Source organism: Chelonia mydas, chromosome 3, assembly GCF_015237465.2.
Source record: "Chelonia mydas isolate rCheMyd1 chromosome 3, rCheMyd1.pri.v2, whole genome shotgun sequence".
Lineage (NCBI taxonomy): Eukaryota > Metazoa > Chordata > Testudines > Cheloniidae > Chelonia > Chelonia mydas.
Genome location: NC_057851.1, coordinates 117121262 through 117247247, shown reverse-complemented (window position 1 = coordinate 117247247; position 125986 = coordinate 117121262). Strand labels below are relative to the sequence as shown.

Sequence of the window (125986 nt, the reverse complement as noted above, 5' to 3'; positions counted from 1 at the left end):
GGGGGAGAAATACTCCCATGATGTACTGTTTTACTTTTTCATCGCAACTTCTACCATTATTTTAACTCACTAGATCATATGACATTTTGAATGTGACATCTTTACCTGGGCTGCTTGCCTTGTGGAAAGACTGAATGTAAACCTGTGAATTCCATATCGAACCCTGTAGAGACAGAACACAAAAAAAAGATTCCAAAATGTGAATCTGCCTTTCTGTAGCCTTTTGTACTAACGACAAATGGACAAAGGAGTGATCTAAGCTCCCAACATGGTACTAAGAAAATTAAATCCCCCCCAACTTTTCCCTTTAACCGATTAGTTATTCAGCCAGTCAGCAGTTGGGTAGGGAATTACTCCTTCAAAACAAAAAGTGTGCTTCACAGTTTGGACACTCATTTGAGGTTTACTTATCCCTGAATGTAGCATTAAGACACATAGTTGCATTAGACAGCATAGCATGTTAGGGCCAAAAGGAAAAAAAGTACAGTATGTTTAATCAGCACAACACAAGCTCACCAAGACCAGCAATGCAAACACGAGCTGGGCTCATTCTCCATGTGGGGTTCACTACCTTTCTCAGCCAAAATTGAAGCTTTATTTCTGGGAGCAGTCTAAAATACCAGTATATACATATTGTACATTTTTCTGTCTTTTCAATATTAATAGAACAATCTTATCTCTGCATAAATTAGAAGTACACACTCCTAATATGAAACTACTTTCACATACTCGTGAGATATAGTTTAGTTAGATGATTTTCTATACTATTCATCACTAGTGACAATCACTGACAGGAAAGATTGCAATCACATTGTCTATCTGAGGCGGCACAGCAGAGGCAAAGACCAGGGACAGGAAATGGACAATTAATAGTAATGCATTCTAGTGTTCATAGTTACAATTGAGGTTAAAATGTTATATGGATGGATAAGGCGCTCTCCTAGGCTAAGCCTACACCAGGAGCGCTTTGTTGATATAGCTATAGAAGTACACTATACTGGCAACACACCCCTAATGTAACATAGCTTATACTGGCAGAATGATGAGCTTATACCAGCCCCCGCCAGCAACGTACATATCTAACACAAACGCAGTTTTGCTGGTATAACTGTGTCTACGCTAGAGGCTTCTGCTAGCTCAGATACGTCAGCCAGAAACCGGAACTCATCACCCCTCTGACCAACATACCTCTGCCTGCAAAATTTTGTAGTGTAGACCTGGCCCTCGGCTCTCCATTCACCCCAGGCATCAGCACAGAGTACAAGTTGTTTGGATGCCTCAGCTGTAGCTGTACCATACTTTCCAATAATCTGAAGTTTAAGATTAACTTTGAACTTTAAAAAAAAAGATAACTACAACATCCTTGTAAGGGTGTATATTTTTACTTTTAAGTTACATATGTATTCTCCTCCCAACCTTACCTCCTGTTTAACAGTTATTGAATGGAAAGTAACTTGTGCTTCATTTATAGATCAGGGAAAAGGGGAACATTTCAAGGACAAGGGTGGAGAGAGTGGGAGAAAACAAACGACATTTTTTCCTGCTGTTTCAATGAAGTCACACAAATGAGGGTCATTCTTGTCAGTTGCCAGCTTGTGGAGATCAAGGAGTGACTGGTTCACATTCTTTTCCAGGTGCACACTAACTGTGATACGATTATATACACACTAATGATTATTAAAATCTTAAATAGAAAACTGGAAAAAACACCTAGGGTGGCTAGTCTACACTATAAAGTATAGCTATACTGGCAAATCCCTGCAGCAGAGATGCAGTTTATGCAAGCAAAAGAACTCCTTGTGCTGTTAAAGGCATTAAATCACCTCGCCAAATGACACGTCATGCCACAATAGTTATTTCACCGTGTGTGATTTTTTTCACATTCCTGACATAGCTATGGCAGCAAAGCTTGAGACACTCTGCTCTACCAGTTCTCTGAACAAAATAAGCTATGCCAGCAAAAGAACTCAGATACATAGCTACACTGGTAAATCTTTTATACTGCAGCCAAGGCTTAAGACTGAACTCCTTTTCCAATCCTTTGTTGTAATCATTCATGATGAAGAGGCAAAGTGAGATAGCAGAGATCACTGGAATTGGGATGGAAGGGGAAAAGAATTCTTAAGTCTTATAAAAATGATTCTTATTTGTTACCATGGTGCAATCCTTTCCCTACATGATTATAACTGGCTCTACCTACCTTTCAATACAAAACATGCACACACAAAAAAGATTAGATGAATAAAGGGGCAGTAGAGGCAGTTTTGCTTTAGTACTTTTCAGCTTCCTCTTTGACAGCACTTCTGTACCTTTCTAGAGGTGTCTCAGAGATTTTTCTATAGGCTTTCAGAAGGGAACCACACATCTTCATCAGCACCCAATTTTTTTTCCTTGATACCTACTGCACAAAGAGACCCAACTTTGTGCCTACCTCTTTCTGCAGTATGCAATGGAAATGGAAAAAATCCAGTTTCCCTTGTCACATTCGGCAGTAGAAGCATAGGTGCTGGAACCAGGGGTGCTGCTGCATCCCCTGGCCTGAAGTGGTTTCCATCAATGGTTCAGTGGCTCTCAGCACCCACTATACAAATTGTTCCAACACACAACACCCCTGAATGGAAGAGGGCTCGGGAAAAAATCGGGTGGGGGGGGGCAGAGACAGTATTTATCAACTGCGGGCCAAGCACCAGGAAAGGCCAATCCATTAGTCAGGACCCGATCTGGCAGCGGAGCTCAGCGGGGGCGCATCCCGCACGGCTTGGCGCCATGGGCCAGAGGCAAGTCACCAGGGGAGGTGATGCCTCTGGCGCTCCAGTCACGGCCCTGGCTCTCGGCTCTGACCCGTCAGGCGCGCCCAGCGCGGGGCTCGGACCGGGCTGCCCGAGTCACGCCGCCAGGAGCGCTCGCTCCCGCGGCCCAGTGTGAACAGCCACTTGCGCTCCGGGCAGCGAGCCCGGCGGCAGCTAGCAGGTGTGAGAGGTCCCACGTCTCCCCGCCCGCAGGGGGAGCAGGCGGCTGCCGGCCCGCGGTAAACGGCCGGGAGGGAGGGAGGGTCCGGCCCGCCGCCCTGCTCCAGGCGGGGCCCCTCACCCAGGAAGTCGCAGCCCAAGACCAGCGCCCGCAGGTGGGGCAGGCTCTGCGCGAACTGCCCGGTCCCCAGCTCCATGCCCGCCGCTCCCGCGCGAGGACCGAGCAGAAAAACCGGCGCTCTGGGGGGGAGTTCCAGGGCCGGAACTAGCGCCTCACGGGCACGCCCGCTTGATTGACAAGAACAGCAGCGAATCAGCGCTCGGTTAGGAACGTCAGCACCATCCTCTCCCTTCTTTCCCTCCATAATGACAGGTTTCAGAGTAGCAGCCCTGTTATTCGCAAAAGGAACAGGAGGACTTGTGGCACCTTAGAGACTAACCAATTTATTTGACCATAAGCTTTCGTGAGCATCCGATGAAGTGAGCTGTAGCTCACGAAAGCTTATGCTCAAATAAATTGGTTAGTCTCTAAGGTGCCACAAGCACTCCTGTTCTTATAACAGGACAGGCACTGATTTGCTCCTAAAGCTAGAGGGACTGGGAGCTGTAATTTAACCAGGAGTCTAAGTAACCGTGTTATAAACTGCATGGTTGTGCAAGGCTCTCTTCTGTTCCAGCATTTAAACTGTTTGATGCTGTGGCTCATTTGGCATATAATAATCGATGAGCAGAGAGGAGTTCCCCAACAACAGCCAGGATTCGAAAAAGTCAGGATTACAACAGCAACGTCTCCCACTAGAGGGCACCAAATTATTTTACAGCTGCTGGTACATTATACTGCTGCTGCAGAGATTCTGTCTGCCCCCTTTTGAAGGATTTTCTTTAAGACAGAAACATACAAATTAACTTTCTGTGGAAAACAGGCCACCCGTTTTAACCAGTGCCATAGCAGCTGCTGGAAGACAGTAGAACAGGACACACATAAAGCTTCTACCTTTGGGAGCTAACCCCATTGATACAAATTTGAAGAGAATAAATTATGCACTATGCAGGAAATTGAAGATAAATTTGTCCTAATGTTGTAAACGCAAACAACATCCACAGCTTTCTCTCTTCTACAACCAGTTTTAAAGAAGCCTTGCAATTGGTCACTTTCACTGCCCTCATTTAATTTTTCCAGAGGACTGGAAGAAAGTTAAGGTTATGCTAATATTTTAAAAAGGTAAATGGGACGACCCAGGTAACTATAGGCCAGTGAGTCTGCCATTGATCCCAGACAAAATCATGGAAAGACTAATATAGAAAATAATCAGTAAAGAATTAAAGGTTGATAGCATAGGTCACCATATACTATGAATGCTTCTACGATTGTTTTTTAAAGGTAACTGCTACATTTCCATTTCTGTAAGGGGTTTAATTTAATAGTGAACAATTTTAAAAAGTCAGTACTCCATGGATTTTAAAACTGCCACTTGATAAATTTCTAAAGGTGAGGAATGATCGCCCAAAGGGGGCTACATTGTAGTGGCATCTGACCATGACTTTTTCTTGGGCCAGTACTATTCTATTATCTATTAATGATTTGAAAAATATAAAATTAGTGCTGCTAAAGTTTGCAGCTCACCTGTTTTTTGCATCAAGTAGTAAATGGTCAGTTACACAGAGCAACTTGGGTCACTGGTAAACTGGGCTCATTTGAACATGTGTTTTAATGAAGCCAAATGCAAGATCATATCTAGGAAAAAGAAAAATGCAGGTCATACCTGCAGCATGGTAGACTGTGATCCAGTGACTGTAGAAAAGATTCAGGGATCATGACAGATAACCAAGTGAACATGAGCTCCCAGTAGGATGCTGTGGCTAACAGGACTAATGTGATTCTTGGATGCATAAGCAAGGTACTATAAAATAGGGAAATGGTATTACTTCTGTATATAGCACTGGGAAAATCATTACATGTTTTCTACTTCTAGTGTCCACACATCAAAAAGCATGTTGAATTGGAAAGGATTAAAAAGGGCTACAAGACTGATTTGGGGAAGTGCAATATATTTTGCTTATATGTCAAGTCAGTTCTTATAGGTACCTGCATGGGGAGAAGATTCCAAATAGTAGTGGTCTATGTCAGCTAGATTAAAGGCATCCAACAGCTGGAAATTACATAACTTCAGATTAGAAAGAAAGTGCAACTTTTTTTTTTTTTAATTTTATTTAAACAAAGTGACTGTAATTAACCACTGAAAAATATACCAACAGATGTGGTAAATTCTCCATTAGTTGAAGTTTATATCAAGACTGGATGTCTACAAATCTAGACTTGATCTAGCTCAACCGCAAGATATGGGCTTGAAGGAGTAGTTACTGGGTGAAATTGTGGCCTGATTAGATCATCATAATGATTTTTTTCTGGCCATAAAATCTTTGAACAAGTTAGAGTTGAAGTCAACAAAAAGAAAAAATCAGCATCACTTATTTAGTATAATAAATTGCTATGCTCCACACTGTCCCAGCTCTGGGCCTGAATTGCTTCTTTGCCCACTCCTGTATGAGAGCAGTTGTTTGACAGTCCGTTATAAGAAATTTCGCCCACAGTCTTCATCTTATTGATAGATTCTTCGAGGCTCACCCACGACAACACCACCATCTGTCACAGCTTTTTGGAATCGCTGGATCTGGTTTTAAAGGGAAACAGCTGTAAAATATGAAGGTTTAAAGTAGTTTTCATTCCCCCCCATCATCCCACCACCAATTAAATCTGCTATACTGGAATAACAGGGGTCCTATAAATTAGTTTTGAGATGCAAAGCCATGGAGGCCCCCTGAACTGCAATAGCAGAAGGTGTTGCTTGTCAGAGATAAGGTGCTCTGGTAGGATGTCCACATGGCTCTGAGCTGAAAGAAGAGGGGATTGTGTAGTCTTTCTTGGTTAAGGTACATTCTTTGAGCCACCCAAAGATCACTTTAGCGTTCAAGAGCAGTAAAATTTGTGTAAAGAAATCCAGTGCAAGGAGATGGACGCTTACCGAGTCACAGCGATATTCCCACGGGATAACAGCTTTAAAGGTCACAAAGTTGATTCCTGCTTCCAGACAGCGTTGTGCCACCACACGCCCAATGTTTTCACATGCTGCCACTCCCTTGGGACTGTACAGATGTCTCTTTATGGCCCACTCACGGGTGGAGGCTGACACAACGACATTCCCACTGCAATGCTCAACATAGGCCTCCACATAGTGCTGTGTCCGCTCAAGCCGTAGTCTGGATGAGGGAAAAATAAATATCATGGAACATGAAAGCTAAATAGTGAAATGATTCATTATTCTGTGATTGTTATTTTAGATTGTGTCACACTGAAAGAAAGACAGCTTCAGTATTATGCAGCAAGGGAGATGTATGTTAAATAGGAGAAAAAGCTTTTAAACTATAAGGATAGCTAAACTCTAGAATAGGCTTCCAAAGGAGGTTGTGGAATTCCCATCATTGGCAGTTTTTAAGAACAGTTTAGACAAAACACCTGTCAGGGATAATTTAGGTTTACTTGGTGCTGCCTCTGCACAGGGGACTGGACTTGATAACCTCGAGGCCAGCCCTACATTTCAGAGTTGTAAACAAATAATCGTAGAAAGCAAAACTTTTAGGAAAAAAGTAAAAGTTGATAAGTTACAATATATGTGACTATGGAATCATTTCTAAATTTTAAAAACAAGGAAAATAGTTAAGGACATCATAAATTTTATGTTGCTCACTTATAAAGTAGAAAGAAAAGCACTGCAATAACCTTAATGCTGACTCATGGATTTTTAAAAGTAATTGTTATCTAAATATTTTCTTTTAAGTGACACTATTAGAGGAGGTATCGGGTGCCAGGATTCTGAACCTTTTTCTTTTTTTTGATATACCAGAGTACAGAAGCAAAAGACACTCTGAAGAGGTAACTAGAACCCTGAGTAAAACTTCTGAAACATGTTTTAAGGCTGCAAAAGTTATTGCTTGTTCAAAAGTTTGCAAGTTCTCTTTTTGTTTTCACTGTTATTTTCATTAATAGTTAATTTGTAAGTATTTTTTGTCCACTGACTTTTATAAGTGGAACCTTAAAGCAATAATTCCCACACAACAATATGTTTACTTATATTCAACTGAAGATTTCAGGCTATTCAGAAAACAAGATATTTCCCTGGAATTAAAGGCTCATTTACAACTCTTATTTCATTTGGAATCAACAGCAGAAAATTTTAACTTGCTATTATTTCTGTTTATTGGTACACTAAAACACTGTGGCCTCTGGTCTCAAGAGTGATTAGTGATTTTGGTTGCTCAACTTGAACATCTTTAAGGGCCCCGATTTTCAGACGGCAGATGCTCAGCCCACTTTAAGGTGTATCTTGTTTTCTGAATGGAGTGAAATCTTCAGTTGAATCTAAATAAAAATATTGTAGTGAGGGAGTTACAACTTAAAGGTTACATTCTAGATGTATTTTGTTACGCCTGCACTATTGTTAACAGATTTCTGACTCACCTATGCCAATACTCTCTCTTGGGCCATGTTGTTTCCCAGCCCCGTTCCTTTCTTGCTAGTGCCAGCAACTCCAAGTTACGAGGATTTCGGTTGGTGAAATCTGGGGCAACAACTTCATTTTCCTTCGTGTCTACTTCACCCTCAGTGGTTCTGAAGCTGGCTACAGCAGATATGAAACGAAGCCCTTGGGGGAAATCAGGAAAAGAATGAACGAACTAGAATATACACAGAATACATGGATTGAGTCTACAAAGCCTGAAATGTAGAACTAGTGATCTGAAGATTTTGGGTAAAAATCTTAGTGGAATTGAACAGTTTTCCACCAAATGTGTGCGGAGTTGTAAGTTGAATGCAGAAGGCATACCACATTTCCACTTATGGTCTGCAAAAGTGAGTTGACAATTTTTCTGTGCCTATGCTTGTAACCCAAATGCATAAATGACAGAAAGATTCTCTCAGAATTAAAAAGTTATTCTTAATGAAAATAAGTAATTGCACAGACATCCTATACACCTCTGCCAACATAGCTGAAGCCTGATTTGCAATACTGACTTATAGCTGGACAGTTGTATGTGCAAACTGCAAATGCTCAATTCTGGATAATTTCATGATGCAGAAAAACTTATAATAGAAACTGATCACTGTTTATAATGAATAGTGCCTTCCATTTTGAAGGGTCCAGTAAGGTTTATGTCCACAGATCACTTCATTATCCATTCATATTCAAGCCGCTCTGGGGTGAAGTAGCTGTTTAACAGTGCACAGCTGTGTAACAATGTTGGGCAGGAACCAAAAGTTAGAATATTCAGATAAGGATACAAGAGACATTTAGGTAGGTCAATACTATCAGTGTTAACATTTCTTCTTCTAAAAATATGCCACTGGCATCTTCAGTAACCACATATGGGAAAGACCTTGGCATTCAGATACCACAGTAAGAATCTAGGAAAAGCTTCGCCATGTAGGCAAATTATACTATTATGACCAGTTACAGGGTGTCTTGCGCCTTCTTCTGAGGCACTGAGTTCTGGAGAGCATCAGAAACACAACCAATAACTAGATGAATAATTAGTTTGTACATGGTGATTCTTGCATTCCCCTAAATGCCTAGGTACCAAAGGCAACACCTACAGCAACCGAGTACCCCCAGTACCTTCCTGGAGCACTGGGTTCGCCCTGACCCAGAGGAAAACTTGCCACCAACAGCCCTTCCTAAAGCACCCCTGTTTCCGTGAAAGCCTCCCTGCCAACGTGCTGGATAGGCTCACTAACCATGGGGTACGAGCAGTGCAAGAGGCTCAGTCCCAAGAACAAAAGCCTCGCGCCCACTCTCCAGGGGGCGCCCCTGGAGGCCTCCCGCCCGCCTGGCGGCCCAGCGCGGGTTACCGGGACTAGCGCGTTGAGTGTGGGCGACACTTTATTTCGCTGCCTGCCCATGGCCAGCCCCGCGCGGGCAGGGTGAAGACACGGGTCAGAGGACCGCGGGGGAACCAGGGGCGGGTGAGGGCAATTGCGAGGAGCGGCGGAAAAATCACCTTTTCCGGCTCCCTGGAGTCTCCCGGCCGCGGCCCTCAGCACCAGGCCCCGGGTCCTCAGCGCCATCGCGACCAGGCAGGAGTTGTGGTGAAACGTCCCCCGCGCTCACAGCCGCCCAGAACGCGCCATCTTTGCTGAACCAACCGGCTCGGCTGCTCCGGAAGTAGACAACTAACTTCCGCCCTCACAGGCCAGGCGCCGCCACGGCTGCCTCCCTCGCGCAGCGGGGCGGAGCTAACAGAGGCGAGAGTCAGTTCCGGCGAGGCGCAGGCTGCTCCCGTGCACAGCAGGTCCGAGGCCTACGAGGCAGGCGCCTTTCTGTGCAGCCAATAACCCCCCTGCTCGGCACAGCGTTCCCGTCATGGGATCGGCTTTAGCCTTTGCATTCTCTCAGGTTCATGGAGGCAGATGGTAAAGGACAAAGCCCTGCCTAGTATTGCTCTGGATCACACCTTTATTACCTGGGCCAGGAATAAACTAAATCCCCATAGGTTTCAGAGTAGCAGCCGTGTTAGTCTGTATTTGCAAAAAGAACAGGAGGACTTGTGGCACCTTAGAGACTAACCAATTTATTTGAGCATAAGCTTTCGTGAGCTACAGAAAGCTTAAGATCAAATAAATTGGTTAGTCTCTAAGGTGCCACAAGTACTCCTGTTCTTTTTGTAAATCCCAATAGGATCAGTGGTCTCAGACCTTTTTACGCCCAAGATCACGTTTTGAATTTAAGGGCAACCCAGGATCTACCCTCAGACCTCCCCCCACTCTGTTACTTGTTCTCCCCCACCCTCACTTTCACCAGGTTGGGGCAGGGGTTCAGGAGGGGCTGCGGGCTCTGGGCTGAGAGGTTTGCAGTGTGGGAGTGGGCTCTGGGCTGAGCCTGGGGCAAGGGGTTAGGGTGTAGGAGGGGGTGAGGGGTGCAAGCTCTGAGAGGGAGTTTGGGTGCAGGAGGGGGCTCCAGGCTGGGGCAATGTGTTGGGCTGCAGGAGTGGGCATGAGGTGCTGGTTCCATGACAGGACTGGGGTGCAGGAAGGAGTATGGGGTGCTGGCTCTGGGAGGGGGCTCAGGGCTGGGAGTGCGGCCTCCTGCCAGGAAGCACTGACATCAAGCAGCTCCGTGTGTCTGTGGCACAGCGAGGCTGCTACTAAGGCAGGCTCCCCACCTACCCTGGCACCACATAGCTCCTGGAAGGGACCTGGCTCTGCATGCTGCCCCTCTTTGCAAGCACCACCCCAGCAGCTCCCATTGGCCACAGCTCCCTGTTCCTGGCCCATGGGAGCTGCGGGGACGGTGCTTGTAGGCAGGAGCAGTCCATGGAGGGAGACCCCTGTGGCCGCATTGGCGACTTCTGGGAGCAGCACGGGGCCAGGGCAGGCAGGAAGCCTGCCTTAGCCACAGCCTGCTTTTCCGCCAGAGATCAACCAGTTGTTGACCATTGCTCTAGGAAAAGGGGAGTAAGTGAAATTTCCTGAATCCCTGCCATTTCTCTAGTAAGGAACCATAGAATTATAGAATATCAGGGTTGGAAGGGACCTCAGGAGGTCATCTAGTCCAACCCCCGCTCAAAGCAGGACCAATCCCCAACTAAATCATCCCAACCAGGGCTTTGTCAAGCCTGACCTTAAAAATATCTAAGGAAGGAGATTCCACCATCTACCTAGGTAACACATTCCAGTGTTTCACCACCCTCCTAGTGAAAAAGTTTTTCCTAATATCCAACCTAACCCTCCCTCACTGCAACTTGAGACCATTACTCCTTGTTCTGTCATCAGCAACCACTGAGAATAGTCTAGATCCATCCTCTTTGGTACCCCCTTTCAGGTAGTTGAAAGCAGCTATCAAATCCCCCCTCATTCTTCTCTTCTGCACACTAAAGAATCCCATCTATGCACAGGATGGGATGTCATCATGAGCGTCTTTTATTTCCCCTTCCTTGCTAGTTAGGAGGAGGCTCATATTGAGTCAATTCGCTGAAAGGCTGGTTAGACAGAAATTAAAAGTAACTTTAAAACTGTATTTAAAAAAATTTAAGTCAGATTTGTATATACTTGTCACTAATTCTTTATTTCTCGTTTTTCATGAAATCTGTTTACAGCTATGCACTCTACAAGCATTAGCCTTACAGGCTAGCATTTAAGTCTTCTTATCCTATCTTTAAAAACGGAGATAGAAATTACCTTCGCAGATGGAATATCTAAAATATATACAAGAGATATTTGGGGAAGACTGCGTGATAGTGCCGATCAAGAAAATCTTACTGTAGATGAACAGAGTAGGGAGTGATGCTCCACCACAGAGAACATTATTCTTGATTGCCTAATTTTTAAATATAAAGTACTCAATGAGAAATTCTATGTGGCTTTTGATAGAATCAAAAGCTAGTTTGAAGTCTACAATCAGATAAAATTTCAGAACAGATTGATTCAAACTGGGATTTACCCAAGCACATTATGCCTTCTCAGCTCTGTGTGTGTGAGACCTCAACTAAGGCCAAAATTAGAAAAGGAAGACAAGATGACTCCACCAACATTTTCAGAAATGTCAAAGGGGATTAGATTAAGCAGAGATAACTGGCTTTTTGTTGTTGTTATTTTTTATAGTACTAACATAAAATAAAAATTAAAGGAGCTTGTATTTTCCCTCCAGGAGTTAACTACCCTATCACTTTTTTTTGGTCCACCAGTGGTTTTAACTTTTTTTTCCATTTACAGACCCCTCAAAATTTCAGATGGAGGTGCAAACCCTTTTAAAAATCTTAGACATAGTCTGCAGACCCCCAGGAATCCATGTACCACAGGTTGAAAACCACTGTTCTATACTGATTTAATTTTAGTTTCCCCAAACACAAACAATTCCTAAAATATTTCCATGGTCACTACTAAGATCTTGATTTCATAGACAACAAAAACAAGGTAATGGTGTTAAGCCCTTTGCTCACATTAGGTTTGTAGATGGTCACAAACTAGAAGAGATTTGGGACCAGACTTTGCACTAACATGGAAAATAGATCATATTTCCCTGATGAAATCCAAAGCTGTTACACCAGTGTTCTGAGGTTGACCGAAATGCTGGGTAGCACTGTACATTTGGTTAACTCTGCAATTAGTTATCAAGCTAAAACAGTCTCATGGGGCTGTAGACTATAAACACTGAAAATCTGCGAAAACTGTACTGGATTACTTCTGAAGAAGATACTGGCTCTGCTCTGCTCCAAGGTCACACCAAGCTCTAGGGAATTACCCCTACGCCCTACTGCCAAAATGCAAGACGACGACGTCGTCTAGGTTTACGGCCACTAAAGCAGCCCCGCAGCTTCCTGCAATTAAAACCCCCCAAGCCTGGGGAGAACATTTGTGATTTCCAGCGATCCCGGCGCTGGCCGGGCGGGGATTGAAGGAACGACTCCGGCCTGGGATGGGCTGGCTGTCGGCGCGGCCCGGGCGGAACTGGGGTTCCCGCGGTCCGGGACCCGCTGCAGGAGGCCGCGGAGCTAGTTTGCGGCCTGTTTCCTCGGCGTTAGGCGAAGCCCAATGGAACACGCGGGACTGGGAGCGTCGGAGCACCCAGCACTAACCCCCAGGGGCTGCGCCCTGCTGGGCCCGCCCCGTGTGTGTGTCGTAGGAGGGTGGAGGTGCGCTGGGCCCCGCCCAGAGACAGGCGCTGAAGCTCGCTCGCGCCGTGCTGGGGCAGGGGCCGTCTCGGCAGCGGCTTCGCCCCTCTGAGGCGACGCTCTCTGCGCTAGGAATTCCTAGGCCGGCCCTCCCCCACCTGTCCTAGAACCTCCTAGAAGGAGAAAAATAACTGTCTCTCCTAGCCCCGCCCCCTTACCCAACATGCAACGTGACTCAGGGGGAAACTCAGAGAGCAGAGGCGTTGCTAACCTCAGAATCCAATCACCACCTTCAATCTAGGCACCTTCTGGGCCGCATTGCAACGGGCTGCTGGATTGGACAGAAGTGTTTAACGTCATCATGAGTCAGCGCCGTTCCTTTCTCTGCCCTGCCCTCTCCCCATCATGCACCGCGGTTAGGGGCTAGTTTCCCAGCAAGCCTTGCGGCGTCGCCGGCGCATTCTTCTGCAGCAGGGCGCGTGTCACTGTCTCTCGGCGCGCGGGGAAGATGGAGATGGGGTCGCTGGCTGTGTTTGGGGAGCGGATTTCCGGGGAGGCGATCCGCGGCCAGAACGGTAATGGCAGCCCGAGCGCGGAGCGGGGCCCCGGCCGCCTGCCTCGGCGGCCGCCGCCATGTGCTGCCTTGGCAGGGGGGGCGGGGTGTCCTGTAGTAGAGGAACCCGGGCTCGGGGAGGGGCCAGGCCCCGGCTCTCAAGCCCGCTTGTGTCTGCGGGACGGGGCGCGGCCTCAGTCCCTGTGAAGCCATCGTTACGTGCCTGAGCCCGCCGGGAGGGAGCGCCCGCCCCGTGGCGCGCTCAGAGCTCGGCCTGGGGCGGTGGTTGCCGAGAAGCAGCTCGCGGCAATCCACGGGCCCGTTACGTAGAGCCGCTTTCCCCGCGGCGGCCCCTGGGTGGCGCTCGTGTCTTGCTGCTGTTCCTGGCCCGCTTCCCTTTGGGGCGCCAGGCAAACCCGAGCTCGTTGTTACGTGAATGGCCGCGGCCGCCATTTTTGACACGCCTTCAGCAGGCGAGACTTGGGGCGAAGCGGCGTGTGACTTACCCCGCGTGGGTCCTGTCCTGGGACAGGACTGCGGCTCGCTATGGGGAAATGGCCGAGAAATCGGTACTCGTGTGCCGTGAATGTTTACACTGTCACTGTGTTGTCTGAAGTGCCTGTGAACAATAGTGACCGTCTTATCAACCTCCCCCCCCCCCCCCCCCCCCCCCCCCCCCCCCCCCCCCCCCCCCCCCCGGCGGGCCTTTGCTTCCCGGTTGGGTGGAATTTATGAAAAGTGGCCCTTGTTACACTGGAGACTAAGGCTACACATGGGTGAAACTTGATATTGGTACTCTTAAGTTTTTGCCTACATGAGACCATTCTTGTGTGTGTTTCCTACAAAGTATTATTGGTGTTTTTGAATATAGATTATGAATGACTTTCAAACATTAAAGCTTGCTGCATATTCAGATTAAGAGCATGAAGACTGAGTTTCTCATCCTCTGTAGCATAGATCCTGTTTTAATCTGTCTGAGGATCAAAAATAGTTTTGAGACATTTTCTTAACTCCATCCGGTTATTGACAATTAAGAAGCAAATACCAGGATGTGGCCCTTAGTGCTAGTATAAAATCAAGATGCGTTAATTAAACAACGGGGTAGATAGACTAGTTTTGTGTGAAAATAATACAGCTTGGTATAAAGCTTTGGTCCCAGGCCCTCAAAGGTTTTTTGGAGGGGAGAGAGGTGTCTCACTACCATACCTTTGAGAATCTGGGCATTGGCTCGTTTGGGATAGAGTCAAGCATGGTAAATGACAAAGAGAGGCTTAGATGTAGCTCCCTAGTACTTCACTAGCTCATCAGCCTGCCTTTGCCACAGCCGTAATTATCTCTTTGCAATGTTGGTGAGTCTGGAATTTGCAGAGTTACCTTTTAGTCCTCAAAAGGGTTCTTTGTGCCATCTGTCTCAGTGCTTCAGACAGGTTATTACAGGAGCCCTGCACAATAAGCAGAAACCAGCTGTTTTTGAAGCGGGTGCTGTATGGGTAGAAACATCATGTGGAAAAGTGGTACATATCTTAGTAAAGTCTGTAGTTCCAGTAGTTTTTTCGCAGTGTCTTTAAATGGGATGAGGTACATGGCTGCCTGTTTAGTCTATGGCTAAAGAAGCCTCTGATATTAAGGGCAAATTTGGGAAATAGGTAAATGTTTTTTTTGTTTGTTTGTTTGTTTTACGAAGGATCTCTGATCTCTGGAAACAAAAAATGAGCAAGTTTGGTACATTTTAAAGCTTTAAAGGAAAGATCAGATTTAAACTGGACCCTTCCCATTTGACTACCACTCCTTCAATTTACAGATTGAGTGGCTATGCTTATGGGATAGAGAAAACCCTGCCAAAGTCTGAAGGAGAAGATTGACGATATCTTTTTCCTATATGAACTGGCAGAACACAGAATGAAAAGATTCTGAATGACAAACAAAATTGCATAATTTGTTTCTTTAACTTAGAAAGTTTTTTTATTATTTTAGTAGCCAAAACAACCTCCTTCAAGGCTGAATCCCCACTCTGTCACTCCGAGTGCAGAAAGTGGGGGCCCATAAGGATTCTAAAAATTAATACTTGCCAATGCAGGCTTGTATTAAACTCACAAAGTTACAGCTTCTCTCTGACCTTGGCTTGGTAAATGCTGCCATCACCCAAATGCAAAAAAAACCCCTTTTAATCCAGGAAAGAGCACTTGGGAATCCCTCCCTGTGGGGTACCCTCAAGCCCTTCCCCTCCCTGCTCCGTGGAAGAGCTGAGAAAGGAACAAAGGACATTAGCTGTGGCTACCAGCTAATCAAACAACATGCACAAACCTCTTAGGAGACCAGTAATCCAACGCTGTTCTTAAAATTTACCTTTTTTTTTTTTTTTTTTAAAACAAAAAGGACAAAATACATTTGGAACTTAGGCTTTTGCTAGATTTTAAGAGCAATTCTCAAAATTAAGCACCCAAAATAAAATAGCTTTCTTGGGGGTTCAGCTTAAATGTTACAAGCAAACAAAAGCATCTGGGGTTAGCAGAGAGGAGATCCTCAAGCCTGAAAAAATAAACAGAAATAAACCTGATCGCGTCTAACTAAACTTTCTGACCTACTTACACCTTTGGGTTGTTAAAAGTAGTTCTAGATTGGCCACCATACATAGATTCCAGTCATGACATCACTATTTCGTAGTATCCAAGATCCCGATCTTGCAATCAAGTATCGTCATGGACCCTTATGCAGCCACCCTTTTTCCCCACTTTCCTGGTCAGATTGGCAATTTTTTTGCAGGATTGGAGTCTAAATAAGAAGTCATTTTATTTTGGGTTGCTGAAATTGAGAATCTGCTGACACAAAAATATACTGCTCTTAAAATAGATATTTGCGAAGAAAGAATTATTTATTTTTATTTTGCTTGATTTATACAGTTATGGCTGCAGCTTCTATTGCTAACATTGTGAAGAGTTCTCTTGGTCCAGTTGGTTTGGATAAAATGTTGGTGGATGATATTGGTGTAAGTAAGCACGTCTTTCATTTGGCTTTTAAGAAAAGGGCTTGCATAGTAACAAACTTACACTGTAAATTAGAGCTGGGACCTGTTCTGTTTCATCTGAAGGCATGTCTGTTTTTGTAAAGTGTTTCCATGTAAAATGTGCTCCATGGCTCTAATATACATTTGGTAGTTTGACCTCTTTTTCCATTTTGTCATTAGGGATGTAAAATATTAAACGGTAAGCATTAGTCTTACTGTTAACCCACCCTTAACCGTTAACCCCCAGCCCCTCTCCCTTTAATCAGGTAACTTGTTAAGCAGTATAATTTTAATTGTTTAAACGGTTAACTTTTTAAATATTTACATCCCTATTTGTCTTTAGTTTATTTTTTTGAAGAAAGCCTTAATTGTAAACTATAGTTAACTGTTACTTCCTCCATGATGTGCTCCCTTATTTTATAACACAATTAACACTTGCTCATATGCAAGTGCGTTTGCATTTCAATAAACGTTTTTTTTCTCACATGGGTACTTGTACTAACATTGTTTTGATTTATTCATTCTGTGTTCTATTCTAAACTTATTTTTGTGGCTGTTGACATGCATGTTGTTGTCTTTAAATTGTTTTACACGTATTAGAATTAGGTGCTGTTGTACATAATTTGCATTGGCTAATGTTTCTAATAAGATAGAATCACATCCCATTTTCAAATATTTAGACCAGGTGAGAATCTGATTTGTCTTTCTGCTGTGCTATCCTGAAAGCCAAAGTGAGATAGCATTATGTCATTGAGTGGTAACTGTGTAATTAATAAAAGGTCATAATATTGCACGTTATCCTAAACTGAGATTTGTAAGTAACTGTATTTAAAATGCTTTATTAAAAATAGACAAAGATATTCAAGCTTCATTTAAGAAATCTTCCTTAGTTCTTATTTATACAACATGAAGAATTCTACCATCTAAAAGCTCATGCAAATTCTTGTGCACCAAGGTTCCCATCCTGCAACACATGGTTCCTTGGGATTAGTTGTGTGTAGTTGCATGTTTATAGATATAGTATTGAAGAGTTGACTTAAAAAGACAAAGTAAACTCTTAAGGTAAATGGTCAATGTACACAATGTTACACGAGGCATAATTCTTCCCCACTATTGTCATTAAAATGTCTTCTCATATATTAGTTTCATAAAGTTTAAAAATAAATTAGCATGAATATCAATCTTTTATTTGCTATTTTTTGAAAACTAGGATGTGACCATTACTAATGATGGTGCAACCATTCTGAAGCTGCTGGAGGTAGAACATCCTGCTGCAAAAGTTCTATGTGAGCTGGCAGAACTACAAGACAAAGAAGTTGGAGATGGGACCACCTCAGTGGTATGTAGAAAGTTTTACAGGCAGACATGTTGAAAGTCATTAACAAATGTAGCTTTTGGCTTATTATAAATGCTGGCACTGTAGGGATTAAATCTGGACCATTTCATCATGTGACGACAGATTTCAAATGCATCTGCCCCAGTGCAAACTATGAAAATTGCTTTGAAACGGTTCCTGGAACCGGAGTAATGAGGGAGACCACTGTATAAAAACTAGCATCTCTATGCATGCTTGCATTCTGGAAAAGGGTTATTCTTTACTTAGTGGCTGCAATTTGAGAATGATCATTCCTTCCCTTCCTGAAGTTATATTTGAGAGTAGCTTCTGGGTTGAAGAAGTTCTTAATTCTCAACCCCTGAGAAAAAATTAAAACGTAGGTGGACTAATGGATGGACTAGAATCAGCTGATTCCAGACAACTCGTATCAGTAGAGCCCCAAAATCAGTTCAGAGTTAACTAGTGAAATGGAAAGTTAAAATTGTTTTGCTCATTAATTAATCTAAATGATGGGGAAACTTTTCATATTTGTCACTTATTTGTTTGTTGGAGCAAGAGCTACTGCTTATATTAAGACTTGCCCATTTTCTCAGTGACTTTTTCCTCTTTTCAAACAGGTAATTATTGCTGCTGAACTTCTAAAAAATGCAGATGAATTGGTCAAGCAGAAAATTCATCCCACCTCTGTTATTGGTGGCTATCGTCTTGCTTGCAAGTAAGATACAAATATTTCAGCAGAAATAGATTATTTTGCAACTCTTGTGTTTCATTATATCCAGTGAACACTTATTTTACCTGAATCCTGTATTCATTATCACCGACAATACAGGATTTTTTTCTTGAGTTGATAAATTGTAAAGACTTGTGGCGGTTTGTCAGCTTGGTTCTAAAACTGCATTTAGTCTGCATGTCCCCACAGTAGGAAATGTTCCTTACAAGGAATAGAGAGAAATTGTTCTTGAAATGTTGGTTTTTATTCAACAGGGAGGCAGTTCGCTACATCAATGAAAATCTTATTATTAACACAGATGAACTTGGCCGGGAGTGTCTTATTAATTCAGCTAAAACATCAATGTCCTCCAAAATCATAGGAATGTATCCTTTGACTTGATAATAATAAATTGGAATCTTAATTTTGCAAAAATAAGGGATATTATTGTGGAGAGCTTGAGTATCCACTGTAAAGCCCATGGCAGCAGTTCTTAGTTCTTATCCTTTTTCATTCTAAACCCTTCTTTTAAGAGTTATAACTCCATTGTGAAAACTTGTTCTTGGTATCAACTTGGCATAAAAGGTGTATTCTGGTTTACTAAACCAAACCCTGCTTGTTTAAAGGACAATTGCAACAAGTTTTTAAATCTCACGCTTACCAAAAGAGGAAAATGGTTTGTATCACATTTTGTTTAAACCCTTAATCCTTAAACACAAACTACAATTGACCACCCTCTTAGATGCTGAAATTGTAGCTGTTTTCTCTGACAGAAGCTGCCATACCCAGAGGCTTGAAGGAGCTGTTCTAATCTAAACAGCTATTTTGATCCCCCTAATAGTTGTAGAAAACACAATGATGTGCTGTGCCCCTTGCCTATATTTTTTCTTGTTTTTACCAGTCTTTTATGTTTCTTTAAAAACAATACTCTGGTTAGTTTTCCTGTTCTTTTTTTTTAGTATAATGGCTAAAAAAATGCTCTTTCTGCCACTTACTACATGACCCATCACCCTTTTCTCCTTCCTGGGGCTGCCCAGGTGCTTTGCCCCTGTGGAACCCACTCTGACTCAGTTCACGTTCCACCCTAGCCAACATATAACTTATATTTTGCATTAGATGGAGGAAAAAAATTAAAAGCATCCAAGCAGACGATCACCCACACTAATCCCAAGAGTGTCTCCATTATTCCAGGCAACATTCCTTCTTGCAGTCTGTCTTCCTGCTGTAGTTCAGTGATGGTTACTTGCTTATGGCATCCATTTGTTTCCTTTGAAAAACTGTTCACTAATTCAGGATTCTGATGTGACTGGGATAAAGCGGGCAAAAATAGGCTGTGTGTGTGCGCACGTACTTGTGTAAACAGTAGCAAAATGTTGTGATTGTGAAAACATGAAATAATTTGATATTTGGACAAAACATTTAAACTCTCTGTCCTAGTTTCTTCTATCTGTAAAATGAGATTAATAACTATTTTACCTCATAGGTGCTTCAAGGATTATTTTAAAGGCATGTTAATGTAAAGCAGCCTATAAATGCTGTTTTTAGGACTAAAATGAATTTATATTATGCTAGTTGTCTATGTTTAGCTCATTTTAGCCTTAACAGTATTTTAGTGATGGTGACTTCTTTGCCAACATGGTGGTGGATGCTGTGCTTGCAGTTAAATTCACAGATCAAAAGGGTCAAGCCAAATATCCAATCAGTTCCATTAACGTTTTGAAGGCACATGGCCGTAGCCAGAAAGAGAGTATTCTTGTAAATGGCTATGCACTGAACTGTGTGGTGGGCTCACAAGGTAAGCTCAGATTTTGTTTTATAAGCCTTCAGTGAGCAGAATAACTGAAGTTTATTTATGAATATGCTCTTATGTGGATGTTTCTAGTGATGTGAAGAATTGGCTAATAAGCTGTTGTTCGTTCAGAAAAAATAAAAACAACCCTTGAAATAACAAAGTAAATGAAAACATTCTTAAATAAAACCAAACCCTACACTAAGCAGGGGGTTTTTTGCCCCAAAAGTGAGAAGTCACAGACTCCGTGAAGTCCACAGGCTTTGCTGCTGTTGATGTTCTGAAAGGAACTCGGGTATTGCAGTGAGGCACCACGGTATAAAACCCAAAAAGAAAAATTATGGTGGTTGCTTTACTATGCTACATTGTACTTCAGTTGTGACATCATGTGGATGATGATTCCCATTTTACATGGTCTTACAATTACACGTTGAATATTTGTGTCATTGAAACACTGTCCTGGTTCCCCAGGTGAAGGTTGTGTTTTTCTGAAACTTTGTAAAATTACTCTAGCAATTTAAATCCAATAAATAATGTAGTAGTTTCTAACTACCCATCTCTAGAAAAATAGCAGACGCATAGGTCCAAATTCTCCCTACAAACTCATGGGCAGCTATTAAGGACTTCAGTGAAACTTGCATTCATGTCTGAAGTCAATATTTGGCTTTGAAATCTTGTCTCAATAAGGATTTTTTAAATGAGATCTACGATCATATAGATTTTTAATTGTTTAGTCTGTTCACTGTCACTTTCTTGCACTTGAATGACGGAAATAAGCCAATCGCATATCTGGTGCTTAATCAATGCTTAATAGATCTCAGGTTATCAGGTACGTACAATACTTATATTTGGAATGTATACATCGCAGTAGACTGTTTAAAAACTTGCAATTTAAGAGAGACTCAGGGAACTATTTCTATTGCCCATAAGGTTTTAAAACCTTATTTTTGAAGTCTAAATTTGTGCAGTCTTTGACAGGAATGTCTCGTTTATTACATCAGTTACTGTGCAGCACTCTGCAGGTGTCAAGAAACCACACCGGCAGGTAAAGCTCATGAGGTTTCAGTTGTCAGTGTTAAAGGAACGTGCATTTAAATGACAAAATCTGGAATACAGCACAGACTGCTGTTCATTTGGTAGTGGAGGGGAGGTTCATTGTATTGCTCAGCTTATCTAGCAAATAAGTGAGCAACAATAAATGTCACCCAAAGGAGTTCCATCCAGCCCTCCTTGGCCTGAGGATTGTTGACTGCAGTGCAAGGCCTCAAAGGTGGACAGTGTAAAAGCAAGGAAATTGGCTGCTGTCACTAGAATTGGGTTACTGTATTTTGACATGTTCAGCTCTGTTAAAATCAACATGTTCTTATTATCCCTTACTGGGAATGTAGTAGGTCCCTGCTAAATATATCCGAGTTCTCTGTAGATTTACGTAGTGATTACACTGGATACCAAAAGGTCAGTTTCATTACCTGTGGTACTAATACATCTTGAACTTCTAGCTCACCAATGTCACAAACTGGCAAGCAAGGAGTCATGGAAAGGTGCTCCTCTGTGTCTTCGTATGAAGCAGTAAATTAAGAAAGCAGCTAAGATTATGTCTGCATATTGAAGAATGTCTTACTATCCTTTTCGTTGTTCTTGTCATAACATTTTCCCAAGTGTGTTTGTGAAAAGAATTGCAGGAAAAAAAGCAGCCTTAGATGAGTAATTGTGTGTGTATTAGAAATCTAAAAAGTAAAATACACCACAACTATTTTCACTTTATTAAGCATTTTTAATTAAAACTTACTTGTAACAACATTGAGTAAAATACCATTTTTATATAGGTATGACCAAGAGGATAGTTAATGCAAAGATTGCCTGTCTTGACTTCAGTCTGCAGAAAACAAAAATGAAGCTTGGTGTTCAGGTGGTGATCACAGATCCGGAGAAACTGGACCAGATTAGACAGAGGTAGCACATTTTCAAACTAATTTTGGTATTTTTATTTATGTACTGGGTTTCTGGGTATTCTGAAGAGTGTAATAGACAACAAAATTAACTACAGAGGTAAATAACACATCTTAATATAAAATACTGGTGGAAAACATTGATCATAACTATTGATTAAAATGTATTTGGATAATCTGTATTCAGTTGAACTGTATAATTGTATTGAATTTAGGGCTGTCAAGCAATTAAAAAAATTAATCGTGATTAATCGCGCTGTTAAGCAATAGAATACCATTTATTTTAAATATTTTGGATGTTTACTACATTTTCAAATATATTAATTTCAATTACAACACAGAATACAAAGTGTACAGTGCTCACTTTATATTTTTATTACAAATATTTGCACTGTAAAAAACACATTTTTCAGTTCACCTCATACAAGTACTGTAGTGCAATCTCTTTATCATGAAAGTTGAACTTACAAATGTAGAATTGTGTACCAAAAAAACTGCATTCAAAAACAAAACAATGTAAAACTTTAGAGCCTACAAGTCCACTCAGTCCTACTTCTTGGTCAGCCAATCACTCGGACAAACAAGGTTGGTTACAATTTGCAGGAGATAATGCTGCCTGCTTCTTGTTTACAATGTCACCTGAAAGTGAGAACAGGCATTAGCATGGCACTGTTGTAGCTGGCATTGCAAGATATTTACGTGCCAGATGCGCTAAAGATTCATATGTCCTTCAAGCTTCAATCACCATTCCAGCGGACATGCTTCCATGCTGATGATGGGTTCTGCTTGATAATGATCCAAAGCAGTGCAGACTGATGCACGTTCGTTTTCATCATCTGAGTCAGATGCCACTAGCAGAAGGTTAATTTTCTTTTTTGGTGGTTTGGGTTCTGTAGTTTCCACATCAGAGTGTTGCTCTTTTACGACTTCTGAAAGCATGCTCCACACCTTGTCCCTCTCAGATTTTGGAAGGCACTTCAGATTCTTAAACCCTGGGTTGAGTGCTGTAGCTATTTTTAGAAATCACACATCGGTACCTTCTTGGCGTTTTGTCAGATCTGTGGAAAAGTGTTCTTGAAACGAACATGTGCTGGGTCATCATCCGAGACTGCTGTAACATGAGATATATGCAGAATGTCGGTAAAACAGAGGAGGAGACATACAATTCTCCCCCAAGGAGTACAGCCACAGATTTAATTGATGCATTATTTTTTAAATGAGCATCATCAGCATGGAAGCATGTCCTGTGGAATGGTGGCCGAAGCATGGAAGGGGCATACGAATGTTTAGCATATCTGGCATGTAAATACCTTGCAACGCTGGCTACAAAAGTGCCACGTGAATGCCTGTTCTCACTTTCAGGTGACATTGTAAATAAGAAGCAGGCAGCAGTATCGCCCATCAATGTAAACAAACTTGTTTGTCTTAACAATTGGCAGAATAAGAAGTAGGACTGAGTGACTTGTAGGCTCTGAAATTTTACAGGTTTTTTGTTTTTGAGTGCAGTTACGTGACCAAAAAAATCTGCATTTGTAAGTTACTTTCACAATAAAGAGATGCACTTCAGTACTTGTATGAGGTGAATTGAAAAATACTGTCTTCTGTTTCTTTTTTACAGTGCATATATTTTTGTTTACACATATAAAGTGAGCACTGTGCACTCTGTATTTTGTGTTGTAATTGAAATCAATATTGAAAATGTAGAAAAACATCCAAAAATATTTAATAAATTTCAATTGGTATTCTATTGTTATAAGTGTGATTAATCCTGATTTATTTTTTGAGTTAATAGCGAGTTAACTGTGATTGACAGCCCTAATTGAATTATGAAGCAAAAAACAGTTACATTATTTAGAACCAAAGATTGGATTGATTTATATCAGCAAGCAGAAAACTTTGATTTAAATAATTGATTTACATTGTTTTATGTTTGTACTTTTTATTTTCCTAAAGAAAGATTTGATTCTTATTGGTTGGTGGCTATTAAAATATAGCCTGTACACTGTGTTTAGCAATTTTTGCTAACCAGGTGGGTACACTGAGTCTATACCTAAGCAATTATCTATCTTACACCTACATTAATTCAGATTCTTAATTTTTTAATTTTAATATATGAGAAAATGGTGCATGATGCATTTGTTAAGACTTCATTTTTACTTGTAATTTGTGTCGGTGCATTTGGATGGAAACTGAAATTCAATTAAAATGCACAAACAGAATTGTAAAGTCTTTTATTCATAAAAAAGATCAAAACATGTTTTGAATTTAAGACTGATTTATTAAACAAAGGAAGTTAATGAATTGAACTGATTATTTCTGCCCACCAAGTCCGTTGGTATTTTAGAATGAGTAGATCTTATCCTCTGAACACAGTTTTATTCCTAGATTGTGAGAGGAAACAAGACTTCATGCTTTTTCAACTTCCAATCATTTTCTTAACCTTTTAATGTACTAGTTATTGAAAAAACTGAAATGAATAAAATATTCTGAGTCTGTGGAAGGGATTATTGCTGTCAAAAACTCATTCAGCACTTCAAACTCTAGTGTGTAGCCAGTGTTTTCCACGAGTTCAGTGGTTAGACTTTCTTTGAAACTTAGGCAGCAAACATTCCTTAATACTTTTTATTTAATTTATAGTAAATGTAGGTCTTAACGTGGATTATTGTAATTTCAAATCTCATTTCAAATAGGCTTATTTTTAAAAATAGAAATATTTTTTGTATTTAAATTTTTTTTTTAATTAATTTTTATCCACCCTGACATATATTCATGTGATGGTTCCTTTTCTCCCTGGAGATCTTAGCTTTGCACTGCTGGTAATTATTCAGATGTTTGTGTATGGTTTAGCCATTCAGTTGATGATTTTTAATCCCACTTTTATAATTTTTGGTTATAAGTAAACACGTGCCCATTATCTTTTGCAGAGAGTCCGATATCACTAAAGAGAGGATTCAGAAGATTCTGGCCACAGGTGCCAACGTTGTTCTAACCACTGGTAGCATTGATGATATGTGTCTGAAATATTTTGTGGATGCTGGTGCTATGGCAGTACGCAGAGTTTTAAAAAAGGACCTTAAACGCATTGCTAAAGCAGCAGGAGGTATGTATATATTGTGATTTTGGTCATAGTATACCTTTTTAGTTCTATATAGTGTTTCCAAAGCTGTTATTAAGCAGCAGTTGGTCAGTTCCCTGAGTATTATTGGGCTGATCCACATATAGAGTGATAAGGAAGTATGCTTGGAATAGAAAACATTCAGGTGCTACAATGCCCTGACAAGGAGCACCTCACTAAGTAAAGAGGAGCCACTGAAAAATTGTGACTGCAGAAAATGTACAGTGAGGGGAGATGTTCACTGACACAGAGAAGGCTCTGTTATGCGAGGGCACACAACCAGACTACATTTTATCTAGAAATGGGAATTATGGAAGTCTGGTTAATCTAATTTCCAACTTCCTGTAGTAATTGAAATTTTTTCTTAAAATTCAGAGTCTATAATATAAAATTATTCAATCCCAAAATGCATTTTATAAAGATCATCTAAAAGATTTTGATAGTTCAAGTCTTCTTAGAACCGTGCAGAACAAACAGTGTGTAATTTGTTTTTAGCAGCAATGTGAAAACTTCAATTAATACAGAATAGGTGCTGTAAAGATCAAGTAAAAATGAACCCAGAGAGACTAAGGGGGACTATAAAATACAGAAATGGATTTTAAAAGTAAGGTAGGGCCTATAGGACTACTTAATCCAGCCAGCACTGCAGGGAAATAGAAATGTTCAATCTTGCATTTATGTTTAATGTTAAGGAATACTGATGAATACTACCATTCTGTTTGCCCTGTAAACCTAAAACCATTTGTTCTGTGAGGTTGATAAATAACAATGAGTTGGTGTTGTCCACAGTAATTTCACAATTTTGTTTTTGTTTTAAAGCAATCATTTGTTCCACTCTGGCTAATCTGGAAGGTGAAGAAAGCTTTGAGGCATCAATGCTGGGACAGGCAGAAGAGGTGGTACAAGAGAGAATTTGTGATGATGAACTGATTTTAATAAAAAAGTAAGGACTTTTCTAGGGTTCTAGAGTTCATCATGCCTTGGAAACATGTTTTTCTAAACCTTTAGATATAACTTCCCATTTATTTACTGCTATGCAATCTCAATGTTATGAGCAGTTATACGCGTGGGATAGAGTATAGTAAGGCCATTGTAAATTTGTGATGAAACAACCAATGTTTCACCATTATTGCTAGGGCCGGACATCCTCCTCAATCATACCAGTTACAAGCTATAAGCCTGTCCTGTTGTTGTGTAGTTGACGTAAAGAATGTTTTTGTTAAATAGCTTATCTATAACTATAGAAATTACTTTTCTAAACACTGATGTGTGAAAGTATAGAGAAAATCCAATCAGAACAGTGTAACTGTATGATGATCAGCTTCACGAGTGATTATAGTGATAGAGGTGTAGTTATACTGTGTCTTCTGTGACACTACCTAGATTTGAAAATGCTGCATACTAAAGTTTGATTAAAACTAGCTCTGTATAACCTTTTGGTGCTGATTTAAACCCATTTAATGGCAGGAATTCATATTAAATTGTCACGTGACTATCAAGAACAGCAGTTCTTAACTCAGTGCATTTTTCCTTTTCCCTTTTATGATTTTGGTATGCCATGGTGATGATATGAATGCAAACTTGTTTGTGCCTTGATCTGCCTCATCATAAAACATGTCGAAACACTTAATCGGTTTCCCATGTTTTCTGGTGTGATCCCCTGGTTTCAGTTTCATGAGACTAAAAGACATTCTCCAAGATGTTGAGTTGATACCTCTAACCATATCACTTTCTGCAGGTGCATGACTACCTATTGCTGTACTGATGGCAGTTACAGGCACTAAGTTTGTACGCTGAATAAAGAAATCCAGCAATGGTACTGAGAGGAATCTAGCAGAGGAATTGAGAGGCTGGAAAAAAAACAAACGTGCTATCTAAAATCTCTAGTGGCAATAAATGTGTGTTTTAAAATGGATACGTTTCCATTAATGATAATGATTTTTATCACACTCCCATTGTGTGGAAATGCCTTGCCTTTCTTGCTGAGGGGTAAAGAATTTTCTGATAGGGTGAGCAAATCAAAATGCATTAGCCAGCATAGAATGGCTGGGATTGTCTGAGAGGGGTTAGTGTGAACTGAAGGGTTACCCACAGGTGTTGCAAGAGCTAATATAACCCCTTTAGGAGTAAGATCCTACATTAAATGTTTGAGGAACCTAGCTGTAGCAATGAGATGGTAAAATATCAAAGCTCTTTCTCCAGAAGAGTTTTTTCCAATCGGCGTGAAGTTAACTGACTTTTCCTCATTTTTTGGACAGTACCAAGGCTCGTACTTCTGCATCAATTATTTTACGAGGAGCCAATGACTTCATGTGTGATGAAATGGAGAGATCCTTACACGATGCTCTTTGTGTAGTTAAAAGAGTATTGGAGTCCAAGTCTGTGGTACCAGGTGGTGGTGCTGTAGAGGCAGCACTTTCAATATATCTTGAAAATTATGCAACCAGCATGGTAAGTGCAGTTCACAAAATAAGTGTTTCATTGCATAACACTAAAATTTCTTGCTGTGGTGGTTATAATGCAGAACTTGGCTTTTAAGTGCTTTGAGCTTTGTTCTGCCAGATCTTGGGAGCAACTATTTTAATACACCAAAATATTAACTTCAGTTTTCAAAACAATTAAGAAATAACCTTGAGCTGGGAACAGAACAGTTCTTCCTCTCCCTACATCTATTTTCCCCCTGTATTGTTCATAATCAATATAGACTGTAAGTGTCTGCCTGCCTGTGGTGGTCTAAAATTATGGCTACATTTTTCCTCTTGTATTGCATGAATTGGCTTGATGGGTTTCAAAGTAAATAACTCTTCCCTCTCATTTAGGGATCACGTGAACAGCTTGCTATTGCAGAATTTGCACGGTCTCTCTTAGTTATTCCAAATACCTTAGCAGTAAATGCTGCCCAGGATGCCACAGATCTTGTTGCAAAGCTGAGAGCATTTCACAATGAAGCTCAAGTGAACCCAGAACGCAAAAATCTGAAATGGCAAGTATCCATTAATAGAAGTGAAAGGGGGTTACATTTAAATGGAGGGCTGTCTTAGGAGTTTTGTAAATATTGACTGCTTGTGGAGAAGTTGTTACAAAATATAGTGTAAATTTACTTTTCTCTGCATTTCCGTTATTCTCCTGTTGTGTACTTTAGCTGCTCCTCTTGACCATAATTTAGGAACTCTGAGCTTGCTCTGGGAAACTTTTTATTTTCCTTCAGATAAGCATACTAGTAATCCTCAGAAGTTTATGTTCTAACTTCAGCCAAATTATGTGTATTACCATAGTGCCTACCACCTATGTGCTACCCAACAAATTAGACTTGTCTAATCCATTTCTTGTTTGCAGGATTGGTCTTGATTTAATCAATGGGAAACCTCGTGATAACAAACAAGCTGGTGTGTTTGAGCCTACTGTAGTCAAAGTAAAGAGCTTGAAATTTGCAACAGAAGCTGCAATTACTATTCTACGTATTGATGATCTTATTAAGTTGCATCCTGAAAGCAAAGATGATAGAGGCGGGTGTTACGAAGATGCTGTTCGTTCTGGAGCACTTGAGAATTAGTCTGGCTTTTATTTATGTTACTGTTTCATTGTTCATCTTACACTTCTTCCCAGTATTGTACCTAGAGTGTATGTTAATAAAATGGGGATAGTTATAAGAGAACTTGCTGTCAAGTTTGTGTTCTTTATTCACCACAGTAAGTCCAGGGCTGAGAGGTAGAGTTTAGGGTGGTAAGTTCTGTTTCTCACATCCTCCTGGCTAACAGTCATTGAAGTAATTAACAATTTCAATCATTGTCTAAATTGTGAACTTATTAAAAACTAAGTGAATTAATACTATAGCTTTATTAGCAAGCTGAAACCACTCTACATTGTTATACATTAGCAGTGAGAAGAGACTGAACTATGTTAATCTTTCAATGCACATAGCTATTCCCATCCCCCCTCCTATACAAAGAGCAGCAACACCACGTTTTCCAGCTGTTCGTTCCAGTGCATACAGAAGAGTAACAAGAATACGACAACCAGAGGCACCCAGAGGATGACCAAGGGCAACAGCCCCACCTTCAATGTTAACCTGAAAAATAAAGTCAGCCTTATTTGTCTTATAATAATTAATAAAAAAGAGGCAGGGTAGGTGAGGTACTCATTTATTGGCTTAACTTGAATTGGTGAAAGGTAAACAAACTTTGGGCCAATAAAAGATTCCCTCAGCTACCTTGTCTCTCACATAACCTAGAGCCATGCAGGTCCCATCACTACTGCAAATAAGAAATAAACATCTTTCCAATAAATCGAGAGTGCTTAATGACTGCTTATAAATTTAAAAACACTTTTATATAATTAATGCAATTATGAATGCTAGAGGCAAAGCAGAGTTTGAGGGGGAGGCTGACAGCTCACAAACATCTCCCCCCCCCCCCCCCCATAATAACCTCACTGACCCCCTGAGGGGTCCCAACCCCCAGTTTGAGAACCTCGGCTTTAGTACAATGTTTGCTAGAGAACCAGATTCAGTTCACAACAGAGCTAGTTTGCCTGTTAGTGAAGTAAAGACAATTCCCTTACCCCACATCCTCACCATAATGCCTCTGCTGTCAGTTCAGTCGCTTGTCATTAAAGCAAAATTATATCTGGGCTGTACATGGAGCTTAGTTTGGACAGCATATTCAATACAGGCACTAGGGAAGTATTTAATTCACTCCTGAAAAAGGAAGAAACTAACCCAAATCATTGCTTTTATAAAGAACTGGGTGTGTTTTCCCATTACATACCTTCTCTGGGTTCAATTTCAGTTCTTTAGCTATTGCTATGGCTAGTGATGCAAAGGCTTCATTAATTTCAAACAAGTCAACTTGCTCCAGCGTCCAACCTGCTTTATCAACCTAGGAGATAATATTTAATATTAACTGAAACGAGACTGGAGTTTAATGGCTTGTGGAGGGCCTTTGTCCCCTCACAACTTACGCTGGTTTGTGACTAGAAAGTGTTGTGGCCTAACACTCTTTTCTGTAACTTGGCTCGTTACCTATGAGGTTAGTGATTAATCTAAATGAGGCAAGAGTTACAGAAGAGTTATCCAATATCCACTATACTTGATTACAAAATGTCACTCTGGGGGAGTTGTGAATGATTTCAGTAGCTCTACAGTAACCCCAGCTGCAAGCTGTTTGCCATAGTGCTCAGAGCCACCTGGGACAGAAGAGAGAAGGAATTGTTGAGCTTCCTCTTCCAAGCTCCATTGGTATTCGCTCTTTTCCAGGAATCTACCTGTAAATAGTGCTGTTAATAGAAATATAGCAGCACTAAGGGACATTTTATTTTAAAAACATGCCAGTTTTGACAGCCCTGCACATACTATATCCTGGATATTTGAAAATATTTTCTGCTGATATTTTAAGGGAGAAACAAACTTTACATGGGAAATAATTATATGGCTTGTGGAGTGCTGTGAAATGCACAAACTGTTTTTAACTTGTTGGTTCTCTTAAAAGTTATCTTGGGTGTCATAACCACAGTAGGTCCAACATCCAGAAAAAGGGAGTTTAAAAACATCCTGTTAAGACAAAAGCTTTTCCAACAGCCTCACTTAATTTCTAAACTCAGGGAAACTTGTTTTTTCCTGCTTCAAGAATCTCAAACTAGGAACAGGCCCTGGCATGTTTTACGGAAGCCCACCTCCCCAGTTTACCTTGCATCACTGTTGAATCTGCTTTGTCAGCAGAAAACATTTGCTGCAGTGGCATTTCACAACCATTTGTATGCCTGCACCTCCTCGGAGTACACAATCAAGGCTCAGGACCCTATTTTACTAGGTATTGTCTAGACATTAATTAAAAGACTCCCTACTTCAAAGAACTTGCATCTCTTTAGAAACTACTCTGCTACTGCAGGGGTGGCCAAATTTTTTGGCCTAAAGGCCACACCTGGGAATAGAAATTGTATGGCGGGCCATGCATGCTCACAAAATTGGGGTTGGAACGTGGGAGGGGGTGAGGGCTCCAGAAATGAGGAGTTCAGGGTGTGTGTGTGGGGGGGCTCCGGGCTGAAGCAGGCAAGTGGGGTGAGGGCTCCACCTGGGGGTGCGGGCTCTGGGGTTGGGCTGGCATTGAGGGGTTTGGGTGCAGGAGGGTGCTCCAGGCTGGGATCAAGGGGTTCAGAGGGCAGGAGGGGGATCAGGGCTGGGTCAGGGGTGTGGGGAGAGGCCCAAGTGTGCAGGTTCCAGGTGGCATTTACCTCAAGCGGCTCCCGGAAGCAGTGGCATGTCCGTTCTCTGGCTCCTACACGGAGGTGTGGCCAGGTGGCTCTGTGTGCTGCCCCATCTGCAGACACCACCCCTGCAGCTCCCACTGAAGTGCTGGAGGGGGGCCATGTCGCTGCTTCCGGAAGCTGCGTGGAGCGGCCCCCGACCCTGCTTCCTGGCTGGAGCTCAAGGGCTGACTTAAAACAGCTGGCGGGCCAGATCTGACTCACAGTTTGCCCACGCTTGTGGTGCTGTAATGTTAATGCACGAGTGGCTTACAAGGTCCTCAAGCTGATATATCTACCGAATAGGCATAGTGACAGTTTAAACTTGTAATAATTACAATGAAAGGATCTGGAATGTGCTTGTTTTTCAGAATTTACTATATGGCTATGAAGTGGTAGAGCCGGTTAACCCCTCAAAGCTGTTCATACACCGACAGTACTTTATTTGTGTTCTTGTTTCCGCAGCTTTAGTTTCCTTTTCCATTAAATATTACGCTTGGAGAGTGGGTGAGAAAGTCAGACAGTAACAGCCTCCATCGCTCAGTTCTGCAGGTTTCGAAGAGCTGAAGTGTGGAGTAAGAGGATGGTATACCCCAGATCGATCTACTTTGGAAAATAACAGACTTCACCTTCTGCAGCTCAACATCTCCCAGACACAGTTCTGACAGGGATGGGCTATTCTGCCTCCTGCCTGCACTCTCCAGAGGCAGTTCAAAGCTGTTACACAGCTCATGCTACCTACACTCCCTTTTCTGGCCTGCTGTCGGATTTTCTGCCCTCAAGTGGTGGATTGCCTTGTGCCTGACTTTTCTTTGCCAACTTATTACACCTGTTTTTACAGGCAGTAGCATGCAGATTTTCTTCTCCCTCCTGTATCAGTGGAGTGATCTCAGCTACCTGGAGCCAGTATCACAGCGCCTCCCTGCCCCCTTCTCAGGTATGGCAAAGGCGTTGTGCAGACACTAAGCTAAATCCAAGCAGTGTTCTGTTTGGAAGGCAGCTTTCAGGCTCTTTGGAAGATGAACTGGGCCCTGCCTGTTCTCATTCAGTCAAACTTTGCACTGCCAGGGCACAGGGCTTTGAGTCAGATAGACATGTTGGGTTCCCACCCTTGCTCCAGGAAGCCACGGCACACAGAAAAGCCTGATCTGGAGATGCAGAATGGGGAGAGACTCCAAGCATGAGTTCAGCCACCCAGCTCAGGGTGAGTCCCAGGACAGAAAGAAAAACCCTTAAGGGGCACCAGGTCCTTGTCTCCCCACAGCCCCAAAGTCTTAAAATGGGTCCTAAGTTCCGGAGGGAGAAAAGCATGCTCAGCTCCTTCCCAGCTCAAGTCGGGGAATTCCAACAATGAAGCCCCATCCCCTAAGCAAGGGGAGGCCATTAAGGGAGAGAGATCCAGAGAGCTCTGCATAAAGTAAGATGCAAAACGCCAGAGCTGAGCAGCGACACCTACAAAGTGGGCCAAAAAGTTCAAAAAGGAAAAGAAAAGGTTTAAAAAAAACCTGAGTCCTCTGACTCAAACACCTCCTGGATCCAACTATGCACTGTTGAGGCAAACCAGGCTCTACCAAACCAGGTGCTCCTGTTCCAGATGCATCACGGTGCACTCCAAAAGACCTACTGCAACTGCATAGAAAGGGCTTCTGCTTCCACTACAGAAATCTGCAAGGTAGCAACATGCCCATCAATTAAAACTTTTATCAGATGCTATGAAATGGACTTTCTCCAGTAATGGCACTGCCATTTTGGGAAGTTAACCCTGACAGGTCTTTCTCATAGCATTCTGTTTTTCTCAAGCCTCCCTACTTCTATTCACTGCTCACTACTTCCCATATGTATCCAACCTGTGGAAGATGCCGAGCTGCGCAATGTTAAATTTCTCACCTGATTATTTCCTTTCTGCTAGCAGTGTCTCCCACAATTCTACCCTCCCTGGGTGGCTTCCTAGCCAAGGGTCAGTATTTAATTTTGAAAACTATGCTTATTGGCTGCAGTCTACTGTACATCAGTTACTGGCTTTGAAGTCATTGTTACCAATCGTATTCAAGTTTTTACACAGCTTTGGAATGAATCATCTGGCAACAGCCCAGAAAAGGGGGCATGGCTAGCACACGCTCTGCTATTGTCTCTCTAATATCCTAGGACCAACATGGCTACAACCACTATATAACTAGGGAGGCTAACGGCATTTTGGGGTTTATAAGTAGGGGCACTGCCAGCAGATTGAGGGACTTGATCGTTCCCCTCTATTCGACATTGGTGAGGCCTCATCTGGAGTACTGTGTCCAGTTTTGGGCCCCACACTACAAGAACGATGTGGAAAAATTAGAAAACGTCCAGCGGAGGGCAACAAAAATGATTAGGGGTCTGGAACACATGACTTATGAGGAGAGACTGAGGGAACTGGGATTGTTTAGTCTGCAGAAGAGAAGAACGAGGGGGGATTTGATAGCTGCTTTCAACTACCTGAAAGGGGGTTCCAAAGAGGATGGATCTAGACTGTTCTCAGTGGTAGCAGATGACAGAACAAGGAGTAATGGTCTCAAGTTGCAGTGGGGGAGGATTAGGTTGGATATTAGGAAAAAAAATGTCACTAGGAGGATGGTGAAGCACTGGAATGCGTTACCTAGGGAGGTGGTGGAATCTCCTTCCTTCGAGGTTTTTAAGGTCAGGCTTGACAAAGCCCTGGCTGGGATGATTTAGTTGGGGATTGGTCCTGCTTTGAGCAGGGGGTTGGACTAGATGACCTCCTGAGGTCCCTTCCAACCCTGATATCCTATGAACTATATATATATATAATGATTGTGGGAGACACTTCTAGCAGAAAGGAAATCATCATGAAAGAAATTTACCTTTCCTGATATTTCTAAGAGTTTTTTTTTTTTTTTTAAAAAGGCCATAAACCCAATTAAAGAGAACTTTGTTGTTCACCTTTAGAAGAGTTACTGTTAAGTTACAGCTTTGTGTATGACAATTTGGGAGGCATTCCATGAACTAGGCTCATTTCTACTTTTGACCCATTTATAAACTTCTCTGAAAATAACAATACAGATACTAGCCCTAGCAGAAAAGAATCAAAGCTTCACATGTCCTGCCTTTTGAAATCTTGTTTGTCATGGTCTCCATTATAGAATTGTTTGGTGCTACATTTTTGGCATTTCTTTGAGAAAAACTAAGTCTGGACAGTCAAAGGGAGACTTGTCTTAAACAAGTATTTCAAAGTGATCAGTAATTTTTCCTCTGATATTACTTACAGCTTTCTTTATTGCAGAGACAGGTCCTACTCCCATGATGGAAGGGTCTAAACCCACTTGAGCCCAAGACACAATTTGTCCTAAAGGAGTAAGACCTCTTCTAGCAGCTTCCGACGCCTTCATAAGAATTACAGCTGCAGCGCCATCATTCACACCTGCAGAACAGTGAACAATTGCTTTCAGTTTATTATTTCCAAACACCTAAAACTGTGATTGTGTTAGACTCTTCACAGGAAGCAGATGATGGGTTCCTTTCCTAAAGAGTTAGTCTAAATTATAGGTTTGACAAGCAAGACAGTACACAGGTTACAGATATCGAGGCTGGTGTAAGTCAGTGTAGCTCCATTGGTTTTGGTGGAAGTATGACAGTTTACATCAGCAGGCTAAAGGTTACTCAGATTAGGTGCATACACACTTAGGTTGTGGGGGAAGTTATGTGATGTGTACTTTCTGTAAGTGATGCTGTGGAATCAAGGTTTTAATGAGAGAGTGGAAAGGAAAGGGTGGCAGCTGTGCTGAATAGATTTTGGAAGGACATGGTAAGCATAAGAGGCAGCATGGAAGACCACTGGGGTCCACTAGAGGGCCTGAAGAGGAATTCATTTTACATTGGAACAAGCAGAAATACCAAGGTGTGGTGGGGCGGTGCCCCACCCCCAAGCCAGATTGGGCTGCGCAGATGGACAGCCAATCAGGGAGGGCCTCTTAGAGAACCAATCAGGGCCAGGCTAGGCCCTATATAGAGGCTGCCCAGGCAAGAGGCAGGCAGTCTCTCCCAGACTTTTAAGGGAGAAGATCTGTCTTCTGAGTGAAGGAGACCAGCACCGAGGACAGGGGGGCTAAAGGGGAAGTGGCCCAGGGAGGAGAGGTGGACAAGAGGAGTGAAGGATGGCAGGGAAGCTGCTGCCAGAGGGTCCTTGGGCTGGGACCCAGAGTAGAGGGTGGTCCTGGGTTCCCCCTCTTGTACTACACCTGGCCATTAAAAGTGGCAATAGTGGACTGCGCCTGACCCGACAGAAGGGGTTAGACTTTGGGGATGTGGCTGGCAACTGTGGCTGGGGTGAAGAGAAAACACTTGGACTAGGGGGCACTGCTGGAGGGCAGTGTCCTGAGGAGGATGCTGCGAGAAGGGAGCAACGTGGGTCTGGATGCCAACAGAAGGTGAGAGATGGATGGAGGGTACTCCACATGGACTGAGCTAATTCCCAGAGTTACCAACTGGAGGCACTGCACTGGTGAGTCCCAACCCCATCACACAAGGTAAGGAAATGAAAAAGGGAGGAATACAGGAATGATCTAAATACAGTTAAACTAAGAAATAGAAGGATGGGGGACTAGGGAATGTGGACCCTGCTGAGATGTGTCAGTAATACAAGCACCTCTGACTTCATGTCATGACAGGCTGTTGCGGGTTGAATTCTGGCATTGATGCAAAAATCAAGTCTCTGCTCCACAACATCTCACAAAAGCAATATTTAGGAGAAAAAGCACACACGCATATGCAAGTTCTTACATGTGCACTTGAACTCAATGCTGTATTTCATTGTACAATAGTACACACTGTAGATGTTGCAAACAAAATCCTGAGCTGCTTGCAATTGCTGGTCTATGGCATTTTGTTTTACCCATCTACAAACCTGAGGCATTAGCTGCAGTTACTGTCCCAGTTCCATCGGTCAGAAAGCAAGGCTTTAACTTTGCTACTGTTTCCAAGGTGCTTCCATGGCGAGGATGCTCATCTGTTTTAACTTCTACAGGACCTGCAAAATGGTCAGACATGAATTTGAGATAAATTCTGTGCAATTCTGCACTTGTAAAAGGGTTCTAAATGGAGAAAATAGCCTCTAGAATAAAGACTACAGAGACTAACTTCTAAGTAGTGACCACTCAGGAATATATTACCTGTAACTGGGAGGGAAGGAAGGGATGTGTTTAATTTTTCCAGTTCATAGCTGTCAGGGTTATAACAATAATACACAAGAACTTCAAGTTAGCCCCATAATCTCCTATTCCTTTAGAGGCCTATCTCCTTCCAGGTGCTAGTAGTAGTATGTATGGCTACTTTACACCTGAGCTTTTGGAAACAAGCCCCAATGGCTAAATTTGCCTGCCTGTTCAAAAGCAATTCTCCTATCTGCTATTCCCCAACCATTCCTCTGCTAGGAAGGCTCTTTTGGGAATGGATACTTATAGGGCTCTTATTTGAGAGAGTCAAGTCACAACATTATCCAGAAGCCTTCCATGGTTCAGCTTGGGTTTTTTCTTCCTCTGTTAACTACACGGTCAGTAAAAGATCACATATCATGCCATTAAGCTAACTCCAAAGCTATTTGACAAAGTCCATTAAGAGCAAAGAAAAGCTATTGGAGTTCTTCAACAGACTAATGAATCTAGGGAGTGTGAGTTTAGCACAAAAGATGTGGAACTCTCCCCCCTACCCACCCAAAAGTAGATCCTGGAATCAATCAACTCAACTATCAAAGGGCCTACCTATACAAAGAAAGGCACCCCAAGACTTTAAATTTAAAAAAAAAAAAATCTGACAGACAAGATTAAGAAGCTGGCAGGCTTTGAAAAAATCCATAAGCTACAGAGTATAACAGAATGACTCTAGGTTATTTTCACTGTCTTCCTCCAGTGAGGGAGGCTTATGCACCGAATATCATGATGAGTGTGAACATGTTTTAAACTTAGCATAATATGGGTCTAATGTAACTCAGGACCTGATTCTACAGCTGGCTCCATGTGAGCAGGAGCACCATTGAAGTCAGGTCCACCTACAAAGAAAGGGTGGTAGGATCAGTAACATAACTATATTTCATATATTTGCTGAGTTACATTTGGAAATTCTGAACATACATCAGTGTTCTTCCACCTTCTCTCTTTTAAAAAAAAAAAAAAAAAAATGGGGGAAGCCTTGCCCATTGTTAAAGATTGAAAAGAGGAGCTCTCCTGCTTGTAAAATAGGCTTTTCCACGAAGACACCATTCATTAAATAAATAAAAGATGGCACTGGAATATCTGGTACTGACTATCCATTATAGTTACACACACACACGCCTACCTTTCCTAGAAGGCACAAGGACAGAAACAATCTCTTTATCAAAGTAGCCAGCTTTCTGTGCACCCTCTGCCTTTTTCTGTGACTGTACAGCAAGTTGGTCTTGTTCCCTTCTGCTAACTTGCCACTGCTTTGCCACATTTTCAGCTGAAACAAAGCAAAAATACCAATTTGAAGAAAAAATTCAATCATTTACTCTTAACCGCAAGTTTGCTAGGTCTTAAGTTAAAATTCCAGCATGCCAATCAGCCAATATTTGCTGGTAGTAGCCTATAGGTTAAGCTTACAGAACAGTGTTCGTTCTGAGCTCCTGTTTTCACTCTCTCATGACTTTCTGCTACATTCACTTTTTGGGGCTGAACATTTCCATATTTGATCTCCATCCAGAGTTGCTTTAAAGAAAGTTTTGAGCAAGCAAAATCAAGTGTTCATTATTGCTCTGGACAGTTGTGTTCAAGTATCTCTGCAGCAATTGTACATTGGAAAGACTGGACTGTAGATACACTAGTCATAAAATCAGAGGTTGAAGACTCATTACCCCTTCCAGTGCAGAACTGTTTCCTACACATTCATACATGTTCTCCAGTATTCTGTCCTTGCACTTAAAAGTTTGGGGAAAAGCAATTTAAAATTTGAATTCGCAGAGATTAATTTCAGGTATCTGTTGCAAAGAATTTATCACTATCTGATGTACAGTATTATGGGACAACATGCTGAAGAGAGAAATAGATAAGGCAGGCAAAAAAAAAAAATTCCCCTCTTCCCCCCCACCCCATCTCTCCAACTGACTGTTAGCTCAGATAGTAAGTATCCTTTCCAAGTCAATTTTGTAATATGGTAACACGCAAAAGGGAAAATCAATGTGAACTTGTAGATATAGTCAATTTCTTAACTTCTATTGCCTTGAAGTATATTTGAATAGCACTTTAAAGTTTCCAGAATCTGTTTATACTGCACTCCCACCCCCTTGCTAATTTACAATTCTCTTTTCAGAACTAGAGTAAATGGTGGATTCTCTGTAACTTTAAATCTTTAAATCAAGATTTAAAGACTTCTGTAGTAAGCCCAGAACCTCTGGCTGAGTTACTGGAGTGGCTGCATGAAGTTCTGTGCCCTGTAATGTGCAAAAGGGCACATTATCTAATCATGATGATCCCTTCTGACCTTAAAGTCTCTGAGTCTAACTGCTACTACTTACCTGTTATACCCATGTGATACTGGCAAAATGCATCTGTAAGACCATCACAGATGATACTGTCCTGCAATGAGGCCTCCCCCATTTTCACTCCAGCTCGCATATGAACTAAGTGAGGAGCCTGTAGATAAGATATTTTGAGAGAAATTTAGAAGTCTCAATGATACGGTTAGTTCTTCCCAGCAAAGCCCCATCTCCCATCCAATCCCTTCATCAAAAAGTCTGACTTTGATCTGATGGCCAGAAGGAATCCTCTCCAGTTTAATGAATAAAAGACCTGCAGAATAACCAGCAGACAAGGGGCCACTCATTAGTTTTGGGTTATTTCCAACCATCAAGTGAACTCTCTCATTCCAAGGTTTTCAATCTGAAAGTGAGTCAGCAGAAGGCACTGGGTGGCCCAGCCAACACCTACCCTTAGAGAACAGACAGTTCACATATGAGAAAAGTAGTCTTCAGATTACTCCTGCACCTGGGCCTCCTGCAGAGCAAGCAGCAATACTGCCTTAGCCTGTCTTGCTGGGAGTAAACCATTCACTGTCATGGTGATGGAGGGAAATTAAAACAGGCTTGAATTAAAACAGTGTAATCAGTCTTGTCTCCAAGGTTTCCATTCCCTCTCTATTTAAGCCAGATGTTGCATTTATAATTATTGCCAACTAAAAACGTTTAGAAATTTAAGACTCTAAATTCATCCCCAGAGCACGGACATGGAGAAATAAGCAATTTCATCAGAATTTACAAAGTTATCTTAATCTGTTTTCTTATAATCACTCCAAATACATCCCCACCACCAAAAACTATTTGTCAGTATCTACCATCCTAAATAGCAAAGTTAAAAAAGAGAAGGTTGTCAAGAAGTTTAGTTTCAGTTCAGAAGGATTCATTCTGATCAATATGGGTTCATATCAGCACTAGTTTAATTTCTACTCACTAAGATTCCAGATAGTCCCATTTAAGTCATATTACTCAGGTGAGTAAGAGTTGCAGGACTGGGCCCTAAGGATCTGATCTACAGCCCAACAAAATCAGTGAAAAGATTCCCATTGATTACAATGGGCGTTGGATCGGGCCTTAAGTGAATCTCCCTTTGAATTTCCTCTTGCTAGATTTTAAGCAGGAACACTTAATAGATACATCAATAGCATACACGATATTTTCATATCCCATGCAGTCTCATAACATGGTCAGATCTATAATACTAAAATTCCTAAATCACATTTTGAATTTCAGTAAAGGGTTAATCCAAGTTAGGGACCACTACAACTATATCCTGATTTTCATTTTCTATCCATTATATATAAATAATTGATAGATTTCATCTAGAAATAGTCTCACTAGAGGAGAAAAAGGTTGCTCAATGGAAAGTTGGATACTAATGAAGGTGAAGAAATCCTTGACAGTTTTGAAATTTCAAAAGAAGAATTTAAAGACAACTCTGCCTCAACCACTAAAGAGGTATTGGTTAGTGGAAGAGAACAAACGCAACAGATCTATTAAAGAGAAGTCTACAAAAGTAGTAACTTTTTTAAAACACAAACCTCAAACAAAAAAATGGACAACAAATACACAGACCAATTCCACACAGTTACTCACTTGCAACTCCAGCTGAGCTCATTAAGAGTTCCAGGTGCCCAAAAAACAAAGGAACAGTCCAGAACATTTTCCTACCAAATTATTCAAGTTTTAAAATCAAATAGTAAACCTGAAGTCACGAGTAACCCTTTGTTATTGCCAAAAGGGACTATAGCCTCACCTTGCTCATGCTTTCCATGCCTCCTGCCACCACAATGCTGGAATCTCCTGTCAATATGGACTGAGCCCCCAAACATATTGCTTTCAGGCCTGAGCCACATATCATCTGACAGCCCCAAGATGGTACAGCATATGGGATTCCTGCACCAACACTGGCCTGTCGTACAGGATTCTGACCAGCACCTGCAAGAATTACAGATCTGAACAAGTGCAGAGTGGGGGAGGGATAGCTCAGTAGTTTGAGCATTGGCCTGCTAAACCCAGGGTTGTGAGCTCAATCCTTGAGGGGGCCATTTAGGGATCTGGGGCAAAAATAAGGGACAGTACTGGGTCCTGCTGTGAAGGCAGGAGACTGGACTCTATGACCTTTCAAGGTCCCTTCCAGATCTGAGATAGCCTACTTACCTCTGTTTAATATGGAGATAGACCTAACATACATTCTGCTACTCATGAAGTGACAGCCAGATTTCCCCCCACATTTTAGAGTTCATTCCCAGTGATGAAAGGCAGTTAAGAGGGGTTATCTAATTAAGCCTCTACTGGGTGAGAGGAAAAAAATTACAAGGGCATTTTTTTTGCAAATGGAATAACTCATGAGAGTTCTCCTGCTTTCTGACAAAGTGTTTTGCTCACATGACTTTCCCGGTTAGAAATGAAGAGCACCCTTCCAAGTGGGATTCTGTAGTTGCCTAAAGTAATTTCTCAGCTAAGGTTTGTGTGTGGTTTCTTTTTTTTAAAGAATCCTCACACACAGCTTAATTTGAGTGATAGCACATCCATCACAACATGCTTTAGGGATTTGTTGCAATCTCCTCCCATGCCCTGGTGTTGTGATTCCCTTTGAAGAACTCACAGCAGAGCAGACAGAAAACCAACTCTATTCTACAGTGTGCTGCTGTGGTCTTTGTCAGAAGGCTTTACCTGCACTACAGGCACGAGTCAGGGGAACCAGTTGCTGTTTATAACAGACAGGACCTTTCCCATATTTGGTCACTGTATTAATCTTTGGATATGACCGTTTTATTTGCTATTTGTAGCAAAGACCAGTAAAAGATTTGCAAAAATAGATATTTCCCCAATTTGCTGTACATTCATATTTACAATCTTGCTTTCCATTTGGTTACAAATTTCAAGCAAATGTGACTTGACTAAACTAGTTCTTTTCTGAAACTAAACAGACATTGGTCATTTTATTTATTACTAGATCAAACTTCTTGGATATTCTACACAACAGTTAAGAATGACCAAATACTACCCCTTAGGAAATGGATAAAGCTCAAGCATATAGCAAGAGTCATAAAAGCTTTCATTCTGTAACCTCTGACAGAGAACTGAAGTATTGCATATTACAGAAAGCATTCTTCAACTCCGTCTCCAGGCCAAAGCAGTGCCTGCTCTTTTGTATAGAAGCCACTAGTAAAAAGAGTGGGCACACCCTTCATTTAATTACATAATATAGGAGGCAAAGAATTGAGCTCTAGTTTAAATTAAACATAAAGGCATGCATATTAGTATTTATATTTCAAATAACCCAAAGCCATGTAATCTTCTAGTTAAGAAGCCATTAAAGTGGTCGTCTTCTTTAACAGCTGCATTTCCATCAGATCAAAATAATCTGAAGTTTCTCTTTATGGGGTCTTAACCCAAGGATTATTTCCACAGCTTCACAAGCGTACATATTGCATTACAGATAGATACAATACAGCTCTTTGCCCTGAGGACTTTCCAGTTAAAGTCAGACTTAACATGGCAAGCAATGATTAAGGGGAGACATGAGAGGAGGCTGGTTACAACAGTGAAAGATCAGTCTGTGGTTAGTGTTACGTACCCACTTTGTTAGTTCCTCTTTGGATTAAAAGAAAATAAGTTAGATATCTATGGCTTTATGCAGTGTCCAGAATGAAGGTTGGGGTTAAAGTCAGGATCTGCTTTCTTCAGTCCTTAAATGCCAACAATGTTAATATTCTTAAAATGAAATTTTAAAATTTCAACATTTCAATGGAACAGTAAAATAGGGACTTGATATTTGATGGGATTTGTTCTCTGCTATACAATCATAGTCTCTCATCATAAAACTAAAGGAAAACTTTTATTTCCAATTCCTTTTTGTACAAGTGTTTGAAGAAGGAATTTAAAAAATACCTGCTGTCAAGACTTGTCCAAATATAACCTCAGACACTTCTTCCGGATTGACATTTGCCCTCTTCAATACTTCTTTAATGACAATAGAGCCCAGCTCATGAGCATGCATTGTGGACAAGGCACCATTAAAGGAACCTACATAAAAAACCAAACAATTAGATTTTTATGTCAGTGTCATCATACTTTTTTTTTTTTTAAACCCCATGACTCCAAAAAAGATTCTGAGGAAAATAATGCCCAAGATTTCACTTCTTGACTTGAGAGAGAATGAATTAGTTTTTGCCTTTAGGATTCATTTTGCTCCTTCTCACTTCAGTCAATGAAGGAGGAAAAGAACACAGGAAATAAAACGCCTGGTTTACAATGATCAGAGCAGCACAACAAAGAAAAGAAGGAACTCAAGGGTGATATTCAACAACTAGTACCATATCTGATCTAGTCTACTCTACATTTTAAGACACCATATATCAGCAGAATATCTGAATTATTTACCTGCAAAAGGGCCTTTCTAAACCCATGTTTAGTTCTGCCTAGTGTTATTTAGAAGTACTATACTGCTGTGGTGTGTCAAAGTCTATCATGCCTTTCTTTTGGTTAATTCTTTGAGGGGGAGCTGAAGTTGTGAGGAAAAGTGTCACTTCAACTGAATACTATGTTTTGGGGGGGAAGGAGGGAGAAGGAAGGAATACAATTTCTAGACTGGGGGGCGGGGGGAGAGTGTCCTGGGATCACCATGTGATCCAGCCTCAAATTTTGTAGGGAGCTTAAAATGTAATTATACAACCTAAATATCAGCAAACCATAAAATACTCTACTCTACCTGGCTACCATTCCTTATTGCAAAAAGAAAAGGAGTACTATTTGTTAGCCTCTAAGGTGCCACAAGTACTCCTTTTTCTTTTTGCAGATACAGACTAACATGGCTGCTACGCTGAAACCATTCCTTTCTGCGTCCTTAGAATCCCCTACACATATACCCCAACTAGTTCTATTTAGGGATCGCAGTCTACTTTGTTTATAATATTTTTCTCTCTCTCAAAAAAGGAGATGGGGGGGGGGGGGGGAAGGGAATCATGAGACTCTTACAGTTTACATTCTATTTGGAAAAAATCTTTAATCCACCCAGGACAGGAAGGAGAGGTGGCTGGTATCCACATTTTTGTTTTTTTTAAATTATTCTGTCCAATATAGATTAGTTTTTGAATTCATTAGCCACACTTGTATCACCTCTCCCATCAGTACCGTGGAGGGGAAAGAATGTTCCCTCAAAAAACTACTTATTAACAATATAATGGTGCAGGAGTCAGAGAGAACACAAGATAAAATCATCATAAATATTTATGAAGTAGTGTTCAAGGATATTCTAGACAGACTGGACACACTTTATCTCAGTTTACCAATACCTTAAACAAATGGCTATGGGTAACCTAACATTCTAAGATTAGCCTAGAACAAGCATAATAAAACAGTCCAAGAAAACAGATCTTACCAAGAGGATAAAGGTCAAGTCACCTATCCCCACCCAGATGTGCCCCTAACACTGCCTCCTGTGAGGAGGCATTTCATTGAAATGAGAGAGCCCTTGTTCTTCTCTGTAAGTGTTTTCACTTATACCTCTCAACATACCAGCCAGTATTGATATGCATGCTACCCACATCCTTGAAGCTTTGCATCATGTTTACCTTACAGGCCTTCCCCCTACAGAAAGTGCTGGCCTCAGGCCGAACGAAGAGGGATTGTTTTTGCTTTCTCTTTAATACAAACCACACACTAAACAAAAGTCTCTAAGGTGCCACAAGTACTCCTTTTCTTTTTACTAAACAAAAGGAACCTGAATGAACACATCAGCTCCTCCTCTTTGGACTCCCTAAAGCTACTGAATGAGACGCGTTACAGCGCCTCGGGCAGCAGCTTATGGTTCTACCGTGCGTAACCCAATCGGAGCAAGAGCAACCCTTGAGGACGCCGGCTGAGCAATCGCCAAACCGCCTCACAGAGTGGCTCTATCGCTTCTGCCCAATCAGTGCAAGGCAAGCGCAGGGCCTGGGTGGAGTCTCCCTGCGCCCACAGTGATGGCCCGACGCTGCTGCAAGCAGGGCCGGCTCTAGGCACCAGCGAGGGAAGCTGGTGCCGGGGCGGCACTCCGGGTTTTTTTATTGTTTTTCATTTTTCCTTCCTCGGCGGCAGCTTTTTCATTTCTTCTTCTTCGGCGGTCGCTTTCTCCTCCCCCCCCCTTCGCTGCTTGGGGCGGCAAAAAAGGTAGAGCCGGCCCTGGCTGCAAGGATGGGAGCGAGCCATTCTCCCCCCGCCCCATTCACAGAAATAAGAGTAGCAAAGGATATTGCGCGCCTATAGCACCCTCCGTGTCGAAGGCTCCCCAAGCACCCTGTAACCTATGGGCAGCACGTGCCTGGAGTGCCCCAGAAACACACCCAACCTGGCTGGTGGGAGCGGGCAACAAAGCCGCACAGCACGCATCCACTCACCCAAACAGTGCAGAAAGAGGAGCCCGCCCCGCGCAATATCACACGCGTGCAAGAGCACGCGGGGGCCCCGCTGCCATCCGCAGCCACCGGCTCAACGCCCCATCTCCCCCGCCACCAGCTGCTGCAGGGCGCAGCGGGAAGGGGTGGCTGCGCCGCACCATGGAGCCGCTTACCAACGGGGGTTCTTGCAGCGGAAACAAGCACCACCGCTTCCGAGCCTTCCGCGCTCATGCTGGCGACAGCCGGACTCCCAGCGCGCACCAGCCCTGCTCCCGCCGCCTCGCGCCCCCGCGGCTGGCCCGCCCGGCTCTGAGACTGATCTTCCAGTTTCTCTGCCTCCCAACCACCTTCGGCAGGGAGGCGCTAGCCTCGGGAAGCGGGCGCATCACATGACAGACACTGGGGAGGAGTGTTGCCGTTGGACAGGCCACGTGACCTTCTCCCCTGTTTTTCCAAAGGGAGGCTGAGTTGCCCTAGGGCAGGGGGTGGCCAGTTCATGGCCTCCTAGGGCAGGGCCAGTCTGCACCACAGATAAAACTGACTTAGGGAGCCTCCTGATTGCTGACGCCATCCTTAAAAGCTGTAGCATGGGCTGGACCTATTTGGATAGCAGACAGCACTTCAGCCTTGCTGCCAGGGACACAATCCTGTTCCATCTATGCTACAGTTATATACAGTTGCATCCGATGGAGTGAGCTGTAGCTCACGAAAGCTTATGCTCATATAAATTGGTTAGTCTCTAAGGTGCCACAAGTACTCCTTTTCTTTTTGCGAATACAGACTAACACGGCTGTTACTCTGATACACTTAAATATAATCAAGCCAGTGTTATATTTAACTGTAACATAGGCCCACACGTGCCATATTGGCAACTCCAGTATTAATAATCATGAGTCAGGCCCCCAAAAGAGAGGAGATTGGCTTAAAAATCATGAGATTTAAACAAAAATACTAAATGGTGGTTTCTTTTGTCTACTATTTTTTTTCAGCTTTTAGGGTTTACATTTTCAAGCTTTTCTCCACAACCATAAAGGCTTTAGGCTTTTTTTTTCTCCCCAGTGAAAGCTGACCTTCTCATATAATCACTTGATGCTTGGGGCTGAGACAAAACACCAAAGAAACACCAAATATCATGAAATTTGAAATAAAAAGACACAGTTTAGGATGCAATTCTGTCTGCATCCATTCCAGCACTGTACTATATCATTGCAGTTTGTACTGGCTTTTGGGTATCAATCCCTGTTCCTGAAACACTCCCTGAAGTAGTGGCCTGTGAGAGATTTAGAATGGCCTCCTGGGAGCACAGGGAATTGTAAGGAAAAAGAGGTAACATTCTCCTAATTTGAAGGGCCGCTCCAATAAGCTTCCAGGCACTAGTATAATTTCTAAGTCTTTTTCTCAAAACAGTGGCTAAAGTAAATACTCAAAGATCCACAAAGATATTTAGGCCCCTAACATTCACTGAAATTACTGTGAAATCTGATTCCACTCTGAAATCAGTGGACGTTAGAAGCCTAAATACCTTTGAGGATCTGAGCTTTGGTTCTCACTCTTTGCTCAGCAAAGAATATTTTTGCTATATCTTTTGAAAAGTAATTGTGAGGCACTGGGGGCAGCTTTGGCAAGATGGCTGAGTGTTCTAGCAATGGCTGTTGATGGCCACAGACCAATCATAATTTTGCAGTGTAGACATATGTCAACCTAAGTTACAGCGATGTACATCCACCGCAGTAATTAAATGGCTTTTGTATGTCCACACTATGCTTCTTGTGTCAGTGGGGCGCATCCTCACCAGAAGCGTTTGCACCGATTTAACTGTCAACGTGGGACATTGTGGGATGGCTTCTGAAAGGCATCAACAGTAGATGTAAGCAACACAGTGTCTACTCTGACACTGCGTCAACCTAACTACATCAACATTGACTCTATGCCTCTCATGGAGGTGGAGTTAAGTCAATGTAGTGGGTGAGTTATCAGCGGGAGCAACATTTTAGCATAGACGCTCACAGAGTTAGGTCAACGTAAGGCAGCTTACATCAACTTATCTCTGTAGTGTAGACGAGGCCCAGATAGTTAGCAGTTGTTTGCTGTAATGTCATGCACAACTACCTAAGGAGGAGTTTTCTCCATGTACTACTTGAGGATGATGCTCACTAGGGAGAGTGCCACTTTTGATCCTAGACTACAACCCCAGACTAGCAGGACCAGGGCGTTGTCAAGATCTGGGACAAGCAATCGTAAATGCATAACTTCAGAATAAGAAATGACAATTTTTTATGCCTCTGGTGATGTTGCAAGACCAGACCACAAGGTTGAGGAAAAGAGTGGCCAGTTGCCCTGTCGAAGCTGCCTGCTCAAATCTTTATTGGTCAGCTGAGTAGGTACCAGTTTGGGACTGAAGTCTCCAGTGGGTGCTGTTGTTGTGGCTGTGTGCACAGCTGTTCATCTTACGTTGCAAGTACTTATGATCAAGGTCGCAAATGTTGAAGAGATTCAGGTATTTAAATAATTTGGCTTTTCAAACGCTGCAGGAGCTATTCATGTAACTCATGTACCCATAGTGCCCCAAGGTAGATTAAGAGAAAGGGTTATGAATCAATGGTGGCATAAGCATTAGTAGATAATCATGGCATGTTTCTGGAAGTTTACACAGGGTGGTCTGGCAAAGTGCACAATTCTAGAATTTTCAAAAAATTTAAGAGTGTATAGATGGAAACTTTCTACCTTTCATCCCCAACAACATCAACATTAATTGTGTTTCTATCCCCATTATGTTATAAGTGACCCTGCCTGCCCACATTTGCTATGGTTCAGGAAATTATTTCCAGATGATACAAACATAGAGATATGCCCAGTCAACTATTCAAACAGCAAGTGGCAGATGGTGGTGGATTGTGCTCCTGGGAGACTGATTTCAATCCCTAGTTTAAAGTAGCCCAGATATCTGTACCTCTCTCTCTAGCCAAATGCTGGTAAGTGGGGGAAATGAAATGTAGGGCTGAGGTGGAAACAGACATTAAAAACTTCTCCTTGTGAACTGCTCTTGTAGCAGTTCTTGGTGGTTGTCTAATCACTTTCAGATCTCATTTTATATGGAAAACCCTAACCTAACATTTGTTTAGCCCGGCCTCTTGTTGTTCCAAACTCTCACTTTATTTTTTACAATTGAAAGTGAGTATGTCAAGTGACCTTGAAACAACAGGCTGCAGCTGGGTTTATAGGAGAGCAGTTGTCCACAGAGCCCAGATAATTGGAAAAAAATCATACATTAGGTTAAATCAATGTATTTAACACTTCTCTACTATTTATGTTAAAATCCTATTGGTTATTTTAGTCCATTATTACCAACCCCTTTGATCTGTTAGGTACCTCTACCATGATCATTTTACATGGTGGAAGCATAATGGGGGGGTAACATATGGAGTGATATGCTGTTATGGATGAGGGATTCCTCTTTAATCCTATACAAACAAGCATCAAGCAGAATATTTGGGGGTGATGCCTCTGCTCGAGAAGAATGGAGATATTACTGGGAAGCCAGGTGATGTGTGTGAGCAAGAGGGAGTTCAGAGGAGGGGAAAATGATTGAGATGAAGAAAGGAAAAGGGACAGAACAAAGGAAGGAACCTACAGACCAAGGGAGAGAAAGGGAGAGCAGAGAAAGACAGATGGACAGACTGACAACCACCTGAGCAGATCTGTGCCCTCTCTCTCACTGAGATGCCAGAGCCCCCGCCAACAGACCCGCACAAGAGGTATCTGACACTGCTGACATGCCAATTAGGGCGCAGTACAACACTGAAATTTGCCAGCTCCAGGAGAAGACCAGAAAAGTTGACATGACTCAATTTATCTAGCATCCTAGGAGAGCTGGGGATTATATTTTTACCTATATATTTAAGTATTGTATTTTGGGGGGGCAAATGCAATCCCAAAGAAGTATGAATGAGCTAAAAAGATGGGTGACAACATACCCTAGCATGATGACAAGTAGATAGGACATGAGAGTGCGTATGCAACGAAAGTTTACTGATGGTCATGTACTGCCTATTGCGTAATGTGCACTTGGTGGTGGTTAATCTGCACGGACCTGTATTTGGACTCTCTGTGTGGTGGCACAGGGTAAGAGCAGCAACACTACCACTGCCTTCCATGCACTTGTTCATAACATAATCTCATTTATAATGCAAAGGAAGCCATGGAGCCAATATACAGGAAAATACAATACTCCAGTTACATAGATGATGAAGATGGTTGGCATGGACTCTCACAGGAGCCTGACTTCATCAGTAATCAGGCTAGACCAGGCTGGACAGTATAACTGTGACAATCACAATGGGGAATGCTCCTCACATATTCTGGTCTGGTTGGAGGAACACTGGAACTGAAGGAACCACACTATACAAGAAAGCTTCAGCTACTCTTGGGTTTCTAGCTCTTGAAAGGGGAAGAAGTGCTTCCAGTCTCTTTGGGTTCAGTATACAAGTTGTACGAGGAAGCCAGACAAATCCCTTGAGCAACAGAATCGTTGGGTGAGCAGAGAGGAAGGCATACCATATGCTCCCAAGCAGCTAAAGATTGAAAATATGAAGTGTTCAAGGTACAACAGCTCTTCCTTCAGGTGCTTCCTCCTTGTCATAGGACCCCCCCTCCCCGACCATCTTGGCCGGGCCACCTGGTCCTTTAACAATGATCTGTTTTAAATTTGAAAAATAAAAATGTATTTCAGTTTGGAGTCCTTTAAAAGACCTGATCAATAAGCAATTATGTCTACCATCAGATAAGGGAGAATTATGATTATATACTTTTATGCCAAACAGGGTAGCTAACCTTGGAAAAAAATCCATATAATTCCTGAGACACCATAGCATCTGCAGCACGAAGTTGTCTTCAACATCTTTTTACAGATCAAGAGGGAATGACTAATGTGGACGTTTAAGGGTAGCACATCACTGATGCTATACCCATGCTTACATGATCATTACTATAATTAGTAATTGATTGTGCACCTGCAGTAATGCCTCAAATTAATAATCAATCTACATTCAATCTAAGATGAGCTTCTGGTGGTATTAAATGTTATTTTTAGGAGTGCAAAGTCCAGAGAGGGCAGTAAATCAACAGGACTGCTCACCCCAGTAAGCTAGCCTGCTGCAATATTTTTCTTCTAGCTGCAAGCAACAGAATTGTTTGGCAGCCAGAACAGAGAAAGTTACAACAGTCAAGATGTGATACAACAAGGGTCTCAGTGGTAATGGTGAGAAGTTGGTGAATTTTATAAAAGCATTCCTACCGAACTTGCAAGATCCTAACTAACTCTGATCAGAAAATGGTCAGGATGGAACCCAAATTCATAAAAGCAATGCTCAAAAGAACATAGCAATTGTATAAGACAATTATGAAACAGGTAGGTTACAGATCAGAATAAGTCAAACTGCATACAAGTGATACAAAAAAAGTACATTCAGCAGTTTGGCAAGTTGTGCTTTGGATCCAGCAGTTAATGAATAGCGAAATAGTGTCCAAAGTTGGTACATTTTCCCATTACTTGGAAATCTCATCCATACCTGACAAATCCAATTGGGTAAGATGGGAAAATTAGTTTGGAATGGAGGCCCTGATCCACAAAGGTATTAAAGGTCTAAACCTCAGATTTAGGTGCCAAAGCCTCAGGTTTAGGCACCAAAGTCCCAGTTTTAAGCTCCACTGAACTGCCACCGAACTCTATAGGCACATAGATACCGACTGCCTTTATGTTTTCAGGGTAAATGTTCCCTGCCGCCCACGGTTTTGTCTCTGGGCCTGCACAGTGCTTCCTCACTCTAGTCATCCAGTCATCTATCTCCCATATAAGCCCCAGAGTGATTCACACACAGAGGAAAGATAGATGTTTGCCTAAGTCGCATAAGATGCCTGATTTGGTAGGCATGCTCAGAGGCCACCTACAAGACTGGGTCCCATTTACAGTCTGGCTGCCACCAGAGGAGGAGGTGGTGACGGTGCTGCCCACCTCATAACTCTTAGCCTGGTGGCTAATGCACTTGCCTGGGTTGTGGGAGACCCTGCCTTCAAATCCCTTCCCTCTGCCAGCATGGGGAAGAAAACATTTGAATAGGGGTCTCCCACCCCTCAGGAGAGTCTTTTAACCACTGCACTATAGGATAGTCTGATGTAGGGCTCCCTCAGTCTCTCCTGTTGAAGCTGTTCCACAGTAGCTAAATAATGAAAGAGTTTGGAACAGGGGAACTGGATCCAGGATTTCCCACTTCCCAGATGGATGCCCTAACCATGGGACCGCAGAGTCATTCCCATTCTTTCTCTCTCTGGTCCCATGACTATTTAAATATTTATCCATAGTGGAACTGTCACAGGGCCAGAGAGAGAGTGCATCTGTAGTCTGGTTCAGACAAAAGCTCTTCAGCAATGTTTGTGCCTGAAGACTGGGGGGGAAAGGGGAGAGAGAGAGCACACACACACTTTTGCCATTAAAAAAGAATTAAACACTCCATTATTGTTTTATATACAGATATACAATACACTGAATCTTAAAGCTTTGCATTCATTTTGCAAAAATGAGTCGCTTTGGCTGATTTGAAAAAGCCTTGATGAAGCAATCTTTTCCAGTTTTGCCCTTCCACATAGTTTGCCCACAGGAGGGCCTGATTTCATATTGTGCCTGGGCCTGTTCAAGGTCTATAGTGTATGCTCTAAGGCAGGGGTGGCCAAACTGAGCCTGAGAAGGAGCCAGAATTTACCAATATACATTGCCAAAGAGCCACAGTAATACATCAGCAGCCCGTCATCAGCTCCCCACACCCATTCCCAGCGCCTACCACCCACCGGCAGCCCCACCGATCAGCGCCTCCCTGTCCCTCCCCATGCTTCCTGATCAGCTGTTTCGTGGCATGCAGGAGGCTCCAGGGGGTGAGGGGGGAGGAGCGAGGGCATTGCAGGCTCGGGGAGGAGGCAGAAAGGTGGAGTGGGGGCAGGGCCTGTGGCAGAGCCAGGGGTTGAGCAGAGAGCACCCCCCAGCACATTGGAAAGTTGGCGCCTGTAGCTCCAGCCCCGGAGTTGGTGCTTATACAAGGAGCCACATATTAACTTCTGAAGAGCCACACGTTGGCCACCCCTGTTGTAAGGTGTAGGGCAGAGAATACAGCTGAGTAAAATGTTTTGACTGAAACTTTCTTCAGTGAAAAATGCACATTCAGCAACACAGAAACATTTTGCAAATTCATGTCTAGTTTGTCAAGTTGTTTTGGTTAAAAAACAAACACACCAAAAACCATTTTCAAAATAAATCAAAACATTTTCTTTCAGCCTGTTTGAAATAAAACATTTTGATTTATTTATTCTAGAGGGCTTTTTGTTTCGAAACTTCCTTTGATTGTACTAAAAATTTGTTAAATGTAAAAAAAAAAAAAAAAAAAAAAAAGTTCAAAATACATATGTTTTGTTTGACCCAAAATAACTTTTTTACTTTTGGTTTTGATTTGACCCAAAACTATATTTTTCCTCCCAGTTTTTTGGAGTTGTAAGTGAACAAAAAAATCTGTTATTCACCCATCTCCAGTCGGGAGGCCGTGATATTCCTCCTTCAGATTTTTCCACCAAAGAGAAACCACAGATCCAGTCTGCAATGCAGGGACAGATTCAGGCCATTAGGCATAGCCTGAAGATCAAACTGCTATCCCGAGGTAAGATATGAGATATAAGGGTTCAAATTCCCAATCCTCAAATTATGAACTGATTGTATTGTGGGAGAAAAGTTTCTGAGGAGTAGGTGGGCAGGAATTCCTCTCAGCTATGAGAAGCTCAGGGTAAGCAACTAACTTCCTTGCTAAATATAACTTAATCAGGGCAAGTGCAACTCATCATCTAATCAGGATCACATAAAAAATTCTGGCTTGCTTTCAAATAAAAATCTTTGCAAATTAAAGCTGTGGGGGCTTTTCTATGACTAAAAAAAGGAGCTTGACAGAGACTTGATTTTATCCCTTAGCCAAATAACTGTATATTGCACTGTTGTATCCATGTCGGTCTCAGGATATGAGAAAGAGAAGGTGGATGAGGTAATATTTTATTGGACCAACTTCTGTTGGTGGAAAAGACAATCTCTGCGTAGCGTGAAAGCTTGTCTCTTCCACCAACAGAAGTTGGTCCAATAAAAGATATTACCTCACCCACCTTGTCTGTCTCAAAAAATTGTACAGGTTGTTGTGCTTTGAACTTGTTTGTATTAACTGTTCCACCAAAATTGATTCTGACTACAGCAGCAATTCTCAAACTGTGGGTCTGGACCCCAAAGTGGGTCACCACACTTTAATGAGGTCGCCAGGGGTGTCTTAGACTTGCTGGGGTCCGGGGCTGAAGCCGAAGCCCCACTGCCCAGGTCCGAAGCCCGAGGGCTTCAGCCCTGGGCAGTGGGGCTCAGTTACAGGCCCCCGGCCTTGAGTTGAAGCCCCTGGCATTTGGTTTTGGCCTTCCGACTCGGGGCAATGGGGTTTGGGCTTTGGCTCCCAACCCAAGGTAGCGGGGCTCAGGCGAGCTCAGGCTTTGGTCCCCCATCCTGGGTTGTGTAGTAATTTTTGTTGGGGGGGGGGGGGTCACGCTGCAATGAAGTTTGAGAACCCTTGTACTACAGTGATTCAAGACACCACTGCCCTTTGAGGTAGATAAATAATAATGGCTTGTTTGTGGGAAGTCCCCAGGGAAGACCCTGGCCTTGCTACAGGCCCACAGTGAGTAAATGGGAATCTGTTTAATATTGCTAACAAACCCCAAGCAGAGTGTCACATTCCACCAATCAATTCAGATCTGTAGTATCATGATGTGCACTATGACATCAGAGGCAAGTGTTGTAGGTCTTCATAATAGGCTCTATGGATTAGATCCTCATCTGCAGAAAGTCCATATAACTCCATTTAAATCAATGGAGCTACATCTAATTACCCCAAGTGAGGATCTGACCTTATATGCTCTGGTTAGTTCCTCTGTAAATACTCAAACACATTTAATAATAAAGGAGTAGTCATTACAAGGGCTGTCAAAAGAGAATGGGTTCAACTACCTGTGGTAAAAAGCCTTCATTAGAAACAAAAGGAAAATATGTACTAATTCTAAACAAGCTCTTTGGAAGTGTCTAACAGGAGTAAGGTGACCAGATGTCCCGATTTTATAGGGACTGTCATGATTTTGGGGGCTTTTTCTTATATAGGCGCCTATTACCCTCCACCCCCGTACCGATTTTTCACACTTGCTATCTGGTCACCCTAAATAGAAGTGTACAAGAATAGCCTTGCTCCTCCAGTTTAGTATCCAAGATATTCCTTTAGCCCAACCCTCTCTGGAGAGAGGGTCACTGAATTCAAACCTGGGCTTACCTCTGCTCAGATGTCCCCACCTGGTGGTCACATTGTAAACCCGTCCATATCATTTTCCTGCTGTCCAGTGGTTTCAATGATCCATATATTCTGTTGAATTATCTTTCCTGTTGGTGACAGACGAAATAATACCCCTTCCCCATTGTCCCTGAAAAAGCTCTTGCCTGTTCCTCATTCCATGCTCCTTCCACACCACATTGTCTATAGAACTAGGTTAGGGCTATTGATTCATTCCTACTCTCCTTTCTACTGGGGAATTTCCCGCCCAGTAAATATAATCAGAGACTGCCTTTTCATGATCTGATCAGCCTTTCTTCAGTTCCTGCTCTTTTAAGGTTCTTGCAGACTACCAGTGCTTTATGGAAACTGTATTGACCCTTCTACCTTGACTACTTCCATTTTCTTTTCTGAATAGTGCTGTAACCCTTATTTTCTCTTATCTGTTGCTGCCTAGCTCTCCAAGGCTACAGATGATAGCTGCCATCAGAGCTGTTGCCAACTTTTGCCCTTTTTCCTCACTATTTTTTTTCCCCAACCCTCAGTTTCTGGAGCCAGATTATTTCATTGGAATCTCAACTATTTATTTTTAAACTAAGTTTATAGCCCTCATAGTTACAGAGAAAAGTTTGATAACACAAATCAAGTGTACTCTAAAGGCTCAGAAGACTGACACCAAAAAGAACCCCAAATTTATTTTTTTTTTTTAAATCCCATGATTTTTAAGACAGACAATCTCATGACTTTGGGGGTCTAGTCTGAGTCATGAATTTTAAATACTGCATCACTTTTTATTTGACAAGGACCATACTTGGGTCTGTAAATTTGTCCAGACTGCGTGGCAGCAGGAGACAACTGTAGCAATACTATGCTCAGAGCCCAAGTGCTCCTCTTTTGCTTGCTTAGTGGAGCCAATCATCCCATGCCAGCTATTCAAGTTGTATAACAGCAGCTCTAGCTCTGCCAGATGCATCTTAGCTTCTGGTTGCCTGGAGAACCTGCATGCCATGAAATTATAGAAGAGGTCAGGACCGGCCCAAGTGAAGAACAACAAGGGAGAGAAAATATTGGAAGAGAACACACAAAAGTAGTAACAGTGGTTTAAGACCATTTTTCTAGTTTAAAAAATCTCTATTATTGACATATACAGGCATTTGTTTTTAAATAATGTTTTAAAGTTTGTTTTGTTCTAATTGGCCTCCATGCTGAAAAGCCAAAAGCAAAACAAAAGATCAAGAGCTGGGTAAGTGAAGAAGCACTCTAGTTGCAAGCCTCTCAGCAGTAGAATAATTAGGTTAATGTGCAATGTACGATTATCCACAGAACCTACAACAGGATGAGAAGAGGATGAAAAGATTAAAAGCAACAATTAAAACTGTCTATAACCATACCACTCTGAACAGGCCTGATCTTGGACGCTAAGCAAGATCAGTCGTTGGATGAAGACAGCTTTGGCATATGGGTGATTGTAGACTTTTTGATTCTACTCTAATGCCAGGTAGTGCTCTTTTGAAGACATTTTCTCTCTCTTTTTTTTAAAAACCACTTTTCCACTAAAAGCAAGTGCAAAACAGGAAGACACAGACCCACAAAGGGACTTAGGAATTTCTGAGATCCACAAAACCTCCACTCAGCTGCTGCCTAAACTCATTCAGCACCTAACTTTTCACTGTAACAGATCCATACTTGCCTCAGCCACCTATCACATACCAAAGTCTCAGCCTGATCCTGAAACCAGGTGAAGCTAGGCATTCTCATACTACCTTTAAAAAACAACAGCAACAAGAAAGATTTTCTTCTTTTACCTATTGTAGAAACGCCCAACAGATGCACAAACTGAGGTGCAAGATGGGCAATATGTACCAATGACAGATTTAAAGTTCAACATCTCAAAACTCATCAGAGCTTGATAGGAGCTTTATATCATTAGAGAAGAGGTTTTCCAATGAGATAAACAGTATTTACTTCTAGCCCTGGAAATCCTGAGATGTTTTATGTTTAAAATTGTGATTTATACATGGAAAAACAATTTTAGGTAATTTATGTATGGAATATAAATTACCTAAAATAATTGTCCATTATTATTTTAAAGTGGGAAATCTTCACTTTTCCATTGTATAAATCTCCCACTTCTTACCCTACTAAACTGGGCATTTATATTTAAAGCAATTAGGATATGAGCAGTCCCACTGTATGATCAAATATGTAAGTGTTCCACTTATATCAATGTTTATATTACAAACTAGTCTGATAAAATAGCAGCCCTCCCAGACTTTGGATATGTTATCAATTAATACAAAATGCAAGAACTTGAAATACACATCTGCAAGGTTGGGGGTGGGCCCCCGGGAGTTACCTCACAAGTCGAGAACCAATGTTGAACCGAATTGGCCCTGTCAACACTGGTTCTCCACTTGTGAGGTAACTCCCTTCTCTTCATGTGTCATTATATAATGCCTGCATCTGTAATTTTCACGCCATGCATCTGAAGAAGTGGTTTTTTACCCACAAAAGCTTGCGCCCAAATAAATCTGTTAGTCTTTAAGGTGCCACCGGACTCCTTGTTGTTTAAGTAAAAATAGCATCTTCTTATTCAACAGATCCATTTTCTGTATATATTTCACAATCAGATCTGCCCTCTAGGGACAAATACATTTGTACTGCTGTTTAGTCCTTCTAGTGCTAGAGAGCTCAGCTAACACAGCTGAGAGAGAATGGACTAGATGGATTCAGTTATTCCTTGTGCATCATTGCTAGAATTGCTTACAGAGTTCTAATCAGTTATACCTGCACAACCCAGTTGCATAGGTGTAACAGAGGGCCTAATTTGACCCAAAATACCATACTTTATTATTTGTTGAGTTAGTAGGGAGGGAACATTTCTGTCAGCTGAATATCTTTAAGCTAGAAATAATGGATAGTACATAAAGAGCGCCACAAAATGAAATGTAGACAGTAGCTGTTCAAACTCAAACTGTGCTTTAAGGCCAACATTAGGCAATTTTTTCTAAATTTTAAAATTAGCAGAAATATTTTTATTCTTTTGAACATTAATAGGATCTAAACATTTCCTTGCAGTTTACTGCCTGAAGACTGAACATTGTACTAGACAACTGAAACTGACTAGTCTAATTTTCATTATCCACGCTGAGAAAAAAGCAAAAATTAAACAATGTAAAAGGTGAAAATAAAAATTACATTTTTAAACATCCTTTTAGTTTAGTAAGCTGGCTCGTAGCAACAAGTAAATTTGCTTCTCACGGTGCTTTATCTTTTTGGTGACCTTTTAATAGGCAACACCAAGGGCGCCTCCAAATCCGGAGGACGGTTCAGGGGGGGCTCCAAAAATGCGCATGGTCGCAGTGAGATTTGGTGGGTAACATGGTCTTTTATTTACATGGCCTTTTACTGGACCGACTTCTGTTGGTGAGAGAGCCATGGAGCGCACTGTGGTTCGCCATGCATTGGCCATACTATTTGCTCTGCCCTGAGGGAGGGTGGAGATGAGGCCGGGGAGCTGCCGGCGGATGGGTTTCGAGCCTGCCTCGGGACGGCGGTGTCAACGGGTAACGTGGAGATGACCCCGTGCTGGGCCCGAGGCCAACAGCGCCGCGTCTCCTTGCGGAGTAGAATGGTTGACTTTCTCTGCTTCCGCCCGAAGCCTGATTTCAGCAGGAGGTATCCCTCCGCGTCTCCCCCCGCCTCCTGCTCCGCAGCAGATGTCCGGCTGCCCCATGCGATGTCCGTTCAACTGTCAGGTTAACCGCCCCGCCACATACCAGGCGAGACGCCATGGGAAGGCGGCGGCTCCAGGCCGGGAGCCCGCAGGGAGGAGGAAAGGCGCTTGGGAAGTAGTTCCGGTGAGGAGCCGGAGGAGGGAAGTTACCGTCGCGCCGCCGCCGGGTGAGTAAGAGCGGCGCGGGACAGGGCCACCGCCGGCGTGTCGCGCTGCTACTGCAGCAGCGGCTCCTCCTCCCGCTCCCTGCGCGCGGCGGGCTCTGCGGGCGGCCGCGGCTCCTCCTAGGGGCGGGCTGGGGGCGGGGCGGCCGCACTCGCGTTTCCTCCTTCGGCGCCATTTTGTAGCGCAGAGAATCCGCAAATAAAGAGCGGGCGGCAGCGCGGGGTGGGGGAGGCGGTGACCGCTGAGGCCCCGGGTCTGGGCGCTGAGGCGGGTGCGGAAGGTGCCGCCCTTGATGTGACAGGCCAGGCCCGGCCTAGGCAGTCGGTGCGCGGGGACAGCGAGGCCTCCGCGCCGTAAGCAGGAGGTGAGTAGCCGAGCAGCCTCCCCTTCTCCCGGGGTGCCTCCGCCGCCTTCTTCTTCTCCTCCTCCTCCTCCTCCGCTCGGGATGCGCCCGCTGGAACGGGGCCGGTGCGCACCGGGCACTAGGGTGTCCCTGTCCCGCTGCTTTTGAGGCTGGGGGCTCCGGGCCCGGCGGCTCCGGCCGTTACCTACGGGGGCAGGGCAGAAGCACCTAGAGCCATTTTGTGTGAGGCGCAGGCCAGAGCCCGGCTGGGTGCGTGAGTCACGGCCGGGCCCCGGGGGCGCCCATTGTGCCCATCCGCCGGCTGGGGAGGCCCCGTTTTCTCTTGTAGGCTGCGGCGAAAGCGGCCAGGAAGGGTTGGGCGGAGCCCGGGCGGGATTAGGAGCCATTCGGGGGCTCTGCCCCCCCTTCCACCGGCAATGAGCCGTAGTCCCGCCGCAGGGAGCGGCCTGTGCGCTCCGCTGTCAAATGGCCCTTCTTGCTGCGGGGGCGGCTGCTGCGGCCTGGCTGGGGCCGTGCGGGAGAGCTGAACGATTTCCAGGGGCCTGTTCAGCGTGGCGGAAGGGTCCGCTGGTAGAGGTGCAGCGCACTTGGGTGCCCGTCCCGCGGAGGCTGCTGCACATGCTTAGCTTTACGCTCTGTGCGTGGGTTCCGGGAAGGCAGTGGGACTAGTCACCGTGCCTAAAGTTAAGTATGTGAAGAAATCTTTGTAGAGCCGGGGCCTTGTTTTGTATTTTTGTTTGTTTTGGAGACACTGTTACCTGTAGTGGTGGTTTGTACACAAACTGTAACATAAAAATTAGCTGCCAGGTATTTTAAAAAAAAAAAAAGCCCGTAAAGCAATGTTATAACTAGAACAATTGAAATTAACTGCATCATTTCATCCTTGTATCTAATATTTTATGTCCCTTTACAATATGTCATCAATACCATAGTATGTTAAGTGGCATGTGAGATAAAATAGAACATTATGATCCTCAAGCATGAGCCTTTTAGTTCATGTGTCAAATATGGCAAAGTAATGTCTGCTATAATGAGCTTGTAATAAGTTAAGAATTTACATAGAAATTTAAATAAAAACCCATCCTGTGTTCCAACTGTCTGTGTTTAATGTGTTAGTATAGGTGAAATACTAATGTATGTTTGATGTTACTGAGAGCAAAAGTGAAAGGCTGGAAACTTGACAAGCTACCATTTGTCACCAGAATGAATTTTTGGGTTAAGACGCACATTTTTTTAGTATGATAGTGAATAAATTATACCATGTATAAACACTGAATTTGTCTTTATTTCAATAGGATGTATTGAAGATTATTATTTAAAAGAATTTTTGTTTGTTCTTGTAGAAAATGGCACGTTGTCATGCTCTTACAGAAAATTACAATAACCTTAGCAGTGAGCTTGATCATTCTTTCAGTTGAGAGCCAATTGAGGGGCAGCATCTTTAGCTATTGCACAATGTTTAAAGGTTTCAGAGTAGTAGCCCTGTTAGTCTGTATTTGCAAAAAGAAAAAAGGAGTATTGTGGCACGTTAGAGACTAACCAATTTATTTAAGCATAAGCTTTCGTGAGCTACAGCTCACTTCATCGGATGAGCTTATGCTCAGATAAATTGGTTAGTCTCTAAGGTGCCACAATACTCCTTTTCTTTTTGACAATATTTAAAGTTGCTTATTCTTTGTGCTTTGCTTTTTAAAAAAAAGCTTATTTTTTAGTAAACATATTCTATGTACTGTGGTCAGCGTCTTGGAGATGGTGGTCCATTAGCATGTTTTCTTACCCATCTTACTATTGGCATGTTAATGACATTTAAAATGAAAATTGATAAAATAACAAACAAGTCCCCTTGGGGCTTGAGCTTGCAAATAATTAAGCATGCAATAACTTTACACTTTGAGTACCTCATGCTTAAGTGTTTATAGGATTGTTGCTTTACCGATTTATTTTTCCTTTTCCCATATCCAGGTGTGTATATACTCATAAAACAATAAGCAATATAAAACAGCCAGTCAGCATTCAAAGACCTAAAACAATTTAGGTTGGCTTTTAACTCTCCTTCATGCTGCTGTAGATGTGTCAGTAGTTTTGAGGAAGTTACTTAATGTGTCTCAATGTTGACTACTGGGGTGGTGTTATTAATCTGCTCTGTGTAGCTAAACCTCTCAAGTTTAAATTGCTAAGATACTGTGAAGTCTTCCTGATGCAGAAAGTCTGCCATGTTTCAGTAATAGGGTGTAGTGTTTATATAATGTACAAAAAAAAACAATTAAGAGGAAGTTATCTATTTAGGTTGCAGAGTCAACCCCTAAGTTAAGAAATGCCAGACTTAGTTGCTCATGCAACATGAATTCTGCCCCTTGTGCATCCATCCTGTGCACTGAATAATATTAACCCAGGGGATGTGGGGGGGAATACACACTATCAGATTAAAGATTATATCATTATGCATATGTATGGGGGGGGAGAATTAAGATTGTACAGGAAACTTACATCGGATATTTCCTAACGTTTGAGCCACATGGCTTTGCAACCAATTAACTGTTTTAATGTAGACTTTTAATATAATTTTATAGTTCTTAAAGGAAAAAAGTGTTAACATTATGCATATAGCATCATTAGCATGGTTTGAACTCTGAACCTTCATTGCCTCAGGACTCGTACTACAGTAGGTGGCAGTAGGAGAAATAACTTGGTTGATTAACTTCTGGTAGCTTTTGCTGGGGTGCAGGCAACCTGGCCTGGTTCTGATCAGTACAATGCCCCTAAAGCCTTGTGCTTGGTCCAGACAGAGATGGTTGTAGGAATGGAGCCCAGCTGTGCTCCCACCACTGCTTTTGCAGCTCCAAGGTGTTTCTGCTGCTGCAACTTTGGCACAGCACCTAGGACCTGTTTTAGAATGTTTACATTTTGTTGTTTTGGCATGCTGCCAAAATTTCGTCAGGCAAACAAGTAACATATGGGAAAGACCTGTCTAACAGATTGTAACTTCTCATGCATTTCATGGGACAGGCAAAAGGCACATCCCTATCTCCAAGGCTTTCGCCTTGCTGAATTTCAGACATGCCAAACAATGCAGGTGTTAGAATTACTTACAAAAATAAGTGAGCCTTTTATTATGAAGAGTGGTAGACAGCCTAAACATAGGGGACTACTACTAGTTCCATCCTATGATGCAGAACAACTTGTGATGTTTTTGGATGACAACATATGGTGCAAAAGCGATTAGTAAGACTGAGTATTTCCATTATGATCCCATTTTCAGTTGCTTAGCTCTTTCCAAAATTTTTGATTGAAATTTCATCTCAGAGCATGGTTTCTGCCCACAAATGGGTTGTTTTAGAAAGTTTGAGCAAAAGGCTTTGGTGGCTTTTCAAAAGGGGGGGGGGGGCGGGCCTGGCAGCAAATGCTTCCCTTTTTAAAAGTTTGAATAGCTGTATCTCCACTTGTTCCGAGGTAAAGTGTCTTTATTTAACCAGGCTGAGAGGTTGAAAATTGCACTTCGTACATGCACTGTACTTCAGGTGCAACTTTTAAGTACTTTTTGCCACTGTTCTATGCATGGCTAACATACCAGTGTGGTGTGTGTACATTGATGGAGCCCTCTTTCATTGAGCAAGTATAGCTTTGCACATCTGAAAACAGTATGTGCCCAATGCAGTTTAAAAATATGAAAAACTTTAAGCCCTTGCCTTACTAGGCTCATCTAGAATGTTTTGCAGGGTTTAGCTTATATGTTTGGCTTAAAAAAAATCATTTAAAAATTACATCTAAGAGTATTATGCTTGCAAATGGTGAATAAAATCAGTTTTTAAATTTTGATTTTTTTTATTTAAATTAAGTACAAGCTATTTAAAAATACCTATTTAACATAAAATTTGAAATTGACCACCTCTATTAAGACCTAAACTTTCTATACTCTATTAATCACTTAAACTAAATACAGAACAGAACTTTAACAGCATGTCAGGTTGTAAAGAAAATGAAACCACTGACCTAGTGAAAGTCAACAGCTAAGCACCTCGAACCAGAGTTTGATGAAATGCTAAACCAACTTTTGACATCCGTAGCCTCTTCTGCAGAGACAATATTCTGTTTATTTCAGTTTATTCAACTAGTTCAGTTTAATGACTAACTCATTGAAAGTTAAGAAACCAATTGGGATTGGAAAAACATTTTCCTCTTCCAATCTATGCATAAAACGTAGGTGTGAGGATGAGATGATGATCTGCTAGTTCTAACATCTTGAATGACGTGGTGATCAGAAACAATCAATTCACTAACTATATATGCTTCCTTTGCTTTATAAATCAGTTTTAAATGCAAAACATATTTTGAGATGCTAAATACATAACAAATTTAAGAATTTAATGAAAAAAATTTAAAATGCTCTTTGTGCATTTTGATTTTTGGATTTCTATCGAAATGGAGCTTGACCGATCACAAGAAAAATTAAGCACCTAGTAAATAAATGCATCACTCACCATTTTCTAACATAAGTAAAAATTAAGAATTTGAATAAATGTTAGTGAAGCTATATAATTGCTTAAATGTGTATGGATCGTGTATCCTAGTTAGCAAAGTGCCAAATTTAGCATAAAGGCTATATTTAGTTGCAAATCAACATGTTTTAATAGTTACCAGTCAAGGAGAATCAACCTTTCTTTAGGAAAAAAAATGAAGTACAAATAATGACAGGTTTCAGAGTAGCAGCCGTGTTAGTATGTATCCGCAAAAAGAACAGGGGTACTTGTGGCACATTAGAGACTAACAAATTTATTAGAGCATAAGCTTTCATGGGCTACAGCCCACTTCATTCACTTTACAAATGTAAAACATGATTTAAAATCAATGACTTACATCAAGGTTTCATGCTTGTTTTAAATCATGATTAAAATTGGTGATTTTAAATCAGTCCACCCTGCTTGCAAAATAAAGCACTTGCAAACAAGGTAATGCCAAAGTTAAGGTTTTCTGCTTGTGGATATACATCACACCATGGTCTTAAAATAGTTTCTCAAATTCTATATTACTAAATTTCTGAATACACCTTACATTACAAAGATTGGAGGGCTGTGCTGGATCCTCATTGTATGTTAATGATTTTTGAGGAGTCTGGCACTTCAATGATTTAAAAAAAAGCCACATCTGTTTAAGGTGTGGAAGTGTATACTGTAATTCAAGAAAGTGTAATCTTATCTAATTACTGAATTGTGACACATGCACAATGGAGCAGAACTTAGGCTGTGAAGGCACCCTAAACTTTGGTAATAACCACGCAACCTCCAGTGTTCTAAGTTGCTGTAGTATACTTTCCATCCATCCAAAACCTTACCTTATTTCTGTACTCTTAAGAGAAGTCTCCAGCATTCTTTGCCATCTTCACATCCCCTACAACATGGTCAGTAACACTCCCAAAGTTTCAGAGTAACAGCCGTGTTAGTCTGTATTCGTAAAAAGAAAAGGAGTACTTGATGCATCCGATGAAGTGAGCTGTAGCTCACGAAAGCTCATGCTCAAATAAACTGGTTAGTCTCTAAGGTGCCACAAGTACTCCTTTTCTTTTTACTCCCAAAGTTATTCACTTCCATCACCAATAGAGGCAAAAAGCAGTATGCATCCCAGGTTATCAAACTTTGATTTGAAGGCAAAACATTAATAGTGATCTCTGCAGTGTGAAAGTAGAACATTACATAGGTGTGATCTGGGACATATATTCTTGATATTGTGTGTCAGAGTTAAGGTTTAATTGGGAGTGTTTAATTGGCTAAATAAGGCATTTGAACACCTAAAGAAACTCACATTAAGTCCATTAAAAATAAACTAGTATTAGCTTCTGACACCCACTGTAGAAAAACTTGATGACAAACAGAAAATTCCTTCATGACCTCTTTCTTAAATGTTCTGATTATACTGTATTTTTGAAGAGTTTCATTTCTGATAATCAGTGCAGATTTTTGGCAGTTGTGTACCATACATTCATTTTATTAGGAAGTGCACTTTCTGTATTTGAATTATTTGTCCTAAAAAAAAAAAAGTGTGGAATGGAGGGAGAGAAGAAGCTTCATAATACTTAATTAAGCCTCCCAAAATTATCTTGAAAACGTTCCACAAGGGTGTGTGATAACTGCTTGTCCCAAAGAAACAAACTTGCTTATGGCAAGTGGGTGGATACTTTAAAAACTCAATTTTTTTTGTAACTGATCACTCAAAAGAAGCATTTGCTCTTTGAAAGTCTGAGATTTAAAAAAAAAAATTCAACTTTCTCCTGTGAAACAAAACAAAAGGAAACTTATGGTTTTCTTTGCTGCTGTCTGGGAGAAAGGTATATGTTATGGAACACTAGAAAAGGTGTGGGATTTAAGCTCTTAAACACGAAAATCAACAGAATTAATTTTGTATTCTATTAATTTAAATAGTCCATGCATTCATAATTGTCTAAAACAGTTACTGGAACTGGACTACTATTTTACTTAAGTAAAAGCTTTATTTATTTATTTTAAAGTGGTCCTGTGGTCAAATGGGTAGGTAAGTTATACATACCCATTTGACCACAGGACCGCTTTCTTTTAAAGAAACAACCATTCATTACTCTTAGGCCGGGTCTACATTACTGACCTACATCGGTATAACTACGTCGTGCAGGGATGTGAAAAACCCACACCATGAGTGATGTAGTAATACCAACCTAAGCCCCTGTGTAGACAGCGCCATGTTGGCGGGAGAAATTTTCCCACCAACATAGCTACTGCCTCTCTGGTAGGTGGATTAACTGTGTTGATAGAAGAGGACTCCTCTGTCGGCTTAGTGTGCCTTCATTAAAGTGCTACAGTGATGTAGCTGTGCCAATGCAGCATCTTAAGCATAGACTTGCCCTTAATGATCTTTTTGTCTTTTCTGAGTGTAAGTGTTCTTTATTGCTCTTAACATACTGATAAGTCTGGTCCTGAGGACAGCTGAGAAGGCTGTTGCTTCTACCTCTTGCGGCTTGGCTACACTTGCATGTTAGAGTGCATTAAAGCAGCCCCGGGAGCCCTAACTCCTGAGGTGTCCACACTGGCAACGCACATAGAGTGCCTGGAGTCTGCAGCTGGAGCGCTCCTGGTAATCCACCTCCAGGAGCAGCATAAAGCTTGCTGTGCCCCAGCTGAAATGCCCGGGCGTCAGTATGGACAAGTTGTTGCATTACAGTGCTGTGATTGGCCTCTGGAAACGTCCCATAATCCCCTGAAGTCAAGTGGCCACTCTTCTCATTGTTTTGAAATTGGTTGCAGGCATGCAGATATCCCCTTTCAAAGCTCCATTTCTGATAGCCGGCATGCTCATCTGCTCCAGGACTAAGCAAGCCATTAGTGTGGAATGCTCCTGTTGTGAGGGGGTGAGAAGGGGGTCTGCTGCTGTCTGAACTTACGAGACAGCATGCTGACACTCAGCCCCCCAAAACAGTCTTCCCCCCCCCATACACACAACACTCCCTGTCACACTCCACCCCCCCCATTTGAAAAGCACGTTGCAGCCACTTGCACACTGGGATAGCTACCAAAATGCACTGCTCTTTGTGGCATTGCAAGAGCTGCTAATGTGGCCATGCCAGTGCGCTTGCAGCTGACAGTGTAAACACATGGCAGCGTTTTCCCTGTTGCGGTCTCCAAAGGCTGGTTTAACTCCCAGTGCTCTAAATCTGCAAGTGTAGCCAAGTCCTTAGATGGAAACTAATCATTGGTACCTCTCTCCTGTGTAAAAAAAACCCAAACTGTCAAAATCCAAGTTGCTCTTGTCATAAGCTATGCCTATGCTAGGTGTGTTTTACCTATGTAGGTATACCAATATACTACACTGGCAGAGCTCTCCTGGTGTGGATTATAGTGGTAAAGATGCGTTCCATAGTTTATTCTCTGGGCTTGTCTACACAATGCATTAGTGAGCACCAATGGGGGTGTAAATTCTTGTGTGCAGCAGTGTGTCGTGAACTGTGCTGGTGCACACTAAAAGTTCCCAAACTGGCGTTGCCATAGTACTATTTGAAACTCTTTAGTATGTGTCAGCAAGGTTGCACACAATACGTGACATGCTGCTGCACATAAGAATTTACACTCAGCTGATATGCACTAATGCACTGTGTAGACAAGCCCTCTACTGGTATAGCTTGATCTACTGGGAAAAGTAGAGTTCAGCCATGTAGGGATCCTGTCTCAATACCCTGGACCAGTGGTTCTCAACCCACAGGCCACTTATGGCCCAGTCAGCATATAGCTGCAGCCCATGTGACATCCTCAGGGCCATACAGGGAGTATATATAGTGTGTGGATACAGCCCACATAACACAGAGAACTGTATTTTTGGCCTACAATGGTAAATAGGTTGAGAACTGCCTAGACTGACATAGCTATTTCAACAGAAGTCTAGTACAGACATAGCCATCGACTATTTCATAATAGAATAGAGCCCATTTTAATGAATACTAGATTATAGGACAATGTTAACACTTCCAGTGTTGTTAAAAAATGCAAGATGAAGCAGTGTATCGTAATGATTACAGAAACTGGGTGCCTTAGAGGTTCACATGGGGCAAGTGGTTTCATGACCCTCTTGCCTTACCCATTCAGCTCTAAAACTTTTAAAAGGCACATTGTTATGTAAGAACTAAACTGTGCACCTGAAATGAGCTTTTCTAGATAGAAATTCCCTTTACTTCCCACCCTCTGCACTTAAAACAACAATTCATACTAAAGAAATAAAAGTAAAATCTGATGAACATTTTCTGGGAACAAAGCAGTTTTTTAGTAAAACTCAGGTGTCTATCAGATCAGTCTTGCAAAACCAATTAGCCAAAATATGGCTTCCTTTTCTCTGCTTCAGTAGTATAATGGACAAGTTAATGATACTTACTGAATGCAGTCTTGAAAAGTTTCCCTGGGAAAACGCAACTGTTGCATGATTATTATTCCCTTTTTATTAAACACTCTTGGGGAATGTTTTTCTGTTGCTGCCCTTTGAGATTCTGTTCTCGAAGACCATAGTTAGTGTTTGGAAAAGGAGTTCTTGCACTCCTTTATTAAAAAAGGAAACAAAAAACCCACCACAGTGTGAGTAGAGCTGCGTCCAACTACATAGCGGCTTCCCTGCTTCACAAATGCTTTTCTGGTGGCTATACTACTTTCCCTTCCATCTAAATCACAGCAGGTTTCTAGTTTTGAAGCTTTCCTTCAGAGGGAGGAGGGGATCAGTCTCTTTTCTTGTTTAAAAGACTTATTTGGCCTGTGGAAAGCTGGAGTTCCCCTCCCCCCCTCTTTCCCTGTGCTGCCCCTTGGTTAGAATTGGTTAAAATTTCAGCCTTCTAAGACTCAGGCTTTGTCAAAAATAAAAATCATGGGAAGTACTTAGAGGTTATTTAATGTTGAAGTGTTGCAGAGAGGTTCAAGCATAACGGACTGGGGTATCCTAGTTAAAGAAACTAATTTTACTAATTTTTCAATTTATCCTCCAACCCTGTTTGTGTGTATTCATAAACTACTTCCCCTGAGTTGAGTCAGCGTGGAATTAGTGTAAAAGTGTTATAGACCCACTTTGTTTCAAATCAATTTGTGGGAGAAAAGCCACTATCAGCCACTTTCCAGACATGCTAAATGTTACTCGGGAGCTACTTCAGTGTTCCTTAAATGCAGCCACCAGGGGCTCTTCATGCGGCTATAGCCTCCTGGATCGTGATTGGGCTGGGAGAGAGGGGGACAAAACAGCAGCCCTTCCCCTGGCACTGTCAGCAGGGGTTGGGCCCTGCCCTCCCTCTGGAGCCACAAACACCTGAGAAGCAGCCAGCCAGTGTGAGTACCCCATCTTCCTGGGGGCAGTAGGGTGTGGGCTTCTGGCTTTCAGCTTCAGCCCTGGGAGGAAGGCAGTGGCCTCCGTTCCCCTGGCCACAGAGTTTCAGGCCTCAGCCACATGGCGGCAGGTGCTGGCCCTGGCCCACCCCTCCATCACTCCTGGTCCCTGCTGCGTCCTCCAGCCCTGCACTTTGGTGGTGCGACTGCAGGACTCTGGTTCCCAGGCTCCAACCGCAGGCTCACCCACCACCCCATTTCCCCAAGCACCTGCTGCCTCCCTCAGACCCTTATTAATCTCTTCCCCCATCGCCCCTCACTGCTGTACTGCCTCCCTACCTGCCTCCCCATCCAGTGCTTAATTTGTCCCCTGGCTTGCCAGGGCTGAATAAGTCTGTTGTGAAAAGTGATATTTGTATGTTTGTTAATATCACTTGTCCCTGCCTCCCAGGTAGCTAGCAAGTCTGCTGCTAAGAAAAGTGATATTAACAAACATACAAATATTACTTTTTACAGAAGTAGACTAACTAGCAAGTCTTGAAGAAAAGGCAACCCCCCAAACAAAAATCAAGAACATGCAAGGCACCTTTTTTGTTTCTATTCTGTTTAGTTCCCGTAAATAGAAACTGTACATTAATTTTTGAGTCTGCAAAAAAAACTCTAAATAAATTGCGGTGAATTGGACATGCATACTTGACAATTTTTCCTAAAATTGTCATTAACTTTAGGAAAAACAAATAAATTGGCCACCAGCAAGAGTTGGTGGCTGCACTCTGAGGCCACCAAAATTTTTGTTGTGAGAAACCCTATATAACTAGATTGGCAGTCCCCTGCTGCAATGGTAAGTCAGTCACTCACAGGCCAAAGAAATTAATGTTGTGCATAACTGAAAATGTAAAAGACCTGAAACTGCTCTCTCTGCTGTTTGACCTTGTACTGAGTTCCTCTATCTCTTCTTAAACACTGTAACCAACCAAAAAGTTTAAAGTAAATGATCCTCTATTTTGGTGGTGGTATTCCATTGCCTTTTATGGTATTTGACCCTTTCCCATTAGGTTTTGTTATGTGTGTCATTACACCTGTTGCTACAAGGCATGACCCTTTAGAACGAGAGACTTCTGAGGACTTTGTTTCATAAACATTGGTATCCTAAATATTGGTAGCCGTACTACAGAATAAAGTTGCAAACTGTCTCACTAGGAGAATAAACTGTGCATATGTATGGCAGAAATGAGTATTAACTGGATGAGTTCTCTGGAAGTTATTGCCAGGGTTAATAGCAAAATTATAGATGTTTGTTTAAATATGTAAGTCTGTAGAGTTTTCCTACTACACTTGTGAAAATAGAAATGAGAACACTTAAAATTGAAAATTGTCTTATCAGGCCATTTTTTTGTTAGTCACAGTAAAAATACTATTGATACTGGTATTAATGTTATCACCAAAATAAAATGTTACTTGGAAGTTCTGCCTCCTGATGTTTGTACTGGAAGAGTGAATAGCATGGCTTGTTATCAAACAGATGTTGTGTACTTCAGCATCTGACCTCGCTGATGTGTGGTTGTTGTGGTCTGTTTTTTTTGTTTAAGGATGGGAATGCAAAGATGGGCTAACTTTCTGAACTCAGTAACTGGACCAAATCAGACTGACTAAGGTTTTTTTCTTCCTCAGTTCACAATGACTAATGAAGAACCTCTCCCAAAGAAGGTAAGTTTGAAAATTTCCCCCATTTTTCCTTGTTTTGTTGGTAGCAGAGACAAACAGTTAAATTATTTTGGTTTTTTTTTACTTTGTAGGTTCGCCTTAGTGAAACAGACTTTAAGGTTTTGGCTAGAGATGAACTGATCCTAAGGTAAAGTAATAAATGGTTTTTGTATAAACAAACTTTTAAATGGGATTTCTCTCAAATCCTAATGGGAAAAGCACCACTCTGTCCAAACTGCTATTCCTAAAGTACACCATGTAGCAGTACATGTAATTTGGTAGTTGACAATGGCCAAGATTTTCAAAAGTGATTTTGATGTTTGGGTGTCCAACTCGAAACGTATTAAAAGGGTTTGATTTCTCATATTGCTGCTCTCCACCCTCTGAAAAATCAGGGCTCTTTAAAGGTGTCTCAGCTTAAATATCCAGAACTGAGGCACCTGAAATCACTAGTCACTCTCAAAAGCATTTGTCAGTATCTGTAAATATGTCCTTGGAGTTATCAGGGTTCAAAAAAATCCACTTTAATTGTAAATAGCATACTAGTATTGGTGAGTAGGGAGAATTAAGCAGCTAGAAACCTCTCTATAATTTAAGCTTTTTATTTAAAAACAAGTTTCTGGCAGTCTTCACACCCCATAAGGATCTCTTGAATGTGGATCAAATATCAACTGATGCAGTGCTGTCTTTCTGAGCCTGCATACATTTTCTGTACCTCAGCTGCTTAACCTTTTTCCCCAAGTAGTAGCTGAGTGAAATTGGCAAAATTGATCCATATCACTACTGCTATTGGGAGTTCTTTAACCAGCACTGAAACTGACAATCTTTGTTTTTCCTCCACTCTTATGGAAAGCTGTCTGGAACAAATACACTGAAACTAATCAAAGGAGGGAACATCAGAAACAGACTTGGGAGAGCAAAAGAGACTGACTATATGGTGAAGAGAAAGAAGTCCCTTTCCCTAGCCATTAAGTGGGAGTATTTAAAATTGGTCAGATGTTTTCAGATTCTGGCTAGTAGGTTTTTGTAATTGTAAAAGTTGCAACAGTTTAACTTAAATCTGTTCACTTATCCCAACGTCAGGCCCTCTGATGAGCACAATCCAGTTGTAAACAAATTTAACTGTGTCCACACAGTTGGGATTGTGTCAATACAGGGATGGATGTTGGTTTAAGTAAATAGATTTTAAAAAACAATTGTTAAATCATTGCAGATCTTGTATGTAGATCAGGCCAAATGAAGGGAATTCACTCTGTGTTGGAATACCCTCCCGCCTTTAAGCAGCTGGAAGTGGTAGGCTGGATTTTTCACCAGGCTGTTACTGCTGAACCTTGCTGGTGACTGCACCCCACCACAACCACCTGGTCTGTTGTGTGGCCTTCATCCAGGAATTTTTCAAGCCTGTATCTCATGTTAGATGGCAAGTGACTTCAGAGTTGTCTTTGGACACAGGAATATACATAAGTGTTGTCTCACAACCTTGAAGTATGGAAGTTGGGACTTTATTTTGTTTGGTTTTTTTCCCCTTAAGATACTGGAGTATTTACTAACTGGCAATATTCATGTTTACATATCTAGTATGTAGGAATTGTATAGACTTACTTTCCTTGGTTGTATATTTTGACAACTTAAAATGTTTCAGTATCTTCTGTGGTGTCTGTGGGAATTTTACTGTCTGTATATGTTGTGCACTGATTATCAGTGCACATTTGTGGGTAATGTTTTGCTGTTCTTTAATGGGGCTAAAAGATGTACACATGAAGTAGATAAACATCACATCCTGGCACTGGTTACATCAGTGAGTAAACAAATCATTAACTTGAAGTTCCACAACAAATACTGTCCTTCCAACTTTTTTCAAACTGGTTACATGAGTAATTTTTAAAAATAGATCCAGCTACACCTAGGGGAACCCAAATTCATTATAGCTCTGCATGACAGCAGCTGCTGTGTTGTCTCCCCCCCCCCACTTTATCCAGTAGCTTACTACTATAGGAATGACATTCCCCTTGCTTATACAGACAGCTCAAGAGCAGACTATGGTTCCAACATTTATCATGGAATCCTGCCTTTAAGTCGTCTTTGTTCTCCCCCCCCCATGTCATTCCTAACACTGTTTCCACTCTACAAATGGCTTCTGTAGAGCACGTATGTACACCACTTGTGAACTGCATGAGGCTGCAAATGTGAATAACGTAGCTGAAGTCAACGTACTTAAATCTACTCACCGCGGTGTCTTCGCTGCAGTGAGTCAACAGCTGATGCTTCCCCATCGACTCCACCTCTTGCTCTGGTAGAGTACTGGAGTGGATGGGAGAGCGCTCAGCAGTTAATTTATCGTGTCTAGACTAGACACGATAAATCAACCCCTGCTGGATTAATCACTGCCCCTCGATCCTGCAGGTAATGTAGAGAAGCCCTTAGAACTTAATGTACAAGGTAAGTAACTTCTCTTTCTTTGAGTAGTGTCCCTATTGGTGCTCCACTCAGACTCCAGAGCAGCATTCCTGGAAAGAGGATCACGCTTCAGAGCTGGATCTAAAACTGTTGATAAGACTGCTTTGTCAACAGCAGCGTATGGCTGCCTGGAGACATATACCAGAACAAAGTGTTTGGAAACTGTGAACTGATGCTCAAGTTGCAGCTTTGCCAATTTCTGCATCTACTACACTTTTCAACTATGTATGTGTCTCCCAGACAGTGGATGCACTGTGAATGTCAGTTGCTATCTGCAGTAGATTCCAAGCATGTGAGGCACTGCTTGAGTCCCAGGGACCCTGGTATAGCACACTAATGACAACCCCTGAGCAGAGTCTCTTAGGGGGTGGGTAGTGTGGGGGGGGAGAAAAAGAAATGAGGTGTTTAATGGAGGGGAAAACCCTAAAACAAAATAGAGCTATAAAGTAAAAGGAAACAATGTAAACCTGAAGCAGGCATGCTAGATGCTCTGTTGCAGAACAATTAAGTAATGAAGGGTGGTGGTTTGCCCTCTTGAACACAGCTCTGTATCGCCTCTGTATGGACATGAGGAAGTCATGGGATGAAGAGGCACTGTTACCAAAAATCTCAGATTAAAGGCGCATGGAGGGCATGCACATCTGAAGTGGAGGCTACTCAGAGAAGTCATGTTCTAAGGTTGAACAATTGCAGCACAAATGTTGAAAACTCCTCACTATACAGGCAAAGGAAAATATCTTCCTTATAGCATCTTCAGAGTTCTGATCAGCACCTTTCCAGAAGATGAACAGCCTGACTAACTGAGGCTGTTTTAATCTAGCAACAGTCACAGGTTTATTATTTTGAATGACTTTTAAAATTACTTGCAGATAAAACCACTTGAATTTGGACTAAGCTGTCTTCGTAGTGACAAAACCGTGCATGATTGGCACCATCTTTCCTACTTGAGCTTTGACAGATTTGGACAGATTCTGAGGGAGTTGCAGGGTACAAGCCTACAGGTTGAGTCCATAACTTGTCTAATGAAGGAAAGTGGGAATATGCTTGGCTATTGTTGAAGGGAAGGCATTGATCCACTTCAAGAAGGCTAGGATGTTGCTTAAGAAAACTTCTTGTCATTGTTCTCAGCTATTACTCTGTCCAAATCATCTTTTTTAGTGAATGTTGGTTAGAAGGTTGTGATGGAACAGTTCTGGCAGAACCATAAGTAATGATATCCTTGACCCAAGTCTCTCTCTTTTTTTTTTTTTTTTTTTTGGATAAACCCTGGGAATAGTGGTGTGGTGGTTCCACTCCTAGTAGTGGATTAAAATTAGATGTCAATGCTACTTTTTCTGGAAATGTCAGTTAACAGTATTAAAGCCCATAAAGTGTGTGTTTGCTGTTGGAGCCTACCAATGGTAGACAGTTTTTGTTTTTAAGGGAGCAAGAGCCCCAAAGATCATGTGGAACAAATTACTCCCCTACCTGGATGACTATTGTGCATAATTTTGTTATTCCCCTTTTTATTAATCTATGTATAAAACCAGTAGGAGGCCTAGTGAGGAAGTATGGGCTGTAGTGTCAATCATCCAAGATAAGTTATGCTTGTATCGCTGTGGAAAGCAACAAGAAGAAATGCCAGAGATCTGTACAGTAAATTTTTTAAAAGGATGTTGAAAAATTGAGTTAAAAAAACTAAAAGGTTTCAGGTCTTGAAAACATGTCCTTCAGTGAGAGACTGAGGTCCTTCAGTCTATTAACCTTCTCTCTAATAAATCAGATATCAAATTTGTAGATTAAGTCCAGAAAGGATCATTAAATCATCTAGCCCAGCGGTTCTCAAACTGTGGGTCAGGACCCCATTTTAATACGATCGCCAGGCTGCATTAGACTTACTGGGGTTTGGGGCTGAAGCTGAAATCTGAGCCCCAGTGCTGAAGCCCTCAAGCTGTGGCGCCCCGTCCGGGTGACAGGGCTTTGGCCCTGGGTGGTGGGGCTTGGGCTTTGGTCCCCCTTCCCAGGGTCCCCATAATAATTTTGGTTGTCAGAAGGGGGTCGCATGCAATGAAGTTTGAGGAAACCCTGAAGTAGTCTGACCTCTTGTGTAACGCAGGCCACAGAATTTCACCCAGTTACTCCTGTATTGAGCTCAGTAATGTGTCACTAAAGCATATTTTCAGGAGAAGCATCCAGTCTTTATTTGAAGACCTATACAGGGAGAAGATCCTGATGGCTAGAGAGCACATTAATCTTAGGTAGTCATAAGAAGATCCAATGGCTGGATCAGATGGGGAAATAAGATGTAAGCTTTCTAACAGCAAGCATAATATTGGAATAGATTATCAGGTGTGGTAGAAAGAAAAGGAGTACTTGTGGCACCTTAGAGACTAACCAGTTTATTTGAGCATGAGCTTTCGTGAGCTACAGCTCACTTCATCGGATGCATAGCATATAAATAAACTGGTTAGTCTCTAAGGTGCCACAAGTACTCCTTTTCTTTTTACGAATACAGACTAACACGGCTGTTACTCTGAAACCAGGTGTGGTAGGTCCTCCTCACTTGAACTCTTCACATCAAAGTTTGACATCTATCTTTTTAAAACAAAACAAAACTATAGCTCCTCAAAAGTTAAGCTCAGTGGAGGAATTATTGGGTGGAATTCTATTCACTGTGTTTATGCAGGAGATCAGGTTAGATTAGGAGGTTAACAAATGGGGGTCACGAGTACATGCATGAAGCAGAGAGCAACTACTTTATATAGTTCTAGTGTTTTGGAAAATTACACACACCCTACATTGCAGTGGAAAGGTATTTACTTCAGAAAGTATTGTAAACATAATGCAGAAATCTTTGTTTCTAATCACAATATATATTTGTATTATCACCACGTTAAGGAAATTGGGCTCTGGGGATTGTAATATCGTGCATGCAGGTTTGTCATCTTGAGGCTAAAAAGGTGGGACAACAGAGGGCTTGATTATTCAGCTGCTGAAAAGCTGCACTAAACTAGACCAATCAAAACACTGAGATCAGCGCCCCCCCCCCCCCCCCCCAAGTGTGTCTGACTGTTAAATTACAAATTATAGTGTGGTACTGGGGGGGAGAAGGAGGCTTGTGGCCTAAAGCCCCCCCCAAAATTTGCTGTACCCCCTCCTCCAACGCAAAGGCCAAGCATTATGCAGAAGTAAAGGTGGCATGATACGGCATTGCCACCCTTACTTGTGCAGTTCTGCGCTGCTGTTGGTGGCAGCACTGTCTTCAGAGTTCGGCGACCAGCCAGCAGTCGCCACTCTCCAGCTGCCCAGCTCTTGAGCAGCACCTGCCACCACCAGCAGCACAGAAGTAAGAGTTGCAATAGGGCACTAGCAAGTCTGCTGTGAAAAGTGATATTTGTATGTTTGTTAATACCACTTTTCACAGCCTCCCAGTTAGCTAGCAAGTCTGCTCTGAAGTCTGTGCTAATGTCTGGTGTAAAAAGTGATACACAGTTTAAGTTTAAAAAAAAAAAAAAAAACTTTTCTGCCTGTAAAAATGGTTCTTAAAGTTAAGTGGCGAGAAAAGGTAAATTCATTTTAACATTTAAAATAGTGTTTAAATAAGCGTTTAATTTATATGGGGGTGGGGTGTCTCTGAGAGGGGTTGCCAATCCAAAAAGTTTGAGAACCATTGAGTTAGATTATGTTGGCTGCTATTAGCCTTAAAATCTGTAAACCCTCCTCAGAGGGTATTTGTGCCATTTGCCTAGAAGATAAGGTGCTGCTCTGGGAAGCAGGTTTTGTTCCCAGTTCTGCCACTGACTTGCTGTGAGCGCTTGGGTAACCTGTTACCCCTACCACCCATTTGTCTATCATGTCTGTTTAGACTGTAAACTCTTAATGACAAGGATTCTTAACTGTTTGTACTGTGCTTAGGACAATTGGGCCTTGATATCTGTTGAAGCTTTTAAGTACCACTGTAATACAAATACTTGATGCATGAACAGAATCCAGCTAATTTTTTCTAGCTTTGCTCTGTATTAACAGGGGCAACAAGTACACCAGACCCGTGCTAGAGCGCGCATCTGTATAGCACGAGTTTGCATATAACGCGGTCGTGGCCATGGATCCCAAATTTAATTCCTTTAATTGTAATGCATTTTAACGCGGTCCCCACTAGAATGCGGTACCGCACATGGATCCCAAATCCTGTGTTCTAGCAAGGTTCCGGTGTAGTAACTTTTGTCACACAAGCAAGCAAATACAGACTGCTATTACACAAAAGAAATCTGTTCAATAAGAATGTGGCATTTTTAGTCATACTTCTGAGTAAAACTGCACTTTGACAGTTACTAGGAAACTGGCTTAATCTTCCTAGCCTTTAAACCATCAATTTTCATGAAAAAGTGCTGTTAGTTAACACCTATTAAATGTGCTGTTCTGTCTCAAGTTTAACGTTTCAGGAAGTAGCATTTCACTGCAGCTCCTGCTGCAGATGTGTTCTCTGGGGTTATGAATAGATGCTGTTATAGGAACATATGTCAAAGGCAGGAGTTAAAGCACAGTAAATAACCTCAGTGCAGGATTTTCACTCCTGGATATTGTGCCTTCCTGGCTCTTCAGATTTTTGCTCCTCTGTGGTACCTGTAGGCTGGCTGTATGGCAGGGCTTTTCCCTGCTCAGAACATTCCAACCCCAGGTACCTCAGAGGCTTGAACATTTTGAGGTAGTTCTTTTTTGACTGGTCAAGAAAGGAACTTCCTCTGTGAGCTGTCTGATGACATATGAAGGTTAATTGTGTGCAGTAAAAGGTTCCCTTGAGTCTGTTTACACCCCCCAAGCACGTGGCGTGCAATGAAAACTGCAAGGCTTTTTGATAAGTAGATTCCACTTATTAGCACCTCAGTTGCCAGTAAAAAGTTATTTGGCAGTTGCTAGTAAGTGGAAGGCAGGTTTCTGAGTCAGTAGCCAAGGAAGGAAACAAAGGGCTGCAGCCTGGGAGGGCATGCTCCCAGAAAATCCGTTTACAGGCAGGGTGACAGCAGAGGGAGGCTGCAGCCCACATGCCAGGCTTTCTGTGGGGAGCAAGGGGACTGGGAACCAATGGGGCTACACTGTACCTCCCCCTGTGCTCTCTGGGCTTGGGGATAAGCACATCCACAGCCTCTTGAAAAATTAGGCTGGAGCAAGCTCAGCATTCAGACTTCGAGTTAAACTACTGGTGTGCTAGAGGCACCTCCTGCTGCCGCCGCACCCCCCCCCCCCCCCCCGCCCAGTCTTAAGAGCTAAGGGAATTTCCTAAATGTGTAGAGGGCACAAGATCCAAGAATGAATCCTGTATGGTATTTGCAGAGTAATAATAATGTAAGTTTGTTCTTGAAAATTGATATTTAAGCGTCAGAACTTAGTAGAAATTCCAAAGGAAAATCTTGAAGAAGAAAAAAAAAGCTGGCCATAAAATAGAACAGATTGAAAATGCTCCTATAAATTAGGAGATGGCAACTTTTAACAGAAATATTATTTACTGGGTGCATACACTTTATTCCTAGGGGTCAGGTGCTCATAAATAAATTTAAGATTTTATTTGGACAAATCACTCCTTCCCTGTAACTGAATTTTATCTCAAATTAGACTTTTTTCAGACCTTTAATCGAAATGGAAAAATGTCTCAAGGAATAATTGCAAGAATGTTCTTATTTAAGCAAAATTCTGAAGTTGTCTCATGGTCATTACTAAAATATTAATCTTATTGTATACCTTACCATTTGATAAAGACCTCTTGAAGTCAGCTATTAAGTCCATTGGGAGCTCATTGCTTTGAAAAATCTAGGTAGTTTATTTAGTAGTGTAATTTTTTTTTTCTTGTCCTTAAGACTTTGACCTGGATGTCCAAATGCCACTCCCCCCTTCCCCCCCCCCCCCCCACAAATTTTGTTTGCATCAGAATGGTGTAATCTAGAGTCTTTTTGAATAAATGGATTATTTAAGTATTCCATGGCTAGAGTAGCTAAAAGATGGCCAACTCTAACAACTGCTTGTTTGCCAATAACTTAACCATTTGTCTCCCATTCACTGGATTTTCAGAAGACAATCCTGGCTTGAACAAGCCAAGAAAACTTTCCAACTTTTCACCTTATTAATTTTAACTGTCTGAATCTCTTGATGGATTCTAAATCCACTTGTATGCTGTGCGTTTGTGTTCACTTTTTATTACTAAATTTTGGTTTTCATAGTTTTGCATTTGGGAACACGATAATATTTAAATGAACAAGTAAAGTGTTCCATATATTCATGACTAAATAGTAAACATGAATGGTCTAAAGTTTTGTCCAGAATAATGCAGACAACCTTCTAAGACTTTTAGTATGTCACTTTTTTTAGAAGGTAGTGATTTTTCTTTATCCTTTTTCTCTTTAGTTCAGAGGCAGAATTAAACTTGACTTTTAGCCATGAAAGTCAACTTTTCCATTGTTTTAACTAACAAATAGATGATCCTATACACACACACACGCACACACACCCCTGCATGTTTCCCTTGTGACCTATTCTGGTTATGGTACAAATGTGTATTATGTTAGTGTTTTTAAATTAAGATGCGTCAGTCTAATGAATCAAGGTTCAGAAATGTTTGTTTTCCTCCCTTAATAGGTGGAAGCAATATGAAGCATATGTACAGGCTCTGGAGGGCAAATACACAGATCTTAATTGTAAGTTAGTCCACTTTCAAAGTCATAAATGTTACACAAATCTGTTTAAATAGTGTTTCAAGTGATTTATATGCCTTGTAAAAAAAAAAAAAATTTACAGTGGGGAATAATAATCTGAACAGAAGGTGTTACTTGGCTGGTGCATTGGCCGGGATGGTTTAGTATAGGCCACAAGACCTGCATCCTCTAGAGTAGATATCCACCCCCTGTCTTCCATTGAAGATCTTCCAGTGGCTTCTTCATCTATCAGTAAATGGTCTGTTTTTTGTTTGGGCATGTATAAAATTAGCAGGTGTGCCCCGACTGGGGGGGAAATACATATCCTTTTTAAGAAAGACTTTGGCAATCATATTACCCTGTGGAAGAGAGGCCGTTTTACAAAAATGTTCTAGGATGAGAAGTGAAAGGATTTTTGGTTAGGGGAAGTGGTCTAAAATGAATCGCCAGTTAAGTCTTGTATAGATCATGTATCTTAGTTTACCACTTTTGAATATTCACCAGCTATGCTGTTTTTACTGTAGCTCTTCTCCTTTTGAAAGAAGAAGAGAGACTTCCACCCACCCTAAGATTGGATGAATGAGTGTGTTTTTGGGGTAGCTGAGTTACCAATCCTACTTATGTCACTAATTGGATTGGCAGCTAAAATAATGGATTCACCACCCCGCTTTCAAATCTTGAGAATTCTTTGTACCACTACTCTTCAAGGTGGCTTTGTTCTCTTTTTCAACTTGTCTTTATCATGCTTGCTTTGAGAGAGGCTGACCTCTAATTGGGTTCTTGCTCGTTGTGGTTTTGTACTTGCAACAAACTGAAATGAGTGTATACCATGGTTTCCCTCTGTGCTGGGACCACTCTAGCCCTGTAGAAGTGCATGAATGGACTAGATGTGTAACTTCCACTCGAATGCTCCTGCCATCTTCAGGTACAGGAACAGTTGTACCAGCACAAATAGTCAGTGACTAAAACTATTACAGATTTTGTACAAAAACAATTTTTTTAAATCCTCCCCAAAACTAGTATTAAAAGTTTTTCCTTAGTGTGCATTAAAAGAGCTCAAGTAGTTTTAAAATAACATTGTTAAATAGCACTTCCAGCATCTTGTCATATTAGTTGACAAATGCTATGAGCAAAACAAAAACATACATTATTATAATGTCAGTAGAAACAAAAATTGAATCCCTAACTTACATTTCCAACATATCTAATATAAATGTTTTAACATGGTGTGTGGTTGGAATGAAACGTTAAAATGTGATTGGATTGCCATCTTTGAAGTTTTGTAATGTCAAAATGTGGCTGTGGGGTTTTGACATTCCAGCTTGAGTATTGTCTAAAAACAATGCTGCTTAGAAATTGAGTACAGTTGCTGAGAATGCACACTCCTCAGCTATACTGGTCTCTTTCTGAAGACCTTTCCCTCCCTTAATACCAGTGCAGTTCCTTGGGTCCTAGTAGCAGAGTAGGAGTGCTAGTGAAGAAGAGGCACAAACAGTGGCTGGTTTACACTAGCGCTCTTGCAGTTGCTACTACTGGTATTTAACATGATAGAAAGCTTTCAAAAAAGGACTAGTAGAAACTACCTAACAGGGACTAATGTCACAAATTTAAAATGGACTTTAGAGTAATTCCAGTATCTAAACCTTGATGTTTTTGACTTAGTTTTCCTTTTAATCTATTTTTAAAGCAACCAATTTATGCTTTCTAAAGTCATCATAGTCTTTGAACTAGTCTGTTGTAAACTAGGCTATTAAAGTTTTTGTGATTTCTGTATTTTATCATTTAATATTAGCTAATGATGTAACTGGATTGAGAGAGTCTGAAGAGAAGCTGAAGCAACAACAGCAAGAGTCTGCCCGAAGAGAGAATATCCTAGTGATGAGGCTGGCAACTAAGGAACAGGAAATGCAAGAGTGTACTGTAAGTATTTAATGTTGATAAATGTCTTAATGTTATAGGAATGTGTTTCCAGCTGAGCATGTACTGCATATTGTTATCTTGTGGGGGAAAATAGGATCAGAATCTAAAGAGTAATTTAATATGGAAGAATATACATTTTAACTTAAACTCAAGTAAGATATTTAATAAGAGGCCCTGAAACATAAACCCTTGTGTCTGAGGCCTAAAGCCTGAACCAAAGTACTTCCAGGCATTGCTAAGCAAAGCTGGGCTGTGAGCCAGAGGCAGGCCCTAATTGCAGTACTTGGCAAGAAAAGGGCTCCTTGAAAGCACGTGCTAATGATATAAGTAGTAATAAGAGGAATATGTGCCAAGATGGCACCTGGACATCCCGATACAAGGACACTTACAGAGATAGGGAACAACCAGGTGCATCCCAAAGACAGGGTCAAAAGGGCAGCATGATGGACAGATCTGTTTGTTTGTTTGAACCAACATGATCAAAGTGGGAAACAGCACCCTAATGAGTCAATACGTCAGTAGGGATGAGTAATCTGTCCTGCGACTGTATAAAAATAGGTCCTGGAGCGCACATCTTTGTCCAGCCTAGGGGGCAGTGGAGTGTCCTGCCACTGACTGAGCTGTGCCCATTGCTGGGGGCACATATTCATAGTATGTCCTATAGAGTCTATAGGAAACTACTGCTGTGCTTCGTTTGACAATAAACCTGGCAGGGTGCCTTCGTACCTTACTAGAGTCTGTGGTTTTTGGGAGTTCTCTCGGGGTCTACTGTATCAGCTATCTTCACAGAGCTGGGGCAGCACACAAAGGGAACACGCATGTAGCCGACTTATCATTGAACCAGAGCAGAGCACCTCACCGGTAGCTACCAACAACAGATAATTAATATAGCAAAGACATTCCTCTCCTGATCAGTGGCACTAATTCAAGTGCTGTTATATTCAAACAATTCCATACTTTTGCTGCTGCTAGCCTGTTGCATGAGGCCATTTTCTTTTTTTAATATATAGTTTATCGAATGTATAAATGTGAAATAACTTCTTCACTTTGGATATGGGAGCAGACTTTGGAAGTCAGTGGCATTTTATCCTTAAGCGCCAAGAATCAAGGTCTACTGCTGGAGCTTCTGGTCTGACATAATTCATATTGATGTTGAGTTGCTGGTTTTTGTTATCCTTCCCACTGATTCAGATGGGTAGACAATGCAGTAATTTTAGGAAAGGAGGTTATTTTTTTTAACCAGAATTCTTTTGAAATTTAGCAGCTCAGCTTTTCTTTTCCCTCAGGGTTACACTTCAGTTGCTCCTCTTTTTATATTTAATGGTTTTTTCTTTCTACTCACCCTCTCCCCCCTTTATTTTTCTCTGATTTTTCTATCTTTAATTTGGCCTCTGGGGATTCCTCTTTCCTTGTTTATGGAATTCTAAGAGAATCCCATATTTTCTCCTTTTTACAGGTTTCTTCCATATCACCTCTACCTTGCTCACTGAAAAAATAAATACTTGATTAGATGAGAAACTCAGGAGAGAGAGCGAGCTGTAAAATGCTTCCTAATCATAGGGGTTAAGTGTGCCATCCATTCACAGTGTACTCCTAGGATCTGCTTGCATGGGGAACAAAGACCTAAGCGCTATTGAGAACAGTTTCACAACACCCTTCCCTTTCTCCAGTCTTCCTCCCTCCTCCTCTTCGGGATCACAGAGGTGCCAGAAGTAGTAGTGTGAAACGTATTATCAGGTTTACACCACTGGTGCAGAGCCACCTTTGAAATATTGTCACAGTCCTCTACTTCTGCTGTGAAAGTTAAGAAATGAGGGGAGAGCATGTTTTCCTTCCCCCATCCCCATATTCTTATTTACAAATGAATGACTGCAACAATTTTATTTTTCTGGTAAGGAACATTATTTCAGTTCAGAGAGATTTTTGAAATACGTACAGGAATCACTTTCTTTTTAGATAGTCAGATTAAACTGTTTCCACGATGAGTCTGTAGAACATAGATCAATTGTTGAATTTAAGTGTGTGGGGGGGCATACCATTGAGCTTGAAAGACTTAATCATCCAGTAGCTGTAGATACAAGATTATACATTTTTGACAATCATGTAAATCCTTGTAATGATGCATCCTTACCTTGAGTACTGCTCCTTTGTGTCATGGTGCAGTGTTGCCAGGGATCCTTGTCTTTGGCTGCAGGTTATCATTTTCTTGGCCCTGAGATGGCCTCGCTCTTCTTCTGTGGCCTGGCTGTCCTGCCATCTTACATAAAAATTCACTCCCCTTCTGGGGTAAGAAAAGGTCCAACTGAAAGTCCAAAACAAATGCTCACATTTATGGTGGTTCTGCCTTCTCGGGCTCTACCAAGGTACTCTGCTTCTTGACCCCTTCTCCTGGCCCCTGTGGAGCTTCTTGGTTTTCTTGTCTTGGTTCTGCCGCAGGATTCCCCTACTGCCTCCCTGGATGCCTGGCCCCTTCCAGGAGCTCACTAATAGGAGTTAGCTCTACGGGAAAGCTCCGCTCTCTAACCACAAGCAGCCCCAAACTCCTGGGCTTCACATGCAGGAGTGTCCCATCTCCTTTACAGCATCTCTCCCTGTACTGCATTCTCAGTTGTATTTAAGAAGTCCTTCCTGATTCTCTGCAGCTGGGTCACTAATTAAGTTGCCATATCACCATCAGCTGAGGTCACAGACAGGACTGAGCCTGGTTTTCCTTAAAGAGACAGCCAGCCTGTGACAGTCCTGTGAGGTTTACTTGGAATGTCATTAAATTGTTTGCCGATAGGACACATACACCTAAAGAAGATTCTCTTACAGAAACTTTTTTCATATTTTTAAGATGGAAATGTATTTTAACTTCAGGATGTCAAAAAATACAAATTGCAGCTTAATTTGTCCCTTTAAAAAACCCATTTACATGTTTGGAACACGTCCTTTATGAATCTCCTCTTTTTGGGATGGTTAAAAGGATGGAATATCCACCTCTAAGTGGAGATACAGAAAAGATATAATGTAAGATATATACCCTTGAGTATGAGGGCTTTTTAAAAAAAAAAAAAAAAAAAAAAAAAAAAAAATTGGAGAGGCTAGCTGGCTAGTTTATTTTTTATTTTTTACTCTTTCAGATTTGATTTTGCAATGCAGTCTTTGAGGAAGCTTGGTATATGTTTTAAATGGTGGTGGTAGAAACCTGTTTTGTAACATTGGAAGTGAAGTATTTTCATAAATAAAGTACTGGCAGCATTATATAAGAGTGGAGCAAAGCTAAGAGGAAAAATGGGATGAACCTTGGGGTTTTGTAAACTAACAAAATAAGTTAGTGAGGTCTCACTGTTTAGTGGAAAGATGAAGCCCATTAAATAACTATAGTGAAACATTCTATGTAAAATGATTACCTAATCGACAGTATAGTTGGTAAAAATACAAAATGACACCACATGGCATTCCTTAACTTTTGACCGCTTAACTTTGCAACCGTAACGTTTTTAGTGTAGTTTTGTATGTAATATGTTTTATATAGAGGGGAATATATAATAAACCTGTTCTTGGAAAGCATCTTTGAAAAAAGGCTTTGTAATTGGTTGACAGGTTGAAGTTTGTTTGTTTGAAAGACCTCCTGTAAACGATTAAAACAAAATTGGTATTCTAGTTTAAGATATCCACTGTTTCACTTGGACTTCAAGTTGCATAATTAAAATAAAATCTAATCAATCAGAGTTTAAACTGGTTTCAGGGACTAAACCTGCCCCTGGGTCTTCGCTGCTGTTTTCGGTGGTGGTGGTCTTTCAGTCAGATTTTTGTTGTTGAAAGACTCACTCAAATAGCATAAACTGACTATACAAAGAGAACAGTCAAGCTAACTGGACATGCAGTTCTGTCAAATGCACAAAATAGAAAAATATTTGTTTTTTTTTTAGTTTATCATGTATACAAAGCAACCTCAATCCTGCAGGCAGATCCTTGTGCCTGGTGCAGAACTTCTTTGACGTAAGTGAAACTTTACTTAGGTACAAGGATTTGCCAGTGCATATCTACCTACAGGATTGGGGTGTATAAGCGATCACAGCAGCTAAAAATCAAACAAATGTAATTTTTAAAGTTGATGTTTCTTTCAGCCTGTGAAATTCTCCATTTACTTCATTGTAATGGAAACATGAGAGAGGTTTAGGAAGCATATTAAACTGAATTTAGTATAAACCGATTCTGCCTGTGCTAAGGGGATGTAATTTTAACAAGTATATGGATTTAGAATTCAAATATTTCTGTTTAGCACCCCTTTTAAAGTAAAGTATATAAAGACATGGTTTTTAAGTTAAAAGAATTCACACTTCCAAAAATGCATTTGAATGAATCCTATTTAAATATGGTAACAGTAGTTCTATAAGTAATTCATGTGCTAAAAGAAAATAGGTAAATTGAAAGTAAATACAAATTTTTCATTTCATTACTGGATTGCAGATTCTTTTTTTGTTGAAGTATAGCTTAAATTAATTTTAAAACAAGATAATGAAGTTTCATACTCTGTAACAAAACACAGATTTTCAACCTTAGCTTCCTGATTTTTTTAAATGAGAATACTACAAATAATACAAACCAGCATCAAAGGTGCCTGTTTTGTGGTCTTCATAAACACATCAGGATTTTAGACAAACAATTTGGAAATAGTAAGAACCACTATTTATTTGTCAACATTAATGTCATCACTCTGATTTGGCCTACATTACAGCTATATGGAAACTAGTCAATTTCTAATTTGACTTTGGGAAAACTCTGTTTTTGATACTCTTCCCACTTGTAGTCACCTTTCAGAAGAATGCAAACAATCGAAAAGTAGAGTATTATAATAGCCTAAATGCTATTCTTATTATGCAAACCTAAATTGAGGTGGTATGAAGAATTTTTTAGATTTGGGAGAGAGAAGCAAAATTTGTAGCCTTTAAATTTAAAGTAAACTGAGCCATATTTTTTTCTATTCTGGGTTCATTTTCCTACTGATTTATACTTTAGTTGATACTGCTGTCTGCCTGTGAATTTAACAGTTACAATATGGAAGAAAAATGAGCTTTTTTTAACTCCATCAGCAGAATAATGTGGCTTCTTTTAACTGTCCATTCTGAAATCATTGACGCTTTTTAAATTATAAACAGTAACAATTTTTTTCTCTTATTTTATGCAGAATCAGATTCAGTACCTCAAGCAAGTCCAGCAGCCTAGTGTTGCCCAACTGAGATCAACAATGGTGGACCCAGCCATCAACTTGTTTTTCCTAAAAATGAAAGGTGAACTGGAACAGACTAAAGACAAACTGGAACAAGCCCAAAATGAACTGAGTGCCTGGAAATTTACGCCTGATAGGTAAACAAAACAAATACTCCCCAGTCAAGACTACCCTGACAGTCTCACTGCGAGAATGCTATGGTGGGACAGCCAAGTACTCGTTTCCACACCAAGACTCAGACGTTTTGAGCCAAAAAGCCACATTCTTATACTGTCCAGCTTGTAATGCTTAATGTAAAACTTACCAGATGAACCTTGTGTTTCAGCTTTTTTCTCCCCCTTTGCTTCAGAGGCCTGATGGCGTCGGACTATTCTGAAGAAGTGGCTGCCTCTGAAAAAAAAATTTCTTTTCTAGAACATGTAGACACGTGCAAAGTGGTTCTATTTGAAGAAATAGAGGGAGAAACAGAAGGCTTAAGTCTGTGGCACACTGTGTCTACAGACAGTTTGGAGGAGAGAGAACCTAGAGATTTTAAATCATGAATTGAACATGTAAAATTCCAGTAAAATGTAAAAATGGAATATGCTTCGCTCTTAACCTTGAGCCTAGTGACTTAGAGACACTGTAAGTCAGTTTTGCCAATAAGACTGGACTTCCTGCTTGTTCACTGAACTGCTGGGTCAAAACTCAATGAGGTGAATTTTGCATTAAAGAGTTTATTTGCTAACCAGCTTTAAATAGCCACGAGAGAGTGCTATTTCATATTGCATCAGTGGTAGTGTACACTTTTGACTGACTGTTTAGCATTTGAGCTATATAGCATTTCACTGAGCCTTAAGTCAATATGATTTTAAATAATGGATTGTTCTCTGGATGGTTGATGATACTGTGGACTCAAAAATAGGACTGTATAAAATACAGGTACTATCTAATTGCAGGTTTTAAATTGTTTGAAGCAATATATTTGATCACAACTAGAGTGTATGATTAGGAAAACTAGTTGTGATAAGTATTTCACTGCATGGAAACATGCAGAAATGAGAATTTTTTCAAACGTCTATTCTGAGAACTGATCTCAAATGCTTCATATATGAGGCACACATAATGGCAACTGTCTTCAGTGTTGGTGTGGGGTATTTTTGTTTCATTGTATGCCTGTTTTTGTATTGCACTTCTATATAAAATGTGCCTTGAAAGAGTTGTTAATATAGAGCTTAAGGAACACGACGGTAATACTATTGTACTGTGAAACTTTTGGGGTAATGAACGAGAATGTTACCTTTAAGATGTCTCGTTCTCTGAAAAGAGAGGGAAGACGATATTCTTAAAAAAAAAAAAAAAATAATAATAATTTAAACGCATGCATTCTTCTGGCTGGAATCAATTAAGGAGCTTTGCTACTCTATTGATGCCTTTTTGTAATGTTGTCCCCAGTTATTTGCAAGAATAGTAATATGGGACAGCTCAGAGTGCATGTTTTGAGATGTGTAAGTGTGCAGAGAAATGTGAAATTATGTGGACTGGTATAGTGCTCATGTATTGTTAGCTGATTAGTTTGTCAGAACATTAATGTTCTAGATATACAGTTGGGCACTATTTCATGACTCCGTCCAACACTGTGGAAAGTTCACTGTAACCAAATCATTTTAAAAAACAAACCAAAACCCCAAATCCACCAGGTTTCGTTTTATAAAAGGTAATGTATTCTAACTGCTTATTGTTCAAAATGCAATTTTCATTAAGATCACTTAAATTTTAATTCAACTCACTTAAAGTATCTTAAACTGTTGTGTGCTTCAGATAAGTAATGTGGGCGAGAAAGAGTAGTGTGCTTTTGTGTAGTGTTACTTAAGCAGTGGATTTACATCAAAAGAAAACCTTCAAAATTTTAATTTTTTAAAAAAATTATACATATATTGAACCTATTTTGCTGTGACAGTATTATTTAAGGTTTTAGTGATCTAGCATCAAAACAAAGGTAAGACTTGCATTAGTGAACAATTGTGTTAATGTGTTACCAAGTAATTTGAAAGTACTGTTTACTATAATATGCAGTCAAAAAAACCAGCCATGCTGATTTCTTGGTAATTTGAAGTTTATAAATCAGTTAATTTATTTAGATAAAGGATGCAAAACGTGTTGTGTGACACTGAGGTGACAAATGTTTGTTTACCACTTTGTCTTAATTTCAAGCAGAAGTATTTAAAAAATTTTTTTTTGCTAATTTTTATATAGTCTTTGGGGGGGAGGTTATGTTGTGTTTAAAAGTAAGTGATAAAAGAACTGAACAATATTCCCTAATTCAAATTCTGTGTAATCTGAGTCTAATCATGGTGCAAGTATATGAATACATATTAGATACGTGCAGGAAATAGAATGCAAGGAATCAACAATTTATTTCTAGTCTGTTTGTTTGTTTCAGTATTTAGGGAACTCTTTTATTTGTCATTGGGTTCATGATTTTATTTTCATTCGTAAAGAGATGAGTCAGACTGCTCAAGCTATAAAGGGTTTGTAGAAATTTTTATTGTTTCACTAGGAACGGTTTCCCATTTTCGTCCTGTCCTTGTGTATAACCACTCTTATTTTATGGCACCTCATCTCATATTTGAAAGAGTTGATGATCTCCTTCAAAATCTTTAATTGTTCTGAACTAACCCAACACACGTCTGCTCCAATTCCATTGCAAGCCCAAGTTTAGCATCAAGCCTGGGACTTCATTGTAGTAGATGCATACAGCATTATCCTTGCTGACAGATGTTTAGAGGGGGAAAGAAGTGAGTGGTTTTATTAAGCCATTTAAATCACCATTTAAACATTCCGTACATAATACGCATTTTTGTTTAAATAAAACGTCAGCAGAAACTTCACTTATAGAAAGCTTACTGTTACAAATGGTAGTCTTTTGAAATTTAACCCCTTCCATTTTTACAGGTTTTATAGTATGTGTTCGCACATGAATTTGGTAAACATACAGTTGCAAAACCTGGTTCTGTGACTTTAATCAGAGTTATTCTAAGATTTACTGCCTTTGATATTCTTGCATGTATTATCTTGATTACATACTTCAACATGCAAGGTAGGTTTGTTCAAACTCAGTAGTGCAAAGTGTTTAGACAAAGTAAAGTTTAGAAAAGTAAATTGCATTATAGGTAACTGTGCAAATTCCTATACGGGTAATAAAAGCAAAAGGTTTGTTGTGGCAGGAACAGACATGGTGAAGAAATTAGCAGGCATTCTAGAATGGTGCAAAGCTTCTGAAGTTGTTAATGGTGCATACTAATACATGCAACAGTTGGCAATGGCTGTTGTGAAGACATTACATGATTATCTATAGTGGTAGTAAATACAGAATAAAAGCTTACCAGTAGCAGGAACTTGGAAATGGCTAAATCATTGCCTGTCTGCCTAAAAGCTTTTGCAATATCTGTCACATTGGTTAAGTCCAAAGTGGTCCTAGTTTACACAGAATAAATAAGCATCCTGTAGAAAATTTTTATCTTAAATTGTATTACTTGTATTGTATTAGGTCAGCACAACTCTAAGCTTCAAGAACTTGGCATTGGACATCACATCAAGATAAAGAACAGGTTGCTGTATTAAGCACATTTGCAGGCTTCCAGGACTTTACACAGCCAGATTCCTTCTGGAGCAGCCCCTCTGAAAGATGTGGGAGAGTCAGTTGGAAGACTTTAAATGGGACAGTTGGCAGAACTATTAAAAATCTGAAGTGTTAAAAGCTTGAATGCTTAAACAGTTAATTGAGAGATGATTTGAAGTGACTTTTGGCTGGGCACCAGTTTTGCTGGGGAGAGCTGTGGTCTGAAGCACACTAGCAATATTTTTTTACCTTTTTAATATGCAAAATTTCATTCTGCCCTTGTAACTTTATTATACAGTCTCAAGCTGACCTCCTCAGGCTTGTTACCTAATACAAGTCCTGAAGTTCAATCACAAACCCATTAATTCTGTTTTTCCAGGGCTTTCATTTCCTGTGGAAAAAGAGGACTGCTTCATTATATATGTTGCTAAACCTCAAAGAAGGCAAAATATTTGTGGTTACTTTCCAAACTTTGGCAGACCAACAGTGTTAGAGGGCTTTAGCTATCAACTTTATTTTGTGATGAAATAAACATTATTGCCTATATATTAATTTGCATACTAGTTCCTATAATGCTCTACATTGCAGTTTTAACATGAAGATTTAAGATATGCGTATGTTCCTGATTTTGCAAAAAGCAGACTATCAAATCTGCTTTTTCCCCATGAAATACTTTTTGGTCTGGTGTTTCCTGGCTTTTAATCACCAGGCACTCTTAAAGGTACACTGTCAACTTTAAAATCTGGTTAAACTTAAAAAAAACAAAAAAAAACACTACTTGCTCCTGAATCCCCCTGCTGCCTTGTATTTTTCAGCTCCATTTTCTCTTATCTCCCCTCACACTCTGTGAAAGACACAAAGGAGGAGCTGACTGTAGCTATTGGGGAAACAACGAAGCAATGTATATAATATAGTCAAAAGTACAAAACTGGAAAAATATAAATATTTAATCATTCAGGTACGTTAAGTAAGAAGTTTTCATGCTGATCAAAAAAACCCATTAAATTCAATATTCTTCAAACCTGACAGGTTAAAAAAAAAAAAAAAAAGCTGACTAGCTAGTAAAATATTTAGTACATAAAGTGAAGGAGCACTTTTAATGTTTGTAACTCACTGTCTGATTACCAGGCACATAACCTTTTTTTTTTCTTCCTTTGAGAATGGACAAATGCCAAATTGTGTCTTGATAGTCCAGATGTCAGTAATCAAAAACATTGTGGCCATTCATATTTACAGTAATAGAATTTGCCTTTCGCTTTTACGGAACGGCGACAGAAGATCAACAGACATTGGAACAGCACGTGGTAACTATAGGGAGACTTTCTGCTATGACAATTACCTTGAGGCACAATGTTCCTTAAATTGTGACATGCAGAAATCACATCTCCTATCTCTGTTATAATTGTAATTGAGGAAGATTACAGAAGGTTTTATCTTCATTTTGTGATAGATGGCTCTTTCCTTTGCAGCCAAACAGGCAAAAAGTTAATGGCGAAGTGTCGAATGCTTATCCAGGAGAATCAAGAGCTTGGAAGGCAGCTGTCCCAAGGACGCATTGCACAGCTTGAGGCAGAGCTGGCTTTACAGAAGAAATATAGTGAGGAACTAAAAAGCAGTCAGGATGGTAAGGGCTTTTTTAAGAAAATGGAAATTGCCTTGCATTTGCACTGGCTTAATTATTTAATCTACTGGTCATGTGGATATTGTAAATTATCCCGTTACTGTGCCCGAGACACTTTTTTTTTTTTTTCCCCTTTCCCCGAATCAAAGGGACAGTGTCAGGTTAAACATAACGTAAAAATTCTTATCTGTGGTGCTGGTTGCCTTAGATTACTAAAACAAAATATTTAAGGGTAACTTCGCTGTTTACACTGGGGTCAGAGTCACTTTAAGGTGAAGAATGAAACTGTTTCACTTTTTGGGTCTGAACACAATATTCTGCACTCTTTGGACAGCAAAAGCTGCTGAACTGTTGAATCTAAAACTCTTACTTTTTATTAATTTCATGCAAATATTAGTGGGATGTTTTATAGTCTCACTTCATTTGCTAAAAACAGGCTTTTAACAATACCTAAAATCAGTAGAAATGTTCACAGAAATCTTTTTACATTTGTGTAAAAAATAGTCACTGAAATGTTCTGCAATATTCACAATCGAAATATTGCAGCATTTGTTAGTGCCTCTGAACCTGCAAGTGAAACTACCTGTGAACTGACTGACTTTCCCCTAGCTGAAATGGAGGAAAAAATCCTAGACTACTAAATTTCCAGCCTTAAAGGTTCAGAGTTTGTAACATAGGTCAGGAAATTTTTCTTCTAAATTTATTGTCTGAGAGTGGCCCTAAACAGACTTCTTTATAAAATATTTTAAAAAGAAAGTTTGGGAGTTAAGTCTGACACTGTCCCTGAAACCAGTTGCGAAAAAGAAAACCTAGAAGTTCAACAGGACTATGCAGGTTTTATTTGACTTTACAACCTGTAGCTGGTTAATGGTTTGTGACATGATGCACTTATTTCTGAAGATAGAATTATCTGCTTCCTTTGTGAGGAAGCTCATTGTAGAATGGTAGAATGCCTAGAAGAATTAGGGAAAATAGTTCTTACAATTGTGGCATCAATTTGCAGTATGTTACTGGAATAAAGACTACTTTTTCGGTTCCCTAAATTAATGTGTTAAATCACCCAAGTGACTTTTTCCTTCTAAATTTATCAAGTTGGTAATTGAAACAAAGGAAGCGAATGTTCTTTCAAAAATTGCCTCTGCAGGTATCTACTCTTGAACATGATGCAGTGTTACAAGCTTCAGAATGATTTAAAAGCAACCACTGGGGGTATGAGCGCACACTCCCTGCAGAACCAAATGTTTTAAGTGAGGTTCTAAAAGGCCTGAGACCTTAACCAGCTCACAATTCTGTTCTCTTCCACCCATGACCATTCATCTTCTCTTTTTTTAGTTTCCTTTATAGCTGCAAATAATATGAGTTAGAGTTCTGAAAAGTCCATCTTCTCGAGATACTTTGTTTATAAAACATCAAAATAAAGTAATATAGATTGCATGTTTTGCTTTGTCATCGTAGAGTTAATGTGCAGTTTAATGTAAAAAGTGACCAAAAATTGCATTGTGGGATTCCATATTTCTCTTATTGACTCCTGGTCAAACTTGCCCAGTTAGCCAATACAATTTTTTCTTTCCCTGACTCCCAGTATTGCAACCTCAATCCAGGCTATGAGAGGCAAGCTGTTTGTTTCTTTTGTTATACATCCAAACTAAAAATTCTACAGTTGCAACTTGGTTAACAGATCTGTTGATGCACAAGTCAGATTGGAATCCATCTCTCTCCTGTTGTACTTGTTATGCAGGGCTGAAAGGAGGAAAAGTAATTAAATCACTTATTGTTAGTAAACTAATGTATCAGAATGATTCAGATACCTACAAGTAGCCTATATGTTGCATCAGAATGTGCTTTGTCACTACTTTTTTTTTTTTTTTTTTTTTTAAACGATAGCTGCTATAGTATTTCTACACCCTCCCTTTGTCCAAGAGTGGATTTTTCCACACACACTTCCACCCTCACCCAACAGCTGTGTTTGAAAAAGTATGCAGATGGCAGTTTGGAATTTAGGGTTTCCTCCATACAAAACATTGCAACATCACACATTTTGCAGATGCAACAGCTGAAAATACAGACCTCTAGGAACTTTAGCATATGAACCTTTAGTAATAACTCTATCTGCTCAGGATTCTTTTACGTACTGTTTTAGAGTCCAGGTATGTGAGCTATTAAGTGTGTGCTCCAAATGTGTTTTCTCTATATAGAATTGAATGACTTCATCATCCAGCTTGATGAGGAGGTAGAGGGTATGCAGAGTACCATTCTAGTACTTCAGCAGCAGTTGAAGGAGACTCGCCAGCAGTTGGCTCAGTTCCAGCAGCAGCAGTCCCAGGCCTCAGCCCCAGGTACCAGCAGGACTCCATCTTCTGAGCCTACAGACCAGGGAGAGGCCATGGGTAAAGACTGCAGCCGTCTGGCTAACGGACCGAGCAATGGCAGCTCTTCCCATCAGAGGACGTCTGGGCCTGGATTTTATAGGGAGGGTAGTGGCACGGAAGATGACTTCCCAGCGTCTCCAGGGAATGGTAATAAGCTCTCCAACCACTCTGAAGATAGAACAGTCAGAGGAGGTTGTAGCTACATAAACCAACTAAGTACTGGGTATGAAAGTGTAGACTCTCCCACTGGCAGTGAAAACTCACTCACTCACCACTCAAATGACACAGACTCCAATCATGATCCTCAAGAAGAGAAAACAGTGAGCATGAAAGGTAACAGAACTGTGGGTTCTCGTCATGTTCAGAATGGTTTGGACTCCAATGTAAATGTCCAGGGTTCAGTTTTGTAACATTTTTTTCTGCAACACTTTTATACAGTGTCATTTAAATTGGGAGAGGATACTGTCCAGAAACCGTTTAAATTAGTGCATACTTGTCACAGTTTTGCCTTTTTGTGGTTTTTTTGCTTCAATACCTCTGCCACTTTGGAAATTTTAACAGTTAATTACGTTGAATGTTGCTAAAAGGACATTTGTGTAGGCTCAAGTTATTTTTATATGAGTTAATGTGAAGTTGAAAATGGAAATTATTTCCACAAAGTATAACATAAATGATGTCTGTACAAATCTGTGTATATCTAGAACCTGTGCTGTGTAAGGGCATTCTTACTCATATTGTTATATTTACACCACATTCAACATTTGTCATATTAGCTGTGGGTTTATGACTGCCAAGTTTGCCCAGTACAGTAGTTTTATCACTAAAAGATGGACTTGTTGAAGGAGTCCTGTAGTAGTTCCAGTGTTAATTACAGTTTTTTTCCACCACACATCTGTGCATTTCTCCTTAGGTGACCGAATGTTTAAGAAGTTTGTGTGCATAGTTACTCAGTTTTTAAGAACTGTTGTATCTTGTTTATGCATATTGCTCTGTGACTCCAATATTATCTTACCTGTACTGACCAAACCTAAATAAAGACTTTTAATAATGTAATTTATTTTAGTCTGCATTGGTTTCATGTGATGTATTTGTATACAATGCATTTTTATTGTACATGTTTTCTGTTGGATTATTTGCCCACTACCAATCTACATAGTAAAAAATCATGCTGAAGACCTCAAGTTTGAGACATGTGACATTTTTCTTTTTAATAAATAAAAATAAGTTCTTGTAGTTTAATTTCAGGTTGGCTTGGTGGCTGGGGGTGCTTACCTTGTAAATTGTTTTTGTTATCACCAAATGAAGTGACAATACCATGTGTGAAGAATTGATATTGCAGACTTCATGGCGTCATAAATCTGATTCGTAGCGAGGTATAAATGTCTTGTGTGTAAATTCACAAGGAATTAAACTATAAAAGCTGAAGAAATTAAGTTATTCCTGATTTCGTTATGATTAACTTAACCTTAATCTTGAGTTAAAGCAAATCTGAAACTGCTTAAAAATAGATCACACTTTATATTGTCAGATAAATGTGTTTTTAGTTTCAAGTTCTTCAGCACCTGAGTTTCTGGTGACACACAATCTGCTTTACCAATTTAAAGGTGGCAGTATGAAAACAAGGAGATGACTTTATAAAAATGGCATTTTTATAAACACAACTATATGGCTAAAGCCCTGTGGCACTCATCTGGTGGGTTTAGGGTTAAGTTAAAGTTAAGAACCATACTTTTAAAATTGCTTTAATTTCACCTTTAACTAGAAATGCATTGGCACTAGATAACTTATCAGACTGTTACTTGAAGGTTTTATGCTGCTTGTGCATAGCGGAGGCAAAAAAAGAGAGATACTGCTGCCAACTTTGCAGCCTACTTGTGGAAGCACTTGCACTTCTGTTGCTGCAAAGCAGTACTTGTAAGCCATGTAGATTTTTGGAAACCATCTTTTAACTAATTGCTATTAAAAGAAACTCTACAATCCATTTTACTAAATTCTTATAAGAATAAATGTTTTGATATTTTGTTTGGTACTGTAATCTAGAGAAGAATGTGGAGTCCATGGTATACTAAAGGTGTCTACAATAGCAATATCAAGAGATGAGGGGATGGACATAACATGCTATGAAACAAAACCATTGATGTAATAAACTGCAGGAGTCCTGTTAGACATCAACATGAAATATAGCCGATCTCAATAAATGAGTTAAAAGGAGTTTCAGATACACTATTGAATCCAAGGCACTTTTGTGGTTTGATAGGCAATTTTTTCTCACTTGTATCTGCATATTTCACAGCAACTAGGGAAAGTACAGGTGAATGATAAAAGTGACTCTGCACAGTGCCATCAAATGTTCAGAGTAAATACATGAAAAATACCTTTTCCTCTAATCTTCAAATTACAGCAATATGCTGTTTTTAATTGATTTTCAAATGTGATTTTTTTTTTAAATTGACTTCCTTATGTAGTTATCTGTTCTGCAAAATAAGGCATTCTGATTTTGAATATTAAAAGCATTGTTTCATTTAAATTGCCTGTTTACATTTTAAATCTTTTTAATATAAAATGACTTTTTCCCCATTGTAATGGTATGTTTTAAAATTAACTTTATTAAAAAGATAGAGTGGAGTAGTTTGATAGTATTTAGGCGCTCTCCATTCTAAAGCAGATCATACTAATTTTTATAAAACTTGTAAATTGCATTAGTAAACAAACTTTCTATGCCAAGGGTAAACCAATTGCTGTTCAAATACCTGTTAAAACTATTTCCTTCTCTATTCTCCACTTGCTATGTTAATTGTGTTCCAATATCCAGAGTTTTTAAAAAAAAAAAAAAAAAAAATTAGTGTATAAATCTGAGCAGTTCTGCAATCCTTATGTTGGTTAATGGGATGAAAGTTTGATCTGTTTTGCAAAATGGCTTGCTTATTGGAACATATTTGTCAGAATGCAGCACAACTGGGAGGAAATAGAGCAATGTAAAAAAACTGGCTAAACAGTTTTGAAATTAAGTATGTGTGGATATATAAATGGTCATAACTACCAAATTTAATGAATTAATCAACATACAAGTGAAGTCTGCATCTTAAGTGTTGACATGTAATCTCACTGCATTTGTCATAAATGTTGGGGGTGAAATCCTAGCCCCACTCAAGTCAATGGCAAAACTCCCATTGACTTCTGTGGGGTCCATATTTCACTCTAGATGTTGGAGTATACAACTATTTTTATTCTACATCCTTGGATTGCCAAACAGTATAACTGGCTCAGATCGAGCCATATGACACATTGGCATGCTGTCCTAGCAGATCCTAAACTGGCAACCTCTTAGGATGTGTAGTACCATAGCACCTAAGTAATGGGGTTACAAAACAAAAGAGTAATTTGTCAAATTATGCACATGATACAATTTAAGGTCCCTATATGGTGCCCTTCAATTGGATTTTCTGACATGATGCTTCATGTAGCATTCCTAGCAGAAGCCAAATCTAACATGCTGGCTTATAAATTGCTTGATGTATTTGTGGCTTAATTGACATCTAGATTCTGCAGAATCTGAAATCTTTCACTTCATTTAAAAACAAACTAACTCATGTTGGCTAACAGAACCTTCTGATGTGATCTACACTTGAGGCAGTGTTTGTTTGATTCTGCAAATAACCTTAAGAGTGTAGAGGTGTGAGCGCTCTTGCTTATTGCTGCTAGTGGGCTTTACAGTTAACTCCCCAATAACACAAATGTCAGACTATTTAATATCTGATTATTTTAGCTGATAAAGGAAAAGGTTTTAGAATGAAGCAGTGGTGGGGAGGGAATGAATGGGAGTTGGAATTTGAGTAGGTGCATGGAAGAAAATGCAGAGGGGAAAACATAAAGCCTGAAAAGATCAATAACAAAGAACAGAAATAGCAGGTTCAACATAACTGAATGTTGCATTCAGTATTGCTGTGAACATACAGAAATCATATTCCTGATCACTTGAAGGCTCAGTTTTTCCAGTTCACTAAGGCCACTTGGTGTTGCTATAACTAATAGAATCAGAAATGTAATGCTGGAAAGGACCTTGAAGACCTCTAGTCTTTTCCCCTGTGCTGAGGCAGGATTAAGAACACTTAGACAAGCGGTTCTTAAACTGGGGGTCATGACCCCTCGGGGGGGGGGGTCACAAGGTTATTACGGGGGGGTTGTGAGCTGTCAGCTTCTATCCCCAATTGCTTCCAACATTTATAATAGTGTTAAATACAAAAAAAAGTTTAATTTAGAATCATAGAATATCAAGGTTGGAAGGGACCTCAGGAGGTCATCTAGTCCAACTCCCTGCTCAAAGCAGGACCAATCCCCAATTTTTGCCCCAGATCCCTAAATGGCCCCCTCAAGGATTGAACTCGCAACCCTGGGTTTAGCAGGCCAATAAGAGGGGTTGCACTTACAGGTTTGCTATGTGAAAGGGGTAACCAATACAAAAGTTTGAGGAAACACTGACTTAAACCATCCCTGACAGGTGTTTGTTTAAACCTGGCATTCTCAGACTTTTTTTGTGGGAACCCCTTTTGAAGATATTTCAGGCTGTGATGACCCTCATACCATGCCACCATTACTTCTGCGCTGCTGCTGGCGGCAGCGCTGCTTCAGAGCAGGATGCCCTGCCAACGGCCACCACTCTCTGGCTCTCCAGCTCTGAAGGCAGTGCAGAAGTAAGGGTGGCAATACTGTGATCCCCTTGTACCATATGCTTTTGTGACCCCTCTTTTGGGTGAATACCCCGTTCTTAAAAACCTCCAATAATGGAGATTCAACAACCTCCCTGGGCTACCTGTTCCAGTCCTTAATCATCTGTAGTTAAAAAGTATTTTCTGATATCTAACCTAAAACCCCTATGCTGCAAATTAAACGGAATTCTACTACTCCTGCCTTCAGGGGACATGAAGAACAATTGATCACTAATTACTTTTTACATGTTTGAAAATGTAACATGTCTTCTCTCTCCCCTGCCATCTAAACTCAATGTCCAATTTCAATTTTTATTTGTACATCATGCTTTCTAGTCCTTTTATCACTTTTGTTGCTCTCCCGTGGATTTTTGCCAATTCATCTCTCTCAAAGTGCACTGCCCAAAATTAGGAACAATACTCCAGCAGGAGTGAGACCTCAACTGAGTACAGAACAGCTACCTCCACCATTTACATATGACACTCCTGTTAATGCATCCCAGGATGACATTTGCCTTTTTTGCAGCAGCATCACACTGACATATTTCATTTGTGACCCACTCTACCCCCACAAATCGTTTTCTGCAGTACCACTTAACCAGTTCTTTCCCATTTTTCATTTGCTATGCAGTGCAAAATAGGTGTAAATCAGCTGATGCCTCAGAGGGGAAAATTCCTGCTGGTGTGGAGACCATATTGACTTTACATCTTATATCACCCTCCATCTACATTGGTACTAGGGGGTGAGGCATAACTCAGCTCTGCTACACCCAATCCTCCATTGGCATACGGGACTTAGGCAAATTCAGAGTACAACCGTTCCTGCTCTAACTTGCCTGGCAACTGAGGCTCTGAAGGGCTGCAACTGGCTCCCTTTGGCTACTACCTCCATTATGTTCAAGTACAGCTCAGCCATAGTGGAGAATGGAGATGTGACGGGTTAGATCACAGAAACCCCCTGGGAGCTGCCACCTGATGTGCCAAGACTACTTCTGCTCCTGCTTTCCTGCCCAGTCAGCTTAGGACTTCAGTGCCCTGCCTGGTTTCAGCCAGACCTAGGTCTGAACCACGTCCCCTAACAGCTGTAGGCTTAACTGAAAGCAGCTTATACAGGGTAAACTCATAAATTGTTCACCCTCTATAACACTAATAGAGAGATATGCACAGTTGTTTGCCCCCCTCCCACCAAGTATTAATACATACTCAGGGTTAATTAATAAGTAAAAAGTGATAGGGATATGCGTCCGTCCATGAAGCTCTCCTGGAGGTCCTCTGAAAGTATTCTGGAATCATTGCAGACCTTTGGTCTGACCCAGTATGGTCATTCTTATGTACCATCTAAGCATGATTGCTTTATCGAAGCGCCCAAGCACTCTGGCTTTCAGACTACCTTCAGACTCTTCGGTGTCAGTAACCAGATGGTATCCCAGAAGTCATCAATGTCCTCAGTACCAGTGTCATCTGTTAAACATGTATTGCTGAAACAGCACCCTCAGTACAAATGCCATCTTCTAAAATGGAACCACTGAAGCATTCAGCTCTCTTGGTACTGACACCAGCTGCTACAAAGCCTCGTATTACCTCGGCTCACGTATATCAGGTACCTCAGGAAGTTTGACACCCCAAGGACTTGTATATTTTTGATGCGATAGAATCTCTACTGTTAATGGATTCTGAATAACTAGGTCACCAGACCTTATTTTTTCCTAGTAGCACCTGATCTCCAACACCTACCTCAGGACAGACAGCCATCCTCGCCATCATTGTCCGCCCCACCCTGGGACTATGTCGAGGATGATTCCTTAGACTCCCAGATTTTGGTACAGGGGTCTCCTGTCTATCATTAAAGGGACATTTTCCCTATCACTGTCCCTTGCATGGAAATTCTTAGGGAAAAAAAATTGTATGTCCCTTCTCACTGGCATTACCAACATTGGATGCCCCCTCTTTTGCCTTATGATCCACCTCAGTAGCCACACTGGGACACTTGGGCTGCCTATCATCAGTAGTTCTGAAGACCTAGCTCCTCTTGAGGAGATCACTGAAGGAGATATTCTCCTGCTACCTCACTCCTTTCTCAACATCCCCAACCTCAGGAGGAATCTTTTGAGGAGCAAGAGGTTGCAGTGGACAAAGTGATGACTACTGCAGACTAATATTTCATCACTGTTGCCAGATGAAGTGGTAATGCCTCTCCTTTCCACGTTCTCTTACTGAAATTTTTAAACAGTTTCAGTAACTGATGAAAAACATTGCTGACTCATTAGAGATTCTGTTAGAGAAAGTCCATGAGTTACAACATAAACTGTTGGACATTTTGCATACATTTTGCTCTAGTTGTGTGGCTCTACCAGGGAATGATACCTTAGTGAATCCTGCTAAGACCATCTGGCAAACTCTTGCCACCACACCACCCAGATGAAAATGGGCCAATAAATGTATTAGGTTATGGTGAAAAATTTGGAATTTTTGTTTTCACACCCTGTGCCAAATTCTTTAGTTGTGGACAGGTTTCAGAGTAGCAGCCGTGTTAGTCTGTATCTGTAAAAAGAAAAGAAAGACTTGTGGCACCTTAGAGACTAACAAATTTATTTGAGCATAAGCTTTTGTGACCTACAGCTCACTTCATCGGATGTGTCAATGAACATGACAGATAACATCACACAAGGCGGGTGGTGGTGGTCGGGGACTCTCTCCTCAGGGGGACTGAGTCATCTATCTGTCGCTCCGACCGGGAAAACCGAGAAGTCTGCTGCTTGCCAGGAGCTAGGATTCACAATGTGTCGCAGAGACTGCCGAGACTCATCAAGCCCTCGGATCGCTACCCGTTCCTGCTTCTCCATGTGGGCACCAATGATATTGCCAAGAATGACCTTGAGCGGATCACTGCAGACTACGTGGCTCTGGGAAGAAGTATAATGGAGTTTGAGGCGCAAGTGGTGTTCTCGTCCATCCTCCCCGTGGAAGGAAAAGGCCTGGGTAGAGACCGTCGAACCGTGGAAGTCAACGAATGGCTACGCAGGTGGTGTCGGAGAGAAGGCTTTGGATTCTTTGACCATGGGATGGTGTTCCAAGAAGGAGGAGTGCTAGGCAGAAACGGGCTCCACCTAACGAAGAGAGGGAAGAGCATCTTCGCAAGCAGGCTGGCTAACCTAGTGAGGAGGGCTTTAAACTAGGTCCACCAGGGGAAGGAGACCAAAGCCCTGAGGTAAGTGGGGAAGTGGCATACCGGGAGGAAGCACGAGCAGGAGCATGTGAGAGGGCAGGGCTCCTGCCTCATACTGAGAAAGAGTGACTATCAGCGAGTTATCACAAGTGCCTATACACAAATGCACGAAGCCTAGGAAACAAGCAGGGAGAACTGGAATTCCTGGCACAGTCAAGGAATTATGATGTGATTGGAATAACAGAGACTTGGTGGGATAACTCACATGACTGGAGTACTGTCAGGGATGGATATAAACTGTTCAGGAAGGACAGGCAGGGCAGAAAAGGTGGGGGAGTTGCACTATATGTAAGGGAGCAGTATGACTGCTCAGAGCTCAAGTATGAAACTCTAGAAAAACCTGAGTGTCTCTGGATTAAGTTTAGAAGTGTGAGCAACAAGGGTGATGTCGTGGTGGGAGTCTGCTATAGACCACCGGCCCAGGGGGATGAGGTGGACGAGGCTTTCTTCTGGCAACTCACGGAAGTTACTAGATCGCAGGCCCTGGTTCTCAGGGGAGACTTCAACCACCCTGATATCTGCTAGGAGAGCAATACAGCAGTGCACAGAAAATCCAGGAAGTTTTTGGAAAGTGTAGGCAACAATTTCCTGGTGCAAGTGCTGGAGGAACCAACTAGGGGCAGAGCTCTTCTTGTCCTGATGCTCACAAACCGGGAAGAATTAGTAGGGGAAGCTAAAGTGGATGGGAACCTGGGAGGCAGTGACCATGAGATGGTCGAGTTCAGGATCCTGACACAGGGAAGAAAGGAGAGCAGCAGAATATGGACCCTGGACTTCAGAAAAGCAGACTTTGACAACCTCAGGGAACTGATGGGCAGGATCCCCTGGGAGAATAACATGAGGGGGAAAGGAGTCCAGGAGAGCTGGCTGTATTTTAAAGAATCCTTATTGAGGTTACAGGGACAAACCATCCCGATGTGTAGAAAGAATAGTAAATATGGCAGGCGACCAGCTTGGCTTCACAGTGAAATCCTTGCTGATCTTAATCACAAAAAAGAAGCTGACAAGAAGTGGAAGATTGGACAAATGACCAGGGAGGAGTATAAAAATATTGCTCGGGGATACAGGAGTGAAATCAGGAAGGCCAAATCACACCTGGAGTTGCAGCTAGCAAGAGATATCAAGAGTAACAAGAAGGGTTTCTTCAGGTATGTTAGCAACAAGAAGAAAGTCAAGGGAAGTGTGGGCCCCTTACTGAATGAGGGAGGCAACCTAGTGACACAGGATGTGGAAAAAGCGAATGTACTCAATGCTTTTTTTGCCTCTGTCTTCACAGACAAGGTCAGCTCCCAGACTACTGCACTGGGCAGCACAGCATGGGGAGGAGGTGACCTGCCCTCTGTGGAGAAAGAAGTGGTTCGGGACTATTTAGAAAAGCTGGACGAGCACAAGTCCATGGGGCCGGATGCGCTGCATCCGAGAGTGCTAAAGGAGTTGGCGGATGTGATTGCAGAGCCATTGGCCATTATCTTTGAAAACTCATGGCGATCAGGGGAGGTCCCAGACGACTGGAAAAAGGCTAATGTAGTGCCCATCTTTAAAAAAGGGAAGGAGGAGGATCCTGGGAGCTACAAGCTTGTCAGCCTCACCTCAGTCCCTGGAAAAATCATGGAGCAGGTCCTCAAGGAATCAATTCTGAAGCACTTAGAAGAGAGGAAAGTGATCAGGAACAGTCAGCATGGATTCACCAAGGGCAAGTCATGCCTGACTAATCTAATTGCCTTCTATGACGAGATAACTGGCTCTGTGGATGAGGGGAAAACGGTGGACGTGTTGTTCCTTGACTTTAGCAAAGCTTTTGACACGGTCTCCCACAGTATTCTAGCCAGCAAGTTAAAGAAGTATGGGCTGGATGAATGGACTATAAGGTGGATAGAAAGTTGGCTAGATTGTCGGGCTCAAAGGGTAGTGATCAATGGCTCCATGTCTAGTTGGCAGCCGGTATCAAGTGGAGTGCCCCAAGGGTCGGTCCTGGGGCCGGTTTTGTTCAATATCTTCATAAATGATCTGGAGGATGGTGTGGATTGCTCCCTCAGCAAGTTTGCAGATGACACTAAACTGGGAGGAGAGGTAGATACGCTGGAGGGTAGGGATATGATACAAAGGACCCTTGACAAATTAGAGGATTGGGCCAAAAGGAATCTGATGAGGTTCAACAAGGACAAGTGCAGAGTCCTGCACTTAGGACGGAAGAATCCCATACACTGCTACGGACTAGGGACCGAATGGCTAGGCAGCAGTTCTGCAGAAAAGGACCTAGGGGTTACAGTGGACGAGAAGCTGGATATGAGTGAACAGTCTGCCCTTGTTGCCAAGGCCAATGGCATTTTGGGATGTATAAGTAGGGGCATTGCAGCAGATCGAGGGACGTGATCGTTCCCCTCTATTTGACATTGGTGAGGCCTCATCTGGAGTACTGTATCCAGTTTTGGGCCACACACTACAAGAAGGATGTGGAAAAATTGGAAAGAGTCCAGCAGACGGCAACAAAAATGATTAGGGGTCTGGAACACATGACTTATGAGGAGAGGCTGAGGGAACTGGGATTGTTTAGTCTGCAGAAGAATGAGGGGGGATTTGATAGCTGCTTTCAACTACCTGAAAGGGGGTTCCAAAGAGGATGGATCTAGACTATTCTCAGTGGTAGCAGATGACAGAACGAGGAGTAATGGTCTCAAGTTGCAGTGGGGGAGGTTTAGGTTGGATATTAGGAAAAACTTTCACTAGGAGGGTGGTGAAACACTGGAATGCGTTACCTAGGGAGGTGGTGAAACCTCCTTCCTTAGATACTTTTAAGGTCAGGCTTGACAAAGCCCTGGCTGGGATGATTTAGTTGGGGATTGGTCCTGTTTGAGCAGGGGCTTGGACTAGATGACCTCCTGAGGTCCCTTCCAACCCTGATATACTATGATTCTATACCCTATGATGAAGACCAAAAGCAATGCAACCAATTGCGTCCCAAGAGCTATTCTTCAGCAACCCTGCAATTTTGGATTGCAAATTACTAAGCGCTGATGATGAAATACAACCACACTCGTTGTGAAAAATCCAATCATTTTATTGAGCACCTCCCTGCAGAACACCGTGACCAGGTCAAGTCCATAATAGCTGAGCGTCAACTCCTAGCAAAAGCCTCACTGTGGGCTACAGCTAACTGTGTTTCCTAGGGAGGTCCAAAATACCTAGGGAGGTCCAAAAACTTTCCTTTAGATGGATTTAAACTCTTTTCCAGGTCCACCAAAGAACCTCTCCATACTTTGAAGGATTCCAGGCCCATTCTCAGGTCCCTTGGCACATACATGCCTGCAAACAAAAGAAAATCTAGCAGGTCACAAATAGCACAGAGAGCTCATCTGGTTCAGGTCTTTACATACAAAGGCCTTCTGAACCATCTAAGAGGTGGCCGAGATATCAAATGAAAAGACCACCTACCATAACTGCTACCATGACCTATCTGTCCTCTTCATCCAAGTGACAACGTTGATGGTTTGGTCAAGGGTCCAGAGCATCCCCACCTCCAAAATCTTCAGCTGCCCCACCCTGCTGACCTCCCTCCCTTTAGAGACCGTCTCTCCCATTTCCAACCTGCATAGGAGCAGATTATATTTTGGAGGCCATCACATCTGGTTACTTCATTCATTCTTTTCACCTCCATCCTCCCTACCCACACCCTCATCCCCATCCCTTTTCAGGAGTCTGTTTGGCTGCGGGGCTGGTCTAGGGTGCCATGCTGGGGAGGTGGGGGGGCTGTTTTTGTTTCATTACTCTGATGCGCCATTTCCCTGCAAATTTATCACCTGGTACATGACAGGCCTCGATCATGGACGTAGTTCGGGCCTCAAAGTCGTGAAATGGCTACACGCGCCATCAAAAATAAGGTATTCAAAGGTTTAACAACCGGAGGGAGGCGCCAAACATGCTCCACCCCCGGGCACCATTTGGTTTGTGGCGGGTCCCGAGCGCCACGAAAGCCCCGGCCGGGCCAGCGCCATGGAGCTGCCCTACAGGCAGGGAGCCCCCGGCTCCAGCCGCCCTGCGCCTCCGCGGAGCCCCGGGGCGCCTGGGGTTGGGCAGCGTGTGGGCCGGGCGGGCGAGCAGTCCCGGAGCCGCTCGGCCGGCCCCTGCCCGGGCTGGGCTCCGCTGACCCGGATCCAGATCCAGCCCCAGCCCCAGCCCCGCCCCCGCGCTGGGCCTGGGCGGGGCGGCGCAGGCGCCTTGTTCGCGACCCCGGGACAGCGAGCGGCCTCCTGCTGCGCTTGGTACTGCCCGGACCCGCCAGCGCCTCCGCCTCCGCCTCCGCCTCCGCCATGCTGGGCCGCCTGGCTTCCCGGGGCAGGTGAGCGCCCGCTCGGCGCTGCGGCCCTGGGGCGCCCGGCTGAGGGCACGGCGGGAGGGGAACGCAGGTGTCTCAATGTCAGTCTGACCTGCCCTCGGGGGCCGTCCCGGGGCGGGTCATTAATCGAGTGTTACCCCCGCTCTGCCCCCTACCGCGTGACTGCGCCCCCCCATCCCCCTCTCTGCCCCCTGCCGCGTGACTCTGCGCCCCCCATCCCCCCGCTCTGCCCCCTGCCGCGTGACTCTGCGCCCCCCATCCCCCCGCTCTGCCCCCTGCCGCGTGACTCTGCGCCCCCCATCCCCCCCGCTCTGCCCCCTGCCGCGTGACTCTGCGCCCCCCCCCCACCTGCTCCTTACCCCGTGACTCTGCTCCACCTACCCCATTATTTCCCTACTCTGCCCCTGGTACCCTTGCTGCCCCATTACTCCCTCTCTCTCTTCTGCCTTTCCCTGTTACCTCCTAATCCAATCTGCTCCCTGCTCTGCTCCCCCCTACCTCATTACATCCCCACGCTGTGCCCCCCCATACCTCAGCTGCCCTCCACTCTTCTCTTCTTACCCCATATCCCCCAGCCCTGGCATGGGACCAGACCAGCAGGTAGCCAGAGGTTTGTTCATACAGTAATTTTTAGGCCCACTTCACTTCTCTCTTCCTAGTGCGGTGGGAAGTTTCCTGGCCTGGAGCCCTTGCCCGTCAGCTCAGATACCCTGGCTGGCAAGGCGCAAGGAAAGGGTTGGGTTTTCTTTTCTGGCTGTGATTAGATTATCATTTTTAATTCTCAGCAGCTTCATCCTGCCCTGGGGCTCCAAATGCTTCTGCAACTGTGTGGGCTTCTTGAACTCAATAGGGCTACTTATGTGAGTAAATCTAAGCAAATGCTTAGGTGTTTAGGGACTTGAGCCCTTCAAACTTTAAAGCCCCCATGAACAGATATTTCCTTTGTGTGAACAGTTTAGTATCAGAGAGCAAGAGTGGGTGAGATGATATCTTTTTATTGGACCAACTTCTGTTGGTGAAACAAGCTTTCAAACTTACCTAGAGCTGTTCTTCAGGTCCTCAAAAGCTTGTCTCTCTCACCAACAGAAGTTGGTCCAATACAAGATATTACCTTACCTATCTTGTCTCTAAAGTCCTGGAACCAACATGGCTACAACAACACAGTCTAGCATCAGGGAGCTGGATGTTGCTAACTCATGATTTTATCACTGTTTGTGTTGTAGCTGGTGTTTTTCGTAAAGTCGTAGCTGTTGGAACCAAGAGATTGCACAAGTATCTTGGCTTTTGTTAAAAAGAGTGGTTTCTAGCTACCATAGTTGCAGTGAAAAGGTTGCTTGGGGCTGCCAATACTGTTGTTAACTTCTTTATATGTCTGGACCTTAATTACATAGTGAAGAATTCAACCAATGTTACTCACATTGAGAAGTACTTTATGCCACAAGTAATCACAATGAAATTAATGGGACAAGTTGAGAAGTGTCACAGATCAGGGCAGCTGCACCCTATTGCCCTCTGTGGGCCAGCAAGGGCACCCACACTCAGGCATTCAGCTGCCTAGCTGTTACCTCACTAGGGTGGAAATCTGCTCTCCCTTCTGATGGGGGTATTTCCAAGCTGAGCAATTCCCTGCCTTTGTTGTGTTACTCCTAGCAAAGACAGTTTGTCTAAGCAGCCCTGCTTAGTTTCTCTTCAACGACATAACAGTGCAATTGCTATGGTTATAAGTTACCACGCAGTTCTTCCTATGCAAGCCTATTTTTATTCTTTGGGTAAAAGCACGACAGCGAAAACACATTAAAAACAATAAAAGAACCAAGTTATATGCTAGCCAGTTTACCGGAGCTTTCCCCCCAGTTTTGGATGGTGAGTCCTTCAGACTCCCAAGGGGGTCTCTTTTGTGGTCACTAATTCAGAGCAATTTCGGCTCTGAACTAGCACACTCATGAACAGTGGAGTTCATATTTCATGCAGTTTAGGGAGCATGTAAATAGTAGACACTGGGACTCTTTTCTCAGGGCATAGTTTCAGAAGGATGGATTTAAGGTGGATAATTTAGATTCCTCTTACCCCCAGGTATTTCCTAGGAAATCCACTTTATGTGCATTGTCCCCAAATGTCCTTTGAAATTCCTAACATTTCCCCCAAGGTTTACATTAGTCTTCTAGAAAAGTTACAAACAATACTACAACGACCCATAAACAATTATAGATTTTTAATACATTGGACCTCATAAGTATTAAACCTAATTCATTAAAGTTTAACTTCATTCAGTGAAGTTTATCTTAATTCCATAAGTTTGTCCAAGATATGAGTCTGTCACAGTAAGAGACTAATCAGCGTAAGAGTGGCAGGATCTGGCACATGAGATCATTTGTGTAACTGTATTTGCTTTTTTAAAAATAATTTAATATTGAATGCTCAATAAGATGAGTGTATTTTTTTTTTTTTTTCCCCAGGAGTCGCACGAAGCTGATTGCAGCTTTGGGATGTTTGGCCTCCAGGCAAAAACACACTCTTCCTGACTTGCCTTATGACTATGGTGCCCTGGAACCCCACATCAATGCAGAAATCATGCAGCTGCACCACAGCAAACATCATGCTACTTATGTGAATAATCTGAATGTTGCAGAGGAGAAATATAAAGAGGCATTGGCAAAAGGTATGTGTGGGTGCTGTTAACAGAAGGGAAGAAAGCTACTACAATCTTATCTTGTAGTTAATGCGTGTGACTGATAGGAGATATGGGTCTTATTCCTAGCTTGCGACAGTCTTACTGTCATGACCTTAGAAAAATCACTTAACTGAGACACAGAAGTTTCCCACCTATAAAAGGGTGGTACTAGAGTATCCGCCTTCCTCTCAGGCATGTTAGACTTAACTTATTAGTGGGCTCAAACTTAAGGTTTTCCAAAAAACTCTATAGAAGTGCATAATATTAATAATACTTTAGATACATAGCAATATTACACATTCTTTTGCTTGCCAAAATAAACATTTTAAAAAGTTCTGCATTGGTTTCCTGTAATGTCAGTGCTGCATGTCTTCTGTTTCAGAAAGTTGGCAGCAATAATCTTACATACTGTTAGCACTGTTTTCAAATATGTTTCAGTATAATCATATCGAGAAGTGCATCTTACATCTGGTTCTGTCAGAGTACTGGACTGGTAAAAATGAGTGAACCTCCCTTTAGCCAGGCAGATCAATTTTTGTTGCGTTTCTAAAGAACACCTGATTTTTAAGATGTGTTCTGTCTAGAGAGTCACCTCTGCTACTGTAGTTGGTTAACACTTCACAGGAATAGCTGGCAGTGCTTTTTACTGCTGTGCATAGAATCGGAGACGTGCCAAGAAGCTGGTGACAGGCGACAGTGGGAAACCCACAGAGGATGCAGCCAGCTACCACCCCATCTCCCTCAACTACCAGCAAGCTCATGGAATGGGTACTGCTCCACAGTCTGTCTAATATTATCAAAGACATCCTCCCAGCGTAGCAGGCTGGATTTTGCCCGAAGAGGAACTGCTGTGATCAAGTAGCTTCACTTACTGGCCACATTGAGGCAGGATTCCATAGTAAGTTGAAGACAGGGATCACCCTTGTTCATCTGTCCTCGGCATACGACACTGTCTGGAGACGGGGACTTCTCCTCAAGATCTCCCGCATCATTCACTGATGGTGAACAATCCGCCTCTTTGCGGCAATGACTGGAGAGTGCTGCTGTAAGGTACACCTTAATAGCCAGATCAATTGACCAAGAACTCTTAATTCCTGCATCCCTCAGGAGTCTGTCCTGGCCCCAATACTTTTTAATCTATACACCGTGGATATACCAGAAACAAAGTCAAGGAAATTATATATGCGGATGACATTGCCCTAGCTGTTCAGCATACAAGCCTTCTTACCCGTCCGCTGCACCCTAATCTGAGATCTTAGCACAATGGCTGATTATTTCCAATTCTGGAAACTTAGACCTAACCCAAAAAACCCCTTGGTAACTGCTTTCCATCTGAACAATAAAATGGCTAATACCAAACTTGACGTGCAGGTCTGTGGTGAGAGCGTCAGCCACGAGGCTAATCCAAAGTATCTTGGCATTATACTGGACCAGAGTTTGACCTTTCGATAACACCTTGAGAACACCTGCGATAAAGTCAGGTCTCATGTTGTGCTTAGCAGAAAATTGACTGGAACATTATGGGGCTCCAGTCCACAGACCTTACGAACCACAGCAATTGCCTTGGTATATTCTTCAGCTGAATATTGTGCGCCAGTGTGGTCTCTCATCAGTCACACTAAACTCCTTGACACTCAAGTCAATAATGGTATGTGCATAGTGTCAGAAATGTTCAAATCGACTCCAGGTGACTGGCTCCCGGTGCTATCGCACATCCAGCCTCCACAGATTAGAAGAACTGCTCAGGCAGCTCGCTTTCTTAACCATGTCAATGCAATTGCGACAATCCTGCTGCACCATAACCTGCAGAATTTGCCAAAGATGAGATTAAAATCCCACAACCCTCTATGGAACTCTACCAAAACCCTTACACCCAACTTCGATGCTGAGGCTCAATGGAGAGTCACATGGAGCATTTCGACCACTCAGTAGAAACAGCTTGTTGTTGATCCTATTGAAGAACCACTGAATTTTGTTTTATGTCGGAAAGACTGGTGCAGATTGAATCGCATCAGGACATATCATGGGAGATGTGGACAAACCCCCTTTAAATGGAAAATGAGGCAAACACATGTATGCGACTGTGGTCACCAGGCACAAACGACGGAGCACGTCATATTTGAGTGTCCTCATAATTTTTTGCCAGGGGCCTGAAGGTTATTCACCAGCTCACTGCTGCGGCAGTGTGCTGGCTGTCAAACTTAGATATAAATTTGTAGTCGTTGCTACCTACCCAACCCATACAAAAGAAGACAACTTTATTCACTACTGTACAGAGTCATTTGATGGTCATATATCAGTATGTACAATTCATTTCCAAAAATAACTAGGTATTTAGGTGCACTTTAGGGGTCAGTGGCATTTACACACACAAATCAGGGTATTTCTGAAAATCACTTGGTACTTAACTAACTAGGTCATTCATTTAGAATCCATTTTCTTCAAATGCCATTTTGTCTATAGTAGAAGCATGAATTTAGTTCCCTCTTTTATCTGGATTAGACAATGCGTTTTCCCTTCAGTAGTGGTCAGAGGAAAGCTTTGTTGCAGAGCAGAATTAGAGAAAATAGGATTAAGGAGGGAAAAGTATAAATAGGAAAAGAACCAGACATACTGCTTATATTGCACAAATGCGTAGTAACTAAAGAAATGCAGGATTGTTGTCTCCATTGGTGGCTCCTAGATAAGCAGATATCTGTCTACAGCATTGTAAACTGTTCCTGATATGGTGTATTAATGGTACAGACCAAGTACTGCACTTAGATATGTACACAAGCTTCCACTGACTTCACTTTGAATTGCATGTGTGTATCAGAAGACAGGGTTTATCCCTTTTTTAAAAAAAAAAGTCTTTCAGATATATTCTGTTCACCCTGAATGTTCACTACTATTTAGTGTTGTTTTTTGTTAACGAACAGCAGTGTTAGTAAATTGTTGTTTGTACAGCTTTAAATGCCAATAAACTCAATACTTCCAGTAGCATGAATTTTGTCCTTCAGAGTTCAGTTTTGTAAACATTGCTAGGAAAGAGCAAAGTCTCCATTTTTGTCATCTAGTTTAAAAATAAACCCCCAACAACATAAGCAATATGCGAAAGCGTGCCTTTCTGAGAATGAAAACTTAAACTAGAATGAAACTTCCTCATATTTAAAGAAAAATGTGTTAGTAATACATTTCAACATTGGACCACATACTGTAGTATTTTTAAAGAAGTGTTAATCTGTAGGTGTGTGCTATCTTGTACTCTGTTAATTAGTATTTTAAGTATAGCTCATGTAATGTTTGTTTATTTAGAGAACATTGCTTTCCAACGTTCTGTATTCATTTGAAAAATATTAAATTAACAAGGTACCTGAAGAGATTTATGTCCCAGTTCAGGAAAGTGGTAAAATGTGTGCTGCTTGCTTTCCTGAACTGGGTCCTTACTACAGAAAATAAGAATATTTTACTTCGATAAGTTTAATTTTTTTTCCAATTTAGGCCCCGATTCTATAACTGGCCCCTCACAATTTCAGGGATTTGCCAGTTGCAGGATCAGATCCTTGAACAAATAGTTCTTTAGGGTGTAGACCATGTCTTCATATGCACTTATACAGCATCTTCCAAATGGAGGTCTGTGGTTATTAACTGCAGTTATATAGTGACTTGCCTCTGGCTTATAGTACATTCATTTTTTGCTTCTCACACAATAACGTGCAGCTCTGTTAGTGGGTTGCAAAATCAGCGTAATGATAGTCTATCAAGTGGCTGTTTGGGTTTTCACCTCGGTTTTCTAAACAGGGTTTTGAATGGCTAGGATGAGGAACATGGTGGAGTGGGATAACTTCCAGTGCCTGTGTGTACAGCTGTGGCCTTGTCTTCACTAGGGGAAAAAAGGAGTGTTCTTACCTCCGGTTAGTTAACCTGTGATAACTAATATGAGGTAAAATTCTAGTGAAGACAAAGCAGTTTGTAGTTTTAACCTGGGTTAGCAGGTTAAGGTAAACCTCAGGCTCCCCCACGGTCTTTATCTTTACCTACTAACACATGTGAAGACTACAAACTGTCTTGTCTACACTAGGATTTTATCTCATATTACCATCTGTTAGCTAACATAAGGTAAGAATATACCTGGTTTTCCTACCTTAGAATATGTGTTTGCGCACGTGTGCAGGCATGCATGCGCGCACACAAAACACCACAGGCAGAGTGCCAATTACCTTGTCTTCCACTCACCTCTCCTCAGTGCCATCCTAGGTATTCCTTTCAGTGCTTTAGCCCCATTGTTGGATAAAGTGTAGCAGGACTGCTTTGGCAGCACCAGAGATCCCACCCTCTCAGATTAGCATCAGAAGGCAAAGGTAGTGTGTTATCAACCTGTAAGGTGAAAAGCACTCCTAACTGAGTAAGAAGAGAGGGTCAGGAAGAAGGTTAAGGGAGGGAGCTTAAGAGGTGCTGAGAGTTATCCTTCCACCCTGACTTGTGCCATTTTCAAGCTGTGAGCTTCCATATCTCACTTGTGCTGGGCTGACCTCTTTTCTTAGGAAAGCAGAAGTGTAAGGGGCCGTACAAATCCTCAGAGGTGCTGTCGGTACTATTTGTAATACCTACTGTGTTTCAGTGTGATGATGATAATTTCCTAGCTCATATAAATAGGAGCAGAATTACTGAACAAAGTGCCCAGTCTAGATGGGTTGTTCTGATAGTGACCCTGATTGAAAATATATTGACAACATATTAGCGTGAAATCCTTTTAATGCCTTTTTCTTTTTATGTAAAGAAAAAAATTTTTAAAAATAACTAATTTTTATACAGCTATAACATGAGACGTAAGAACCTGTAGCAAATCTGTTTTTTAACTTTTACATCTTAAGTAAACTTGCTATTTTTATCAGACTAGTAACTGTTGTATTAATGTGCGTTGACTGTCTTCCGCAAAGAAATGAAACACACTGGATATCTTGTAGTATGCTTTAGCGTTAGTTACTCAATTAAGAGGATTTAACAAAACACTGCACTCTTGATTTAATCAGAACAGTTGGGGCTCACAGTATGCTGTTCATTAACAATTGAATCAGAGATTCTTCTTAGTTTTTTGCCTACAAGGTTTCCAAAAAAGATCATGTGTTAAATTTACTGTAGTCTGTATAGTTCAAGCTAAATCAGCTGGAAAATACAAAGTGAAGAAAACTGGAGTTTAACTTGTTGGGTATGAAGAAATACATACATACATACACACAAACTGTCTGTCTGAAAATAACGTTTGACTAGGTCCCTTTTTTTTTTTTATGGAACTGTAATTCTGTGTTAAATATCCTGTCAGAAGGATACGGTAGGTGTTCTTCCAAAACTGTATCTCCTACCATCCTTGTTTTATTCAATGTCTGTTTTAAGCAAAAAGAAAAGGAGTACTTGTGGCACCTTAGAGACTAACCAGTTTATTTGAGCATGAGCTTTCGTGAGCTACAGCTCACTTCATCGGATGCATAGCACATCCGATGAAGTGAGCTGTAGCTCACGAAAGCTCATGCTCAAATAAACTGGTTAGTCTCTAAGGTGCCACAAGTACTCCTTTTCTTTTTACGAATACAGACTAACACAGCTGTTACTCTGAAACCTGTTTTAAGCAGTTGGTTCAGATACAGTACAACTTTTAGCACTAGATTCCTCAAAGTAAATGCTACATACAGTAAGTACTCATAAGGGAATTCTGCACCAAAAAAATTTAAAATTTCTGCACACCGTATTTTAAAAATTTTCAGATTTTATTTGTCAATTAATAAATGTGGAGGCTCCAGCATGGAAGTGGGGAGTACAGGCTACTGGCTGCATGGAGGTGGGAGCACCCTGCACCGGCTGGGTGGGGGTCAGGAGCAACTGGGTGGGGGTCTGGGTGTGGGGGGTTTTGTTGGGGGGTCCAGGTGCAGGGGGTGGGGGTTCAATGGGCCTGCTTAATGTGGGAGCCCCAACTGCAGCTGCTGCCGCAGAGAGGATGCCACATGTGGGGCTCCTGCTGCCCCCTAATTCCCCTATCCCCTTCTCTTCCCCATCTCATCCCCCTTACCCACTCCCACTCCCACATCCCCCTCCCCTGCCCTATCCCATCCCCCTTCCTTTCCCACTGCTTCTTCCACCCCCCGCCCCCCCCAGCACACATAGGAGGGGAGAACGACTGGCACTAGGACCCAGGAGGTGATGTCTAGCTGCAGAGTCAGCCAGCTGGGGCAGCAGGCTCCCTCACGTGGGCAGCTCTGCACTTGCAGAAGCTGGCGAGGGAGGGGGCAGTGTTTGTTTGAGGGAGGGCAATGTACTCCCAACACTAAAATTACACCACTGGGTGTCCCCAGCCCCATCCCCCTGTGCGGTGATTTACCTCTCCACCGGCTGGTCCAGGCGCCGGAAATGACATGCTCGTGCTGCTGGTGGAGAGTGCATGACCGTTCTTGAGGCTTCCCTGTCATTTTCTACAGGGAAGCAAAGAAATCTGCAAGGGACATGAATTCAGAAAACCCTTGTGAGTTTGGTACGTTTTACAACCTAAAGCTGTCTGTATTTTACCCCCTTCTGCTCATCTAGCCAAATGGTAGAACACCAGTAAATACCTGTGCAGGAACGTACATGGTCTTTTGATGCAGAGTTGATAATTGCAAAGAGTTGCCAAACATTGAGATATTATGTGTCAAGATGTCAGAGAGCTATGTTAAAACAGTTTTATGTAGAACACGGTTTACAGTGGTGAGCACAAATGCCACAAACTGACTTTCTCCCAAATTTTAATAACCTGTTACAGCACTATACTATAGTTCAGCTTTTATCTTGGTATGAACAGTGCTTACTTTATTCATCGCTGTGGCAACACTTTCTTCCATTTAATTCTGTTGATCTTGTGTGTCTTTAGGTGATGTTACAGCTCAGGTGTCTCTTCAGCCTGCACTAAAGTTCAATGGTGGTGGTCACATCAACCACACCATCTTCTGGACAAACCTTTCTCCTAATGCGGGAGGAGAGCCTCAAGGTTCGTACTCATTTTTGATGGCTTACTGATATGTCAACATTAACAAATAGAATTAATTGTGACAAACTGTGGCCTGCAGAGAAATCTCTTGTATGTAGTTTGTCACTTAAAAGCTAAAAGACTTTGAAAAATTAAGATCCTTCCAAATTGGCAGTCTTCTAGTATGTCTGCTCAGCACCTAACATAATGGGGCCCTGATCCTGATCAAGACCTTTAGAGGCTCCTGTAATACAAATAATTAATAGTGTTCTAATCTTTTGCATACACTCTAAAATAGAGCTTTACTGAGCATAAGACTAGTCTTTTTCTAAAGACAGACTTGATTACATAGGTAGCTATATATTTGTTCACAGTATAAAAGCTGCTGTTGTTATGATGTTGCCGCTGTAAAATTCATTAACCTTTTATTTTATTGATTGACTATGGAGGAAGAAATTAACCACCCGAAACTGTGGTAATGTAATAAAAGTCTCCAAGACCTAGATTAGTGTTGAATGCACTGCAATCCATGGAAAGAAAAAACAGGTAACAAAAATCAGCCATTCCAGGAGTTGGATCGGGCTGTGTCATTGACCTGACTCATTAGCTTTAAAGCTTTAAAAGACCTCATGGAAGAAGTGCAGTTTTAAAGAAGGAAAGTGTAGAGGTATGATAGACCAGTGGTTCTCAACCTTTCCAGACTACTGTACCTCTTTTGGGAGTCTGAAGCCTGATCCCTGCTGCCCAGGGCTGAAGCATGTCACTTAGCTTTGCAGGGCTCCCTGTGATGTGGGGCCCCAGGTAGTTGCCCTGCTTGCCACCCCCCATGCCAGTCCTGCACTTGCAACTCCCTAAACCCGTCCTGCGACTCCGAGGTTAAGATGAGTTGACATACCCCCTGGAAGACCTCTTCGTACCCCTAGAGGTACACATACCCTGCTTGGGAATCACTGTGCTATAGACTATGACAGGGAGGCAGTTAAAGATATTGGGGACCGTGTAGAAAAGGACTGGAGAAGGACATGAAGGAGGCTTTAGACGAAGGTGATTCTCCCCCAGCCCTCCCAAAAAATGAACAATTTTGTTTTTATGTAAAATCGGAAAGTGTTTTGAGTGGACGTGTCAGTTCTTTCAATTCAATTCAATTCAGTTCTTTCTTTCAGTTCAGGATAGTACATAACTACTTCAGTTTTTCTCTGGTAGAAACTAGGCATTTGTTGTTGCTGTGAAGTAGTTAACGTGCTTTGAAGAGTCATTGTGAAGGTTAAGATTCTGTCACGGGTATTTTTAGTGAAAGTCAGGGACAGATCACCGGCAATAAACAAAAATTCATGGGAGCTCGTGACCTGTCTCTGACTCTTACTAAGAATACCCTGGGGGTTTGTATGTGGGGGGGAACTAACAGTCAGAGTGCTGCTGAGGGCTGACCACCGGCAGCTGCTTTACCCTTGCCACTGCTTCTGTGGAAGGGGCTGACCGCTGCTGCTCCAGCCCCTCGGGGGGCTGACCCAATCCTGGCCGCTGCTTCAGCTTTGGGGCTGCTGCTCTGGTTGCCCTGGGGCTGACAGCTGCATCAACCCTGCCACTGCGGAAGAAGTCACAGAGGTCCTGGAAAGTCGTGGAATCTGTGACCTCTATGACAGAATCGTATCCTTATCCATTATATATAGGGCTGTAGTTTAACATCATAACTTCTCATTAAAATTATAGTTTCATGATTCAATGTTTGCTAGTTCTTCTTTGTCTTCGCACTACAAAAAAAACATTAGAAAATTCAGAATTTCCACTATGGAATTGAGAAACCGGAAGGGAGGAGTAAATGTGTCACTGAGGCTAAGCTTGAATAATACAGTTCAGGCTCACTTGTGTTCAAGAACTTTGTGAAGTACTTTAGTCTAAAGTCTGCCTTAATTTTGCTTCCCCTTATCTTGTACTCCTTGCAGCTTCCTCAGTTAGAAATGATTAGAACATGCTTTCCTGGAAGTTTAAGCAAAGACCTAGCAATGCTGCATTAAAGCCTTTATGTACAGCACTAGAATAGTTCATGCTCCTTCAGGTACAGAAGATGCATCACTTGCTCAAAGAGTCTACAGTTGAAGTTAGACAAAGCGGCTAGGGAAGAGAGTAGGTCATGACAAAACTATAACCGGGTTCAAAAAAGAATTAGATAAGTTCATGAAGGACAAGTCCATCAATGACTGTTAGCCAGGATGGTCAGGGGCACAATTCCATGCTCTGGGTGTCCCTAAACCTCTGACTGCTGGAAGCTGGGACTGGATGACAGGGGATTGATCACTCAATAAATTGCCCTGTTCTGTTCATTCCTTCTGAAGCATCTGGTATCGACCAGTGTCAGAAGACAGGGTATTGGGCTTGATGGACCGTTGATCTGACCCAGTATGGCTATTCTTATGTTAGTTACAGAGGGTTATATTACAACTGCTCAAATATTACCTTACAATATGGGATACAGATGTTAGTGATATTACTAACTGCGTGCTGCAGCTCACAAACATTCAGTAAAGTCTAAACATGTTCTTATCATTCTCATGCCTATTTTAACAATACCACGGGGGAGCCAGCCTGATTCAGCTATGTATTGTCAGTATTCAAATGAGGCGTGGGGACCTTGGCATGAGCTGGCACCTGGTCATCAGTGAGCATCAGAGGTGCAGTTCGTAGGAAAGTTTATAAGGATACTTGTCTCGCATACTTTCAAGTCAAACTATCTAGCACTCTTCAAATAACACTCCCCGTCACCCAGCCGTTCATTCTGCTGTGGACTGACAAACACACAAGCTCCTTAGCATTATAAATACTGGATAAGAACATGATAGTACCTTTACATTGATTATTGCACTTCGCTGAGATTTTTTTCCTTTCTGCTTTCCTTTTAAACTGGAGTATCTATATAAAATACTAATGCATAAGATCTGTTCAGAATTAATTCTTTCCTTTCTCAGAAAAAATGGGGAGAGGGAAGCCAACTGCCTCTGCCTCACTCTGACTTCAAAAATTAAATCTTGATATCTGCTGGAAAATAGTGTAAAGTGTGGTGTGTGTTTTTTTTTTTTTTTTTTTTTTTTTTTTTAATATAAATTTAAGGGGAACTGATGGAAGCCATCAAGCGTGACTTTGGCTCCTTTGGAAAGTTCAAGGAGAAGCTGACGGCAGTATCGGTTGGTGTTCAAGGCTCAGGCTGGGGGTGGCTTGGTTTTAACCAGGACCAAGGCCGCCTGCAGGTCACTGCTTGTTACAATCAAGACCCTCTGCAAGGAACAACAGGTTAGTTTTGTTTTTAAATGATCTTTGAAAGAAACCACAAACTGTTATGTATATTTATGAGGAAAGTAGCTGCAGCAGCAGCTTGAAAGGGCTATTTAATACATACATCTTTTTCTTTCTACGTAAATATGGCTAGAGAGAGATTGCATGTGCCGGTATCTTTATTAAAAATTATGAAGAGTAGTAATATCCTTTTTAAACCTAACACTTGTGAAGAACCGCTTATGAATTTTGGAGAATGTATGGAGGGTGGGGGTTAAAATCTTAGCTTCGGTGGACAGGGAGAGGAGGAAGATGGATGGAGGATGAATTTTCAGCTGTACAGGGACTTCAGCTTTCATGGATGATGGGAGGGTTGCTCATAAGGTTTCCTCTTTGGAGAGAGTAGTTTTAAGAGGCATCAACTTAAAAATTGCCTTCATCTGAAAACTTTTTGCTTCTCTTTGCAAACAACACTTAATATCACCTATAAGTGGAAGATTAAACTGTTTTGTTTATTCTGTGTGTTTGACAGCACTGTGTGTATAATTAACTTCTCCTGTGTGTAGGCTTGTCTCTCAACAGAGGGGAGAGAAACCTCTCCTCTTTACAATCATACCATTTTTATTTTTAAACCTACTGACATTGACAGGGCACACTGGGGCATATGTTAAAACCTGAAATGACACTTACCTTTCTTTGAATCGCGACAACTAGGGAAGGTATATGGTAATGACAGATATATTGTCAACAAGAGATGGCCCTTAAAGATTTCTCAGCCAGGGATAAGCCAACAGCAAAACGTTGGACCTGACCCCTTTTAAAAGATGTCTGATTTGCCATGGGTGCAGATTTTATTTGACTCTGTGCTGCGATGGTAGCAGTTGAGCCAGTTGGATTCAGACTGCACTGCTGAGGGAAGATACCACAGTACATCTAACAAGGTGCATAATTTTTGATGGTTTCTTTTATTGTCCGTCTCTCCCTCCCATCCCAATGCAAAAACTCTGCAAACTTCCTCCGTGGCTCTAGAGAGAGAACAAACCACACATGACAGTTGTTAATCACATCAGTTAATGGACTTTTGGAAGGCACTCAGATACTGTGGTGTTGAGGGCCATACAAGAACCTATGTAGAACACAATACAGGGGATGAACTGAATCTCTGTGGATTAGCAACTGCAAAGACTTTTTAGCTGGATTCAGTTGCAATTTCTTGTTGGGGTTTCCTAATCCTTAATCTCACAAAAACAAGGATATAAGTAACGAAATCAGGTGTTTAATATGTTTTAAGGCACAAAATACATTCATTAGAGTGGAATGTTACATAAGCACAGTTTCGAGAAGTATGATTATTGTTGCACCACAGCAGAGTATTTTCCAGTAACAGTGTTCCTTAAGGCAGTTTTTCCAGTTCAGAACTTTATTTTTAGAACTTGATCATTCTCTCAGGGTTGGGTGTTTTCATAGCTGTGTATCATAAAATCAGCTACTGTACTTCCTCTTTTATGTGAAGCAGCTGTATAAGATCTAGCAATGTGCACCTGTGTGCTGGAGGGTTCATTGTTGTCTTTAAATGTTATGGAAATTAAGGATAATACAGTTGGAAATATTCTGAAGTAGGGTTTTGAAATGTTTCTTATTCATCTGAAAATATTTTCATAGACTCACAAAGTTATTTTCTCTTCTCTAGGTCTTATTCCTCTGCTAGGAATTGATGTGTGGGAGCATGCTTATTATCTTCAGTATAAAAATGTTAGACCTGACTATCTAAAAGCTATCTGGAATGTGATCAACTGGGAGAATGTATCAGCAAGATACACAGCTTGCAAAAAATAAAGTGGAGGTCTCACACAGACTATTACAAGAGCACCAGTTCTACTCTGAAATCATTTTTGTAGAGGTGTGTTTACTGGTTTGTTAATGAGTCGATCCACTGCTGAAAACACTTTAATGCATCCAATGAAAATATTTGCAATCAAGCCAAGTGTCGCTTGTCTAATTCTGTGAAAGGTATTTACACATAGACTTAAAGCTTTAAACTCTTGTGCAATGAGTAGAAACAATTCTCTAATTCTTTGTAGGGATAGAACTCTTAAAATTTCATTCTGGTTCTACTGAACTTCCATGTATTTGATAACCGTGAACTTATGAATGTCTCTAGTATTGTTCTTTACTACAGAAGGGAAAACCAAGCTAATCTACATCACAGTGGCTTTGTGAGGAATAGTTACATATGAAGCACTATAAAAGTGCTAATTATTAATAAATGACATACCAATACATTTCACAATACTTGCACAGATTGTTAGGAAAACTTAGTTTCCAAGAGCATTTAATGATTTCAAAGGCAAAAGTGATTCTCAAAATAACTATTAAAAGTTAAATATGCAGTGCCAGGGAGCGTCCTTTAGAAAGTGATAGTAGCAAGCATTTAAAAAAAAAAAGAAAAGGGAAAGGGAAAAAAAGACTGCATTGAATGGGGAGTAGTAGGACACTTAATTCACTTGGATATGGGAGTTCATTATGCTCTTAAAGCTTCAGTGTATGAGTTTGGGTCCCTTTATTTAGGAGCCAGTGAAGACAGAAGTATTTCCCCACAGCTGCGCTCTGTTCCGCATGGAAATATAATTGACAGCAAGTGATGATGATCCGATTACTGAATGTTTTCTGATGCTTATTGATTTAACTTAATTCCTTGTTGTACTTAAGTATTCAAGTAGAAATGTATGTACCTTATTTATGTTGCCATAAAGAAAAATAAAAAAATCCAATAACTGAATCCATAGTAATGCAATTTAGTCAACGTGAGTCCAGATACTTTCCCCTTCAGCTGCAGCACAAAGGGACCACCAAGCTACCTACATGCAACAGGCATCACAACAAACTTCCTTGGCCTCTGAGGATGCATGATGCAAGGCCAAGTGGGCACTGCTATGCTTTGTGTGCTCTGCATTTTTTTTTTTAATACAGTACATGGGGTAATTGGCTTTAAAATCAATTAAAGATGCAATGTTTGGCCTCTACTATCTTGATAAAATAAGCGTTCTTCAAGGTATCTTTCTGAAAATAGATATGCTCTTATAACTCACAGTTCAGGTAGTAAATGTAGTTTAGCAAGAGAATGCAATACTGGGAGCCCAGGATGGATTGATTTTAAATCAGTGATTTAAATCGTGGTTTAAATTACCAAGTCAAAAGCCTTGATTTAAATGATTTTAATAGTCTTTTCCATTTGTACTTCAGTTACTTTTCTAAAAAAAAGGTGCATTCTCATTGATATAACCAGTGAAATGTTGATTTACAATAAAAAGCCTTTTTACTAGCTTTGGTACATCTTTTTGCCATTTAGGAGAGTATGCTATAACTGTACATTAAGCAATTATATAGCTTACTATTTTCAGATTCTTACTCATTGTACACTTTTAGTGTGTTAGAAAACAGTGAATAATGTATTGATTATTTACTACTATTGTGCTGTATGTTTAAAAGATTGATCTCAAAAGAAAGAATTGGGGGCGGTGGGAGAGAAACACACATTTTACGAAAATCAGTCTTTAACTCCCAAGTTTTTGATACAGGTTCGTGGATTCAGTTTATTTATTTTGTATTTAAATGGTTTAAGAGATTATAATTTGAGGCCTTAAATATATTTTTGTATTAAATTCAGATTTCATTTATAACAGATTTATTTAAAAAAAACTCATTTAAATAAAAAATCTGATTTAAATCAGATTTGTAAAAGAAATTATCTATTTTTATCTACCCTGTTGAGAACAGAGTGAATTGCTCTCCCCTTCTGTTCCTATGTGAACATATGAGGCTTTAATATTACTGCTACAAAATTGAAATAGAACAGCCACATTCTAAAGTTCCACTTAGCTTCAGAAATAAACATAGGTTGAATTCAGCTGTAATGTGCAGACTAAGTGTCCTAATGTAGTTGTGTTCCTTAAACAATACATTTTTAACAATTGGAACATATTACAAAAATCTGGCAGTAATTTGGCTGGCCAAAAAAACATATAAAGGCAAAATTTTTGCAATTGTCGCTAGTTATGTGATTTCGTAAACTGTGAACTTAGGAAAAGTTAAATCAGAAAAATAAATGCTTTAAAGGACTGCTCAACAATTAATATTCACCTTAACAGCATAAGAAAGCCGTATGTTCTGATTCTTGTAGCTTTTTTTCATTGTGCAAGGTGCTGTACAATCACATATGTAGCTAATTATTAGCCCAAAGGGCTTGCAGTCCTGAGCTCATATTTGGTTCAGAGGCTTTTAAGTATTTTTTAGAGGAAAAAGACCTCTTTTTTTTTTTTGACTGTACAGTAAGCAGTACACAAACTGCAGTTTGAAACCCTGGCTCGAGGTGAAAGGGTGCATAGAATATTTCATGGCCATTAAGACAGCATGTGTTTTGTGATTCATGGTTCTTTTGATATTTTTTTTTAAACCCAGAAACATGAAGTGCTTTCCACTGTTCATTATGACTTGTAGGTTTCACTTAAGTTGAATTCTACTGTATTTTTGGTAACTTAAGTTCTGTGAAATACTGCCCTTATCTGGCTCTTATTTAGAAAGACTGGCATAATATCCATTGTGGAGCGTAATTGTCTCTACCACTAAAATTAATCAGTAGTGAAACTGGCAATAAATGATACAACATCATCAAGAAAACCCTTACAAATGCAAGAAAACTGGTACCTAGTTGGTGGCTTTTGCAGAGCAAAATCTTAAGTTGTATTTTGCTAGTTTGAAGGGGTCTGGTCCACACTATGGAGTTAGATTATGTAAGCCATCTTGCCTCAACCTATTTTTGCATGTGTCTACACTCAGATGGTCTCCCGTCAATGTAAACACCCTGTCACAGCAACACAGACCTCCCTGAAAGCATTGAACTCTGGTTTGTGTAGTGTTGACACAGTGGGAATGTAGACAGTGTGTGACCTATGGTGACTCTAACAGTCCTCCAGCAGCTGTCTCACAATGCCTGACACTGACCGCTCTGCTCATAATTGTGAATGTCGCTGCCTGGAGCTCATGGAGATTAGAAACCACACCCACCTTTAAAACTGCTGTGTATTTTTTAAATGCCGTTTCCTGATTGCTGAGCCTGGTGATCACACCAGCAGCTCTCCCTTGTTGGCAACTGTGCGGCTCACCAGGCCACCTACATGCTTTAAATGCCCTCCTGCTATAGTAGACAGGAGGTATTGGATCTCCTGGGCCTGTGTGGAGTAGATTGCACGGGACATGTGGAAGAAGGCCTACAACAGGAATTAGCAGCAGTGCCATGTGAAAGCAAAGGAATACCAGGAGGCCAACAGTTGATCTGGCACCAAGCCGCTGACCTGCCACTTTTACAATGAGCTGCATGCCATCCTGGCCAGACATCCACCAGCACCCCTCAGAGCACTGTGGAGCCCGAGTAATAGGCCCCTGCCATGAACAGCAAGGAGGATGGGGGATATGTAACTGAGGGTCCCATGTTTAAGAATGATGAATTCAAACTGGAACAGGTACAGAGAAGGGCTACTAGGATGATCCGAGGAATGGAAAACCTGTCTTATGAAAGGAGACTCAAAGAGCGTGGCTTGTTTAGCCTAACCAAAAGAAGGCTTAGGGGAGATATGATTGCTCTCTATAAATATATCAGAGGGATAAATACCAGAGACAGAGAGGAATTATTTAAGCTCAGTACCAATGTGGACACAAGAACAAATGGATATAAACTGGCCATCAGGAAGTTTAGACTTGAAATTAGATGAAGGTTTCTAATCATCAGAGGAGTGAAGTTCTGGAACAGCCTTCCAAGGGAAGCAGTGGGGGCAAAAGACCTATCTGGCTTCAAGATTAAACTCGATAAGTTTATGGAGGAGAAGGTATGATGGGATAACATGATTTTGGCAATTAATTGGTCTTTAACTATTCATGGTAAATAGGCCCAATGGCCTGTGATGGAATGTTAGATGGGGTGGGATCTGTGTTACTACAGAGAATTCTTTCCTGGGTGTCTGGCTGGTGAGTCTTGCCCACGTGCTCAGGGTTCAGCTGATCGCCATATTCGGGGTCAGGAAGGAATGTTCCTCCAGGGCAGTTTGGAAGAGGCCCTGGGGGTTTTTCGCCTTCCTCTGCAGCGTGGGGCACGGGTCACTTGCGGGAGGATTCTTTGCACCTTGAAGTCTTTAAACCACGATTTGAGGACTTCAATAGCTCAGACATAGGTGAGAGGAGAGGTTTATTGCAGGAGTGGGTGGGTGAGATTCGGTGGCCTGCATTGTGCAGGAGGTCAGGCTAGATGATCATAATGGTCCCTTCTGACCTTAATATCTATGAATCTATGCTGTGAGTGAGGACCTATCTGCACTCTAGTCAGTCCTGGCAGCTCAGTACAGACGAGCCTGCTGCAGGGGAAGGAACCTCAGATAAGTGTCAGAGTAACAGCCGTGTTAGTCTGTATTCGCAAAAAGAAAAGGAGTACTTGTGGCACCTTAGAGACTAACCGAAAGCTTATGCTCAAATAAATTGGTTAGTCTCTAAGGTGCCACAAGTACTCCTTTTCTTTTTTCAGATAAGTGTGTGAG

The 125986-nt window shown here is 41.6% G+C and overlaps 6 protein-coding genes, 2 long non-coding RNA genes and 2 other non-coding genes across 24 annotated transcripts in view; 6 read left to right on the top strand and 4 right to left on the bottom strand.

Annotated features, from left to right (window-relative positions):
* Nucleotides 1–3243, bottom strand: part of PNLDC1 (PARN like ribonuclease domain containing exonuclease 1) — a 23192-nt gene extending 19949 nt beyond the window's left edge. For 2 of the 4 annotated variants that reach the window (XM_043544287.1, XM_037895093.2), the window contains exons 1-2: nucleotides 3091–3242; nucleotides 106–163 (exon numbers count right to left, since the gene is read on the bottom strand). In XM_043544287.1, the coding sequence (XP_043400222.1) occupies nucleotides 106–163; nucleotides 3091–3166 (134 nt within the window). In that variant the 5' untranslated portion in view covers nucleotides 3167–3242. Of the gene's footprint in view, nucleotides 1–105; nucleotides 164–2431; nucleotides 2705–3090 lie in introns of those variants that run through there. The other 2 variants (XM_043544289.1, XM_043544288.1) reach the window with 2 other exon arrangements.
* Nucleotides 3244–4302: 1059 nt separating this feature from the next.
* Nucleotides 4303–9363, bottom strand: MRPL18 (mitochondrial ribosomal protein L18). Of its 2 annotated transcripts, none has more exons than XM_007065685.4 (4): nucleotides 9021–9363; nucleotides 7486–7669; nucleotides 5993–6227; nucleotides 4303–5641 (listed from the first exon to the last, which is right to left on the bottom strand). In XM_007065685.4, exons 1-4 carry the CDS (start codon nucleotides 9085–9087, stop codon nucleotides 5570–5572), a joined length of 558 nt encoding a protein of 185 aa, XP_007065747.1. In that variant the 5' UTR covers nucleotides 9088–9363; the 3' UTR covers nucleotides 4303–5569. The 2 variants fall into 2 exon arrangements, with proteins under 2 accessions (XP_007065747.1, XP_027683806.1); XM_027828005.3 differs by having other exon boundaries at nucleotides 4303–5661; nucleotides 9021–9228.
* Nucleotides 9364–12669: 3306 nt separating this feature from the next.
* Nucleotides 12670–28739, top strand: TCP1 (t-complex 1). Of its 2 annotated transcripts, none has more exons than XM_007065686.3 (12): nucleotides 12670–13204; nucleotides 16083–16168; nucleotides 17397–17525; nucleotides 18140–18237; nucleotides 18507–18617; nucleotides 19845–20026; nucleotides 21847–21973; nucleotides 24894–25069; nucleotides 25904–26027; nucleotides 27343–27535; nucleotides 27904–28067; nucleotides 28421–28739. In XM_007065686.3, exons 1-12 carry the CDS (start codon nucleotides 13138–13140, stop codon nucleotides 28635–28637), a joined length of 1674 nt encoding a protein of 557 aa, XP_007065748.2. In that variant the 5' UTR covers nucleotides 12670–13137; the 3' UTR covers nucleotides 28638–28739. The 2 variants fall into 2 exon arrangements, with proteins under 2 accessions (XP_007065748.2, XP_037751020.1); XM_037895092.2 differs by having other exon boundaries at nucleotides 13193–13751.
* On the top strand, nucleotides 14950–15084 carry LOC114020813. Its single transcript, XR_003565564.2, has one exon. It is a non-coding gene; the product is annotated as a small nucleolar RNA SNORA29 (small nucleolar RNA).
* On the top strand, nucleotides 26099–26232 carry LOC114020812. Its single transcript, XR_003565563.1, has one exon. It is a non-coding gene; the product is annotated as a small nucleolar RNA SNORA20 (small nucleolar RNA).
* Nucleotides 28740–28902: 163 nt separating the features above from the next.
* On the bottom strand, nucleotides 28903–45759 carry ACAT2 (acetyl-CoA acetyltransferase 2). The gene is made up of 9 exons (XM_007065695.4): nucleotides 45394–45759; nucleotides 42735–42869; nucleotides 40594–40775; nucleotides 38841–38958; nucleotides 37646–37789; nucleotides 36219–36341; nucleotides 34582–34736; nucleotides 29851–29961; nucleotides 28903–29153 (listed from the first exon to the last, which is right to left on the bottom strand). The coding sequence occupies exons 1-9, from the start codon at nucleotides 45449–45451 to the stop codon at nucleotides 28980–28982; spliced, it is 1200 nt and encodes a 399-aa protein (XP_007065757.2). The 5' UTR covers nucleotides 45452–45759; the 3' UTR covers nucleotides 28903–28979.
* Nucleotides 45760–57959: 12200 nt separating this feature from the next.
* On the top strand, nucleotides 57960–95279 carry LOC102935616 (WT1 associated protein). Of its 5 annotated transcripts, none has more exons than XR_006290046.1 (8): nucleotides 57960–58503; nucleotides 70349–70384; nucleotides 70474–70529; nucleotides 79445–79503; nucleotides 81293–81420; nucleotides 86594–86772; nucleotides 86985–87330; nucleotides 90165–91401. XR_006290046.1 is itself a non-coding variant. In XM_007065687.4 (8 exons), exons 2-8 carry the CDS (start codon nucleotides 70355–70357, stop codon nucleotides 94634–94636), a joined length of 1191 nt encoding a protein of 396 aa, XP_007065749.1. In that variant the 5' UTR covers nucleotides 57990–58503; nucleotides 70349–70354; the 3' UTR covers nucleotides 94637–95279. The 5 variants fall into 5 exon arrangements, 3 of the variants coding, with proteins under 3 accessions (XP_007065749.1, XP_043400220.1, XP_037751017.1); XM_007065687.4 differs by lacking the exons at nucleotides 86985–87330; nucleotides 90165–91401 and adding exons at nucleotides 91706–91860; nucleotides 94053–95279 and having other exon boundaries at nucleotides 57990–58503; XM_043544285.1 differs by lacking the exons at nucleotides 86985–87330; nucleotides 90165–91401 and adding exons at nucleotides 91706–91860; nucleotides 94053–95279 and having other exon boundaries at nucleotides 58275–58278.
* LOC122465305 lies at nucleotides 70536–78233 on the top strand. The gene is made up of 2 exons (XR_006290047.1): nucleotides 70536–75166; nucleotides 75361–78233. It is a non-coding gene; the product is annotated as an uncharacterized LOC122465305 (long non-coding RNA).
* A 9916-nt stretch (nucleotides 95280–105195) lies between the features above and the next one.
* LOC119565804 lies at nucleotides 105196–106297 on the bottom strand. Its single transcript, XR_005224766.2, has 2 exons — nucleotides 105591–106297; nucleotides 105196–105461 (listed from the first exon to the last, which is right to left on the bottom strand). It is a non-coding gene; the product is annotated as an uncharacterized LOC119565804 (long non-coding RNA).
* A 27-nt stretch (nucleotides 106298–106324) lies between these two features.
* On the top strand, nucleotides 106325–122181 carry SOD2 (superoxide dismutase 2). 6 transcript variants are annotated; one of them, XM_037895087.2, is made up of 5 exons: nucleotides 106325–106494; nucleotides 108948–109150; nucleotides 116040–116156; nucleotides 119241–119420; nucleotides 121093–122181. In XM_037895087.2, exons 1-5 carry the CDS (start codon nucleotides 106466–106468, stop codon nucleotides 121236–121238), a joined length of 675 nt encoding a protein of 224 aa, XP_037751015.1. In that variant the 5' UTR covers nucleotides 106325–106465; the 3' UTR covers nucleotides 121239–122181. The 6 variants fall into 6 exon arrangements, with proteins under 6 accessions (XP_037751015.1, XP_037751016.1, XP_037751014.1 ...); XM_037895088.2 differs by having other exon boundaries at nucleotides 106387–106571; XM_037895086.2 differs by having other exon boundaries at nucleotides 106388–106417.
* Nucleotides 122182–125986: the final 3805 nt, after the last annotated feature.

Excerpts from the sequence above, each read along its gene's own strand:
- MRPL18 (XM_007065685.4), bottom strand. The coding sequence starts at position 9,087 with ATGGCGCTGAGGACCCGGGGCCTGGTGCTGAGGGCCGCGGCCGGGAGA. Across the intron at positions 7,670-9,020 it reads ACTCCAGGGAGCCGGAAAAG|GGCTTCGTTTCATATCTGCT; the intron begins GTGATTTTTCCG and ends ATTTCCCCCAAG. Across the intron at positions 6,228-7,485 it reads AAGAGAGAGTATTGGCATAG|ACTACGGCTTGAGCGGACAC; the intron begins GTGAGTCAGAAA and ends TCCCTCATCCAG.
- TCP1 (XM_037895092.2), top strand. The coding sequence starts at position 13,619 with ATGGCCGCGGCCGCCATTTTTGACACGCCTTCAGCAGGCGAGACTTGG. Across the intron at positions 13,752-16,082 it reads GGGAAATGGCCGAGAAATCG|TTATGGCTGCAGCTTCTATT; the intron begins GTACTCGTGTGC and ends TGATTTATACAG. Across the intron at positions 16,169-17,396 it reads TGTTGGTGGATGATATTGGT|GATGTGACCATTACTAATGA; the intron begins GTAAGTAAGCAC and ends TTTGAAAACTAG.
- ACAT2 (XM_007065695.4), bottom strand. The coding sequence starts at position 45,451 with ATGAGCGCGGAAGGCTCGGAAGCGGTGGTGCTTGTTTCCGCTGCAAGA. Across the intron at positions 42,870-45,393 it reads CGCTGCAAGAACCCCCGTTG|GTTCCTTTAATGGTGCCTTG; the intron begins GTAAGCGGCTCC and ends TTTTTTATGTAG. Across the intron at positions 37,790-38,840 it reads GTATCACATGGGTATAACAG|CTGAAAATGTGGCAAAGCAG; the intron begins GTAAGTAGTAGC and ends GCTTTGTTTCAG.
- LOC102935616 (XM_007065687.4), top strand. The coding sequence starts at position 70,355 with ATGACTAATGAAGAACCTCTCCCAAAGAAG. Across the intron at positions 70,385-70,473 it reads AAGAACCTCTCCCAAAGAAG|GTTCGCCTTAGTGAAACAGA; the intron begins GTAAGTTTGAAA and ends TTTACTTTGTAG. Across the intron at positions 91,861-94,052 it reads ACTAAAAAGCAGTCAGGATG|AATTGAATGACTTCATCATC; the intron begins GTAAGGGCTTTT and ends TTCTCTATATAG.
- SOD2 (XM_037895087.2), top strand. The coding sequence starts at position 106,466 with ATGCTGGGCCGCCTGGCTTCCCGGGGCAG. Across the intron at positions 106,495-108,947 it reads CGCCTGGCTTCCCGGGGCAG|GAGTCGCACGAAGCTGATTG; the intron begins GTGAGCGCCCGC and ends TTTTTTCCCCAG. Across the intron at positions 119,421-121,092 it reads CCCTCTGCAAGGAACAACAG|GTCTTATTCCTCTGCTAGGA; the intron begins GTTAGTTTTGTT and ends TCTCTTCTCTAG.